Consider the following 106,840-nt stretch of genomic DNA (forward strand, 5'->3'; position numbering starts at 1 on the left):
TCTGTGTCTATGTATGTATGCCTGCCTCTGTGTCTATGTATGCCTGCCTCTGTGTCTATGTATGTATGCCTGCCTCTGTGTCTATGAATGCCTGCCTCTGTGTCTATGTATGTATGCCTGCCTCTGTGTCTATGGATGCCTAACTCTGTGTCTATGGATGCTGCATGCCTCTGTGTCTATGGATGTATGCCTGCCTCTGTGTCTATGGATGTATGCCTGCCTCTGTGTCTATGTATGTATGCCTGCCTCTGTGTCTATGTATGTATGCCTGCCTCTGTGTCTATGTATGCCTGCCTCTGCCTCTGTGTCTATGTATGCCTGCCTCTGTGTCTATGTATGTATGCCTGCCTCTGTGTCTATGTATGTATGCCTGCCTCTGTGTCTATGTATGTATGCCTGCCTCTGTGTCTATGTATGCCTGCCTCTGTGTCTATGGATGTATGCCTGCCTCTGTGTCTATGTATGTATGCCTGCCTCTGTGTCTATGTATGTATGCCTGCCTCTGTGTCTATGTATGCCTGCCTCTGCCTCTGTGTCTATGTATGTATGCCTGCCTCTGTGTCTATGTATGTATGCCTGCCTCTGTGTCTATGTATGCCTGCCTCTGCCTCTGTGTCTATGTATGCCTGCCTCTGTGTCTATGTATGTATGCCTGCCTCTGTGTCTATGTATGTATGCCTGCCTCTGTGTCTATGGATGCCTGCATGCCTCTGTGTCTATGTATGTATGCCTGCCTCTGTGTCTATGGATGCCTAACTCTGTGTCTATGGATGCTGCATGCCTCTGTGTCTATGGATGTATGTCTGCCTCTGTGTCTATGGCTGTATGCCTGCCTCTGTGTCTATGTATGTATGCCTGCCTCTGTGTCTATGTATGCCTGCCTCTGTGTCTATGTATGTATGCCTGCCTCTGTGTCTATGGATGCCTGCCTCTGTGTCTATGTATGTATGCCTGCCTCTGTGTCTATGGCTGTATGCCTGCCTCTGTGTCTATGGATGCCTAACTCTGTGTCTATGGATGCTGCATGCCTCTGTGTCTATGGATGCCTGCCTCGGTGTCTATGTATGTATGCCTGCCTCTGTGTCTATGGATGCCTGCCTCTGTGTCTATGTATGTATGCCTGCCTCTGTGTCTATGGCTGTATGCCTGCCTCTGTGTCTATGGATGCCTAACTCTGTGTCTATGGATGCCTGCCTCTGTGTCTATGGATGCCTGCCTCGGTGTCTATGTATGTATGCCTGCCTCTGTGTCTATGGATGCCTGCCTCTGTGTCTATGTATGTATGCCTGCCTCTGTGCCTATGGCTGTATGCCTGCCTCTGTGTCTATGGATGCCTGCCTCTGTGTCTATGTATGCCTGCCTGCCTCTGTGTCTATGTATGTATGCCTGCCTGCCTCTGTGTCTATGGCTGTATGCCTGCCTCTGTGTCTATGTATGTATGCCTGCCTCTGTGTCTATGTATGTATGCCTGCCTCTGTGTCTCTGAATGCCTGCCTCTGTGTCTATGTATGCCTGCCTGCCTCTGTGTCTATGGCTGTATGCCTGCCTCTGTGTCTATGGCTGTATGCCTGCCTCTGTGTCTATGTATGCCTGCCTCTGTGTCTATGTATGTATGCCTGCCTCTGTGTCTATGTATGCCTGCCTCTGTGTCTATGTATGTATGCCTGCCTCTGTGTCTATGAATGCCTGCCTCTGTGTCTATGTATGTATGCCTGCCTCTGTGTCTATGGATGCCTGCCTCGGTGTCTATGTATGCCTGCCTCTGTGTCTATGGCTGTATGCCTGCCTCTGTGTCTATGTATGTATGCCTGCCTCTGTGTCTATGGATGCCTGCCTCTGTGTCTATGGATGCCTGCCTCTGTGTCTATGTATGCCTGCCTCTGCCTCTATGTATGCCTGCCTCTGTGTCTATGAATGTATGCCTGCCTCTGTGTCTATGGATGCCTGACTCTGCCTCTGTGTCTATGTATGCCTGCCTCTGTGTCTATGGATGCCTGCCTCTGTGTCTATGGATGTATGCCTGGCTCCTGTGGAGAGGGAGGAGGGAACTGTATTGCTTGTGTTGCAATCTGAATATACACAGTAACAGGAGTGGCTGCAGGAGGAGGAAGGGACTCTGTGTGGATTGGAGAGGGACTCAAGTCTCAGACTACTCATCTATCCCTCCTGTACCCAAATAAACACTGAGTAGTGCTGATGAGAGCCAGTAGGGACCTGGAGACCGCCAGACACCACAGACAGGTGACTAGAGCTACTGTCCCCCCATATGTCTCCTCCATGTGTCCCCTCTATTCCTGCAATTCTTACAGCTCTGGTCATGTTTGTCTCTCTGCAGCACAGCCTGTGCATCTCTCACCCACTTCTGTGCAGCCCTCATCTGAGAATCTCTCGCCCACTTATGTGCACCCCTTACTCACTTATGTGCCCACTTGCCGCTTCTCTGTATCCCTTATACATTTGCATAGCTCCCAAGTGTCCCTCTTTTGGAGAGGCAGTCCCTCTTTGGGAGCCATGTCCCTCTGTCTCTCTTCCCTCTTCATTTGTCCCTCTTTCAGGACTTTCTCCCTCTTTCTATGTAAATATTTATATTTCTCTACTAAAAAATGTCTGATTGACTCTAAACTTTATTCCCATCCTTTAAATTGATATATTACTAATTTTAAAATGTTAAAGAAACTCTGTAACAAAAAAAAAATCCCCTGGGGGGTACTCACCTCGGGAGGGGGAAGCCACAGGGTCCCAATGAGGCTTCCCCATCCCTGTAGCTGCAGGCAGTCCAGCGCTGGCTCCCCCGCAGTGTCCCGGAATCCTCTCTCGACAAGCCTGACAAGCGCTGATTTATTTACCTTGCCGGGATCCAGCGCAGGCGCTGTAGCGCTCTTCCTACGGGTGAGGCAGAAATAGCCGAACCCGATCGTATCCACTCTACTGCGTAGGCGCTAGAGGACTCACACCTGCGCAGTAGAGCGGATCGATCGGGTTCGATTATTTCCGCCTTATCCCGAAGGAAGAGCCGCTAGTACGCCTGCGCTGGATCCCGGGAGGTAAGTATTTACATCGCCACACTTCGGGGGGCTGCAGCTGGACAATCTAGAGACAGAGAAGAACGGGGGAAGCCTCGTTAGGAGAGGTACCCCCCAGGGAACTTTTTCTTCATTACAGGTTTTCTTTAATATGAAGGAAAATGAACCATGATAGAAAGGACCAGTGTGGTTTGCATTATAAAACAAGATATTTTTCTTATGAAATCTTTATGGTATGCGTGACTAGGGGGTGTGACTGAGGTGTGATCAGGGCGTGGCTTAACTTTCCCTCTTTCTCATCTCAAAAAGTTGGGAGGTATGCATTTGTGCACCCCCTCGCCCACATATGTGCCCCTTTACCAGTTTTGTGCACACCTCACCCAGATATGTTTCACTTCACCTGCTGCTGTGCACTCCTCACCACTTCTGAGCACTCCTTACCTACATATGCGACCCAGGGGCGTAACAAGATCCCACTGGGCCCACCATCCCCCCCCCCCCCCCCGGGGGGCGGGGGCTGCAGGCCCTATTGTTACGCCAGTGATGCGACCCCTTGCCACTTTTCTGTATCCCTCAAACATTTCTGTGCCCCCCTCACCACTTCTGTGCATTCCTTATCTGTGCACCCCTCACCCACATATGTGCCCTTTCACTTGCTTCTGTGCATCCCTCCCCACATATGCGACCCCTTGCCACTTCACTGTATCCCTCACACATTTCTGTGCCCCTTCTCCCATATATGTTCCCCATCACCACTTCTGTGCAATCCATATCTATGCACCTCTCACCCACATATGTGCCCCTTCACCTGCTTCTGTGCCCCCTCCCCACATATGTGCCACCCTCACATACTTCTAAGCACCCCTCACCTGCTTCTGTGCACCCTTCATCACTTCTCTGCACCCCTCACCCACTTCAGTGCCAATTTCACACCTCTGTGCACTCGTCACCCACATTTATGCCTCCTATGCATCCCTCTTCTATGCACCCTCACCCACATCTTTGCACCCGCTTTTACAGGGAGTGCAACGCATGCTGTTAACTTAACCTTACGAAAACACTTGCTGCGGGAACTGCATGCAGCCGCGATCACGCAACCACTCATTACTGTGACACTTCTCAGCAGCCCTTCAGCATGATCCAATTAGGGAAGCTCAATGAGGTGTCAATTTATGTAGCTTGAAAATGTACCAATAGTAATAAGCGGTTGCAGTATTTGAATGGTCCGTTTCCAAGCTGCATACATTTGTATAAAATTAGTATAAACTTTTGCATGCGCTCGAGATTATTTGCCTCTCATTGTCCATCCCTGGATCTGTTACGACTTGGGAATTTTTCTTGATCATTTTTTTGCGATGTTTTGGAGCATTAATGGTTACGTACGGTCAGTTAGATGCTAATGAGGTCAAGATGATACGAATTTCATAAAACACAGAATTTCTTAATGGCAAAACACTAGCAACTCGTTAAACATCTGTATGAAGGATTCAGAAGAATCAGAATCATTTTTATTCGCCAAGCACCACTAGGTCTTGCCCGGAATAGGCTTGACACAACAGAAGAAACAGTTAGGGCCCGTTTCCACTTGTGCGGTGCGAATTAGCGCGGTAAAAATTCACATCGGATGCAATTGTCGCATGCGGGTGTATGCGAATTTTCATGCGAATTCGCATGAATGACGCTGTATGCGGATTTAACCACGGCAGTGCCTGTGTGCTTTTCCATTGATTTCATGCGAAAATTCGCATACACCCGCATAGCGGTATGCGGTATGCGAATTCTGATGGCTCTGCCATGAGAATTTTTACCGCGGACGAAAACGCTCAGAAATCCTGACAAGTGGAAACAGTCCCATCCACTTGTATTGGCTATGCGAATTCGCATGCGGCAAACGCATGCGACTTCGCGATAGTGGAAATGGGCCCTTATGCATACAGCAGAGCAACACCAATACTAGAACATAAAAAAGCAGAGTAAAGCTGACCATACACTGGTCAATTTTTTTTCCTTTGATCGATTATTAAAATCGATTAAATGAACCAAATGGAATAAAAAATCGAATTGTCGTTTTGAGTCGATTCTTAGTGTACGATATTTGCTCAAATTCTTTAAATGAATTGGTCGAGAATGTTGGTTTATTTGAATCGATGGAACAAGAATCAAGAGCTTTTCATTATGTATTCGATTGACCTTTACTCGATCTGATTCACCAGGGTACTTATTTTGTGATCGACAATCGCCTCCGGTCAATTAAAGGTGGAAAAAGGGAACAAAAATCGACCCTGGTGTATGGACAAAAAAATCAATTCATGTTTGATCAGTTCATTTATTTTGAATCGATTCTAAGAATCGATAGATCAATTGATTGTCACATAATCGACTAGTGTATGGCCTGCATAACCCATGTAGGCTAGTTATGCACAATAAACAGCAGTATATGCAGCAACATGAACATGATTTGTCAGAATGGCATAAAACCTAAGGTGGGGGGAGGGGGTGGAAGGGTGTGCTGGGGGGAGGGGCATGAAGAGAGTTCAGACATTTGACAGCCGAGGGGGGAAAAAAGATTTTCCTGGGCTGAGTGTGTGTCATGTATGTTGCAGTGTTCCTCATGGTGACGGAGGAGATGGCGGTCGCCACCTCGGCTATGGAGGGGATATTGCCTAGTCTTCTCTCGCCTGACCCCCAGGAGGTGCAGCGCTGTGTAACTGAGCTGATGAATGAGGTGCAGACGCACGGGGAGGAGCTGATGGACGCTTTGGTGAAAGACGCAAAGTGTGGCCACTACTTATCAGCCCTGTGTCGCCTTCTGGACACCCCTAATGTCAGGTGAGCACCATCCACTCACTTGGTTTATAATTACACAATTATTTTGTTTTGATGTGTTTTCTACAGGGCATTACAGAGTACAGCAAAGTCACCGTTATCCGGAAGTCTCAACTATCCGACATGCCTGAGGGGATAACGGGGACTTTGTTTTGGGGTTTCTATGGGTGTTTGCAGGCTCTAAAATACTCACCAAACCTCCAGCAATGTCTTGTAGTCTTCCTATGTTTCCTAGATGGCTCTCAGTGGTTTCCGGCGCCCGTGCATGGCTGCCGGCATGTCACGTGACACGATGAGGGTCAGGTGACACACTGGCTTCCATGCACGAAGGATGCCGAAAAGCCGCTAGGAGCAACAGGAAGGCTAAGTTGTCACTGGAGACTCAGTGAGTATTTAGGGGGGTTGAGGTTTGTGCTGTACCAGCCAGGCTTAAAGAGAAACCATGACCAAGAATTAAACTTCATCCCAATCAGTAGCTAATACCCCCTTTTACATGAGAAATCTTTTCCTTTTCACAAACGGATCATCAGGGGGGTTTGTATAGATATTGTGGTGAAACCCCTCCAACAGTGTGATGTCAGGACCCTGACTGTTTCCTGTCTGTGAACCTCATTGTATTGTGCGAAATAACAGCTGTTTACAGCTGCCAAAAAAGTAAGCAGCATCTCCTTCCACTGACATCACCTGCCAGCAGTAAAAATGTCACCATGTGGTAAATGTCAGAATGTAAATCAGGCAGAGGAAAACTTTTACAATGGACAAACACTGACTAAATCATTTATACAGAATTATTGTAAAGAAGAAGCACTTTTTTATTACATTATTTTCACTGGAGTTCCTCTTTAACATTATATGAGGAGAACATGCATCCTTCATGCAGATAGTGTTTTGGTAGAGATTTGAACCTGGGACTCAATACTAGGAGAGAATGGCGGACACTTTCTGAGAACCAGGGGCGTAACTAGAGGGGAGGATAAAATAATTATGTCCAATTAGGCTGGACAAGCGTCACTGCTGTACCTGACTGGTAATTTACACCTGAAGATGCACTCACTAAACTGGTTATGCTATCCAAATAATATTTGCTACTCTACCTGTTTAGACTTTCATCTTCGAACCAACCCACAATCTAATATTTAAAGTGAGTCTGAAAGCAAATAAAAAAAAAAAAAAAAGAGAGAGAGAGAGAGAGAGATACTTAAGGAGAGGAAATGCTCTGGATCCTACAGAGCCTTACTGTTCCTCTCCTGGTCCCCTTTTTCCAGCACTGGTTCCCCTATTAGCAGTCTCCAATCGATGGGACAGAGACTGCTCCCTTCTGCTGCAGGGGGCTTCGGAAGTCTTTGTTTGCCCAAGTGCTGGTGAAGACGGGCTGCTCCATACTGTGCATGCATGGGCACGCTCTCTCGCGCACTCGCACATGCGCAGTATGGAGCCGCCCGCCTTCCCGAAGACCTCCGAAGCCTCCTGCAGCGGGAGATTTGAAAGGGTAGATATCGCTGGAACAAGAGGACCGTGAAAGGAGCGGCAAGGCTCTATAGGACCCAGAGCCTTCCCTCTCCTTAGGTAAGTATAGAAGTATAGTTTTTTTGTTGCTTTTTTTGTTTAATTTGCCTTCAAAGTGAGTGTAAAGCAGAAAAAAGTCAGATACTTTAATATGGACAGGGAAGGCTCTGGATCCTATAGGTCACCCGTGGCAGCATCGGGTATGTGTCGCTGCTCCCCGCTCCGCTCTGTCTCTATGCGCCTCTGCTCTGTCTGTAATTAGAGCAGGGCTACAAGAAAATGGCCACCTATGTCCACAAATGTGGACATCGGCAGCAATTTCCTTGTAGCCTTCTAACTACAGAACGAGCGGAGGCGGGGAGGCGCAGCCTATGACGGAGGAAAAGGGAGTCGGCTACAAGGAAGTGGTCACCAGCTCAGAAGTTTACACGGCCATGGGAAGGTAGGGAAAGCAGGCTGACCACCTACCTGGCTAAGGCTTAGCTTAGCCGCTAAGGCAGCTATACTGGAGGCAACTATACTAGCTACCCATACTGGGGCAACTATACAGGATCTTCTCAAAAAATTAGCATATTGGGATAAAGTTCATTATTTTATGTAATGTACTGATAAACATTAGACTTTCATATAGTTTAGATTCAAATACACACAACTCAAGTAGTTCAAGCCTTTTATTGTTTTTATATTGATGATTTTGGCATACAGCTCATGAAAACCCACATTTCCTATCTCAAAAAATTAGCATATTTCATTCGACCAATAAAAGAAAAGTGTTTTTAAAACAAAAAAAGTCCACCTTTAAATAATTATGTTCAATTATGCACTCAATACTTGGTCGGGAATCCTTTTGCAGAAATGACTGCTTCAATGCGGCGTGGCATGGAGGCAATCAGCCTGTGGCACTGCCCAGGTGTTATGGAAGCCCAGGATGCTTCGATGCTTAAGCTCATCCAGAGTGTTGGGTCTTGCGTCTCTCAACTTTCTCTTCACAATATCCCACAGATTCTCTATGGGTTTCAGGTCAGGAGAGTTGGCAGGCCAATTGAGCACAGTAATACCATGGTCAGTAAACCATTTACCAGTGGTTTTGGCACTGTGAGCAGGTGCCAGGTCATGCTGAAAAACGAAATCTTCATCTCCATAAAGCTTTTCAGCAGATGGACGCATGAACCCAGTTTTGAACCAGAAACAGCGGCAGAAGCGCCTGACCTGGGCTACAGAGAAGCAGATCTGGACTGTTGCTCAGTGGTCCAAAGTACTTTTTTCGGATGAAAGCAACTTTTACATGTCATTTGGAAATCAAGGTGCCAGAGTCTGGAGGAAGACTGGGGAGAGGGAAATGCCAAAATGCCTGAAGTCCAGTGTCAACAAGTACCCACAGTCAGTGATGGTCTGGGATGCCATGTCAGCTGCTGGTTTTGGTCCACTGTGTTTTATCAAGGGGAGGGTCAATGCAGCTAGCTATCAGGAGATTTTGGAGCACTTCATGCTTCCATCTGCTGAAAAGCTTTATGGAGATAAAGATTTCATTTTTCAGCACGACCTGGCACCTGCTCACAGTGCCAAAACCACTGGTAAATGGTTTACTGACCATGGTATTACTGTGCTCAATTGGCCTGACAACTTTCCTGACCTGAACCCCATAGAGAATCTGTGGGATATTGTGAAGAGAAAGTTGAGAGACGCAAGACCCAACACTCTGGATGAGCTTAAGGCCGTTATCGAAGCATCCTGGGCCTCCATAACACCTGAGCAGTGCCACAGGCTGATTGCCTCCACGCCACGCCGCATTGAAGCAGTCATTTCTGCAAAAGGATTGCCGACCAAGTATTACCATATTTTTCGGACCATAAGACGCACCGGACCATAAGATGCACCTAGTTTTTTGGGAGGAAAATGAAGAAAAAAAAGATTCTGTACCAAATGGTGTCCTAAAATATTTTATGCAGCATAGAACCGCAATAACACCCATATTCACTCAGGTGCTCTCATACCCCCAAAACCCATCAGGTGCTCTCATTACTCCCAACATATTCCATCAGGTGCTCTCATTATCCCCCTATATTCCATCAGGTGCTCTCATCCCCCTATATTCCATCAGGTGCTCTCATAGGACAGTGTCCCAAAAACAGTACCCATTAGTCATGCAGAGACTCTCTGCAATCTAGCAATCTAAGGTACAACACATACTGTAATCACTGCCACCCAAAGCCATTAAAGATTTTAGAACTGCTCCATCATACCATATATTTGCCCATGATGCAGAGACTCTATGTTATTCAGCAATAACTTGTATTGTCGTGCAGTGTAAAACACTCCAGCCTCTTCTCTCACCAGGCTAAAAGCTGTCAGCAAAGTTCAGTGTTGCATAAAGGTGTGTGGATACCCATCATGCAGAGAGAGTATCTCTGCATGATTTATGGTTATCCACACATCATATGCAACACTGAACTTTGCTGACAGCTTTTAGCCTGGTGAGAGAAGAGGCTGGAGTGTTTTACACTGCACGACAATACAAGTTATTGCTGAATAACATAAAGTCTCTGCATGATGGGCATATATATACGATAGAGCAGCTCTGAAATCTTTAATGGCTTTGGGTGGCAGTGATTACAGTATAAAACAGTATACATTGTTTGTGAGGCTTACAGCACTGCATACAATTTACAGTAACGGTAGTACATTTTTACAAGCAAGCATTACAATAATATTAGCAGCTCATACCATACCTCAATGACAAGCTGCTGCGAACTAACAAAAGCGCTGTGTGACAATGGGGTGTGCGGTATTTTACCCATCAATCATGCAGGGCAAAGTGCTGGGCGGAGATCTTCTACTTACACCCAACCATCAAGCGGCATCCAGCAGAGGGCGGAGTGCTGGGCGGAGATCCAACGTACTTTTGGCCAGACATCCAGCGGTGGGCGGAGTTTCGGCGGCAATCACACGAGCACACGAGGTGGACACGTGGGCGGACTACCGGACATCCCAGCAGAGGGCGGAGTGCTGGGCGGAGATCCAACGTAGTTTTGTCCAGCCATCTAGCGATACATCCAGTGGTGGGCGGAGTTTCGGCGGCAATCACACGAGGTGGACACGTGGGCGGACTACCGTACATCCCGGCTGGCCGCTGAATGGCGAACTGCACAGAGGGTGGATTGGAGGTGGCATGGAGAGCGGGCGGTGGTACATTATTGCGGTATGGAGAGCGGGTGGAGGCAGATTATTATGGTATGGAGAGCGGGCGGAGGCTTATTGCGGGCGGCATGGAGGCGGGTAATTGGCGGCGACTTGAAGAGCGGGCATGGGGGCAGAATCGGCAGATGATTGGCGGCATGGAGCTGGCAGACCGAGGAGGATGATTGATGTGCAGCAGGCACAGAGACTCACAGAGCGCAACAGTAATAACAGTTTTTGCAGTATGTGTAATGCTTTTTACTACCATTTTTTGCTACCTTTGGACCATAAGACGCAGGGATTTTTTCTCCCCACTTTTGGGGGGAAAAAAGTGCGTCTTATGGTCCGAAAAATACGGTAAGTGCATAACTGAACATAATTATTTAAAGGTTGACTTTTTTGTTTTAAAGAGACACTGAAGCGAAAAAAAATTTATGATATTATGATTTATATGTGTAGTACAGCTAAGAAATAAAACATTAAGATCAGATACATCAGTCTAATTGTTTCCAGTACAGGAAGAGTTGAGAAACTCCAGTTGTTATCTCTATGCAAACAAGCCATTAAGTTCTCCGACTATAGTCGTGGAGAGGGCTGTTATCTGACTTTTATTATCTCAACTGTTCCTGGACTATTTACTTTTCCTCTGCCAGAGGAGATGTCATTACTTCACAGACTGCTGAAAGACTCATTTTGAATGCTGAGTGTTGTGTAATCTGCACATATTATAGAATAATGCAATATTAGAAAAAACACTATATACCTGAAAATAAAAGTATGAGAATATTTTCTTTGCTGCTAATCTTCTAATAATTATTCATAGTACACAACCAATTCATTATATCATATTTTTTTTTCCGCTTCAGTGTCTCTTTAAAAACCCTTTTTTATTATTGGTCGGATAAAATATGCTAATTTTTTGAGATAGGAAATTTGGGTTTTCATGAGCTGCATGCCAAAATCATCAATATTAAAACAATAAAAGGCTTGAACTACTTCAGTTGTGTGTATTTGAATCTAAAATATATGAAAGTCTAATGTTTATCAGTACATTACAGAAAATAATTAACTTTATCACAATATGCAAATTTTTTGAGAAGATCGTGTATTACCAATACTGGGGGAAACTATACTACCTATATTGGGGCAACTATACTACCTATACTGGGGCAGCTTAGCTATACTACTTATACTGGGAGCAACTAAATTAGCTACATATACTGGGGCAAGTATACTACCTATACTGGGGGCAATTATGCTATCAACCTGTACTGGGGCGGCATTACTACCTATACTAGGAGCAACTAACTAGCTACCAATACTGGGACAACTGGGGCAGCTATACTACCTATACTGGGAGCAACTAAACTAGCTACCTATACTGGAGCAACTATGCTAGCTACCTACACTGGGGCAACTATGCTAGCTACCTATACTGGGGCAACTATACTATCTATACTGGGGACAACTATACTAGCTACCTATACTGAGGCAACTATACTACCTACATATACCGGGGCAACTATACTGGCTTCCTATACTGGGGGCACAATGCTATAGTTACAATGCTATCATTCCAAATTGGAGGGGGCCCTATCTGTCCCCCTGAATGGTTATAGCCTTCATTTTTAAGTGTATTCAGGATAATATACTCTTTGTAACACAAGTGATTAGAGGCGCCCCAAAGGGATGCAGTATCCTCTTCTTTTTCTTTTTGGCCAAACAACCTTGGCAGCTGTGTCAGGGATAGAACCATTTTTCCTCCACAGATAAAATGTCACGTGATGTCACAGCGCCAGGGATTATGTTGCCATATAGGTATTCCGATCCACCTCCAGAGATCCTCCTATAACTTAGGTGCTTGAGTGTCAGCTCCGTGCATCCCAAGAAAAGAAAAACAGGGGGATTCTCTCAGTGGATAATGTTCAAGCAAATTTATTCAAGGATAGTGCATATAATGACAAATTGGGGATGACGGCGAGAGGCCGAAACTAGTCGGGACGAAAGCGGGCTCTGCATCTTTGATTGTTACCGCCTACTGCTTGTTTAGTACCACAAGGGTGGGAAGTGAACTAGACGGAGAGGGTCCTAAAAAGCATAGGACCCTCACTTTGTGAGTGACGTTTACCAATTTGTCATTATATGCACTATCCTTGAATAAATTTGTTTGAACATTATCCACTGAGAGAATCCCCCTGTTTTTCTTTTCTTGGGATGCACGGAGCTGACACTCAAGCACCTAAGTTATAGGAGGATCTCTGGAGGTGGATCGGAATACCTATATGGCAACATAATCCCTGGCGCTGTGACATCACGTGACAATATACTCTTTCTATCCATTTCATGGTTATTATTAGTATTTATCTATTATACATATGTGATGTGTCTCGGAGATCTGGGCGTTTGGCGTGATGTGTCACGACGTCAAAAAGTTGGGAACCACTGCTATAGGTCCTTCCTGTCTTCTTTTGCTCCCCTCGTTCCAGCGTTGTCACCCCTGTTGTGTGTACTCGACCAGTTGGTAGAATGCAAGTCTGTGAGCCCTTGGGGGCTCCGTACCGCGCATGCGTGAGCGCACTTGCACACGCAGTGTGGAGCCTACCCGAGGTGGCGAATTAAACAGAGGTGACAGTGCTGATATGAGGGGTACAAGAGAGGTCAGAGAAGGCTCTATAGGATCCAGGGCCTTCCCTGTCCATAGGGAAGTATCTAACTTTTTGGGGGAGGGCGCTTTACACTCACTCTAGATTTTGCGTGTGTCTGCATCTAGTACTATTTCTATTTTCAGAGCACAGTTTCCACTCAGTGGTGGCCAGTGTCAATTTCAATTTTAGCCTCAATTTTAGAGAGTGTGACGAGCCAGACGAGCCACGGGTCGCAGGAGTTCAGCCAACATCCCAAAACATGGGCTGGGGGGGTGTTGTCTTATAATCACAATATTTGGTAACTTTGTGCAGAGTGCGCAGGGAAGCACTTACCGCATTCTGCCACTGCGCTCCCCTCCCCTTCCCTCCAGCCCTGCTGCTCAACACGTGTTCCTCTTCTCCTCCTGCAGCTGTGGACATCCTGTAGTCCGCCCGCCTGCCACTATACAGCTCCGGTCCTCTGTACTTCCTGGTCGGCTCTTGCTTCCTGATTAGTGGTTCCCTGTGTGACCCCAGCAGCGCACTTCATGAGTGACCCCCAGCGCACATGCGCCACTAGGGTCATGCATGGAACCACTTATTAGGAAGTAGGAGCCGATCAGGAAGTACGGAGGACCGAAGTCAGAGCCAGAACAAGGTCCTCCAGCACCCAAGGCTGAGACACCAAAGTGCGCCCCTCCATCCCTCCCACCACAGCCGTCACACACTGATTGCTATTAGACTAGGAGGCACCCCAGGGCCCCCAACACCTTAATCTCTAGTTATCTGGCTTGCAGTCACTGCCATGTATCCCCTTTTCTTATTTCTCTCTGCTTAAAACACAATAGGGAATGATAGCTGAGTGAGTTGTGCGCCCCCTCCTACACTGCGCCCTGAGGTTGGAGCCTCTCTCGCCTCGGCCTGGCCCTGACAGGAAGTTGTATAGCGGCAGGTGTCTGCTATGGGATCTTGGCAGCTGCAGGAGGAGAAGTGGAGCGTGTGCGCATCTGCAGGACCGGAGCAAGGAAAGCATGAGCGCGCTGGCAGGATCAGGTGAGAGCTTGCAGGTGTAGTGCAGTATGGCTTAGTTGGTGGGACAGCAGTGGTTAGTGTAATGTAGCTTAGCTGGTGGAGGGCAGCAGGGGTTAATGTATTGTAGCTTAGAGACAGCTTGGGGAATAGTTCTCTTACAACATGGACAGACGTGGTAGAATTGGAGGTTCAACATTTGGTATGTGTACCAGGCTTAAAGAGAATCTGTATTGTAAAAATCGCACAAAAGTAAACATACCAGTGCGTTAGGGGACATCTCCTATTACCCTCTGTCACAATTTCGCCGCTCCTCGCCTCATTAAAAGTGGTTAAAAACAGTTTTAAAAAGTTTGTTTATAAACAAACAAAATGGCCACCAAAACAGGAAGTAGGTTGATGTACAGTATGTCCACACATAGAAAATACATTCATACACAAGCAGGCTGTATACACCCTTCCTTTTGAATCTCAAGAGATCATTTGTGTGTTTCTTTCCCCCTGCAGCTATCTTCCACTGAAGTGTCAGGCTGTTTCTTCCTGCAGAGTGCAGACAGCTCTGCCTGTATGTAATTCCTCAGTATGTGAAAGCCCAGCCAGCTCAGAGGAGGATTTATCCAGCTTGTAAGAGAGAAGAGAGAAGCTGCCCTAATCTAAATAATACACAGGCAGTGTGCAGAGAGGGGCCTGGAGGGGGGAGATGCATCACAGAACCACAACACTGAAGAACTTGGCAGCCTTCCAGACACAGGCCTGACAAGTCTGACAAGAGAGAGATAAGTTGATTTATTACAGAGATGGTGATAGTAGAACGTGCTGCAGTAAGCCAGAGCACATTAGAATAGCTTTTGGAACTTGTAGGATGATAAAAAACAGGATGAAATTTTTGTTACGGAGTATCTTTAAAGAGGAACTTTAACCCAGGATTGAACTTCATCCCAATCAATAGCCGATACCCCCTTTCCTAAGAGCAATCTTCCCTTTTCTCAAATAGATCACCGGAGGGGTCTGTCTGGCTGATATTGTGGTGAAACCCCTCCCACAGTGTGATGTCATGACCATGGTCCTGACAATTATGTCAGAAAATCACCTGATCTGCTGCATGTTGTTCAGGGTCTGTGGCTAAAAGTATTAGACGCAGAGGATCAGCAGGACTGCCAGGCAACTGGTATTGTTTAAAATGAAATTAATAAATGGCAGCCTCCATATCCCTCGCAGTTCACTTCTTCTTTAAAGCTACCTGTACGATTGTTAGGGCAAACCTTTAGATACTTACCTCGGTAGTGGAAAGCCTCAGGATCCTCCAGCCGTGTGCGAACGACATTTAAAACTGGGCGAACCAAATTCACTTCCTGCTGAATTTGATTGTCCTAATTCTAAGCTGCATACTGTTTGCATTAAATTTGCATGCAAGACGGAATTTCTTGCATCTCATTGATTGTCTATAAAGCTTAGTATTAGCCTGGCATCATTTAAAAGGGATTATAGGGACTTATGACTTAAACCTATTAGGCGGTCCATGGAAGCGACATTAATAACGCTATTCATGAAGCCTCATCGGTAAGGATCGGCGTGGAGTGTACACAAGGCGGAGGTACGCTCAGTTTCGACAGACAGGCAGAGCTCGGGATCATAGCAGAATAGAGCGGCTGAACATGGTCAATCCACAGGGTAAACACATCCCTTAAGAAGCATGACAGGTCCTCGGCAACCAGGCTTAAGCTACATTGTAGGGCAAACAGCCGGCATGGAAGAGCAAACACTCTCAGCCAATCGGAAGCAGGTCAGCCGTCCTGCGTTCCCTGACCACTAAATACCGTGGCGTCGTGCTGGATTAAAAGTTCAAAGTGCAGAAAGAAAAGGTGTATATTTTGGGATCAGGTATCACCAATGCACTTTTATCTGCTTTTGTTTGTGCTGCAGGGACTCTGCATTCAGGATGTTGCCTGAAATAATCACTTATAGGGGCCCCCTATTCACATGAATTCCTCAGTAGTGCACACATACGAGGAATGTAGGCAGAGGGGATCAGTACTCGATTCCTCAAGCGGTAGGGCCGAGCCTATACACACGTGTGCGCTAGACTCTAGGTTAATGACACGTTCTGTTGCTACGCGTGGGGAAGGAGAGATGGAGTTTGTCAGCCGTAGGCAGTGGGTACAAATGGAGCCATATCAGTGACATTAGAGGCGCTTTGGGCACAGTTTCCGTAATAAATAGTCCCATTATCTACCTGTTGTGGTTTGTTCCTTGAAGGAGGTATGATCGAACTGCTCCTGTTTTTATATCTATATTTTAGACCTTAAAGGGGTACTATGAAAAAAAATTGTAAAATATGTGCAAACATAAACAAATAAGAAGTACGTTTTTTCCAGAGGAAAATGAGCCATAAATTACTTTTCTCCTATGTTGCTGTCACTTACAGTAAGTAGTAGAAATCTGACAGAAGCGACAGGTTTTGGACTAGCCCATCATAGCCCTAAGTGACAGCAACATAGGAGAAAAGTAATTTATGGCTCAGTTTACTCTGGAAGAAATGTACTTCTTATTTGTATATGTTTTAAATTTTAAGATTTTCTCGACACTTCCTCTTTAATTTCCTTAGTGGTATGGACGAGCTGTTTTTTTTAAAACACGCAGCAAGCACTTCGCTTGCTGCGTGTCTATTCTGATCGCCGCCGCCGCTGCGCCGATGCGATAGCTTCCCCCCAGACTCCGTGCGCAGCCTGGCCAAATAGTGCCAGGCAGCGCTGCGGGGGCGATTGGAACTCCGGATGACGTAACAACGTCGATGACGTCATGGCGACGGGGGAAGCCCTTAAGGAAATCCCCTTCAGAACGGGATTTCCTTACGTGGCTACACGCCGGCGGTGATCAGAACTACGCGCTGGATGCCGCAGGGAGGGGGGCATCATGTAGGCTAGCTACATGATTTTAAAAAACAAAGTAACAAAAACTGCTGTGCCGCCATCCTGGCGCAGGTAATAGAACGCCAGGGTGGTTAAGGTAGCCACTAATAATACAATTAGCTGAACGATTGTCTACAGATGATTATTCGTATGAACAATCGGAAATGATTGATTGGGACCACGAACAGATGAAAATATTCTAACCAATCAACCAGATTAATGAAATCGATCCAATTTTGGGATCGATCCCGTCAGTCTGATTGGATTGGTTAGGAGACTTTTGTCTGTTTGTGTTCCCAAATGATCATTTCCAATCGTTCATACTAATAATCATTTGTAAACGATCGTTTGGCAAATTGTATCGTTAGTGGCCACCTTGAGTGGACTGAAGCCATTCTTGCAGGCAGCTTAGTGCATTCCATCGGACATGCTGAGTTTAGCTGATCAGGGTAAACCTATAGAATTGGCTCCCTTTAAGAGCGTTTGATGTTTTGTCTCTCTTTATTACACTCTACATAAGCTACTTCTCTGCTACTTCTTAGCTTTATGAACGTCTGCTGTGCATTGCCGGAGGGATTAGTGAGACTCTCTCTGTGCATTATGGTTGTCTGCGTTGGAACGCGCTGCTTTTAGCTGCTTATCGCCTTGTTTACAAGTCTTGGCCCTGCAATCCACGTGTGCTTCAGCACTTGGCATTCATCCATTTCCAACAAGTCTCCATGTAGTTACTAGCGTTTCCCCAGCAACCGCTGGGCTGCGGCTGTTTACTGAGTGCCTCTCCTCTCCGTACCAATGTGAGGAGCAGGCCAGGCCTGTGACCCCAGTGACCATTCAGCCAGGAGGTGTCACTGAGAGGAAAGCAGTCAGGGGTGGAAGGATTTGTGACGTCTTTTCCACATGAGGCCTGCAAGTGAACACCCTCAATAATTCAATACCAGTGCTCGTTTTTTTTAAAGTGAACCTGTGTCCAACAGTTTATGGAGTGAGACGCAGTTTCGACTGGGACAATGTTATATAAATCAGTGCCATCCAAATGTGGTTGGATAGTGTACAGGAGACCAGGGTTCGAATCTCGGCTCTTCCTGTTCAGTTGTCCAGAGACCTTGGGCAAGACTCCCTAACACTGCCACTCCCTAAAGAGCGCATCCTAGTGGCTGCAGCTCTGACACTTTGAGCCCGCCAGGAGAAAAACACAATATAAATGTTCTTTGTCTTGTCTTGTCAAATGGCGGCCCAATGGCTGCCCTCCAGAGTTCTTGTGGTAGCTCATCCGCTGCTTGCTATGTGTCAACTCCCACCCCCAGAAAAGACAGAATACAGAGTGGCAGCTTAGCAATCCCACCCGACGATGAGAGCCCAGATGATGTGGAAAGACACATACGCCAACCACATCACCTGGGACTTCATGACTGGTAAGCCCAGCGTGGGAGGTTCACAGCCGGAACTGCTGCAAGGATAACTGAGGAGTGGTGCTACAGGACGGGAGAGGAGTCATCTGATGGGTTCAAAGTGTACCTGTAGGGAAAACAAGTTTCCCATTTAGATACTTGCCTCAGTAGAGGGAAGCCTCGCCTTCTCCAATCCTGTGCTGGCGCCCCCAACCACGTTGACAAGGAGCTCCACCAGGCAGGGCTGGCACTACAATATAGGCAAAGGGGGCATTTGCCAGGCCCTCAGAGTCTCTAAGTGCCCCCAAGTGTCCCCCCATCATCACCCCTCTCAAATTCAATTTTCAGTCGGGTCCGCTCTACTGCACAGGCGCCGGAGACTTACGCCTGCGCAGTAGTGCAGACCCGACGGCGATCGGGTATTTCCGCCTACTTCGGAGCCGACAGCCGTCAGAGCGCCTGCGCAGGAGGCAGGAAGGTAAATATTGACGTCACCGCTGTACGGAGGGCTGCAGCGAGACTCCTGAGGGACGGAGGACGGCGTGGGAAGCCTCATTAGGATCCTGAGGCTTCCCCCACCCGAGGTGAGTACCCCCCAGGGGACATTTCGACGTTACAGATTCTCTTTAAAGACAGAAGAGTTAACTTTAGGTTTACCTGAGGTAAAATGTTTTCTGAATACTACATGCCTTATCATGATGGTGATAATTATAAAAACGTTATTAAAGACAGGAGATAAACTTAGTGAATTGAGGCCAATGTCTACACCACTAGGCTACCAGGGAATTAAATACTGAGGGGCTGTAGGGGACCACAAAGCATGGGGGACCACTAGGCCGCAACCAGGAATACTGCAGGGGGATGGAGGGGGCACTAGGCCACCACTAAAGATACTGTGGGGGATTGGGGACCACTGTGCTGCCACTGGGAATACTGTGAGGGATGGTGGACCACTAGGCCACCAGGGTATACTGTTGGGGGATGGGGTGACCACTGACCACTAGGCCACCACTGAGAATACTGTGGGGATATCACTAGGTCGTCAGCAGTGTCATGTAGGGAACCACTGGGCCTCCACCGTTCCGGCGCTTAGACCCCCAAACCTCGAGCCGTCGGTATTCTTTAATTACTGGTTTACTTTAAGTGATTTTTATTTTCAGGTGCCATTGCTGACACCAGGGATGTCCTGTAAATAATGTACCCATGTTTCACTATGTATAACACAAGATTCAACTTACAGTCTCCCAGAACAGGGCCTGTTTGTAAGCAGGGGACCACCTATACTCATTTTAAAGTGGAACTCCTCTTAATGTTTTATCTGTGGAAATGCTGCCTAATGAGTTTTGGCGTTATACACACTAACTAGTGATTTGATTTTTTGTTTTTGCTTTTATATTTGGGGGGGGGGGGAGGGGTAACACTGCCACTATTGTTACCATAACTTTATTGTAGCCCTTGTACAATAAATATTGGCCATCCATGAAGTTGGTCAGCACTGATACAAAGTATGCAACATTTCAATCAGATGCATGTTTTTTTACAATGTAATGAATAATTCTGTGTAATGGGTCCTATTTGTCCATCCACTGCAGGCTGTGCAGCAACATTGCCTACATCCTGGGCACGGTGGCAGAAGATCTGACCGTGGCTGAACTGCTGGTGGATCTGGCAGAAGGTACAGCGGAATGGGATCTGCTGGGGAGATTGGGAGCCATGCTGCTGTGGGAAGATGCCGAGGCCGTTATGAACGCCGCAGGAGCTCTCGGGACGCTGGTGAGGGAGGGATGCTGATTACTGGGCTGTGGGAACATTTCATGTTTGTTGGGGGAAAAAGCTGCAACCTCAGACAAGATTTAAAGTGCACCTGAAGTATTAGAAAGTACACCTGAATACATCCATTCCAGCGCTGGCCCCCTCTAAACTAATTCAACTCATGCCAGATAAATGCATGTCTGCTGGCTGCGATCCCACCCGTGGACAAGCGAATCCCGATTGGGCATGTGCGAGTAAGGTCCGCTCATGCCTAGTCGATCTAAGTGCTCATGCAGGGAGAAAAAGACATCCACAAGCGCTCATTCTACTGGGCATGCGAGGACATTGATGCAAGGACCTTACGCACACATGCCCAGCCCAGATGCACTGGGCCTGCCCAGTGGAAAGCATACACATTAGAACGAAGCTGCTTGTGCATGGTTTGTTCTACTGGACATGCATGGGTCTTATTCACACATGCCCAGTCCGGACGCGCTCGTTCACGGCTGCGAGCACAGTTCATACGCTTGGCTATGCAGTAGGTATCTAACACACACACACGCACACGCACACACACACACACACTTTGCTTTAAAGGTAACAGTAGTGAGTGTACCAGGAGGTTGCATACTCACACAGTTGACAGACAACTGAGCATTATTTCCCTCCTTACCACCTCCGCTAAAAGATGATTTATCGTGTGCTGCGGTCTATCCTCCACCACCCCAACCCACCAATCTGAAAAATACTCCAGCAGAGGACTTTGTGCACAAATAATAACAGTTTATGTAGTTAGGCCTGGTTCTCATTGAGTTAGGCATTAAAGGGTGCCCTGCTCATGTCACCCATACCTGATCGTGTCACATCCTTGTATCACCCACACCTGATCATGTTACATCCTGTGTCACCCACACCTGATCATGTCACATCCTTGTGTCACCCACACCTGATCATGTCACATCCTTGTGTCACCTACTCTTTGGTGGCACCACAAGGCCAATTCCCGCATGCTGAAATCGATCAGCAATCGTCCTGCGGTTTTTGGTGGCCATTGGCTAACAGATCTCTCTCCAATCAGATTCAATCAGAGAGATCTGTGTCTTGGTCATTCGGCTGCCAAAATCTCTAGATGTAAGGGCACCTTAATGTTAGAATGTAAGTATACTTGAATTCTAGCCTCAGTTACTAAAGTCTTGTAAAGACTTGAGATACAGGGTCTCTTTAAGCAGAGTTTCTCGGAGAGAAATGATGCAGTCAGTTACAAGGAACATGTTCCTTGTGGAAGGCCACATAATGGGTTATCAGGTCTAACTGCCCGACAGTTAGACGACGGGAACGGTAAACAAAGCCGATATTTACAAAACATTGCATTCTTTGCAACTAGGTTATAAAGGAATGGAATATTGTAACGTTTGCGGAATCGTTTCCGTGGTCAGCGCACAAGATGCGCACTGACACAGCGGAAACCCTCCACAAGCGTATAATTAAGTGAACTCAGGTTAGGTGCAATGCACCAGCAGAGGGCAATTCCCACCAGCAGATGGCGCTGTGGAGTGCAGACGAGCACAGCCCCTGCACGGCCACAGATGCCAGATGGGAATTGTACAGATTTAAAGCAATGCAGGGCTGAACAGCCCTTAAAGAGAAGAGCACAGAGATAGACTAAATGTGTGTTCCCCAAAGTAGTGGGAACCCAGCGACGGCGAACACACATTCGCAGAACAAAGCGGGAACGCAATCGCAAGAGAGAGACGATTGCCAGAAGTGACACAAGGCTGATCAGAACAGAACACGAGAGTAGCAAAGGCACAGCAAACAACAATAAAAGATAAGGAAAATAACAAACGCTAGCTAAACGCGAACACTGCACTCATTCACAACAGCGAACGCGTTTACAGCGCGGTCTCCGCACGAAAAGCGCAACAGAGACAAGCACGCCACCCTAACTAGCCACAAGTAACACAAAGGAGCACAAACAGACAAGACAGACAAATGAGGTAGCCAGTAGCAACCGCTGCTCCAGCTTACGCTCCAGGAACACAGATCAGAAGGATCCACAGCCGCTACCGCTAGAGGCTAGTGCAATCCAAACAAGACAGACAGATGAGGTAGCCAGTAGCAACCGCTGCTCCAGCGTACACTCCAGGAACATAGATCAGAAGGATCCACAGCCGCTACCGCTAGAGGCTAATGCGATCCAGACAGATGAACAGAAGGGGCTACCAGTAGCAACCGCTGCTCTGGTTAGCACCCTCAGACAGACAGAATAATTTCCTGTCGACCACCGCTGACGACAGGACAATCGCAGCAGTGAGGTAACACGGACAAAACAGATAAGGCAACCTGACTGCACAAGAGGAGCTGCCTAGTGCAGTCCCAAGAATTACTCTAAGATAAACTTTAGCAAATAAACAGGGCTTATACTCTAGGAGAGTTCATCAGAAACAAACCATGAAGGATGACCAGCAAAGGATTCTGGGAGAACAAGGCTTTTATACTGCCAGCCTTCAAAGGAGGCAGCTAGGCAATTTGCATAACAAATGTATGCAAATTCCTCAGCAGCAGAGCAGGTCTGAAACTTGCAAAGAAAAGACAGGTCTCTTTTCCAGAGACCTGCAGCCCTCAGACTTAAGGAATGGTCAAACAGCTGTCTGCCCGTGCAGCCAGCTGAGCAGATCATTACAAATATTAAATGATGAGGTGGGTCACATGCCCATGCCCGCCAATTGTAGGCTTGTGGGTATGGCTCGGGTGTTGTCAGAATTTAACTCTTTGATGTTCATATAAAATAGGGAGACCAGGATGGCAGAGATTACTTCACTCTACTTTCCAGCTATCCGGCTCTCTCTACGCTTCCTATTTAGAATACTAGCTTCATGTATGTATGCTGTAAATGTATGTGATGTACATAGGACATATGAAAGACTGTTTATACTCTGAAGAAATCAGCATGTATCAAAAGATACCTGATTGCTTAATAAACCCCTTTGAAAGGTGGAGGTGGCTGTCTCCGCTCTATCTCCTGTAGGCTGTCGCTGTGAGTTGCAGCTCTAATGAGTTGCTGGTGCCGGAGCAAAAGGTGTGTTGTGCTGTTGCCAATAGCAACCAACATATAGATTCTTGCACTTCACACGCCTGGATGGCTAATTGTGCCCGCCCTTAGTGGCTGCATCTCTCTGCTTTGAGTTGGACAGGAGAAAAGCGCTTATCAAATGATAACATGGTTTATCCCCTGGCAGACCGTTCCATTATTCCTCCTTGTCTCAGGGGAGGGATCATGTTACCCAGCACAGAAATCGGCTTGCCAATAAAAACTGCCCCGGCTCACATAGCACAAAAGCACAACAATAATGCTGGCAGGTTGTGCCCTTTGTTGCTGTAACTGGCACAGCGTGGTAAGGCTGGTTTACAAAGGAGAGCTGGATAAAATGTCTTAGCATGTCATATGGGGACGCTGGCATACATAAACCTGCCCCATAGAGGATAACTACACTTCCTAAAGCCTGAATAAAACAAGTTCACAAAACAATCATGTTGATTAGTCTAATGATTAGCATTAGATTTGAAAGAAAATCCATTGTGCTGCTTTGCTTGCCTGTAGCTATGCGCCCTATCCATAGAGATTTAACCTTCCTGGCGGTACGCAGTTTCTGAGGCTGTGTCCGCGGGAGGGATTTTTAGAATTAAAGTTGTTTTAGCTTTTGTAGCTAGCACTAGGCTAGCTACCATTGTCCCCCAAGTCCCCCGGCACCCGCCGCCGCTATACGTTACCTAGCCGCGAGCGATCCCGCAAGAGCCGCAGCCTCCCCAATGAGCTTCAGTCTTCGCTATGGCAACGATCACACGTGACGTCTGACACCACCGACGGCGATCGGGGGCAATCAAAAAAGAGCGGAGGGACTTGGGGGACAATGGTAGCTTGCGCAGTGCTAGCTACAGAGGTTACAACAATTTTTACTCAAAATATCCCGAGTCCCAGGGCAGAGAAATCCTCTGCGGCGGCTACCCCGAGTGTAGCTCGGGGTTACCGCCAGGGAGGTTAAAGTGATATGAAACTCAGCATTTCCTCTTTGTTCTAAAAGATTATTTACAGCATAAAATCTACGACCACAAACAAAAAATTGTAGCTGAACAGCATTCAAACAGTTAAACACAGCACCTTGCTGCTTCTGACCCCATCGGAAGAGGTGACAACATTATATTTTGTTTACATACCTCTTTTGCTACACTTAGTATACAGCCAGCAGCGTGCTGAAACTGAACTGCTCTGATCCGAGAAGCAGAGGGAAATGATCACTACTAGATTTTAATATATAAATACAGCAGCTATGCAATAAAATGCAATGGCAGTTTTCAGAGCTGTATTTTGGGTACTTGTAATTTTGTAGACAGACAATATTATTTGTGCAAAAAAGCAAATATGGTAACTGTATCCGTAATAAAAAGTAGGAAAACACATTTGTGTTAAATGTTATGTCAGTTTTATTTCACGCTGGTCTGAACACTCAGCTATGGTGGACGATAACAAATGCCATGGCTGAGAATCAGGCAGTCAGACCAGCGTGGGTACAACGACCGCTAAAGATCCAGCATGCTGGATTATTGGTGATGTCCGAGCACCACACAACCATTGTTTTTGGCAGAAGCAACATACAAGTCGTCAGCCAGAAGCAGATGACGCGTATGTACAGTAGTGATGGTCAAGTAGATGCAAATAACTTCAAGTTGATGCAACTTTATGCAGCTTGAAAATGAACCAATTCAATTTTACCTCAGCAGGATTTGAGTGGTTCATTTTCAAGCTGGATAAATTTGCATAAAAATTTGAACACATTTGGATCAACTCGAAGTTATTTGCATCTACGTGACCATCACTAATGTACAGCATGGTGTGCTCTGTCACCTCCAGGGATCGGTACCCGATCCCTTGGGTGACAGATATCCAGCAGATCCTTGGCAGGTGAGTATGTAGCTTGTAGTAGTGGTTTCCTGTTAGCAGATCCACAATTGCTCATCAACTACTTCCTGTAAACTTTTTTTCAGTTGTCCCTTGATTGCCATTTTTCTTCTCCTTGTACCGCGTACATCAAAAAAGAGCGTCGGGAAAAAAGTTTGCGGGGCGTAAACGATAAGCAGTAATACCGTTTGTAAAAATACTAAATTACTATGTTGTATTTCGTTTACAAATAATGTTTTACACATTTAGAAATCATTAAATAATGTGTATGAAATCGGAAATTGTGAAAACGTTAATCTTCCCTGTTTCAAAAGTGAAACTTATAATTACGTTTGTTAAAAAAAGATAATATATGTTTAACATCCTGGGCGATAATCCCGAGCTGAGCTCGGGGTATATCGCGCAGGAGGATTTCTCAGGCCCTGGTGGGCCGATTTGCATAATTTTTTTTTTTGTTACACGCAGCTAGCACTTTGCTAGCTGTGTGTAACTTCCGATCGCCGCCGCTCGCCGCCGATACGCCGCTACCCGCCGTGCCGCGCAGCCCCCCCCCCCCAGACCCCTTGCGTAGCCTGGCCAATCAGTGCCAGGCAGCGCTGAGGGGTGGATCGTGACTCCCTCTGACGTCACGACATCCATGACATCATTCCGCCCCGTCGCCATGGCGACCGGGGAAGCTCAGCAGGAAATCCCGTTCTGAACGGGATTTCCTGCTTACTCTGATCGCCGAAGGCGATCGGAGTGGGGGGGGGGGGGGTGCCGCTGTGCAGCGGCTATCATGTAGCAAGCCCAGGGCTCGCTACATGATTTAAAAAAGAATTTTTTTTTAAAAAAGTGCTGCGCCCCCTCCAGGGCGATGCAATTGTATCGCCCAGAGGGTTAATCGTTATAATTGTACAGTATATTATTGTGAATACCCTTCATTTATCGTTTCTTCTTATAATAAAATCTAAAAATATTGTTTAAAATGAGGATATAAATATAACTACGTTTGTAATAAGTGTTGTAAAACATTATTAAGTATTACTAAGATTTTACTAAATCTAAATCTAATCCTACTCTCACACAAAACCCTCCCTGTACCTATCCCTAACCCTAAGACCCCCTGGTGGTGCCTAACTCTAAGACTCCCTGGTGGTGCCTAACCCTAAGACCCTCGTGGTGGTGCATAACCCTAACCACCCCCCTGGTGGTGTATATTGTTCTGTAACTATACCAACCCTACTCTCACACAGAACCCTCCCTGTACCTATCCCTAACCCCTAGACCCCCCTGGTGGTGCCTAACCCTAAGACCCCCCTGGTGGTGCCTAAACCTAAGACCCCCCTGGTGGTGCTTAACCCTAAGACCCCCTGGTGGTGCCTAACCCTAAGACCCCCCCTGGTGGTGCCTAACCCTAAGACCCCAATGTTGGTACCTAACCACCCCCCTGGTGGTGCCTAACCCTAACCACCCCCCCTTACGGATCGCTTTATTATGTGGATAATAATGTTTTACAGATAGTGACTGTAAAAAATATATTGCAATTTACGTTACGTACTGATCGCTTTATTTTGTGAATAATGTTTTACAAACATTAAGGGATAAAATTTTAAATAATTTTTTTGTGTGGATAATAATGTTTTACAAATAGTGAATGTAAAAAATATATTGCAATTTACGTTACATAGTGATCGTTTTATTTTGTTAATAATAATGTTTTACAAACAGTAAGGGATAACATTTTAAATAATGTTTTAGTTAAATACGATAAATATGTTTAGTATTTTTATAAACGTTATTCGTCGCGGGCACATTTTCTAAACTTAAATCATCACAAGCACAGTTATAAAACATTGAAAATCTCCGGGCGCCGTTTTTAAAACGTTAATAATCTCCGGCGCCCTTTTTTCCTGTTCGTCGCCCATTAAACGATATTTATTATGGTAGTGAATGTCGGCTCCCTTTTTGTCCACTAGCCTCCTGCGCCCTTTTTTCCTGATTCCCATTGGCGTTCCCCTTGTACCAGTTCAATAATGTATTTTCCTGTCTGCTCCCCCTGCAGGCAGAGAGTGGTAATGGCAGGCAGTGGATCCTCTCCTCCCCAGAGTCTGACTTCATCATTGAGAACATTACCAACCTCCTAGACTCATCTAGCGATTGGACGGCCAGTAACTGCGCCTTGGTACTGGCCCGCATCTCCATGTGCCACGAAGGATGCTCCCGCCTTCTGGACCATCCAAAGTCTGACACAATATTACAGAAAATCATCAGCTCCCTCCATGTGGACGAGGCAGGTGAGATGAGATTTATCTACATGTACCTTCTATGTTTACATTATTGTGAACGGCTACAGCTGACATGCGAGGCGTTGCCAAACACTGCCATTTGGCTGCATGTAGTTGCAGCTGAACGGCACTTGCGGTCAGCAGGCGTTAACCAAAACAGTTCATTTAGGCGCTGGAGGGGCCTGATAATATAGTGGGCACCAGGGCCAACCGCAATGGAAAATGCAGCTACAAATAGCAGGCACGAATGCTATTTGTAACCACAGTTTGCATAGCAGGCGGCCAAGAGCTTGCTATTTTATTGATTGTTACCGGCCAAGTCATGAAACAAGGATGCCGTGCAGCCGAGGACATTTGGGCACCGCCATAAGCTGTACTGTGAACTATGGCTATAGCGTTGCTCAGTGAGTAACTTTGGCACCGCCAAAAGCCAGAGCCCAAATTACGATTAAAACAGCTTAATTCTGCCACCTGCAATAACTGGAAGCCAAATTGCATCTGACCCCCACTGTATGGCTGCCAGGAGGGGGAATAGTAATGAATGCCACTGGGAAATTTGCCACAGCCGGGAGTGCTGTATTTTGACTTATCTCCTCCGCCCAAATCAGGGCTGGTTCTAGATTTTTTGCTGCCTGAGGCAAACTTGTGAGGATGCGTCCCCTTCTCAGTGAGGACATCAGTGCCACCTCCTCCCTTCTGCTGTGCAAGTCAAATGAAACACTGCAGCTCTCCTGCCTCCCCCCTCCTCACTCACTGTCAGACTCCTCACACAGCACAACTAGCTGCTTTTCCCCAATGATGACCTCTTCGCCTCACTCTCCTCTCGCTTCTCCTCCTACTCTGACTGCATGCTGTTACAAAAATGCTGTCCCTATAATCTCTGCACCTGATGCAAATGTTTCACCTTGCTTCATTAGAGAACCGGCCCTGGCCCAAATTTCCCAGCGCCTTTTTTACGTTTACGCACCTCTGGCGGCCAAATTACCCATAATAGCCACTAATCATAGGTGCTCGTGGCAGCGCCCATTTTAGCAGTGGACAGGAATCAGCAGAGGAGGGGTTTAGGATTATGCATCGGTGCAGGTGGGACCAAGGTTTCATCGTTGCGGGGGGGGTGTCGGGGGTTGGAAGGTTCAGGGTTAGGCATCGGGGGCAGGGCCGGCGCTACCATTAAGGCAAAGGAGGCAGCTGCCCCAGGGCCCCAGAGCTTGTAGGAGCCCCCAGTGGCTACAAGAGGAAAAAAAAAATTTCAAATCGGCCTTATAGTTTTTGAGAAAATCGATTTTAAAGTTTCAAGGGAGAAAAAAAACACATTTAAAAACCTGCCGACTTTAATTATTAATAACAAATCCACCTTAAATGCTAGAAACCCTAAATTTGCAGGATATGTTAAGGAGATCATTAGGAATAAGAGGAAAAAACAATTTTTCAAAAAGACCTTATAGTTTTTGAGAAAATCGATTTTAAAGTTTAGAAGGAAAAAAGTATAGTTTTAAATGCGGTAAATGTCACTTTTAGTAGCAAACCTAACGGTAGTGTAATTTTACATGCATCAAACGAAAGCGCAATAAATTTCCTGATGGGGTTTCCAGGAGGTCCATACGCAGCCGCAGCGCTTTGGCCAGGGATCGCTATACAGCCGCAATATGGCTGTATGAAGATCCCTGGCATTTTTTCCTATTTTCCCCAAAAAAATTTATGTTTAGAGTGTGGGAATTTTAGTAAAAAAAAAATTATGTGGGGTCCCCCCTCCTGAAACTTTTTAACCCCTTGTCCCCCATGCAGGCTGGGATAGCCAGAATGTGGAGCTCTGACCGATTGGGACTTCACACCCTGACTATACCAGCTGCAAAAAAGGTCCCCTAATGCCGATTTTTGTTCCGGGTATATGTTGGGGGGGGGGGGGGGGGGGGCGGCCCAGGTTTATTTTGCCCTGGGGCCCCATTGTTGCTTAAACCGGCCCTGATCGGGGGTGGGTGGGGGAATGTAGGTTTAGGCATCGCTGGGAGGTCTTGTGGTTAGACATCAGAGGTGAAGTTGTTTGGTTAGGCATCAGAAGAGAGAGGGCTCTGTGTAAGAATACATTTTGATCAGAAACTGGCTTTCTTCAGCAGAAATCGGTATGCAAAAAAATCTGAATTCTGTGGAAATACTGCATTAGCGAGATACAGAAATTTTAGGCCAGTCACAAGACTTGGAAGCATTGGACCAATCAGAGAATCAGTATTGTACCACAGAATTTTTAGCCAATCAGAAGTGTTAGGCCAATCAGAAAATGCAGAAGTTTACTGCGGTTGCCAGAAATACAGATTCCGCATAGTGTACAGCCGCAAAAATAGCAGATTCCGCAAAATTTATATTTACAATTAACTAACTGTACTATTGACAAAAATAACAACAACAAGAAGTTCTTTGGAAATTCAGAAGACACTTCTCGAGAGGTGGAAATCCATCAGAATCGGAAATTGTCATTCAGCTAAAGCCAAGAACTGTTTGCAATAGACGCCACTCCTACTGCTATCCATTCACAGAATGAAGAGTCTGACAGCCCTTCAGATCTTTATCTCAACCCATACACCCCTTTCACTTAAAGAGTTTGTGTGGTGTCAACAGAGGCACATAGGCTAACTGAATGTCAAAGGTCCAAGTCTTCAATCTGCGTTCTGAATGCAGGAGGAGTTGTGTTTACAAATGACGCTCCCTTTACTGTATATAACCCTTTCATTACTGAATCCATGTTGTTCATAATATCTAGTTAAAATTGTTGCTGGGTCACCAAAAGGAGGGGGTGTATTGAGGGGGGGGGGGGGTTAGAAGAATTGGGCTCTGAAGCAGTAGTTAGAGGGAAAGAGGGGAGGGGTCATCTGGCTACCTATACTAGAGGGAAGGGGGAGGGTTCATCTGGCTACCTATACTGGAGGGAAAAGGGAAGCGGTCATCTCGCTACCTATACTGAAGGGGGGCGGCTGGTGACATTGGCCTTGGGCGGTAAAGAGTACAAATGTGACCCTGCTAGTACTGTCTCTAAGAGTGTCAGGAGAAAGTCCCCTAATATCAGGAGGAAGTCCCTCCCATTTCAAACTTTCTTATTGGTCCTTAGAAACTACTTCACATCTAGGGGTTGTTTTTATAGCCTGATAAATTGCCTGAGAAACCCTCAGAAGGAGATGGACTAGTCCAAAGTTCTGTTAGTCAACTAACAGAACTAGTCAGTTCTGTTAGATTCTTAACTACCTACGGTAAGTGGCAGCATCGCAGGAAAAAAAGTCGTTTATAGTGCATTTTTCTCTGGTAGAAGTGTACATTTTGCATATATGTATTTTAAATATTACAATTTTTCTGAATACTTTTCCTTTAAACAGCAAGACAAACAATGGCCCCAACCAGGTAAGAACATTATGCCCCATTTACATTTCAGTTATAACTGAAAGGACAACTGATTTTCAAAGTAATGCCCATGTTTTCCTATGGCTCAGTTCACACTATACGCGTTTTAACTGAATGATTTTTATTGGCCAAATAGGCTGCCTGTAACCTGCGCAGAAGGATATCTCCGGCCCCGCTGGGCCGATTTTCACAATTTTTTTTCTTACTGCACGCAGCTAGCATATCCAGATCGCCGCCGATTCGCCGCTACCTGCCGCGCTGCCCCCCACCCCCTCCAGACCCCTTGCGCAGCCTGGCCAATCAGTGCCAGGCAGCGCTTAGGGGCGGATCGGGATTCCCTCTGATGTCCCGACGTCCATGACGTCGGTGACGTCATCCCGCCCCGTCGCCATGGCGACGGGGGAAGCCCTGCAGGAAATCCCGTTCTGAACGGGATTTCCTGCTTGCAAAGATCGCTGGCGGCTATCGAACATGGTAGGGAGATGCCGCTTGTCAGTGGCTATCATGTAGCAAGCCCTAGGCTCGCTACATGATTTAAAAAAAAAAAAAAAAAAAAAGTGCTGCGCCGCCCCCTTGCCATCAGAATTGGAATGACAAGGGGGTTAAAGTGATTGGCCCCGCAGGGGCTCAGGGCAGGATGAGTGGAGATCTTGTCATTGCCAATTAGCAGGCATAAGTTCGTAGCGCTTGCTATGCTACTCTGATAAGGCATGTTAACTATGATAAGGCATGCTAACTCTGATAAGGCATGCTATTTGTTATAGGGAATAAACCCCATGATGCAGTGTTTTGGTTTTTTTGCAGGCTGCGGCCTCAATGCTGCCTTCACACTGGGCCGCCTGTGTGACACGGAGGACGGGAGGAGGCGAGTGCTCGGCCTGCCCGAGGCTGATGGAATGGTGAGTAAAACGCAGGCTCGATGGACAAGTCACTTTTATTAACTTTAACCACTGCATCTGAGCAACTTTCACCTCCCATTCATTTGCCAATAACTTTATCACTACTCATCGCAATGAATTGATCTATATCTTGTTTTTTCCACCACCAATTAGGCTTTCTTTGGGTGATACGTTTTGCTAAGAATTATTTTATTCTAAATCAATTTTCACAGGAAGAAAGAAATGGAAAAAATGCATTATTTCTCAGTTCTTGGCCATTATAGTTTGAAATTAATACATGCTACCGTAATTAAAACCCATGTATTTTATTTGCCCATTTGTCCCGGTTATTACACCATTTAAATGATGTCCCTATCACAATGTATGGCGCCGATATTTTATTTGGAAATAAAGGTGCATTTTTTCAATTTGCGTCCATCACTATTTACAAGCCTATAATTAAAAAAAAAAAATATTAATATACTCAGTTGACATGCATATTTAAAAAAATTCAGACCCTTAGGTAACTATTTATGTTGTTTTTCTTTTTTTAAATTGTCTTTTTTTTTTTTTCTTTTTTTTAATTAAAAATTTTATTTGGGTAATTTTTGGTGTGGGAGGTAAATAGCTAATTTTAAATGTAAAATAATGTATTTGTGTAATAAAAAATGAATGTGAGTGTAGTTTTACTATTTGGCCACAAGATGGCCACAGTCAAAAAGTCCTGGAAAGCGATCGATCTCACTTCCAGGAACAAGAATGAGGACGGGAAACTTTTTTTTACTCAGAAAGACCGCAGCCTCTGATAAGAGGTTGTCGTTTTTCTGCGGGGTACTTTGATCAATGAATGGGATCTATAATCCCAGTCATTGATCGCTGGGCTAACGGCCGGCAGTGGGAGCACACGCGGCTGGCGGTAGCAAGCGCAGCCTATCTGGACGAAAATGTTCAGCCAGATAGGCTAAAGTGGTTAAAGGGACTTTGTATAAAAAATTTGAAAACTGGCCTTTAAAATGGCCTATTTCTCTGTGTACGCAATTCACTTGGCATAATTCTTCCTTATTTATAAAGGGTGAAATAGGCATGGTAAATGAATGCCTGAGAAAACCCAGGAGGAAAAAAACAGCAATCATACTGTATACATTTGACCATTCTGCTGTAGCACCTCCTCTTGGTCTGGAGTAACAATGCCACAGAAATAGCCAATTTGTAGTGCTGTGGTAGCCCCAGAGATGGATGAAGATGTAGTTGGGCATTAGGCAAGATAGTAGATTTGGGGCTCCTTTTGTGGTCCTTTTGGTAAGCTGAAGTGGAGAGATGGTGGCTGGTGGGCCCCTTGACACCCACTAGGCCCCAGGCACCTGCCTAGGTTGCTTGGTGTATGGATGATCCTGTTCATTAGTAGCACATATATGAGTCTCATATTGTTTCCAGTACAGGAAGAGTTAAGAAACTTCAGTTATCTATGAGAAAGAGCTTCTCTGAGCTCTCTGACCAAGCTTGGTCGGCTACAGTGCTGTTTTGTGAAGCACTTATCTCAACTTGTCCCTCACTGTTGTTTGTTTAAGGTTTTAATGCCAGGGAGTTCAAAGGGTTATTAGCTCTGCTCTGTTTCATTGTTTAAAATACAGAGTGTAATTTGAAAACTGCAAATATTAGAGAAAGATGCAATGTTTAAAAAAAATGATTTAACAGAAAATAAAAATATGAGACTTTTCTTTGCTACTAATGTTCAATTCATTTTTTCGCTTCAGTTGTCACTTTAATAAGCATGTGTTGATCCCTTGATAAGTCTAGATCTTTGCTCTGGAGGCCATGATGTCTGGAGGTGATGCTGGAGGGAGCCGGAACGCTTGCTTTGCCCTCACTTGTCTAGCCAGCAGCCAGGAGGGCCATCAGCATGTCCTGAGGAGCAAATGCCTCCCGTGCATTCTGGATACACTCTGCCTCCTACTGCAGTCAGAAGAGCAGGAGTCCTGCTGGTTCGCTGCTATGTAAGTAGTTGTATTATGTCTGAGTCGCCATATACTGTATATGTACTGTATGTATATATAGCATATCTTATTGGTGTCAACTTTAACCACTTAAGCTCTCAGTCGTTTTCACTTTATGCATCCGAGCAATGTTCACCTCCCGTTCATTAGCCTATAACTTTATCACTACTTATCACAATGAACTGAGCTATATCTTGTTTTTTATGCCACCAATTAGGCTTTCTTTGGGGGGTACATTTTGCTAAGAGCTACCTTACTGTAAATGCATTTTAACAGTAAGAAGAAGAAAAAAAAATGAAAAAATTCATTATTTGTCCGCTTTCGGCCATTATAGTTTTAAAATAATACATGCCTCCATAATTAAAACCCACGTATTGTATTTGCCCATTTGTCACGGTTATTTCACCGTTTAAATTATGTCCCTATCACAATGTATGGCGACAATATTTTATTTGGAAATAAAAGAGCATTTTTTCCGTTTTGCATCCATCACTATTTACAAGCTTATAAAAAATAAATAGAGAGAAATATTTCATCTTTACATAGATATTTAAAAAGTTTAGACCCTTAGGTAAATATTTGTGGGTTTTTTTTAATTTTTTTATAGGAATATTTTTTTGTTTTTTTATTAAACATTTTATGTGGGTATTTTTGGGAGAGTGGGATATAAATAGTGTTTTATTTGGGGAAATATTTGTGTATTGTAATGTTTTTTTACTTTTATATGTAGTTTTACTTTTTGGCCACAAGATGGCAATCTTGAGTTTGTTTACATGACGTCACTCTAAGCGTACAATGTACGCTTAGAGGGACATAGCGTCAGAAAAAGCGTAGCTTCCGAGAGAAGCTGTCGCTTTTTCAGCGGGGGAGAGGAATCAGTGATCGGGCACATAGCCCGATACATTGATTCCTGGGCTAACGAATCCGCGGCCGGGAGTGCGCGTGCACGTGCGATCGACCGTGGGAGCGCGCATGTCCTCCTTGACGTTTTTATACGTCAAGGAGGACAAAGTGGTTAAAACAGTGTTTTCTTTTTTTCAGAACTGTGAAGGTTTTATCCAAATTTCCCTCAGGGGTGTTGCGACTCCGCCAGCATCCGACTCTAGAGGGCGTCCTGCAGGTGAGTGCGTTTTATAGTACTACGGCCCTAATATCCCCAGTTCAGCCTCGGGTTATTTATCCATTCATAAATATATAAATAACGATTCACTAAACCGTGATAACTCATATAGTTTATAACGATATAGTTTTTCGCACAAAAATTCACGATTGCGCTCGATAATTGGTGCATGAAAATGCGCGTGAAAAGGGCCGTGATATGAGTTATCGCGGTTTAGTGAATCAAGCCCATAGTGTGAAATTTGAGCACCCGATAAATAGCGAAGGTCACACTAAGGGCATCCAGTATATAGCAAATTTCACACTGTAGCCACTATTTATAATGGCGCCTATGGTAGCGCCCCAACATCATCGTAATAACGGCATATTGGCACCGGGGGTCAGTCAAGGTTAGGTGTGGAGGGGGGTGTTTTTAAAGGTTAGGCAATGGGGGAGTGGTTAAGGTTATGCAGATGCAGTAAAGGAGGACGTTGGCTTCAAAAACAGCCTGTGCACAGATTGTTCAATACTAGACTCTTCCACGACGATGACGTGACCTCTCGGAAGAGACCTAACACTGACAATTAAACATAGTGTAAACCTGGGGCTGCTAGCCCGTAAATGATCTACACATTTTTCCAAAGAACAGCAAGAAACAGGCAGCGCTCCTAATCAGGCAGCAAATGAAATGAAACTAACAGAGGTGTGCAGCAACCCCCCCAAGGACTTATACACACCTTGCATGCAATCAGATGCAAGCTATGAACAAATCCCTTATTTAAATAAGGTGAATGCAAACTGATACATATGGATGCAGCTAGCCATAAGCAGGCTTTTTTGTAGGACAGGAGGAAATGGCCGCGCTTCCAAATACGGGCTGCACCCGAATTGACCAGCTGCATAGATGTGCAGAGCCCAAGCATGGGCAACTTATACCACTTGCATTCAAAACCTATGCAGCAAAAGAGGACGTTGGCTTCAAGGACAGCCTATGCACAGATTGTTTAATCTAGTAAATTGTCTAGTATTGAACAATCTGTGCACAGGCTGTTTGCCCATATTTGGGCTCTGCACATCTATGCAGCTGGTCAACTCGAATGTGGCCTATATTTAAAAGCTCTGCCATTTCCTCCTGTTGTACAAAAACGTAAGTCGTCTACTTGTGGATAGCTGCATTCATCTGTATCAGTTTGCATTCATTTAGATTAGGGATTAGTTCATAGTTGCATTTGATTTGCATTCAAGGTGTGTATTTACGGTAAGTCCCTGGGGGGGGGGGGAGCGCTGTACACCTGTGTTGGTTTCATTTCATTTGCAGCCTACTTCTTGCTAATACAATGCTATGGGTGATTTTTATAAATTCACATCGCTCAAGTGAGATCACACACATAGCATTACATTAGCAAGAGCTTTTCAAATCACTAACGCTTAGAAAAAGTTCTTGCAGTGTGAACCAGCCCTAAAGGTGGCCACTAATGATACAATTTGCTGAACGATTTTTTTGTACGAACGATCAGAAATTATCGTTTGAGACCACTAATGGATAAAAATCTTCTGACCAACCCGATCAGATTAATGTAATCGATCCAATTTTTGGATTGATTTCAATAATCTGATCGGATTGGTTAGGAGAATTTTGTCCATTAGTGCTTCCAAACGACTATTTCTGATCATTCATATGAAGAATCGTTTGTAAACGATCATTCAGCAAATTGTATCGTTAGTGGCAACCTTTAGAGGGGTACAGCTGTAGCCCCGGTAAACGAGCATGAGGAGTAATTGTGCCAGTTGCCTATAGCAACCAGTCACATTCTATTTTTAATGAGCTGTTTCAGGGGAACCAAAAGTCGTTCTCACGTACACTGAGGAAGTCAACTGCAGAGGACAGACTTCCTGCGCCCCTGTTCACTAATGCAAGATTTAAAAAAATAAAATAAAACCTACAGGCCACAAAATAGATAAAAATAGAGACAGCAGACAAGTGCTATTATCACTCATTATATCTGTACACACACATCTTGGATAAGTTGGCTATAAAAGAGCCGCACTGCGTTCAGTAATCAGGAGAAGCTGTCAGGCTGCAGTTGGCCGAGCTGGAAATATTTCTCATCCATGAGATCCCAGCATGCGCCCTGCTTAGTGAAGCAATGCCGATCAATCACTGCGTGCCGTGCTTTGCGCTCTGTGTACCTTCTGCAGCAACGTTCATTATCCCACAACGTCTGAATGATCCCCCACCCCCCAGTGTGTGCGGTCGCCATGGAGAAATGCCCCATAAATATTTTACTGCTGATTCTGCTGTCACTGGGGATTCTGGGTAAGACAACATTGTGAGTGATGGAGGACCTGTCACCACGGAGATGGTCGCCATGGTTGTTTTAAAAGGGAGATGTTGAGGAGAGATGGTGCTTGCGAACTGAAGAAGGATATTTATTATTTTCAAGATAGCAGTTTGCTTACATATTATAGTTATTATTGTGCATTTATATAAGACTGACATTTTCTGCAGCACTTCACAAAGTATATTGCACAATTTGTCTCTCTGTCAAAAATATGTGTATTTTTGACGTGGGTGATATATTACCAGGGTGCTATTTTCAGCAGTGGTTTCCGTAATTGTCTAATTTTATTTGGTGCAGCCTTACCTTACCATCCATAAAGAAAAACTCTTCCCTGATGCCTAATCTCAACCATTCCCTTTAAAATGAAAGGACCACTGTCGCGAAAATCTTAAAATTTCAAATGTTATTTTATGTGTAAACATATACAAATAAGAAGTAAGTTTCTTCCAGAGTAAAATGAACCATAAATTACTTTTCTCCTATGTTGCTGTCACTTACAGTAAGTAGTAGAAATATGACAAAACTGACAAGTTTTGGACTAGCTCATCTCCTCATGGGGGGCTCTAAGGGTTTTATTTATTTTCAAAGAACTTAGTGATTGGCAGTTGCTCTGTCCGAATGCCAAAAAGTGTATGGCAGGCTAGCACCTTTGTATAAATCTTTTTCAGGGGATGTCTTTATAAAGAATAAAGGCCATGCTGAAAATCCCCTATGGAGAGATGGACTAGCCCAAAACCTGTCGGTAATGTCAGATTTCTACTACCTACTGTAAGTGACAGCAGCATAGGAGACAAGTAATCTATGACTCATTTTACTCTGGAAGAAATGTACTTCTTATTATATTATTTATATATTTAAAATTTTAAGATTTTTGCGACAGTGGTCCTTTAACCCCTCCGTGATGACCAGACTTAAAGTGAGTTCTTAAAATCCACAAATGAATATTTGCCTCCAGAGGCTTCTTCCATCAGACTCCATCAGGCTCTTCCAGCGCTGAGCCCCGCACAGTGCAACCACACTGCGCAGTAGCACGCAGCTGCTCGGGCTTCGATGGAAAAAAAACAAGCCAGATTGGGTCCTTTCTACTCTGCAAAAGTGCAATAGCCATTTTCCCGTGCAAACAGTCGTCAAGCCCTTGTGGACAGTTTTATGGCGGGGGACAGCGTCTGGAAGATCCAAAGGATTCCCTCCCTCTGCCAAGGTGAATACCCATTTTGGGCATTACACGCAATACATTGTCAGATGGCCCAAACAATTGTCTCAGCCGTTCCGTTTGTGTGGCTGTTAGCGTTGGGTGGTTTTTGACGCGTCTTTTTTTTCCGATCCCCGGTGCTTGGGTGGGCGGTTCATTTTTGTGCTAAGCGTTTTTCCCAAGCGGTTTTGTAATTCACTCCCTGACGCAAGTCAGGAAGTGAACTCTTTGACCCGGAAAAGAATACAATGTATTTATTCTTAAAAAACGTGAACGCAATTGCTGCACAAAGTGATTTTGTGAGCATTTCGCGTTTTTCCTATACCTTCCATTGAGCCGGAATCACCTCAAAAATGGCCCATGCAGCTCTTCTCTGAGCGGATTGGAAACGAACCGCTCAGATGTGAACTCTCTCATAGAGAATCATTGCACAAGCGTTTGGACAAAGGGCAAAAACGCCCCTAGTGTGATCGAGCCCTGAGGGAAAGAAACTAACAGCCTGCTGCGTTATTTCGCATGTTATTAAATATACAAGTGTTTCTGTCCATTTCTGTCCTGTATACAAGTATCCTGAGTATGCTGTTCATGTAGCAGCGATAATGGCCGTAATATATAATGCTGACACCTGTATTTGGTCCATCAGGAAGTGGCCGCCTCTCACACAGCTGGGACGGAGCTATTGGAAGAAGTGGAGATGACTTTGCAGAACCTTAAGCGTCTTCCCCAGCCAGCTCCTCCCACCGCGGAGATCCTGGACTCTGGCTCTGTGGTGGTGGGCTGGGAAGAATACAAACCCCACAGTGGCCTTCCAGTCACTTATAGGTGAGTAATTGTTTGGTGACGTACACCTTGCTCCAGGAGAAAAAGGTTCTCCAATAAGACAACAGACTGAATTTATAGATGTCCAAATTAATAATAGTCAAGGTCTGAAGCAGAAGCAAAAAGCTATTTAGGATTCCTGTTTACATCCTTCCAGGAAGACTGATGCCACTCTTGTTAAATCACTTGTGTGGGGCAGTTTACTTGTTTCAGATGACAGACTCAAGGAATTGTGCAGAGCAGGTTAAAAATGTTGGGAACTCTCCCTGTTCTGTGCACAACACTGATATCACCAGAAAGATGGAAGCTCCCCTGTAGAAATATTCCATGTGGTAGAAAATGGGAAAGCAGTAACCAGGGCTGTGGAGTCGGAGTCGAGGAGTCGGAGCAATGTTGGGTACCTGGAGTCGGAGTCGGTGGTTTCAGTAAACCGAGGAGTCGGAGTCGGATGATTTTTGAACCAAATCCATAGCCTTTGTAAAAATTAGACTAAGGAGTCGGAGTCGAGGGAGCAATTTTGGGTACCTGCAGTCGGAGTCATAAAATGAGGAGTCGGATGATTTCTGTACCGACTGCACAGCCCTGGCAGTAACAGTGGAAATATGCTGTAGTCGTTGTATCTACTGCAAGTTGATGTCTGATTTATTTGAAATGTGCAGTACATAAAATGCAGAAAGTCCAGAATACTGCACATTGATATCCCTGCACTGCCACTGTTTAAATATCTCAGCGCTTCCCCAGTAGATGCTTGGCAGGGTAAGGGGATGGGGGAAGGGATACAGATGTGATAGCGACATGGAAGGACCCTCGGATGTAATGTGGTGGTTAGTGGAAGTGCATAACAATAGCCACTGCAACCCCTGCGATCACGGGAGGGAGGGGGGAGAGAGGGGTGTGTCTGTGGGGCCCTGCTCCTTATCCCTCTCCTCCCTCTCCCCACCCACTCCACATCTCCTCCTCCTCCTCCCAGCAGCCACTTGCTCTATGCTGCCCCCTCTGGCTCCCGATTACATGGCACGATGCGGAAGCCTGAAACGCAGCAGAGCAAGACTGCCAGGACTCAAGAAGAGACAAGCAATGACATAGTTATTTGAGTTGAAAAAAAGACATATGTCCATCAAGTTCAACCAGAAAATAAAGTAAGCAATGGTACGGTAAATCTTTTTACATCGCTCTCAGTTGCACCAACTTTGCAGGTGGGAAGGAAGGAGGAGCAGGCCTCCACAGCCCCTGTGTTCTGGGGGGTTTGGGGGAGCGTTGGCGCTGCGGGGGGCACTATGGTTATCTGTCTGCTGGGGGGCCTGGAGGGGTGGTGCTATGCCTACTGTGGGAGGGGAAGGATTTGGGTCAACAATGATCAGAGTCAAAGTGGCTCAGAGTCCTTCAGGCTCCATGTGTTTACAGAAGGTTGGTGGTGACGAGTCTCTGAAATTGAAGTCACCTTTGAGTATATGGATTGTTTTGGAGGGGAAGTAGTGCATCGTTAGGTTAGCACGGTGATGAAAGGTTTGGGGGGAGGAATAAAAAAAAAGTCCATGGAAGTTAGTGATTCATGACCCTTTTTAATCTGTCCACAGTCTCTTTGACGGCAAGAAAGTTCTCTACCAGGGTCCTTCCTTCTCCTATGTCATACCACACTTCAAGCCTGGACAGCACCACCTTAAAGTAGTCATGGAAACAGAAGGGGACCGTAGTCCTGACAGTCCTGTCACCGAGGTGATGATAGAGGAACCGCTACCTGGCTGCCCAATAGGATTCCAGGTTGCTGGTCGCACAACTACTATGGTGAAGCTGAGCTGGAACCCACCCCCAGACTCCAGCACGAACGTTAAGTATTATGTGGTGTATCGAGAGGACATGCTGGTGGAGACTACAGGGGACCTGACTTGTCTGGTGTCCGGTCTCTCTCCTTCCACCAGCTACACATTCAGTGTTTGTTCCTGCAGCTCCAGGGGCCACAGTCAGAAGGTCTCCCTGGTCACTAGAACGTTAGACAGAGGTGACCACGCTCCTGACAAACTGACGGTGTATGTTATGGGTCGAAGTGAAATATTTATTACTTGGGAGGTTCCCAAAGATACCATCGGGAGATTCTTCAACTACGAACTGAGCATGAATGGCAAGTCGGTGTACCTGGGTACCGAGCGTTCCTACACGGCCCGGCGTCTCACCCCCAACACCGAGTACACCTGTGTGGTCTGCGCAATCACCAGCGAAGGCCGATACGACAGCCGACCTGTCACCAAGAGGACTGCCAAAGACGAGTACAGCAATCTCAGCAAGTATGGCTCAGTTTATTGAAGCCCGTTTCTGGTTCCTTTTTCTCTGAAAGCATTTATTGGCAATATACAACACTTGGTGCAGCAGTTGATTGTTGCAGGGCTCCTAACTGCAGTGACATAATTAGCAGGAGGGGGAGGCAGTTGCGTAGATAAGGAGCTATGGCTTTCAGTGCAAGTTTTACATTGGGGACCCCCAGGCATTCTATTCATAACAATTGATACGGAGCACCAAAACCTGCCAAGGACAACCACAGTAAAGGAATCATCAGCCAAATGTAATGTAAATCCGATTTACTTACCTGGGGCTTTCTCCAGCCCCTCGCAGCTGTCTGTCCTACGCTGACAGCTCCGTTCGCAGCCGCCGGCACGGGGTCCCCGCACAGTGCAGAGGACGACCTCCAGGTCATCCTTACTGTGCCTGCGTGAAGTGCCCGCTGTCAATTGAAGCCCGTGTTGTTCTCTGCACCGTGCGGATTATAACAGTTTAATGACTACTATTCCAAGCTTCTATAGAAGTGATTATTACCATCACAAAACCAATGAAGTGCTAATACTGTGGTTGAGGATGTAGCCCCTCTAGCCCAAGAGCTGATGTGATCACTACTTCTGCACCCCTTATTGCTACGCCCCTGGGATGGGGGAAGGGAGGGTGTTGACTGTCCTCCACATTTACCCTTATGAGCGTTACGCCGCTTAGGAGGTTTTGACATTTTGTGCCTGCCAGTCCCCCCCCCCCCCCCAGAGATCCCGTGACTGAAAACCCTATAGCTAGCACTAGGCTAGCTAATACAAATGCCCCCCCCCCCCCCCCGTCCCCCCCCCACCGCCGATGCTGAAAAGCGGACAGAAGCAGACACAGCTGCGTTAGTGGGCTCAGTCTGTCAGAAAACCGAATATTCTGCAGAGATCAGCAGGGAGAGGTGTCAGCTTTTCCCAAAGCAGGCTGCATCTGAATGACTAACAACATAGTTGTGCAGAGCCTAATTACAGGCAGGATACACATCTTGCATTCAAAACAGATTTCTATTTTATGTAAATATTTATATAGCGCCGACATATTACACAGTGCTGTACAGAGCATTTTGTCTTGTCACTAACTGTCCTCCGGAGGGCTCACAATCTAATCTAATTTAGGGGGAAGCCAATGAACTTATCTGTATGTTTTTTGGGATGTTGGAGGAAACCAGATTGTCTGGAGGAAACCCAGATAGACACGGGGAGAACATACAAATTCCTTGCAGGCGAACCAAATTAACATTTATGGAGGATGCTGGCTTCCAAAACAGTTTGCATGTAAACTATTCCGTACTGGACCCTTCCACCACGATGAGGTCATCCTTTTGGAAGAGACCCTAGCCTCTTAGTAACAAACAAGCATAATGTGAACCTGCGAGCAGCTGGCTAAAAAATGGTTTACACAATTTATTTATTTTTTTAAAGACCATGGAGAAATGGCAGCGCATGCTAAGGAATCTGCAAATTCTGCAGTGATCACCTGACAGGACTAAAGATGTCACCACCAGTGATAAATACCAGAATGTAAATCAGGGAGAGGAAAGACTTTACATTGGGACACTGACTAAATAACCTATAAATAAATATTGTAAAAATATAAGCAAGTTTATTCCTTATGTTCTTTTCACTGGAGTTCCTCTTTAATCATGTTATTATTCGTAGGAATCAGATGGGCAGTAACAGACACACCACTAGTTCTCCTACAACTGAGGGAGCAGACCGCATTGACAGGCAGCCTCGGAATGATGGAATCAGGAGAAACTCTCTCACTAAGAACTATAGTATTCGGCCGCCACTGAGCAGACAGAACAGCAAATCAAAAGGCGAGATCGAGATCAAAGTTCCCCTGCCCAGATCTCGGTATGTTAATGCCATAGTCCAGGCGACTAAGAAATCTCTATGTATCCTGTCTGTTCCTGTAATTTACTGCAATGCATTAGTTGTAATAAAGTAACCGCATTCATAGCATGCCTGTCTCTATGGGTGGACAGGGCATTGGCTGGGGCGCAGTGGCCAAGGGGGGCGCAGTAGTGTGGGGGGGGGGGAGGAGGTAAGAATGCATGCAGCGTTTTGGTGGAGCATTACAATTACTCACCTACCGGGATCCACACGCACTGCATATTTATTTCCTGATCCTGGCATTTTGTCGCATAGTAACTGCGCCCCCCCTATGCTGTAGGGGGGGGGGGGGGTGTCACTGTTGCCATGTGGCAAGATGTCAGAACCAGGAAGTAAACATGTAGCGCTTGCGGATCCCTGTAGGTGAGTAATTGTAATGCTCCACCACAACTCTGTATGCGTCTCCCCTGGCTTGCTCTCTGGCTACCTGAACGAGGGGGATTAGGCATCAGAAGAGGGAGGTCTTAGGGTTAGGCATCAATTGAGGGAGGTCGTAGGGTTAAGCATCAGTAGAGGGAGGTTTTAGGATTCGGCATCGGTAGAAGGAGGTCTTAGAATTAAGCATCAGTAAAAGGACCTCTTAGGGTTATGCATTGGTAGAGGGAGGTCTTGGGGTTAGGCATCGGTAGAAGGCGGGTTCTGTGTGAGAGTAGGATTAGGTTAAGACCTAGTAAAATATCGGTAAAGATCACCAATATTTTACTATTGGAATTTAGTAGAATAACTGTAATTTTACCAATATTATACTAGCGGCACTCCCCCGGGCCCTTTTTCCAGGTGCCTTTTTAACATGTATGCATTTTCTCCTCCCCGTGTCTAGGAGGGAATCGGTGGTCGCCTGTTCTGAGTCACCTGAGGACCCTTCAACATCACAGCCACCTACCACCCAGGTGAGGAGCACACAGAGCAACTAGTCTTGTGGTCTAAGCTTACCGCCAGTCTCTAATTGTCTGTATCTTGTCCAGCCTGCCTCGCCCTGCTTCTTACCAACCAGACAAGCGGATAAGTACGTTCCACAGAAGAAGAGGAGGAGTTCCCCGGAGCAGATGGAAACCAGCCCAGAGACAAAGGCCGATCCATCACCGAGGAGGAACTCTCTGGTATATCCTCCAGTCTTAAGCATTACTATAAATCATTCTCTTACCCCTATAGACACTTGTTTAATAGCAATCAAATTCCTCAATATATATTTAGCAATGCCAATTTTCAATATCTGACAGCTTCCAAAGGAGGCTGGACAGGGATAAAGATCCTCCTGATCTTATAAAGGTGGCCATACACTTTTTTCCTATAGATATCTGCCCAAATTTTAAGTAAATGTAGAGGTAAAAAAAAGATACTTACCCATGGACAGGAAAGGCTCTGGGTCCTGTAGAGCCTTCGCTGTCTTTTCTTCCTTCCCTCGCTCCAGCATTGTCATACCTGTTAGTACTCTCAATTGGTCAAATACACATCTGTGAACCCTTGGGAGGCTTCAGAAGCACTTGTGTCCCCGTAGACCGGTAACCCTGTATAGTGCGATTGTTGTAGAAAGCGAGGCTCTGTCTTAAACGCCATGTGATGGGGTACCAGTAAACTACCAGGGAATCCTTTTGAGGGTGATGAGGAGCCAGTAGACAAGTGGGGTATACTGTAATGGAAAGATGTGTATTTATATATCTCTATCTAACTGGCTGTGCTACAACTTTTGGCCCACCCTCTGCTCTGCAGGGTAGCGCAATTGTGTCCAACAGGTGGGAGGGGAGTCAGAGGCATTAAGAAATAATACACAATATCTGATGCGCACTAGCGGTCTCTGTTTGCACTTTAGTCAGCATGCTGTTGGTGCATCTTCTGCTCTTTGTAACAATAGTACAGTTCAATACTCTGCACAGGCTCCACTCAAATTCACATGTAATAGCAAATAAGTCATGCAAATTCCACACCATCCTTTTCCTCCTTTGCAGATGTTTTAAGGTGCCTCTTCATGCACATCACAGTACACCTCCACCACACCCAATCAGAAGCCACTCACAAGATGTGGTGATCACCAGGGTCTAGTAGCACATTGAGGATATTCCCAGGTCACCCCCGATCTCCACGGTCAGATATAATCCACTCCCTAATCCATCTTCAATACCTCATTCATGGCCAATGTGATCACCTCACATAAAAACCTCTAATAGTGTAAAAGTATTGAATAGTATAAAAGGGTATTGCGCTCACAGAAAATGTGTGGCAGCCGACCATACACTGCGGGGACAGCACATCAGGAAAAGCCAGCTGAGGCCATCTGAACAGGGGAGAACCCATACATAAAACTCTACGCTGTTTTATAAGTCATTTTATGTACCGGTAAGTTCAATACCTCTTTATACCATTAAATAGTTTTATAGTATTACACTATGAGAGGTTGTTATTTGAGGTTATCACATGAATGAAGGTGGAATAGGAAGTGGATTGTATCCAACGTGCTACTAGACCCTGGTGATCCCGGCATCTGGCGAGTGGCCTCTGATTGGCTTTGTTTGAGGTGTACTGTGATATGCAAGACGAAATACCTTGAAACATAAACTAGGTAAGTAAGCATTAATTATTGTACCTCCGCCCCCCCCTCCCCCCCAGCCAAGTGTCAGGCACATTACTGTGGTCCTATAAATGCTCAGTGACCAAAGCACTGACAGAGAATATATTGACTGATATGTGGCTTTTTAGGATGACGTCCAGGCCTGGTCCGCCCATGATACCAAGTTAGGTGACTTCCTCAGGCGGCAGAAGTCTGGGGACAGCACCAGGCAGAAACAGGAAGTGAAGAGAGGCCTGGCCAACCTATACTGGGGGCAACTGTACCTGGCTAACCTATACTGGGGGCACCTATACCTGGCTACCTACCTATACTGAGGGTGTTTGGGGGGCTCACTGCAGCTATAATGTGTGGTGCAAACTGTTGGGTGCTGTGTGATAATTCCAATTCGGGGGGGGGGGGGTATCCTCACAAGTTTGCCTCAGGCATTGAAAAGTCTAGAACCGGCCCTGATGACATCAATGCTTATCTATCCTCTTTTTCTTATACAGCCTGGAAGGCAGAATCCAGCTAAACCTGTAGACAGCGTTTATGCTCTTCCCTCCCACCCGTCATCAGACGCCAGGAAGCCACAGAGTGCGGTGGGGTTTCGACTGACCCCCATCGCCTCGCTCTGCAGTCTGGAAGCAGAATCTATTCTACAGCAAAGATCCAAGACTGAGAGCGACCTGCTGCCGTCACCTCCAGAGGAAGCTACAAGTCAGCCAGCGTAGGTTGTGCTACTGCCCATAATACATGGATACAGGATCTGTCAGATAAGCATCATCCTCTAGTGATAGCAGTTATTGCCATTAAAGCACAACTAAATCGAAAACATAAAACGTTAGATCCTCACCTCAGTAGTGGGAAGCCTCTAGAGCAGGGGTGTCAAACACAATCATGTAAAGGGCCAAATTCCAAAACATAGTCTAAGTCACGGGCCAAATAGTTTATTAATATTTAACATTTATTAAACAGTCTCAAATAAAGTGGTGTAATTAAATGGGGGGGGGGGGGGTTACCTGGATCCCCACTCATCCACTTCTGCAGAATAGCGCAGTGGAGCAGTTTAATGCCTGCTCCCAATGCTTCCAGGCTGCTTTTACTAATCTTCCTAATCAACACACGTTCTATGCTGCATACCACTGGCTTTAAAGAGAAACTCCAACCAAGAATTGAACTTTATCCCAATCAGTAGCTGATACCCCCTTTTCCATGAGAAATCTATTCCTTTTCACAAACAGACCATCAGGGGGTGCTGTTTGACTGATATTGTGGTGAAACTCCTCCCACAAGAAACTATGAATACTTTACTCCTGGCAGTTTCCTGTCTGTGAACCTTGCTGCCAGGGGCGTAACTAGAAGTCCCTGGGCCCCCCTGCAAGAATTTGATGTAGCTGCTGCATGATTTTTAGGCCGTTGTAAACAGCTATTTCCCACAATGCAGCAAGCACTAGCGTAACAATAGGGGAAGCAGCCGCTCATGGCCGTTTTGGGGGAACAGGAGGGGTCGCAGCATGAGGGGAGAGCTTTGCACATCAGCGGGGACCGGGGAGGAGGGACAGTTCCCCCCCCCCCCCCTCACCTCAGGCTCTCTCATCTGTGATCCCCTCCTGCATCTAAGTGGCAGCAGCAGCTGCAGCTATAATTACCTCCATTCACCACAGAGGTCTCCGATCTGCAAGGGCTTCACATTACTTCCTGTTTTAACAGGAAGTAATGTGAACCCCTTGCAGATCAGAGACGTCCGTGGTGAATGGAGGTAATTATAGCTGCTGCCTCCGCCGCTGCTGCTGCCACTTAGATGCAGGAGGGGAGTGCAGAGGGGAGAGCCCGAGGTGAGGGAGGGGGGGGAATTGTCGCCCCTCCCCGCTGATGTGCAAAGCTCTCCCCTCATGCTGCGACCCCTCCTGTTACCCCAAAACAGCCATGTGCAAGCCCCCCCCGCGGGGGAAGGGGCTGCTTCCCCTATTGTTACGCCAGTTCTTGCTGCAATGTGGGATATAGCTGTTTACAGCTGTTTCCAACTGCCTAAAAACCATGCAGCAGCTACATCACCTTTCAACAGTAAAAATGTCACCATGTAATGTCCGAATGTAAATCAGGGATTTAAAAGATTGTACAATGGGCAAACACTGACTACATCATTTATACATAATTATTGTAAAAATGAAGCACTTTTTTATTACATTATTTTCACTGGCTCAAGCTGACAATATTTTAATCAGAAGCACTGTCATCCTCTGGGCAGGACAGCTTTTTACTGCTTACAATGATGCACATTTGAAGCTCTTGAAAGCCAATTTAAATGGCAAGGAGGGGTCACGTTTGGCCCGCGGGCCTTGTGTTTAACACCTGTGCTCTAGCTGGTGAAGAGGCTTCCCCGATCTCCTTGGAGCCCACTGTTCCAGTGCTGGGACCCTGTTCATCTTTTGGCTGCGCACGAGCGCATCCAGATTTGGCATGCGCAAGTAAGGTCCATTCATGCTAAATAGAATGAAGACAATGGTGTGCAACATTTTTCCTTCGTGTTCTACTGGGCATGCACAGACCTTACACATGCCCAGTCTGGCGAGAACAAACGTATTTAACTCACGCTGCGTTGCATAGGTGTAGAGGGTTCATGCGCTGGAACGGTGGGCTGAAGAAGGATCCAAGCATCCTGTGGGCCCATCCAGAGGGTTCACACTACTCAGGGCCGGATTTTAAAAAAAATCGCTAGTGCAAAGAATCCTTATGGGATAGTTCATATCTGAGCGTTTCGTCAGATTTCCGCTCAGCAAAGCGCTGCATGTACCATTTTTAAAGAGATTTTGCTACAATGGAAGGTAAAGGAAAAGCGCAAAACGCTCACAAAATCGCTTTGTGCTGCAATTGGGTTCTTGCTTTTAAGAATAAATACATTGTATTTATTATTTTCCGTGTCAAATCGTTCACTTTCTGACTTGCATCAGGAAGTGAAAAAACAAATCGCTCTGCAAAAGCACTTTACAAAAAATCGTAGCGCGAAGGTAAGCGTCGGGAGGGGGGAAAAAAAATCACTCACAAAATCGCAAAACGTGATGATTGCGATTTTAGATGTGAACAAACCCTTAGTGATAAGTAAATGTATCTCAAACTTTTCACAGGACGCTCACTCAAGACAGTTCGAGGTGTTTGGAGAAAGAGCGGAACTTCCAGGGTCAGAGGAAGGCACTGCAGCCAGTGAGAGGTAAGACACAATACCTAGATGAGCGATTTGTACAGGTGGGAGGGGTTTAGAAACGCTGGTTTTACATCAAACCTGAAAATGTGCCTATCAACCGTGTTATAAAACCAACAAGTCTACTCCCAGAATAAGTGAAGTTTAGTTATGCGAACTGCAGAGTGTATTGCTGGAATTGTTGACCACCCTTTTTCCTGTAACCCTGGGGACTGTTGTGTCATGCAATCCTGTTATGTGCCTTAAGTCTAGTCTGAGACACGCCCCTTTGTGCACCTAAGCAGCTGAAGTGCAAAGTATGGTTACATCATCTGTATGGTTGTAAAATGCATGAATGCTTTCTTGGTCTTGCAGATCCACTGGTCAGATACAGGCACAGGATCCAGAAGGTCAGTGCTGGGGACCACAGCGGAGAGATAAAGTTCTGTAACTTTTCTAGTAAATGTTCTGTTACTTCTAGTGAGGAGATAACGTCACCATCTCTGCTTTCCAAGAACTTACCACGAAAAGACACCTTCTTGCTACGCACTGCTGGTGAGATTATAATATGTTACCATTCAATATTCTATGGTGGCAGTTATACCAGGAGTGTAAGAATATAAACCAGGCTTCATGAATGATTATGTGATGTCGCTAGTCTCTAGTGAATGGATAGGCTGCCTTCTCTGTGATGTCACTGGTCTCTAGTGAATGGATAGGCTACATTCTCCATGATGTCACTGGTCTCTAGTGACTGGATAGGCTGCATTCTCAGTGATGTCACTGGTCTCTAGTGAGTGGATAGGCTGCCTTCTCTGTGATGTCACTGGTCTCTAGTGAATGGATAGGCTACATTCTCCATGATGTCACTGGTCTCTAGTGACTGGATAGGCTGCATTCTCAGTGATGTCACTGGTCTCTAGTGAATGGATAGGCTACATTCTCCGTGATGTCACTGGTCTCTAGTGAATGGATAGGCTGCATTCTCAGTGATGTCACTGGTCTCTAGTGAATGGATAGGCTCCAGTCTTAGTGATGTCACTGGTCTCTGGTGAATGGATAGGCTGCATTCTCAGTGATGTCACTGGTCTCTAGTGAATGGATAGGCTGCATTCTCAGTGATGTCACTGGTCTCTAGTGAATGGATAGGCTGCATTCTCAGTGATATCACTGGTCTCTAGTGAATGGATTGGCTCCATTCCCAGTGATGTCACTGGTCTCTAGTGAGTGGATAGGCTCCCTTCTCAGTGATGTCACTGGTCTCTAGTGAATGGATAGGCTGCATTCTCAGTGATGTCACTGGTCTCTAGTGAATGGATAGGCTGCATTCTCAGTGATGTCACTGGTCTCTAGTGAATGAATAGGCTCCATTCTCAGTGATATCACTGGTCTCTAGTGAATGGATAGGCTCCAGTCTCAGTGATGTCACTGGTCTATAGTGAATGGATAGGCTGCATTCTCAGTGATGTCACTGGTCTCTAGTGAATGAATAGGCTCCATTCTCAGTGATATCACTGGTCTCTAGTGAATGGATAAGCTACATTTTCAGTGATGCAGCTGGTCTCTAGTGAATGGGTAGGCTGCATTCTCAGTGATGTCACTGGTCTCTAGTGTGTGGATAGGCTGCATTCTCAGTGATGTCACTGGTCTCTAGTGAATGGATAAGCTACATTTTCAGTGATGTCACTGGTCTCTAGTGAATGGATAGGCTGCATTCTCAGTGATGTCACTGGTCTCTAGTGAATGGATAGGCTGCATTCTCAGTGATGTCACTGGTCTCTAGTGAATGGATAGGCTGCATTCTCAGTGATATCACTGGTCTCTAGTGAATGGATTGGCTCCATTCCCAGTGATGTCACTGGTCTCTAGTGAGTGGATAGGCTCCCTTCTCAGTGATGTCACTGGTCTCTAGTGAATGGATAAGCTACATTTTCAGTGATGTCACTGGTCTCTAGTGAATGGATAGGCTGCATTCTCAGTGATGTCACTGGTCTCTAGTGTGTGGATAGGCTGCCTTCTCAGTGATGTCACTGGTCTCTAGTGAATGGATAAGCTACATTCTCAGTGATGTCACCGGTCCCTAGTGAATGGATAGGCTCCATTCTCAGTGATGTCACTGGTCTGCAGTAAATAGATAAGCTGTGCTCATAATAACGTCACTAGCATCTAGCAAATTACATAGCATATGAAATGTTACTTATATTTCTCATCTCCTTGCAGGCCCTGCGGAGAGCAGACATTTCTCCTGGTCTCAGCTGCGATCAGAGCTATCCCGGCTGCAGGGTTTAAAGAACACAGACGGGAAATCACTGGAACCAAATAAAGCACATATATACAGGTAGGACTAGTGGTTTCATTTCAGCACAAGCCTATAAACTTGAGATTTTACCACAATCATATGACTGATCTGTATAATTTTGCATTTTTAAAACATAAGGTATTTGCAAGAATTCAGCTTTAACCACCTCACCACTTAGGGGTTTTCCCCTTATGGACCACAAATCAGTACACCTTAAGGGTGCATACACACATCAGACTATAGTCTTTGGAAAATGAAAGATCACAGACCAATCTTACCACCCTTCCTGTAGTATAAGAGCCATACCTTCACAGTCTATTCTATGGAGCTGAACTCCCCATCAGACAACTCTTTGCAAGATGCTGCACACACAGATGCTGTACAGACACAAAAGATCAGTATCTGCAAAAGATCTGTTCCTGCCAAAAATCCATCCCTGCAAATTGCAATTATAGTCTATGAGATCTGCAGATCATCATACAAACCTTGTTTAACAGACAATCATCTGCAGATCTGAAAATCCATCCTGGTGGATCTGATCTGCAGATGAATGTCAGTTAAATCATTTGTGTATGATGATCTGCAGATCTCATAGACTATCATTGCAATTTGCAGGAATGGATTTTTGGGAGGAACAGATCTTTTGCAGATACTGATCTTTTGTGTCTGTATAGCATCTGTGTGTGCAGAATCTTGCAAAGATTTTTTTTCTGATGGGGAGTTCAGCTCCATAGAATAGACTGTGTAGGTATGGCGCTCATACTACATGAAGGGTGGTAAGATTGGTCTGTGATCTTTCAGTTTCCAAAGACTATAGTCTGATGTGTGTATGCACCTTTACTTTCATTTGCCAATAACTTTACCACTACTTATTACAACAAAATGATCTATATCGTTCGACTTTCTTTGGTTGGTAGATTTTGCTAAGAATTATTTTATTCTAAATGCATTGACGGTAATAATAAAACAATGGGGGAAAAATAATTTTCTCAGTTTTCAGCCATTATAGTTTTAAATAATACATGCTACTGTTATTAAAACTGACGTATTTTATTTGCCCATTTGTCTCGGTTATTACACTGTTTAAATTATATCCCTATCACAATGTATGGCGACAATATTTTATTTGGAAATAAAGATTTATTTTTTTCAGTTTTGCATCCATTACTAATTACAACCCTTATTAAAAAAAAAAAAATAACAGTAACATACCCTCAATACATGCATATTAAATAAGTTGAGTCCCAAAGGTAACTAATTTTTTTTTTTAAAGGTCACTTTTTTGTGTGTGTTTATTTTGGTAACTGTGGGAGGGGAGGTAAAGGGTTAATTAATGGGGTATTTTATGTATTTTCATTTAATAGGATTTATTGTATGTAGGTGTAATTTTACTATTTGGCCATCAGATACACCCCCCCCCCCCCCCCCAAGAAACCAACCAACCCACCCACACACACTTTATTCCTACTAGTGCTAACTGTTAACACGGGTATGCTTAAAGAGACACTGAAGTGAAAAAAATATGATATAGTGAATTGGTTGTGTACTATGAATAATTACTAGAAGATTAGCAGCAAAGAAAATATCCTCATATTTTTATTTTCAGGTATATAGTGATTTTTCTAACATTGCATCATTCTCTAATATGTGCAGATTACACAACACTCAGCATTCAAAATGATTCTTTCAGAGCAGTCTGTGAACTAATGACCTCTCCTCTAGTAGAGAAAAAGTAATTAGTTCACTTACAGTTGAGATAATAAAAGTCAGATAACAGCCCTCTCCACGACTTTAAAAGTCGTATAGATTAATGGCTTTTTTTGCATAGAGATAACAACTAGAGTTTCTTAACTCTTCCTGTACTGGAAACAATTAGACTGATATATCTGATCTTATTGTTTTATTTCTTAGCAGTACTACACATACAAATCATCATATCATCATTTTTTTTTCGCTTCAGTGTCTCTTTAACTTTCACTTTTGTCAATGACCACCAGCATCTAATTGATCACAGGCACTTAAAGAGACTCTGAAGCGAGAATAAATCTCGCTTCAGAGCTCATAGTTAGCAGGGGCACGTGTGCCCCTGCTAAACCGCCGCTATAGCGCCGCTAAACGGGGGTCCCTTCACCCCAAACCCCCCACTGCGACACTTGGTCGCAGACTTGGTCGCTCCTGGAGGCAGGGCTAACGGCTGCAGCCCTGCCTCCAATCGCGTCTATCAGCGGCGCATCGCCGCCTCTCCCCCGCCCCTCTCAGTGAAGGAAGACTGAGAGGGACGGGGGAGAGGCGGAGATACACGCTGACAGACGCGCGTGGGGCAGGGCTGCGGCGGTTAGCCCTGCCCCAGCCAGGAAGAGCTCCCCCGCTGTACGGAGGGGATTTGGGGGTGAAGGGACCCCTGTTAAGCCGCGGGATAGCGGCAGTTTAGCAGGGGCAAATGTGCCCCTGCTATCTATGAGGTCTGAAGCGAGATTTATTCTCGCTTCAGACTCTCTTTAAATCAGTGATTGGGAACTGTGTTCTCATTCATTGATTGATGTACTAACAGGCAGCAACGAATGCGCACAGGAGCGCACACAACAGCAACAAGGTACGTATATCTACACCCCTGGTATGGGAACAGTCTTCCCGCGGGGCATAGATATACTGTTGGGAATTTAACAATTGGTTGAGTGCGCAACTGTGGTTTCCCATGATGCATCACTCCTGAATATGCAAATTACATCTTTATGCCCCTGAAAGCCAGGCACACATCTGAACAATGCCCTCCAATGGAAGTCAGGAATCCTTCCCTCCTCTTGCAAAATCCCTTTTCAATCTCATGTACAAGGTGCCTATCCCCAGCTCATGCTCAGGGAGGCGGGATAAGCACTCCCAAACAGGGATGCTAATACAGATTTCGCAGAATTAAAATCAGCATTTCCGATTGGAAATGATTTCTGTGGAAATACTGCATGACCACAACTCAGTTATTTCAGCCCAGTCGCAGAACTCAGAAGCACTGGACCAATCAGAGAGTGCAGAATCAACTCGGAAGGATTTGGCCAATTGGTAAATGCAAAAAATTACCAAAAAAGTCTCCTCGGCATTGGCAGAAATCAGCATTTCCGCCAAATCCTAAATTGTAATTTCCGACCATCCCTACCCCCAAACATTTGATGATGGAACCCGATAGGGGAAGACTTCTGGTGAAATCATGAAGATGGACACCCAGACCAACCTTCCTCTGCCCTAATACTAACCAGAGAGCCCAGGCATGGCTATCTTCAAATCTCTTGCTGGGTCTCCCCATTGGTCCATTCATCTGAACCAATGAGAATTCATATTGAAGAGTCTCATTGGACAGTTCAATGGAACAGTGAAAAACCCAGTGAAAGTTCTACAATGCTTTGTTCCAGTGTTTCCACCTCTTTGCAATGCTGCATATACAGGATCCTCCAGCAAAAAAAAAATCTTTGATTATCTCACCATGGTTTCCTATCTGTTAAACCAGTGGTCCTCAAACTGAGGCCTGCGGGCCGAATGTGGCCCCCAGAGGCTTTTTTACCGGCCCCCTACACACAAAATGTATTATAGATGCGGTCAGCTACATCTTTAAGTATTGGTGGTCTGCAAATAGAGTGAAGCCAGAAAGCAGTAATTCACTGGTTTCCAATCAAATTCCACAACAGATGCTGTACAATTGGACTGCAAGTTGTCACCTGGGTATGCATCACTGTCTGGTGCACAAAGACTTTTATGTACACTCCGGCCCCCCAGCAGTCTTAAGTATGTTGACCCGGCCCCTGACCCAAAACGTTTGGGGACCCCTTTGTTAAACTGACCAATGACAATCCTCCCTGCAGAGCTGAGTAATCACTGGTATGTAAGTAAGTTTTGTATCAGGATGATATCATTTATTGGCTAACTTAGAGGTAAAAGTTGGCTATAATAAATAGTGTATGTACTCTGCCTAAGTTACGTTTGAATTCCGTATTTACGATCCTCATCACCCAGAGTCTTTGGTATGTGTTGCAAACAAAAGGTCTTATCTATTTGCCATAAATTAGCTAGCATCCCTGTAAGACCCTCCTGACGTTGTAATTAAGGCATCTAATGACATTTATGTATGTTAGCAAAAGAATGATGTTCTTTGAATGTCTAGTGCAGGCATGGGCAAACTCGGCCCTCCAGCTGTTACGGAACTACAAGTCCCACAATGCATTGCAGGAGTCTGACAGCCACAGTCATGACTCAAAGGCAAATGCATTGTGGGACTTGTAGTTCCGTAACAGCTGGAGGGCCGAGTTTGCCCATGCCTTGTCTAGTGTATATAGGCTGCTCTAAGATCTTGTCAGTACACAGTAAGGCCTGGAATCCAGTAGAAAGCACAAACCGCTATCGCAGTCACTAGCGATTTGTGATAGCGTTTTGCAAGTGATTTTGCGAGCGATTTCCCTGCTCCTATACAATTCATTAGAATGGAAACGCTCCCAAAATGCTGCATGTCCTGCGATTGCAACATCCTTAATCGCAATAATGGAATCTGTCCCATCCATTTACATTGGCAGAGCGTTTAGAGAAATTGCTAGCGATTAAAAAAAACAAAAGACGCTATAGCGGGTTACAGGCGTAACAAGTCTGAAGTAAGCTTATTCGCTGAAAGCTTTTTTTTTTTTTTTTTTTTTTTTTTTTTTTTTACCTCTAAGTTAGCCAATAAATGGTGTAAATTCTGATTCTAAACTTTTTGCCTGTATTGAAGTAACTTTTTTCTTTTACAAAAGTCATATGTTTGCTTTAAATCAGGGTTATACTGTATTCCCATTGTATGGGGGTATTCCCAGTAAATGGTTTTAACTCCCCTTTTATTATATCTTCCAGGAGGAAAGGATCTCTGTCTGAAAATCTAAACAGAGACCTGGAAGCCCTCATCGGAGATTCGGGGGTGACATTCCGCCTCCCAGCTCCTCCCGCCAGCGTCCCGCAGAGAGTCCGTCCTCACCACTGACTATAGGTGGGGTCCTCTCACTCCGAACTGTCATTAAAATAACTGAGCCAGGCCTCCTCTGAGCGGGGAACCCACACCTATAATCTCACCGTAACCCAACACCAGCAGTGCCGGGAAGAGAGCGGCAGCCTAATCGCTACTGGAAAAAGACCAATACCTCGTATGCCACACACCGTGAGGCGCCTGGCGCCACCGGCTGCTGCACCCTATTATTACAAGAATAAAGCCAGACTACTTTTATAGGAATTCGAGTTTATGTGCAATTTACACCCTTCCCATTACCCACAAGAGGTACAAGTGAAGAGTGTCCAGGGTTAAACATCAACACTGATTGGTCCTGATTTACTAAAAGTGCTCATTAACCATCCAAACTTTCCGAACCATCGGCCGTCTGATCAATCGGAAACGATCATTCAGGTCCACCAACAGAAGGGAAAAGGAGAACCAGTCCGATCAGACTTAATGAACAATTGTCCAAATTTCAGAACAATTCTTTAACAGTTCCCGAAATGATCCATTGTGCAGTCGATCCTTCAGGAGATTTTACTGTTAATGGGCACACTAAGGCATCTCTCCCGAGAGCTCCTAGCATCTGATTGGATGACCAGAGGGGTTTCCGCAAACCTGGACTGCATTTCTTGAATAATTTGCACTGTTACAGCAGAATTACAATCTGGCATTTTATTGTTCCTAGTCAATGAAAAAGAATAAATCTATAAAAAAAAAGCAGACATCAAATACTGTATGTGGATATAGAGTTGTATGTGACATATTTCACTGATCACCATCTGCATCCACTGATAAAAATCTACTGTCTGTATTAATTAAAAAGGTATAAAACTGCACTAGTATTTATTTTGATAGGGTAACAATGGGGCAAGAGGCACCCAGAGCTAAATAAGATTAACCGGTTCGGGACTGCCTCGGTAAGTAGAATTACAGCGCACCTGTGGCTCTCAAACTCTGATGCGGCAATCTACACCGCAGCTGACCATGGTCCCAAGCCGATCAATGCCCCGGGAGGAAGTAAATTTAGCTGTCATGTAACAGCTGAGCTTCCTCCTCGGACAGGAGCAAGTTTCATTGACTCCTGATCACTGTGAGCCAATCAGGAAGTAAAAAAAATGATGGTCTGGTCCTTAAGGGGCTAGAGCATGACATGCCGCAATGTGCTAAGTTAAAAACAACCAAAACAACAAGACTAAGAGGTGACTTACCTCAATAACTTCTTTTAGCAATTCAATTTGTTGTCTGCTAGCAAAGCGTTTCATGGGTCTAAGCCCACATCCTCAGGCCAATTGTAGTGCTACAGGAACAACGAGCACCTGTCTTTCCCAAGAGAACGACCACATCCAGGTTTCTCTGGGCACCCGAGTATAGTTGTATTTGTGCATCTCCACCTGCATGAAGTGGTTGGTATTTCTTTACCGTACTTTGCTCCATATTGTGGCATATTGCAATATCTGGACCGCCATTGTCTCTGCTTTCTTTTTAAGGTGTCAAGTCACCCCCTCTCTCATTTTGGTGCCGGATGTGACAATAGTTAGTAGGTGGTACTTTTTATTACGGATGGTAAATGAGATACAGGATTACGTACACTTAGCAAGCAAATAAATACAATTTGCATAATAATAATTTGGAACACGGTATTTAAGTGTCAAAGACTTTGGGGCATCCTCAAATGTAAACCAATGAGGGTGGGAGGCAGTTTACAACCACACAGCAGCTCTGAAGCTCTGGGAGGCTATTCTGACATCCTGCAAAGAAATTCAAGCAGAAACTCTCCAAAAACTCACACATTCAATAAATGCATTAATTGCAAATAGTCAAATAAGTGGTCCTATGTTATGGATGATCCAGAGGCTACCTATGCTGTCCTATGACCCCCCCCCCCTTCCTTCTAATTCCCGGCGTGGCTAAACTGTGCATGCATTAGTCCCGTCTATGTCAGTGCAGTAGCATGGAGTGCGAAGAGAAGTGTACTCAAATTCAAATAAGTTTGGGGACATCTACAGTAGATTAAACTGGAACATTCCTCAATGCAATATTCTGTCTTGGCCCCCCTCATCTCCTCTCTAACCCTTCCCAAGATCTTTCACAGTCTCCCTGGTACTCGTCCACTGGACTCACAAATGGATGAGAGGTATGCACTATTCAATCCCATAAGGTCACCCTCCGCTGGGAAGCTGGACCTATTAAGATATCTACCTCCTTAGAGGTACTAAGGTTTGTCAACTAGATCTCCATGATTCCTCATAAGGACAACAGCTCAGAAACATTTGTTAATGTGTGTTTAATATGTTACATTTATGCAACCTGTTAAGCGTCTTTATATTGTAAAAGCTTGTTAAAACCTTTAACAAAAAACTTTGAAACAATATCAAATAAGTGTAAAAGGCCCCCAGAAGGATCAATCATATTTTTGATGTGAAATGATCAATCACCTGGCAGACTGGCAGCATTTATGGGATATGAGGGGCGCGTACAGTAATTGATTCCCCCATAATCTGGAACAAAGTGATGCTCAAAAGACAAGTTATGAAAATAAATAATTCCTTTAATCACTATTGATCTTAATTACAGTATCAGCCAGACAGAACCATTATAAACATCTCCATCATGGTGGCCACATATAGAAATAAAAATATAAGCATTTTCCAACAGATGTCAACGACGGAAATCAAAACTTTTAATGATAATCGTTTCTATCTCATTCACTGTACGATTCCAACTTTTCTCGAAGAACAGACTGAAAAAAATGAAAATGTTTGGACCACTTTCAATTGCATTTCCACATTTAAATTTTGATCCTGGCTACTCTCCGGTTTATTCATTTAATGTGTCCCAGAACTGAAATGTGACATGAAATCAACATAGCTACTCATTTTACTGGCAGTTTAGATTTGCTTAAGGCTACTTACACACCAAGACGTTGCGTTTTAGGGGACGTTATGGTCGCATAACGTGCCCCTAACGCAACGCCTGGTGCTCTCTGGTGTGGACGTCAGAGTGAGCCGCGTTGTGCAGCTCACTCTGGTGTCCGTGATGCCGCGATGCGTACTCTTGGACGCATGCAGCATCATGTGGTCCAGCCAGCCAATCGCCGCACAGAGCGGTGCTCCAGGAAGTAAACACTGCACGTCACAACGTGCAGTGAATATTAATTAGCCATGTGCCTGGTCGAGGAGGGAAGACCTCCTCCAACACTACTGAGCATGTGCGTACAGTCTAACGCCGTAGCATGCAGCACATTCAACTGACGTCCTGCGTTACAATGTAACGCAACGTGGGCACTGTGAACAGCCCATTAATTATCAATTACTGTGCGGTGGGCTGCGTTACAGGCTGCACTAACTTGCGCCTGTAACGTCTCACTGTGAAAGCAGCCTTAACCACCTTAGCGGTATGGACGAGCTCAGCTCGTCCATTACCGCCAAAGGGGGCCGCTCAGGCCCTGCTGGGCCGATTTTCATCAAATAAAAAGCAGCACACGCAGCCGGCACTTTGCCAGCCGCGTGTGCTGCCTGATCGCCGCCGCTCTGCGGCGATCCACCGTGAGCAGCGGCGAAAGAGGGTCCTCCCAGCCGCCCGAGCCCTGCGCAGCCGGAACAAATAGTTCCGGCCAGCGCTAAGGGCTGGATCGGAGGCGGCTGACGTCAGGACGTCGGCTAACGTCCATGACGTCACTCCGCTCGTCGCCATGGCGACGAGGAAAGCCAAACAAGGAAGGCTGCTCATTGCAGCCTTCCTTGTTACTTATGCTTGCCGGAGCGCCCTCTAGTGGGCTTTCATGCAGCCAACTTTCAGTTGGCTGCATGAAATAGTTTTTTTTTTATTAAAAAAAAAACCTCCCGCAGCCGCCCTGGCGATCTCAATAGAACGCCAGGGTGGTTAAAGAGAAACTTTAACCAATGATTGAACTTTATTCCAATCAGTAGCTGATACCCCCTTTCCCACGAGAAATCTTTACATTTTCTCAAATCAGGGGGGTCTGTATGGCTGATATTGTGGTGTAACCCCTTCACAGTGTGATGTCATGACCATGGTTCTGACAGTTTGCTGTCTATGAACCTTGTTTGTGGGCAATAACAGATTTTTCCAACTGCCAGGCAAGCAATATCTCCCCCTGTGCATACAACTCTCAGTAACGAAGATTCCATACAGATCACATCAAATGTCAGACTGTAAATCAGGGAGAGGAGAGATTTTACAATGGGCAAACACAGATAAGATAAATTTATAAATTAATATTGTGGAAAAAAAAAATAGTCAATGTTATTTTCACTACAGTTCCTCTTTAAATTCAAAAAGCGAGTCACTGCTGACCGAATGCCCATGATTCCACAGGGGCGCCTTCTATTTGCCAAAATCGCAATCACCTCGCATGTAGCATTCTTGGTGCAATTTCATAAGGAAAAGCAGGGCCCAATATCACTTTCCCGGAAATAGCTCTGCTTTTAAGTTCCAAAATCGCGGGTCCCAGTCCTTAACCACTTGAGGACTGCGGTGTTAACCCCCCCCCCAGTGACCAGGACATTTATTGCTTAAATGTCCACTGCAGCTTTAAGGCCAAGCTGCAGGACTGAACGACTCAGCACATGAGTGATTTCCCCCCCCCCCTTTTCTCCGCACCAACAGAGCTCTCTGTTGGTGGGGTCTGATCGCCCCCCAGGTGCTTGTTTGTTTTTTTGGTAAATATTTATTTTATAAAATTTTCAATAAAATGTACTTTTTAAAAAATGTATTCTATATCCCTCCCCCCGCCAGCCAATCAGCGTGATCATCTGTCATAGGCTTCAGCCTATGACAGCCGATCACTGTTTAGCCTGCCAGGGGGACAGCCGTGTCCCCAGTACAGCGCTGCTGCAGATCGCTGAGCCGTACAAAGTAATTAGACTGCGGTTTCGCCGTCTAGCAGTCTCCCGAGCGGCAATTGCCGCTCGGAGACTGAAGGCAGGGCGGAGCTCCGCCCCCCCAATGCAGGAGATGCGCGCGCAGAATGCGCAAATCTCCTGCTAGCCCCATAGACGTCCGTTCACGCCAATGGGCGTGGAGCGGTCCTGGGGCTGCCGCACTGCTCACGCCATTTGGCGTGGAGCAGTCGGCAACAGGTTAAAGAATTCATGAAGCAAAAAAAACCTCCCCCTGCTCTACTTACCCGGGGCTTCCTCCAGCCCCTTGCAGCCATGTCCCATGCAGCATCTTCGCTCACAGCCGCCAGTCCGGGGTCCCTGCCGATACCGAGGCCAATTTCCAGGTCTTCCTCTACTGTGCCTGAGCCACTGTCAATCAAGTCCCTTCAAGAACCGAAATTCTCATCACTGCACATCACTGCCTGCAATGCTGCCCTCCACTAGTGATGGGAAGTTCGGCTCTTTTCAATTAATCGATTCATTCGAATCAATTCATTAAAAAGAACTGGATCATGAACCGAAGCGGGGGATGCAGGAGCAGGTAAGCTCCCTGCTATTATACATTTTAACAAGTATGTGGAAACTATCTGGAGGGGGTAGGGGGAACGGGGGAATCCAGGTGAGGAAATGGTTGGGGGGGGGGGGGGGGGGGGCGACCGCTGCCACCGCAGTCCTGCCTGCTATAACCCTCCAGCATGGCAGCCCCCTCTCTCCCCACAGGCTATGACACGGAAATCCGTTTCTGTGTCCAAATCTGCCTGTGTAGAGGGGGATCCATTTCCTATTGCCCTTCAGTACCCCTCCGTGCATCAGGATCCAGATCCATTGTGTGAAAGTGCAGCAGATCCGGACCTTCCGTTCAGGTTTTAAAAACAGGTCCCTGCAAACGCAGATGGATCCGTTTTTTGTTTGGGCGAAGACGGCTGCTATTTTTAACATTGCTATCCGTGGCTCTGGTTTTGATCAGGTTTTAAAAACTGAGCCACGGGTACATTTCTGGACCTAGTGTGGACCAGGCCTTACAGTTTTCAGATTTTAGTGTTCATTTATAGCGACAGGGTTAATCAGCTAGAAGGATAAATCTTTCATAGGCTGAGCAGTGCATTTATCAGTGCAATCTTGTAAGGAAAGCTTGAAGCAGTATCCAGGCACATTATTCCTCCACTGTTCGGTGTCCCTGAGAAGTAGTAAACCAGCAGCAGCCGCGCACAGTGCTGGAGTACCACAAGAAGTTTCATGAAATCACACTCTGATGTTTGGCGGGGGCAGGATTCCCATCTCCTCTCTCAGGGACTCCACACTCTGCTCCCAGCGCTTCTCGTAGTAAAAGTTGAGGACGCAGTGGCCGCGGAGACCGCTCTGCACTGCCCAGGGGATCAGCTCAACCAGTTTCTTTTTCCTCCTGCAAAACACACAGTCAGACAGTAAGAGTGGGCTCTGCTGCCCTCTGCTGGTAGTATACTATTCATACAAAAAGTCTACTTTCAAAAACTGGTCACGGCATGCTACATCACTTCTGCTCACTGAGTGAATATACAAATCATTCCTTTAGGTCCCTAAAAGGCCAAACACACCTCTATAATCGCGGGTGTCCAGTGTGCCTATAGCCTGTTCATTTTAATAGGGACTCTGTATGTGTGACTGGCTTTTCAGACAGGAAATAGAAAAATTATTTGGATGATCCGCTTTTCTTTGTAAATACTTGGGGGTATTTTTCAGTAAAGTGGTTTTTAGGTTCCCTATAGGCCTGTTTTCGCTATGGTCACAATTTTATCTATCTGCACTGTGCACAATGCAACAGGACTATCACACATTCAGGTGGGTTTACAGCGCAACTGCATTTGTGATTTCCAGTTTGCTTCCGCTCCCTCTGACGTAACCTAAACGCCTGGTGCAGGAAAAGGTGAAAATTGACTGGCACAAGTAGGAAGAAAACACAGCTAGGACACCCCAAACTCCTGGTCACGTGACTGGTTTGCCTGTTTACAAAAAATTCTTGGGAGTCCTCGCCTACCTCTCCCAGACCTGTAGGCGGGTCTTTTACTTCCCCCTATTAGGATGTTCCAAGGTGGTTGGGTGATGGTAAAGCCAGCATGGACTCCACCCTCTGCTGAGGAGCTGTATGTAAATAAAAGCATATCTAGAGAGAGGAAGCGAAGCAGCAATTTTCTGACTCTTTCTTTCTGCAGCTATGCAGGCTGTAGTTTAGCGTTAGAGAGCACAGCACAGGACATGTCTGAGGCACTTTTTAAGCAACAAGAGCAGGATTTCATTTACTTACTTGGTATTGAGGCGCACAGGTCCAAACACAGCTCCCAGCATGCACATGGGCAGTCCGGTCTGTGCTGCTTCAAACCACTTCACCACCACTTCTCCTGCCAAAGAGAACAACAAGTCAGACAGCACTGAGGTTGAAAGTCGTCTTACATTGTTTCATGACAAAGTCAGTGTTAAACTGCCCGTTAACTGAAAGAAAATCTACATGTTCTACGTGTCCTCTGCAGGAATACAGAACACTGGCTTGTCTACTTTCATTATTGACAAAAAGAATTGGCATTGAGAGCTTTATATAGTCATCATATGGAGAAGAAGTATCTGAAGTTCTCGTCAGAACAAAGCTCCGCCTCTGCCCATGTCATTCCCCAGACACGCCCACCGATGACGCATGATCCCGCGATGCTTGTGCTCCAATGCAGCATATCACAGATGGGGCTGGGCTACACCCTATGTGGCACTGGAAGCCATTATATTAGGGACCATATACACCGTAAATAAGAACCAGAGACAGGGAGGGACAAAATTATGCTATTAAAAGGACAACTGAAACGAGAGGGATATGGAGGCTGCCATATTTATTTCCTTTTAAACAATACCAGTTGCCTGGCAGTGCTGCTGATCTATTTTGCTGTAGTAGTATCTGAATCACACCAGAAACAAGCATGCAGCTAATCTTGTCACATCCGACAATAATGTCAGAAACACCTGATCTGCTGCATGCTTGTTTAGGGTCTACGGCTAAAAGTATTGGAGGCAGAGAATCAGCAGGACAGCCAGGCAATGTGCATTGTTTGAAATAAATATGGCAGCCTTTGTATCCTTCTCATTACAGTTGTCCTTTAATAAAACAGCATTTTTCCTGCCCCTCTTTGCAAGAGTTGACAAGGAAAAATCCTTGCAGATTACACCACTGATTTTAGCTTTAACCCTTTCAGGACCAGCATGTTTATCGTTAAGGTCCAGAGGATCCCATTTCCCTGGTGATCTAGTGTGCACCCGCCTTCCTGAAACATTTCCTGGTAGTCAAGTGCTCCCCCCAACCCCCATGCAGAGATCTGCAGCAGGAAGCAATGCTAGGTGAGTATTACTCACCTCTCCCTATCTCCAGCGAAGAGCAGGCGTCACGGCAACCAGCCCCGTACTGAAGCATGTACCTGAGGCCTGGTTTGATGAAAACATCAATCCAGGCCAATACATGCTTCAGTACAGGCTGGCTGTCAAGGACAGACGTGCACCGCAATCTTCGGGGGAACGTGTTTACCTACATGATCACTACAATCATATGATCAGGAGTCAATCAGGGCGGCTCCTGATCAATGCCAAGAGATTAAGCTGTCAATTGCGCACAATCGCTATGGGAGCATGCGGACTGTGGTCAGTGAAATCTGTGTAGTGTCAGAGGCGCAGTAGCTGCTTGGGCTTCGGCGCAAATAGCCAAGTCCGACGGGTGTACCTTAAAAAAAAAATAAAAAAAAAAAAATCACTGGACCTTTCTGCAAAACTTTTGATGGGGTCCCCTCCCTCCCCAAGTTTTCTGCACAGGTAAACTGAGAACCAATGTTATTCAATTGGCTAGTGCAGACTTAAATATGTTTTCCAGTGCAGATAAAAAAACATCAAGCAGTGTAACACTGCACACATTTTCTCTATCAATTACGTTACCTTCTGTGATAAAACGTGCAAAGTATTCACACATACAGACACAAATGGTGTGCAAAAAAAGCATACAGAAAACCGACAGACAAGTGTGCTCCCATCCTCAGCTTATTACACTTACTCTGTCCATCTCTGAAGGAGCAGAACTGGCTCTGCAGACTTCTCCACATCACTACAGCACAGAGCACTTGGGGAGGGGTAGAGAGGTTGGGGGGCGGTCTACAAAACTCTGTCTACAAAACTTTGTAGGATTCCTTAATCAGTGGCTGAGCATATGCAGTCATTAGAACAATTGTGCAGAGAATAGAAAGCTTTTTCTCCCGTGCCCAGACTCTAAGTATCACTAGAGGATGATGGTAGAGCAGCGCTGCACACAAGACCCTGCTGCACACTGAATAGGGACTGTCTACAAATCTTTGTCTGCAGAGCTTTGTTTGATTCCTTATTAGTGGCTGAGCAGATGCAGTCATTAGAACAATTGTGCAGAGAGCAGAATTTTTTCTCTCTGTGCCCCTAGTTGTCAATCTCTCAAGACAGGGCCCCTTGTGGCTTCTGGGCCCCTCTTCGGATGCATCCCTTGCAGGGTCTATTGTTATGCCCCTGAAGCCCAATAGGGTCTGCTGTACTGCGCAGGCATGAGTTGTCTGAGCCTGCACAGTAGACCAAACCCAATCGTGTTGGGCTGTAGTGCACCTGCATGGGGGGTAAGCGCTGGATCGGGGGTGCTAAGGAGGACGAGGGAAGCCTCATTACTAGCCAGAGACTTCCCCTTACCAAGGTTAGTACCCCCTAGGTGTATTTTTTTCACTACAGGTAAAAACTTTAATGTGTTTTAAACTACTTACGGTATAACAGTTTACATAACACTTTAGCATTTAAAAACAAAAATATGTAAAAAAAAAACACAAAAAAAACATTGTGTTTCTCTGAAACGAAACTCGAGACATTTGATAAAAAATACAGTGATGTGAAAAACTATTTGCCCCCTCCCTGATTTCTTATTCTTTTGCATGTTTGTCACACTTAAATGTTTCTGCTCATCAAAAACCATTAGTCAAAGATAACATAATTGAACACAAAATGCAGTTTTTAATGATGGTTTTTATTATTTAGTGAGAAAAAAGCCCTCAAAACCTACATGGCCCTGTGTGAAAAAGAAATTGCCCCTGAACCTAATAACTGGTTGGGCCACCCTTAGCAGCAACAACTGCAATCAAGCGTTTGCGATAACTTGCAACGAGTCTTTTACAGCGCTCTGGAGGAATTTTGTCCCACTCATCTTTGCAGAATTGTTGTAATTCAGCTTTATTTTTTTTATTATTATTATTATGTATTTATATAGCGCCGACATATTACGCAGCGCTGTACAGTATATATATATATATATATATATATATATATATATATATATTGTCTTGTCACTAACTGTCCCTCAAAGGAGCTCACAATCTAACACCTACCATTGCCATATGTCTATATTATGTAGTGTAAGTACTGTAGTCTAGGGCCAATTTTTAGGGGGAGCCAATTAACTTAACTGTATGGGTTTTTTTGGAATGTGAGAGGAAACCGGAGTGCCCGGAGGAAACCCACGCAGACACGGAGAGAACATACAAACTCTTTGCAGATAGTGCCCTGGCTGGGATTCGAACCAGGGACCCAGCGCTGCAAGGCGAGAGAGCTAACCACTACGCCACCGTGCTGCCCACGTGAAGGTTTTCTAGCATGAACCGCCTTTTTAACGTCATGCCACAACATCTCAATAGGATTCAGGTCAGGACTTTGACTAGGCCACTCCAAAGTCTTCATTTTGTTTTTCTTCAGCCATTCAGAGGTGGATTTGGTGGTGTGTTTTGGGTCATTGTCCTGCTGCAGCACCCAAGATCGCTTCAGCTTGAGTTGACGAACAGATGGCCGGACAGTCTCCTTCAGGATTTTTTGGTAGACAGTAGAATTCATGGTTCCATCTATCACAGCAAGCCTTCCAGGTCCTGAAGCAGCAAAACAACCCCAGACCATCACACTACCACCACCATATTTTACTGTTGGTATGTTCTTCTGCTGAAATGCTGTGTTACTTCTATGCCAGATGTAATACGCACCTTCCAAAAAGTTCAACTTTTGTCTCGTCGGTCCACAAGGTATTTTCCCAAAAGTCTTGGCAATCATTGAGATGTTTTTTAGCAAAATTGAGACAAGCCTTAATGTTCTTTTTGCTTAATAGTGGTTTGCGCCTTGGATATCTGCCATGCAGGCCGTTTTTGCCCATTCTCTTTCTTATGGTGGAGTCGTGAACACTGACCTTAATTGAGGTAAGTGAGGCCTGCAGTTCTTTAGATGTTGTCCTGGGGTCTTTTGTGGCCTCTCGGCTGAGTTTTCTCTGCGCTCTTGGGGTAATTTTGGTCGGGCGGCCACTCCCGGGAAGGTTCATCACTGTTCCATGTTTTTACCATTTGTGGATAATGGCTCTAACTGTGGTTCGCTAGAGTCCCAAAGCTTTAGAAATGACTTTATAACCTTTACCAGACTGACAGATCTCAATTACTTTTGTTCTCATTTGTTCCTGAATTTCTTTGGATCTTGGCATGATGTCTAGCTTTTGAGGTGCTTTTGGTCTACTTCTCTGTGTCAGATACTGTACCTCCTATTTAAGTGATTTCTTGATTGAAACAGGTGTGGCAGTGATCAGGCCTGGGGGTGACTACAGAAATTGAACTCAGGTATGATAAACCACAGTTAAGTTATTTTTTAACAAGGGGGGGGGCTATCACTTTTTCACACAGGGCCATGTAGATTTTGAGTTTTTTTTCTCACTAAATAATAAAAACCATCATTTAAAACTGCATTTTGTGTTCAATTATGTTATCTTTGACTAATAGTTAACGGTTTTTGATGAGCAGAAAAAGTAAAGTGTGACAAACATGCAAAAGAATAAGAAATCAGGAAGGGGGCAAATAGTTTTTCACATCACTGTAGGTTCCCCCTTCCCTTCTGGAGGCGGAGTGCTGTGTCATCAGTGTTCCTCTACCTCCCGCAATATACTATGAGGGGAATGGCATAGCACGGTCTGCTCCACAGCAGCTCCCATTGAGAGGGGTCTGGGCGTTGAGGGAGGGAGTGTGTGTGTGTGTGTGTGTGTGTGTGTGTGTGTGTGTGTGTGTGTGTGTGTGTGTGTGTGTGTGTGTGTGTGTGTGTGTGTGTGTGTGTGTGTGTGTGTGTGTGTGTGTGTGTGTGTGTGTGTGTGTGTGTGTGTGTGTGTGTGTGTGTGTGTGTGTGTGTGTGTGTGTGTGTGTGTGTGTGTACTGGTGTAATGTAACTACTGGCTAAGTACCGTACATTTTCTCTTTTTCACCTCAAAATTGCTTTCCCATTAGGAAAATCTCGTGTAACCAGATGTGATAGCATGACACACAACACCAGGGCTGTGGAGTCAGTACAAAAATCATTCGACTCCGATTCCAGCTACCCAAAATGGATTAGACTCCGACTCATTAGTCTAATACTTACCAGGGCTGTGGAATTGGTACAAAAGTCTTTCGACTCCGACTCCTCAGTTTTTGAAACCACTGACTCCGACTCCACAGCCCTGCTAAAAATGTCACAAGTGAGATGCCCTGTACCTCTGCCATGGCAGGCTCCCTAGAACACTTACCCAGCATATTGGTTGGCATCCCCAGCAGCGTGTGCATGAGATCGTGGACCTCCCGGTATCGCTGAGCTACGTACGCCAACTCCTCGTCATCTACAAACCTCACTGGCATGCGGGTATCAGGGGTCACTTTCTGGGGGCAAGGCAAGCAGGTAAACACTTGTACAGCTAATATGTAGGAGTCCGGTCATTACAGTAACAGATGTTCACTCAATAACATATGAATCAATTGTAGAACTCACAGGACCACAACTGAGTAAGGAAAAGTTAATTTGGATGCCACTCCCACTCACAAACCCCTCCCCTAGCACTGTCATTTCCATTGATTGAAGTGGAACTTTAACCAAGGATTGAATTTCATTGCTTTCAGTAGCTGATACCCCCTTTTCCATGAGAAATCTTTTCCTTTCCTCAAATAGATCATCAGGAACATCTGTATGGCTGATATTGTGGTGAAACCCCTCCCACATTGTGATGTCATGACCATGGTCCTGACAGTTTGCTGTCTGTGAACATTGTTGCATTGCGGGAAATAACAGCTTTTCCCATCTGCCAAGCAAGCAGTATCTCCCTCTGTGTATAGAACTCTTAGTGACGAACATTCCGTACAGATCACCTGGCAGAACTAAAGAGGTCACCTACAGTGATAAATTTCAGGATGTAAATGAGGGAGAGGAAAGATTTTATAATGGGCAAACACTGACTAAATAATCTATCATACAACATTGTTAAGGACAGCTGTGTTCTGGTCATTACAGAATCCTGGCTTCATTCATTAATCCCTGACTCTGCAATTCAGCTGACAGGCTATACTGCACAGCGTTATGACAGGACCAGAGACTCCGGTAAGAGCAGAGGAGGGGGGCTGTGTGTGTACATAAATAACAGCTGGTGTACAAACATTGTGACTGTGGACAGCCACTGCTCCCCGGACTTAGAGTATTTGACTGTCAGGTGCAGACCTATATATCTCCCTAGAGAGTTTACTGTGGTCCTGTTTACTGCTGTTTACATAGCACCAGATGCAAATGCAAACACAGCTACTGAACTTTTACATCGCAGTATTAGCAGTCAGCTGGCCAAGCATCCTGATGCTGTGTGTATTGTCACTGGGGATTTTAATCATGCAGATTTGAAATCAGTGCTTCCTAAATTTTATCAACACGTTAAGTGTGCTACCAGAGGAGATAAGACACTGGATAAAGTCTATACGAATATCAGACAAGGCTACAGGGCTATACCGCTACCTCACTTGGGCCGCTCTGATCACATGTCGTTGTTTTTAATTCCGGCATATATCCCACTTAGGAAAACTGCTCCAAATAGTACAAAAGTAATTAAAACCTGGCCAGAGGGAGCTGTTGAGCAGCTACAGGACTGTCTTAGTAGCACTAACTGGGACATTTTTGAACATTCGGACCTTGAAATGTTCAGTGATAGTGTGCTGTGCTACATTAAATATTGCATGGACATTGTCACAGTGGATAAATGTATTCGGGTTTACCCCAATCAGAAGCCATGGATGACCAGGGAAGTACGGAGGCTGCTGAGAGAGAGGAACACTGCCTTCAGGTCTGGGGATAAGGCCCTCTATGGCTTGGCTCGTGCTAACTTAAAGAGGGGCATAAGAGAGGCCAAGCTAGATTATAAAAAAAAGATTGAGGAACATTTGGACAGTAACAATGGCAGGCAAGTGTGGATGGGTATCCAGCATATGACCAATTATCGAAATAATTCTGGAGATGTGGGCGGTGATTCATCGTTAGCTGAGGAACTGAATTATTACTTTGCACGGTTTGAAGTGGATTCATATGAGACAGCTTTACCCCATTCAGATATCAATAACAGTGCCCCTTATGTATTGGGGGAGCATGATGTGAGACGTACGTTGCGAGCCATCAACCCACGAAAGGCAGTCGGACCAGATGGTGTCTCAGGACGTGTTTTAAAAGAATGTGCAGACCAACTAGCTGGGGTCTTCACTAGGATTTTTAATCAGTCCCTGTCTCAATCAATTGTACCAACTTGTTTAAAATCCTCTCTTATAGTTCCTCTGGCCAAAAAACAGACCATCACTAGCCTTAATGATTACAGGCCAGTCGCATTGACACCTGTGATTATGAAGTGTTTTGAGAAGCTCATCAGGAACTATATATTGTCTTTTATTCCTCCCATGTTTGATCAACATCAGTTTGCCTATAGATCAAATAGGTCTACAGAGGATGCGGTGGCTACTGTCCTCCATGTTGTACTGTCCCATCTAGAGCAGCGAGGGAGTTATGCACGATTGCTTTTTATTGATTTTAGTTCTGCTTTTAATACTATTATACCCCATAGACTGGTGACCAAATTGTCAGACATAGGGCTTCCATATTCAACTTGCCTCTGGATTAAGAACTTTTTGAGCGATCGTCCTCAGAGGGTTAGAGTGGGTACAAATTTTTCCTCATCTATCAGTCTCAGCACTGGCTCTCCTCAGGGCTGTGTGCTGAGCCCCCTGCTCTATACCCTCTACACTCATGATTGTGTTCCTGCCCACCATAGTAATACCATCGTTAAGTTTGCTGATGACACTACAGTGGTGGGGCTCATATCAGGGGGGGATGAGTCTGCCTATAGGGATGAGGTAGAAAGGCTGGAAATGTGGTGTAGAGACAATAATCTGCTCCTAAATGTAGCTAAAACCAAGGAGCTTATAGTGGATTTTAGGAAGAAGGCAGATGACATTCAGCCACTTATTATAAATGGAAATATTGTAGAAAGGGTCACAGACTTTCGGTTTTTAGGAGTTACTATTAAAGAGGACCTGACTTGGGGGTCACATATTGCTGAAGTAGTGAAAAAGGCACAGAAGAGGCTATATTTTTTAAGGGTGCTTAGGAAGAATAATATTCCTGAGAAATTGTTGGTGTCTTTTTACCGCAGTACAGTGGAGAGTGTCCTAGTCTACTGTCTCTGTGCGTGGTTTTCAAGCTGCACAGTAGCACAGAAAAAGCAGCTTCATAGGGTAATTAAGGTTGCCCAGAGGATAGTGGGCTGTCCTCTTCTTCCATTAGAAGAATTATATACTTCTTTTTGTTTCAGGAATACTAAGAAAATTTTAAGCGATGCCTCACATCCAGGACATGTGTTATTTGAACATCTGCCTTCTGGAAAACGTTTTAGACTTATAAAAACTAAGACAAACAGACTAAAGAACAGTTTTTATCCTTCAGCCATTTCTATGTTAAATGCTGCTAAGTGGCCATGTTGATAAGGGGTGTGTGCAATGCAATGTATGTAAGAATGGAATGTTATGCTGTCTTTGCTTTTGCTGGAAAATTGCACTTAAGAATTTCGTTGTACAATTTCGGTTGTTACAATGACAATAAAGATTTTCTATTCTATTCTATTCTATCAATAAATATTGTAAAACAAAAACAAAAAAAAAGCAATTTTAATTGTCATTTTCATTACAGTTCCTCTTTAACCCCCTCCCGACCACCTAACGTCGATCAATGCCGGGAGGGTGGCAGGACGGCCTAACGCCGATTGGCGTCAATTCCTGAGGCATAGTTTAGCAGGGAACGATCGCGTGCATGCGCCATCATTTCCTGCAGAGACACAGAGCAGAGTTCCGTGATTAGCCTGCCAGCTGCGATCGCGACTGTTTAAGGGGGAAGAAAGCTGTTTATTTACCTTTGTACAGCGCTGCAATCTGCCGCAGCGCTCTATGGGGGACAGTTCTGACACGGAACTGTCCCTCTGATTGGCTGGCAAGCTAAGCCCTCTCATAGGCTGATGCCTATGAGAGAGAGAGGGGAAGTGGACGGATTGCGGTCCACTGACAATTTAGCATGGGAAGGGGGAGGGAGTGGGTCAAGGAAGATTTTTTTTTTAAAAAAGCCTTTATTTCACACAAAAAAAAAACAAAAACGAACGATCCGAGAGAGCTGAACTGTGAAAAATCGCCTGGTCACTAGGGGAGTGTAAACCCGTGGTCCTCAAGTGGTTAAAGGGTACCCGAGATGGGCAGTGGGGCAAAAAAAATATACATACCTGGGCTTCCTCCACAGAGTACGAGTGAAATTGCCGCCGGGAGACTTGGGAGCAGGATACAGAAGATATATGGCTTACCCTGGTCCTGCACAAGTCCCTGCGGCGTTAATTACTATTCCCCCTCCAGGTCCACGTGGATGGTGGGGAATTATATAATTCGGTTTCCAGCTATCGCTGGCGGAAGAATTATAGTGTTTTAAAAGTAACTTCAGCTCCGTCTTCTGACGGCGCCGAAGTTACTCACTGTGTGCCCTGCTATAGCCGTAATTCCTATTACGGTCTATGGTGGCGCCGGCTGCGCCCAAATCTCCTGCGCTGGATCCAATGTGTTCTTCGCCAACCCCCTCTAGGCTAACTGCCCCCTCGCCGTCCTCCTCTGCCACCTGGATCTTTTGCAACTGGCCACGAAAATTCCTGCAGTCGGAGTCAGTTAGTGCAGGCGCAGTCCGGCCACGTGCACCTGCCTGTCGCCGGAAGGGTAGTAGTACTACACAGGGGCAGAACGATCCCGGCGTGGCCTCGCATGTGCAGTATGCCCCAGAATGGAAGACTTACCGGGGGAATTGCCTAAGATCCTGACAATGCAGGAGGATGGCGAGGGGAGGATGAGAAGAGTTCTTCTCAGGCACCAGAATTGATAAGCATTTACCATACCTGGGCACTGTATAGAGTTTAACCACTTGAGGACCGCAGTGTTAACCCCCCTAAAGACCAGGCCATTTTTAGTTAAATAGGCCACTGCAGTTTTACGGCCAAAATGCATGGCCGTAAAACTCAGCACACAAGTGATTTCCCCCCACCCCCCGCTTTTCTCCCCACCAACAGAGCTCTCTGTTGGTGGGGTCTAAGCGCTCCCCCAATGTTTGTTTGTTTTAACCAGTTCACCCCCAAGGGTTTTTACCCTAACGGACAAGAGCAATTTTCACCTGTCAGTGCTCCTCCCTTTTATTCCCTAATAACTTTATTACTACTTATCACAAGAAAATGATCTATACCTCATTTTTTTCGCCACCAATTAGGCTTTCTGTGGGTAGTACATTTAGCTAAGAATTTTTTTATTCTAAATGCGTTTAAATGGGAAAAATACAAAAATAATGGGAAAAAAAATAATTTCTTCTCAGTTTTCAGCCATTATAGTTTAAAATTAAACATTCTCGCTTGGATAAAACCAACACATTTTATTTACCCAGTTGTCCCGAATATTAAACAGTTTAAATTATGTCCCTATCACAATATACGGCGACAATATATTATTTTGAAGTATAGGTGTTATTTTTCTGGGTTTTTTTTTTTGTTCTGGCCCAAATTACAAGCCCCTATGTAATAAATTAAAAGTAATTTTCCCTAATAAAATATAGATAAAAAAAGCTAAGTCCCTGAGGCAACTATTTATTGATTTATTTTTAGCTTATTTATTTTTTTAAGTGGTTTTTTTTTTGGAGGGGGGGAAGGGTTGGAAGTGTAATTTTATTAATGTTATTAATAATGTAAATGTACATGTACATGTATGTGTTTGTGTGTAATATACTTTTTGGCCACAAGATGGAGCTAGTGAACACTCCCGTTATAGGAAGTGATCACTTTTTTTTTTTTTTTTTACACTTTATTTAAATGTAACAGTTTCCTGTTTTGTGAATGGAGGTGGCCGCTGTTCGCGGTCACGTCCATTCACTCCAGGCATTGCGATTGGGTAGAGGACTGCTCGGTCCTCTTCCCCAATCACTAAACACGGGATCCCGACGGAAACGGCGGCTGTAGCGGCGCGGACACGTGCGGAGCGGCGGCGGGATCGCGCGACGTATTAAAACGTCATGTTGCCGTTAATAGCGGTAAGCATGACGTTTTAATACGATAGGATGCCATTAAATGGTTAATAAATATTTTTTTATATTTTTTTAAATAAAATGTTGCTTTTTTTTTTCATTCTCTTTTTACTACCCTCCCTCCCTCGGCCAGCGTATCACAGCGGATCGCTTCCGTGTGTCCCAGGGGGACAGCCGTGTCACACGGCTGTCCCCAGTACAGCGCTGCTGCAGATCGCATCGTTGTACTACCCTAACAGATGGTGGTTTCGCCGTCTAAGAGTCTCCCGAACAGGATCGCCGCTCGGAGACTGAAGGTGGAGCAGAGCTCCGCCTTCCAAACAGGAGATGCGCTCCTACTAGTCCCAAAAGACAGCCGTTCAAGCCAATCGGCATGGAGCGGTCCTGGGGCTGCCGCACTGCTCACGCTAATTGGCGTGGAGCAGTTGGCAAGTACTTAAAGTGGGAGTGTCACCATAATAATCAAATTTCAACAGCAACTGGTCTGAGTGTATTAAGTGATAAAGATGCTAATCCTGCATTCAAAACTTTTTCTGCTGTTATGGTTTGGAGTTATCACATACTTAAGGAGCACTGGCCCTTTAGTAGTCAGTGCCAAACAGTTGCATGCTGGGGGTTCTTTTTATCTATAATATATTCCCCCTCTTCCTTTTATTTCCCAGCCAAGCTGCTTATCTGAAACACGATTCCCTGCTCATTTGTGTTTACAAGCAAGGCTGAGGCGACTCAGGGATTGGAGGAGAAAAGAAAAAAAGTAAAGGACATCAGGATTTAGCCTAAACTGTGGACAAAAGACATGGCCCCCACCAGGAACAGAATTCTCTTCATTTACTATATAAAATTCACTGAAATGAAAACGTGGTCAGTACAGTACATGTGTTATGTAAGTAGATCAAGTATTTATCTACTTATAGATGTTTTTTTTTTCCCTGGCATAGTATGGCTAGTCCTACTGCTTTAAGTAAATATATAACAGGTGTGGGATTTAGAGCAGTTTAGTGAAAGTGTACGGCCGCTTAAAAGAGTGACAGTAGCTACCTTATCTCTTCAGTAAAAGTCACAGATTTATTACAAGGTTAAATAACCACTTACATTAACATCCAAAAATCGGGCGTACTCTCTGCCAAATGTCCCATCTGGCATCTCTCGAAACCTCTCCAAGTCTAGATTAGACATCCGAATACGAGGCCTCTCTCTGTAGGGAAAGATCAGGGCTATGTCAGTCATTATAAGATCGCCCCGGTATGATCTGTTCACATGATACATATCCCTGTCATGCCGTCTACAAGGAAAAACTGTGTGTATCGCTAAAAGGCAGCCCCTGCATATGCTTCATACTGGGAACAGGCTGGGTTTTTAAGTACTCCCCACTGTCGGTCACAATGCCGGTCTCTGGGCGGAGTTGCTGAGCTCTGATTAATAAGGAACTACCCACTGCTCTCCAAATGCTCAGCTCCCATCATGCTCTGCAATGTAACAGCAGCAGCTGTGACACCACAGGAGCAAATTCAGCAGGGGTTTGTTGCTGGTGTCAAAGGTGGGCATTTGGACACATTTGCAAAAAATAAAAATAATAGAGGAATCCTTAATTTCTTATTTTAGAACTTTATAAACCTAAAAAAAAAAGCAATTGCTGACTTTTTTCCCCAATTCCTCATCTTGGGAGAGAACTCTATGCAGTGTATTTTAAAGATCATTAAATATAAATGATAGTTTGTATTGAGAGATGATCAGTGAGATGCTAATGATTTGGGTCTCGCATGCAAATAAATTGCGAATTGTACACAACTTGGAATGAAGCAATTCGAAATTGGCAGGAAAAGCATCTGATTGGCCCAATTCCAAGTTGAACATAATTTGCATTTAATATTCACGCAATTTGGGATTGCTAGCATCTATCTGACCATCTCTAATTGTAGCTTTGAAAAAAAAAATACTTTCAACTCAAGAGTTAAAGTGAACCTGAGGTGAGAGTGATAAGATGGCTGCCATATCTATTTCCTTTTAAACAATGTACATTGCCAGGCAGCCCTGCTGATCTATTTGACTGCAGGAGTGTCTGAATTACACCAGAAACAAGCATGCAGCTAATTCTGTCAGATCTGACAATATTGTCAGAAACACCTGATCTACTGCACACTTGTTCAGCGCCTATGGCTGAAAGTATTAGAGGCGGAGGATCAGCAGGACAGCCAGGCAACTGGTATTGCTTAAAAAAAAAAAAAATATGGCAGCCTCCAGATCATTCTCACCTCGGGTTCACTTTAAGAACTGCAAAAATGTTTATTACTCCTTGAAGTCGCTCAGTCATTAGTTCTTGTCCCTGGGAGTTAGAGCTGTGTTGATTGGTCAGTCTCAACTCCCATGACCAGGAAGTAACGGTCAGTAGGTGCCGACAATCAGCCAGCAGCTGCGCTACAGGAAGTAATGGTCAGTAGGTGCCGACAATCAGCCAGCAGCTGTGCTACAGGAAGTAATGGTCAGTAGTTGCCGACAATCAGCCAGCAGCTGTGCTACAGGAAGTAATGGTCAGTAGGTGCCGGCAATAATCCTGCAGCTGTGCTACAGGAAGTAACGGTCAGTAGGTGCCGCCCAATAATCCAGCAGCTGTGCTACAGGAAGTAATGGTCAGTAGTTGCCGGCAATAATCCAGCAGCTGTGCTACAGGAAGTAATGGTCAGTAGTTGCCGGCAATAATCCAGCAGCTGTGCTACAGGAAGTAATGGTCAGTAGTTGCCGGCAATAATCCAGCAGCTGTGCTAAAGGAAGTAACGGTCAGTAGGTGCCGACAATCAGCCAGCAGCTGTGCTACAGGAAGTAATGGTCAGTAGGTGTCGGCAATCAGCCAGCAGCTGTGCTACAGGAAGTAATGGTCAGTAGGTGTCGGCAATCAGCCAGCAGCTGTGCTACAGGAAGTAATGGTCAGTAAGTGCCGACAATCAGCCAGCAGCTGTGCTACAGGAAGTAATGGTCAGTAAGTGTCGGCGATCAGCCAGCAGCTGTGCTACAGGAAGTAATGGTCAGTAAGTGCCGACAATCAGCCAGCAGCTGTGCTACAGGAAGTAATGGTCAGTAGATGCCGACAATCAGCCAGCAGCTGCGCTACAGGAAGTAATGGTCAGTAGGTGCCGGCAATAATCCAGCAGCTGTGCTACAGGAAGTAACGGTCAGTAGGTGCCGCCCAATAATCCAGCAGCTGTGCTACAGGAAGTAATGGTCAGTAGTTGCTAGCAATAATCCAGCAGCTGTGCTACAGGAAGTAATGGTCAGTAGTTGCCGGCAATAATCCAGCAGCTGTGCTACAGGAAGTAATGGTCAGTAGTTGCCGGCAATAATCCAGCAGCTGTGCTAAAGGAAGTAACGGTCAGTAGGTGCCGACAATCAGCCAGCAGCTGTGCTACAGGAAGTAATGGTCAGTAGGTGTCGGCAATCAGCCAGCAGCTGCGCTACAGGAAGTAATGGTCAGTAGGTGCCGGCAATCAGCCAGCAGCTGCACTACAGGAAGTAATGGTTAGTAGGTGCCGGCAATCAGCCAGCAGCTGTGCTACAGGAAGTAATGGTTAGTAGGTGCCGGCAATCAGCCAGCAGCTGTGCTACAGGAAGTAATGGTCAGTAGGTGCCAGCAATAATCCAGCAGCTATGCTACAGGAAGTAACGGTCAGCAGGTGCCGACAATCAGCCAGCAGCTGCGCTACAGGAAGTAATGGTCAGTAGGTGCCGCCCAATAATCCAGCAGCTATGCTACAGGAAGTAACAGTCAGTAGGTGCCGCCCAATAATCCAGCAGCCATGCTACAGGAAGTAATGGTCAGTAGGTGCCGACAATCAGCCAGCAGCTGCGCTACAGGAAGTAATGGTCAGTAGTTGCCGGCAATAATCCAGCAGCTGTGCTACAGGAAGTAATGGTCAGTAGGTGCCGACAATCAGCCAGCAGCTGTGCTACAGGAAGTAATGGTCAGTAGGTACCGACAATCAGCCAGCAGCTGTGCTACAGGAAGTAATGGTCAGTAGGTGCCGGCAATAATCCAGCAGCTATGCTACAGGAAGTAACGGTCAGTAGGTGCCGACAATCAGCCAGCAGCTGTGCTACAGGAAGTAATGGTCAGTAGGTGCCGACAATTAGCCAGCAGCTGTGCTACAGGAAGTAACGGTCAGTAGGTGCCGACAATCAGCCAGCAGCTGTGCTACAGAAAGTAACGGTCAGTAGGTGCCGGCAATAATCCAGCAGCTGTGCTACAGGAAGTAATGGCCAGTAGGTGCCGACAATAATCCAGCAGCTGCGCTACAGGAAGTAATGGTCAGTAGGTGCCGACAATAATCCAGCAGCTGTGCTACAGGAAGTAATGGCCAGTAGGTGCCGACAATTAGCCAGCAGCTGTGCTAAAGGAAGTAACGGTCAGTAGGTGCCGGCAATAATCCAAGAGCTATGCTACAGAAAGTAACGGTCAGTAGGTGCCGCCCAATAATCCAGCAGCTGTGCTACAGAAAGTAACGGTCAGTAGGTGCCGGCAATAATCCAGCAGCTGCGCTACAGGAAGTAATGGTCAGTAGGTGCCGACAATCAGCCAGCAGCGGTGCTACAGGAAGTAATGGTCAGTTGGTGCCGACAATCAGCCAGCAGCTGGGCTACAGGAAGTAACGGTCAGTAGGTGCCGGCAATCAGCCAGCAGCTGCGCTACAGGAAGTAATGGTCAGTAGTTGCCGACAATTAGCCAGCAGCTGCGCTACAGGAAGTAATGGTCAGTAGGTGGGGTCAATCAGTTAGCAGCTGTGCTACAGGAAGTAATGGTCAGTAGGTGCCGACAATCAGCCAGCAGCTGTGCTACAGGAAGTAATGGTCAGTAGGTACCGACAATCAGCTAGCAGCTGTGCTACAGGAAGTAATGGTCAGTAGGTGCCGGCAATCAGCCAGCAGCTGCGCTACAGGAAGTAATGGTCAGTAGGTGTCGGCAATCAGCCAGCAGCTGCGCTACAGGAAGTAATGGTCAGTAGGTGTCGGCAATCAGCCAGCAGCTGTGCTACAGGAAGTAATGGTCAGTAGGTGCCGGCAATAATCCAGCAGCTGCGCTACAGGAAGTAATGGTCAGTAGGTGCCGGCAATCAGCCAGCAGCTGTGCTACAAGAAGTAATGGTCAGTAGGTGCCGACAATCTGCCAGCAGCTGTGCTACAGGAAGTAATGGTCAGTAGGTGCCGACAATCAGCCAGCCGCTGTGCTACAGGAAGTAATGGTCAGTAGGTGGGGTCAATCAGCCAGTAGCTGTGCTAAAGCCTATCTGCCACAAAAAAATATTTCCTATTCTCTAACATGGGGGGCTTCTAGGCAGTGTTCTGAATCCTCCTGTTTCCAGAAGAGAACTGCTGTTTTATAGCAGAGACCTCACTTCAATTCTGAACCTGACTGCTAAGTTGCTCCTGCTCCCTTAACAGCCGAATTCCCTACTCTGTCTCTACCCTGTTGGATATGCAGGGACTTAAAGTGAACCAGAGACGAAGCACCCTCATATATTTTTCCATATATATCAGTGGGGACATTAGAGAAAACACCTACCCTGCTCTACGTTTCATCCTCAATGCTAGAGGTGTCTGTTATCAGCTGTGATAAGAATCCCGGACTGAGCATTCAGTCTAGCTTTGCTGGGAATGATTATTGCTGAGTCATTATAGCAGAGCCACAAGGGGGCAGGCTTGGGCTTGAAAAGACACCAGAGAAGACAGACTCAGCTATAATCATTCTGTAGCAAAGCTAGACTGAGTGCTCAGGCGGGATTCTTATCAGAGGTGATAACAGTCAGATTAAATAGAGAACAATGAAACAAAGAGCAGATTAGGTGTTTACTGTCATGTTCCCACTGATTTATAAGGTAAAATACATGAGGGTGCTTCATCTCTGGTTCTCTTCAAAGAGAACGTGAAAAAAGTCAGTTACGCATATCAGATACTTTTTTTACAGGATGCTTCAGTTTACTTTAATACAGCATTACTTAAAGTGGACCTGAACTCAGAACTTCCTCTCTGCGCTAAAAGATATGCAACAGCACAATAACCTTTAAAGAAAAACATTTCTTTAACTTACCGCTGATCCAAATCCTGCAATAAATCTGCAGTGTGTCTACTTCCTCCTTTTATGGAAGCAGACATAAGGTTAACATCCTTTGTTTACAAATTAGCTGCTCTTCCAAGGCAGCCAGCTGACAGCTCAGAGATCAAGTTACAGTTGTGATTAGTCACAGATGAGAGGGAATTCGACAGGCTAAACTCTCTAAATACATACAGGGTGCATTCCTCTAGGTTTTCCTTCTGTCCTGTGCAAGAGTTCAGGTCCGCTTTAAATGAATGATGTTCTTCAAAAAACACAAGCTGCGGGATAGAACTCACTGCAGAATCTGTGCCCCCTCTGGATCCCCCATCATTTTCTGCCTGAGGTTCTGCAAGGCCTGAAAACCAGTAGTCTCGCCAAGAACGGCAATCATATCTGCAAATGAAACACACAAATCTTAGACAGAGGTCAGGTATATAGCAGAGCAACAGATTCTGATGCTGAAACTGCTCCACACCTCACACAACCTCAGATCTGCAGGATCCATTAACTTGGTCACTCCCAGAGAGCACCCCTTATTGTTGTTACTGGTAGCCCACCATGGCTCAGCACTGACTGGGGAGAGGAGCCAAGAGGAAGGAAGGAAGGGAGGGAGGGAGGGAACAGACAGCAGGCTATTACTGAGAAGTGATGGTCAATGAGATAGCAATGAGTCTTTGTTGCCACTTATACAGCTTGGAAATGAACAAATCAAATGCAGTAGCTAATTGTTTTGATTGGTCAGTTTCAAAGCAGCATAAGATTAACATCAAATCTGCATCAAATCAGAATAATTTTCATCTCACTGACCATCTCTCTAAGGCTAGGAACACACTTAGCAGAAACGCAACCGTTGCATAAAACGCTGCGTTTTTGCCGCTAATGGAAGTCTATGGGCTGCATATAAAAACCGCATATGCTTTTTGTATGCGTGTTTTTAAAAACGCTGGTTTTGTAGCATAGTATTCAAAAACGCATCAAAAATGCACATAATGAAAGTCAATGGGAACACAATGTATTGCGGTTTGTGTGTTTTTTGTGGTTTGTTTTTTAGTAATTGATGTATTCCGTTTCTTGTTGTCTTCCAAGTGATTTGTATAAAACGCTATGTAAAAACACATGGAAAACGCATAGAAAATGCTTATGCGTTTTGTATATGCGAACAGCAAACACGTAAAAACGCACGCAAAACGCTATAAAACCGCCTATGCGGGGAAAAAAAGCAAACGCACTAAAAAAAAAAGCACATGACAGAAAACGCGACTTTTTACGCTCTGCCATGTGTGCACCCAGCCTTTTGTTTACAAATCACTTTGATGTATAACCTGTATAAAACAATATTTAGTTAACCTCCTTGGCGGTAACCCCGAGTCAGGCTTGGGGGTTACCGCCAAGGAGGTTAACTCCTGGCTCTGGGTAGCCGCCAGGAGGCATGTAAAAGCCTGAAGCGCATCGGCTGTTTCAACTCCAGCCGATGGCAGCCATTCTTGTTCCGGTCCTTGGTGGCTCTGTATGGTAATCTCACTACATGGGTACAGTCACCTGGAGGCTGGAAGAAAAATTGCACCGCTGGATCTCAGGAAGGTAGATAAGTGCAGGGCTGCTGACAGATCTCTCTGTGTGTGATTTTTTTCCTGCTTTTAGGGTCTAATTGCAAAAAATGGCACCACTTTTAGACCCCAAAATAATCATACCTCCAGGGAGGTTAAATGTGTACTGTATCTACTCGCGTATAAGCCTAATTTTTTGGCATAAAAAATGTGCTGAAAAGTTACCCCTTCGGCTTATATGCGGGTCAGTAGAGCAGAACGGATGGCAGGTTTTGTTACTGGCGAAGAAGTGTAAGGCTTGTGCACTAGTGATCCTGCTCTTGCCAACTGTCTCCCTGCTGTGTCCGTGGCCCCCATCCCCCAGCAATTGCTGCATCTCATAGCTATGATGCCATCTAGTGGTATCTTGAGACACAGCTGTATCATACTTTGTGCACATCTGGCTATGGGAAGAGGGGATGACTTGTACTAGGGACAGATATGGCTACTGGGGAGGAGGTTATACTGGGGAGGTGGCTTATAAACGAGTCCATCACTTTTTCCTAGTTTCTGAGGGAAAAGTGGCTTATGCGCGAGTCGGCTTATATGCGAGTATATACGGTATTTGAAAAAAAAAAAAAAAAAAAAACAACAATACCTGACCTGGAAGTTTAACTATCATGTAGTAAATAGCGAAGGCAGAAGCTCACCATGTCTGTAGGGATCATACAGGGACATCACAGCCGAGCCGGCAGACAATAGCAGCTTCTGCAGTATATTGGTGGGGATGTGACCGGCGTACAAGACGCCCGGCTCAGACATTCCAGACCCGGACTGGCCATCATGCTCGGGCTCCTCTGCCGCAATGTCCACCGACTGGCTAAACTGCCGCCGGCCACCTGTAAGACACAGGAGACAAGATCACTCGGATAGAAAGATGTCACCTTCATTCCTTTCTTCTAAATGGCTTACTTTAGTCTGAAAGAGTAACAACACTCTAAAACCTAGAAGAATGTTAAAGTAAACCTGACTCTCAGTTCACCATTTTTGCAAATTTAAAATTAATCAGTCATGCAACATCTGCCTTAACCAGTTTGCATCCCGCATACAGTATAATCACGTCATTGCAAGTGGCTCCTGAAAGCCACATGACGTGATTATAAGTTGCTGTCATTTAATGAGCACAGCGGGCGTGCTAGCACGTTCCTGGGCTCATTAACCCCCCTCCCCCTAACTACACTACACTAGCATCCCTTCCCGGGTCTCCGATCCTCCCACCCCCCCCGCCCGATCCTCTGTAATACCCCCCTTCCCCCTCCATGCTGCGATCGGGCAGCATGGAGGATTACAATGTATCAATCTTTACCTGACCTTGTTCCAGCGCCGATCGCGATCCTCTCCCTGTAGTCCCGCTGTCAGCCTCACTATGCTGAGTGAACCGGGTCCCGGCTTGATGACGTCATCAAGCCGGGACCCGATCCGGTCAGCATAGTGAGGCTGTCAGCGGTACTGCAGGGAGGAGATCGTGATCGGCGCTGGAACAAGGTCAGGTGAGAGATTCTTACTCCTAATGCTTCCCTGCGCCTAGCTCTGCAGAGGGGGTGGAGGGGACACCTGGCATTTGGGGAAATAAAATTTCTTAAAGGGCCAAACACCTTGCTATCCATGGGGGGGGGGGGGGGAATACAAATTAAAAGGGGCACACAGCTGGCTATAAATGGGGGAGGGGGAGGCATACACCTGGCTATGAATGGGGGGAGGGAGGTAATAAAAAACACATCTGGCTAACTATGGGGGGGGGGGGGGGGGAGATAAACAGGCACGTCTGGTTTACTGAAGTGGGGGGTTTACAGAGGCACATCAGGGGCTGGGGAAGGGTAACGGGGCACATCTGGCCAAGTATGGGGGAGGGGGGTATAAAGGAGCACATCTTGATAACTAGGGAGCGGGGAGGATTAAAAAGTGCCACAACAATTAAAGAAAAATACAAAGCCGCAAAATGGAAAAAAATGCACCTTTATTTCCAAATAATATATTGTCGCCATACATTGTACTAGGATCATACTTTAAAGAGAAACTCCAACCAAGAATTGAACTTTTTCCCAATCAGTAGCTGATACCCCATTTTACATGAGAAAGACAATGATTTTCACAAACAGACCATCAGGGGGCGCTGTGTGACTGATTTTGTGCTGAAACCCCTCCCACAAGAGGCTCTGAAGACCGCGGTACTGCTGGCAAACAGTTACAATGTAACAATGTTCAGAGACAGGAAATAGCTGTTATTAGCTATCTGTAACAGACAGAGCAGCTAGAAACAGCTAAATAACCTGCCCACAGTAACAATGTCACCATGTAATACATGTCAGAATGTGAATCTGGGAGAGGAAAGATTTTACAATGAGCAAACACTGACTAAATCATTTATACATAATTATGGTAAAAAATGAAGCACTTTTTTTACTACATTATTTTCACTGGAGTTCCTCTTTAAACCCTGTAATAACCAGGACAGACGGGCAGATCAAATGTGTAGGTTTAATCTATGGTACCACTTATTATTTTCAAATTATAATTGCTGAAAACTGAGAAATAATTCCTTTTTTCATTTTTTCCCCATTATTACCATTAAAATCTGTTCAAAATTAAATAATTTTAAGCAAAATGTACCACCGAAAAAAAGCCTAATTGGTGGCGAAAAAAACAAGGTATAGATCATGTATGTGTGATAAGTAGTGATAAAGTTATTGGCTAATGAATGGGAAGAGTGTGAAATGTAGAAAACTGTTCTGGTTTTTTAGGGGGAAATCCCCAGGGACGCGAAGTGGTTAAAGGGTACCTGAGTCTATTAGAAAAAAAAGTTAGATACTTACCTCAGTAGACAGAAGCCTCTGGATGGCCTTCCCCTTTTCACAATATTCGTTGTTAAAGGGAAACCAGCACCAATTTTTTTTTTTTTGGGGGGGGGGGGGGGGCAGTTTCTAATAGCTATAGGAGCTGCCATGTTCCCCATTATTTATCCACAGGAAGTTGTGAAGATAGCATCTGTGACTTCTCTAAACTCTTCGAAGCATAGTTTCCTATCTCTCCACCCCATGCTGATGAAAACTTTCGTTTGCTCTTTGCTAACGTGTGCAATAAAATAATTACATCCGTCCTCATCTGCCTGAAATTACAGGCCTCGGAATTAGGTTAATAAAGGCCTCTGATAAACTTCTGAATGTAAAAAGAAGAGGAAAACTTTTTTTTAATAGTGAGCCACATTGTTGGCATGCATTAGTAATGTGCTATTAAGTGACCTGAAAAATAGCTCTTGGTTCGCTTTAATTTTGAATATTGCTCACGACTGTACTACACTCTGTGTACAAGCACAACTGCACTACACAGATGGAGCCATTGGTGCACTGCTGTTTCCTCCAGGCTACTGCACAAATGCAAACCATACTGGCACCTGCACAGTGAAGCCATGCTCGTACATGGAAGCCAGCGCAGCAAAGAGGGCCTCTAGCCAGTGGCGGAAGGGTCATGGAGGATTGGCAAAGCCTCTGAAGCACCCAGAGCTTTCTCTATATAATGGTAAGTATCTCACTGGTGGGCTGGTTAATCAAAGGAGACCAAAGCAGGGGCAGGTAAATTCCTGGCTTCTCCAGAAGGAATGTAAATTATCTCAAACAGTAAGAATCATAGGGGTCCAGGGAGTTCTTATGAACTCTATGCATAAGTAGATATTCTATTAATAGCAAATGAGGTGTAAAAACCTGTAAAACACAGATTTGTAATCCTGCCTTTTTCCACCTGGGTCCCCCGTTGAAGAATCTTTTCTGTCGATGCTGGACGGGAAGCGTTCTCATTGATATGAGCATCTGAACTGGGCATGTGCGGCCATCTTCCGCACACGCTCATTGAAAACAAGTGCTCACGCATGCTATGTTTGAGGTTGCGCAGTAGAGAGCTTGCGCATGCCCAGTTCATGGAAGCTCTTGCATGGACCTTGGTGACTGGCATTAAGTTGGAGGATCCACTGGTGAGGAATGGAGGGAACCAGGTGGAATCGGACACCTCTGTCCGTAGGTAGGATTACACGCCACAATATGTGGTTTGCAACTTTTAACTCCAACTCAGGTGTGCTTTAAAAAACTGTAACGTAAAATAAAAAAGTGACATTCTTTCTCTAGAGGCTTCCCCGATCCACCACAATACCTCAGTTGCCGGCTCGGACCCTCTTCATCTTTGTGGCCATGGTCTTCTCCATGTACAAGTGTGGCTGCGCTGCGCAGGCACCAGTAGAGTTTGCACCTGAGCAGTAGCAAAGAGCCACTCGAGCATGGAGAAAAAAAGTCATTCTTGAGCAGCTCCGTGCTACCGTACAGGCTGTACTTTACACTTGCACAGCCTGGCTGCACACATACACGGAGGGGATTGTGGCTGTGGGCAGTGTTAAAGTGGATCCGAGATAAACTTTTGCTCATTGCATAATTGTGTTCCCTTTATATAGTTTACAAGGCATTCCTCAAGCCAAATACTTTTTTTTGTTTTGTTTTAATACTCTAATCCCCTATAAACTAAACAAGCCTCGCCCAGTTTTTTTACAGTGCATTGGCACTGTAGCAAGGGCTTATGGGAGCTCAGTCTGGGCAGGAGGAGGTTACTAGCCATTGATTTCAGAGACAGAGGGGAGGAGGGAGGAGGAGAGGGGACTGAATTTACACACAGGCAAGCTGATAGCATCTCCAGCCCTCAGCCTGTGACAATGTGACAAACGGAACATGGCTGCTCTCATTGTATCACAGGAATAAATAATCATAAACTTTTGAAGCCGTTTGCAGCTAGATATGCTAAACTTTATCTAAACTTTAGATAGACAAGTTAATTGTTATAGTTCGTTTTTCATCTCGGACCCGCTTTAGGGTGCATACACACCTTTGACGGATGTCGCACGTTGGGGATAAAATCCCTGACTGAGCATTCAGTCTGGCTTTGCTCAAGAATCATTATAGCGGAGTCTGTCTTCTCTGATGTCTTTTCAAGCCCAAGCCTGCCCCCTTCTGGCTCTGCTTTCCTGTTCTGTATTTTCACAGCAGATGGGAGGAGCTGCTAATGTAAGAGTATATTGAGTAGATTGAAAAAAAACTTTTTTTTTTATCTATATTTGTTAGTCATAAAAGGTTTTTATTTTGCACACAGCCCAACTGTGTTTTGCATTGAGTTATAGTAAAAAAAAAAAAGAAATAAAAAGGGCACATCAGAGCAGCAAAAATACAAGGTAAAATATTTATTTTGTACAAATCTATTGGGGGGATATGTTTATTTTGCGCCAAAGCGTTCATCTCTGGTTTCCTTTAAGTCACGCGTGTGTACGGGTCTTTAGACTTTAATGTCAAACACTATTTAGCGGGTCATAGCATAGCGTAGGATGATCGGAGAAGCCTCACAACTGAGGTAAATATCTAACGTCACAGGTACCCTTGCAGGCTAGTACGATATAATAACATACCTCCCAACTTTTTGTGATGAGAAAGAGGGACACTTAAGCCACACCCTGTCATACCTCCAACCACACCCTCGATCACGCATACCATAAAGATTTCATTAGAAAAATATGTTGTTTTATAATTCACACCACACCGATACTTTATATCCTGGTTCATTTCCCTTCATATTAACATTTTAAAACTAGTAAAATAGCAATTTAAAGGATGGGAATAAAGTTTAGAGTAAAACACATTTTTAGTAGATATATATATATACATAGAAAGAGGGACAAAGTCCAGAAAGAGGGGCAAATGAGGAGGAAAGTGGGATAGAGGGACAGTGCTCCCAAAGAGGGACTGTCCCTCCAAAAAGGGGACAGTTGGGAGCTATGTAGTAAAAAGTCCTCCTGAGGGTTGCCTTACCCAGCATACGTACAGAAACGCGAGAAGGACGGTGAGATGCTCCTATCAACAACCTCGAGCAAAGTTTTAGAGCGTTCATAGCTGAAGACACAAAGTAAACAGGGAAGAATCTGCACCAGCCGCGCATGCGCAGTATTACAGTAACCCTGCTCGTATGTGCCCCGTCTGCAGGCTCTGGACTCCCGTCACATGACCTTCAGCACCCGGGTACCTTTCAGGGAATACCCCGGCGACAGCACACGGTCCGGCCAATCAGCTGGAGGCGGGTGCACAAGCCTAGTCACCCCGACTCCAATGAATGTTGTAACATTGGTTCCGAATAGCTAACAGTGCTAGGACTAGTAAACACATAACTGTGTGCAGAGCGCCATCTAGTGGCCTTTAAATAGAAGACACCTCGCTGCCACACAATTTTAAAAAGTGAGAAATAAACACAGATAAGGTAGACCTGCATAGCGTAGCTGTACACAAACTGAACTGATGAATATAATGAGAACAAGAAAAATCTTACTCACTGTGCATTATTATTTATTAACTTGTTCTCCTCCATACGATTTGCCATTCAATTCACAGCCCCAGAAACCCATGCAGAGCCATATAACAGGTGCAAAAATAGCCTACCAGTCACCATGGTCTGATTTTAAGGTAATCACTGAAAAAGACATCTTGGATATCCTCTCAAACCTTCGCCAGACTACCTGCGATCTGGACCCTGGCCCCACTAAGTTCATGTTGAAATGCCCTGAACTATTTACACCAGCATTCCACAAAATAGTCAACGGTTCCTTACAAGAAGGGTGGTTTCCCTCTACTCTGAAAGAAGCAATAGTCAGGCCACTACTCAAGAAACCATCGGAGACCCAGATGCTCTAAACAGCTACAGACCTGTCTCCAACCTCCCCTTTCTGGGAAAAGTTATTGAAAGGCTGTCTACCTCCAACTTGAAGCCAGGCTTTCCAGAAACAACATCCTTGACCCTCTTCAATCTGGCTTCAGGAAATATCACAGCTGTGAAACAGCCCTCACCCAGATTTGCAATGATCTGCTCATTACAAGAGACAAGAGTCAATGTTCCATCCTGATTTTGCTCGACCTCTCAGCGGCTTTTGACACAGTCGATCATGAAATCTTGCTCAACAGGCTGCAAGAGTACTGTGGCATAGATGGCACTGTTCTCCGGTGGTTCAACTCCTTCCTGGCTGGCAGAACACAAAGGGTAGCCTTAGGGCCCTTCCTCTCCAACCCTGTACCACTAAAATGCGGTGTACCTCAGGGCGCAATATTATCCCCTTTACTGTTCACCATATACATGCTGCCACTTGGAGAAATCATACAAAAACATGGCCTGACATATCATTGCTATGCTGATGACACCCAGCTATATTTGTCATTCAAACCTGATGTCACAGACCCTACTCCACAAATAAACGCATGCTTAGCTGAGCTTCAGGAGTGGATGAATCATAATTGGCTAAAACTTAATGCTGACAAAACTGAGGTTCTTGTTATCGAGGGCCAGGGCTCAACAGCAAAGCAGCCCCAGTCTCAACCAACACCGCTACGGATAGGGAGCTCAGACCTGAACAACTCAGACTGTGTGCGCAGCCTGGGAGTACTGATTGATGGGAAATTAAGCTTCAGGAATCAAATCTCAGCTGTTGTGAAACATTCCTTCTTTCACCTAAGGAATATTGCAAGGATTAAACACCTAATTCCTTCATAGGATCTTCCAACCCTAGTCCATGCCTTTGTCACATCAAGGTTAGACTACTGCAACGTCCTCTACACAGGCCTGCATAAGAAAGACCTACGCCGCCTGCAATAAGTACAGAATGCCGCCGCAAGGCTGTTAACGAGCCAACCTCGCCATTGCCACATAACACCAACCCTGTGCTCACTCCACTGGCTACCGATAAAATGGAGAATTCTGTTTAAGATTGGCTTACTGACATTCAAATCCTTGCACAATCTGGGCCCTGGATACCTGAAGGACTTGTTTCAACTGCATCACATCCCCCACAATCTTAGATCAAAAGGACATAACACCTTGGTCACCCCCAGAGTCCACCTCAAAACCTTTGGAGACCGAGCCTTTTGTCATGCTGCTCCTACACTTTGGAACTCCCTGCCACACCCAATCAGGACAGCTCCATCCCTGGAAGCATTTAAGTCTAAACTGAAAACCTACCTCTTCAGTCTGGCATTCATGAACATCTGACTATCTCCTATGTAACACAACCCAGCCTGCAACCCTGTATTAATCTGAGACACAGCTATGCGCTTTGAGTCCTATGGGAGAATAGCGCTTTACAAATGTTATTGTATTATTGTATTGTATTTAGTGCCAGCATTTTCTGTGCATTATAAAATAAAGATATCTGTGACAAATAAAGGGGAGTAAACCGCTAGTCTATAAAGAAAAAGTTAGATTCTTACCTAGATAACAACAACAATGACATTTCTATAGCATTTTTTTCCCATAGGACTCAAAGCGCTTAGGCTCTCTCAGATTCAGTAATTGGTAGTAGGATGAAGTATGAACACAACAAATACTAATAAGATGTTTGCACAATGAGGAACATTTCCTTTAAGGTGCTTATTCACATATTGCCTCACAGAAATAATTATTTGAGGCAATATGTGGATAAGCACCTTAAAGGGAAACTGCTGGCCGTTGTGACTGCTGCAGAAAGGGAGCTCTATGAATAGGCGAGGGAAGCCTGTAAATATCCCAAATGCGCATTTAGACCATTGTCACTAGTTGTCCAACTTATTTGGTGAGTCGCTCACCATGTGGTGTTGGTGGTGGGAGTGACATTAATTAAGCAGCGCTGGTTAAGTATATGTTTGGCTCATTCTTGCCAATTTCTTGATAATTTGAGTTACATTATATTTGTGCACTACCTTAGCTCACAGGGTAACAGAGATCAGTGGTCCTGATCCCTCACACTATTTGAAACTCTATGTATGGCCAAGGGCACGAAACACTTTCCCTGATTTGCCAATTATTGATGTCAGATGCCACCTGGTTTCGACAGAGCTTAAACTGAAACAAGAAACTGACCTTCATTGCCAGTTCTCTGAGGAACGATGGCAGAAGATTCTTATGCTTACCAAAAAGTCTCAATAGCTTCTCTGATAAATGAATTGAATTATACAATATTGACCAGGTGCTACCTTACTCCACGCAGACTACACAAGAATTACCCCAATACCAGCTCCCTATGCTGGAGGTGCAATAGAGCACTGTTACACATCTTCTGGGACTGCAAAGCTATTAAACCATTCTGGCAAAATGTCCATAAATATATTAAAATCCTTACAGATGGGGAGGGACACGATTGGTGATTCCTCATACTACCTGCTACACAATACCCCTAAGCCCTTTAAAAAATGTAAGTGCTGATTGACAAGGCATCTGATCCAGGTGGCAAGAGTTCTTATTTCTAGACACTGGAAATCTCCCATGGTCCCGACCATTCTAGAATGGATCAATGAGATAACGTTTATTTACCAGATGGAATCTTTGACTTATATGATCCATGGCAGAGACGAGGCATTCTCGTCAAACGTGAATTCACTGGGACATGTTCTTGGAGTCAGATGACTATAAACAAATACCTCTAAACCATCCATATCCAACTCTGTTCCGCTGGCAAAATGTGGCCTCCAGAGCCATTAAATTTGGCCCTCAAGTGGTTGTCCCACTTTGCATTATGTTTGGCCCACTCTAGACCACCAGGAAAGCTATATGGGGGAGGTAGGGGGAAAGCTCTAAACACTGGGGAATTGTATAAGGGAGAGAGGGGCTTCTAGACACCAGGAAACTTTATAGGGGAAGGGGAGGGCCACTAGACGACACCAGGGAACTGTATAGGAGTTGGGGGGGGCATTAGACACCAGAGAACTGTATAGAAGAGGGACGGGGCACTAGACACCAGGGAACTGTGTTGAAGAGGAAGGGGCAACTAGACACCCAAAAACTGTATAGGGGTTGGAGGGGGGCCAGTGGACATTGAGGTTGGCCCTCAACTAGGTCCCAGTGTACAATTTCGGCCCACTTTGTATTTGAGTTTGACACCCCTGCTCTAGACACTTGAAGCGTTATTGGTACTCATCTCTTGTATCCTCTCCTTCCCCTTTGGGTTGGGGCTAGCGTTCCTTTCAGTAGTCTGGTATGTCATATCTGTATGATGTGGAGTCGATAGGGTCGGTTCCGGTGTGAGGTGAGGTCTTTTCTTCGGCCTTTCTTCATCCTCTTCCTCTCTTAGGCTTCCATGGAGCTGGGGCTTCATGGAGACCCTCTCTCAATTTCTTTTTCTGCACCCCTGTGTTGCAAACCTAAGACAGACAGAATACCTCTTTGGGAAATGTAGAGTAATGTACTGTTTTAGCCATCAGTAAAAGCAAGAAGTTTTGAATCAGGATGATACCATTCATTGGCTAACTTTTTACGTTAGCTAATAAATGGTATCATCCTAATTCAAAACGTCTTGCTCTTTGGCAACTGTTATTGATTTTAGAAGATTGCTTCAGTATATTTCTGAAATGCCTGAGGTACTTTATATTATGCAGTCATCGGTAGTAGACAGAAGATTGATGAAGGCTTTGGATCCAAGATGTCAATAGTTGTGCACTTGACTTGTCTAGATTAATGATGGGAAGTTACTATTCTCAGCCATTGGCCTCTTTCTTATCTGTGAATGTTATTTGCGATGTTCAATATTTGCATCATGTTTACTGGACCTTTGTTAAAAAAAAAAACTTTGTTAAAGAGGAACTGTTGCAAAAATATAAAAATTTAAAACACATACAAAAAAGAAGTATGTTTCTTCCTGAGTAAAATCAGCCATAAATTACTTTTCTCTTATGTTGCTGACATTTACAGTAAGTAGTAGAAATCTGACATTACCGACAGGTTTTGGGCTAGTCCATCTCTCCATAGGGGATTCTCAGCATGGCCTTTATTCTTTATAAAGATACCCCCTGATAAAGATTTATACAAAGATACTGACCAGCCTCCCTGCTTACCGTACACTTTTTTGGCAGTTGGACAGAGCAACTGCCATTCACTAAGTGCATTTTGAAAATAAAGAAATCCCTGTGAACCCTCCATGAGGAGATGGGCTAGTCCAAAACCTGTCGGTTCTGTCAGATTTCTACTACCTACTGTAAGTGACAGCGACATAGGAGAAAAGTAATTTATGGCTCATTTTACTCAGGAAGAAACATACTTCTTAATTGTATATGTTTACCTATATTTAGAATTTTAAGATTTTCACGACAGAGGTCCTTTAAATCACGTGTCGAACTCCAGGCCTGGAGGGCCAGATCCATGCCAGTGTTTAGGATGGACTGAGAAAGAAAGGAATGTGTTCTACCTGGTGGACCACACCTCTCCTGATTCAGACTCATCAATTCATTTGAGCTGTATTAAAAATGTGTGAGGATCTCGGCCCTCGTAGGACCGGTTTGACATACCTGCTTTAAATAATCTTTAAAAAAAAAATTATTTGAGCCAGACTCCCCGGTGTACACACACCCCCTTCCTTCCTCCAATCTGTGTTCACCGCAGTGGAGACAGAGCTGTGGCTGCTCGATCTGTCAGTCACCTGCCTTGTCAGGTCAGTTTTCTGTGCGTTCGGTGCAGCAGGGTAGGGAAACAGCAACCAGGGCATCATGGGAGCGAGCATGTCTGTGTGTCTAGGTAAACAGATACTAGTTGCGCTGGGTCTAACTGGTGCCCTGTATCATTCACACAGTGTTGTATAAGTTCAAACCATTGTTCAGTGAAGCATCTGAAGATTTATTAATACAATAAAATGCATTACATTATATTACATGCGAGTCAAGCAATAATAATATATGACTGTCTCATTCAGGCTAACAATCATCCACAGACCCTCCAATGTGCATAAATTGCCAAAAAATAGGTAAAAAATGTAAAATAAGCCCTAGGGATAAGCAATTGCAAAAAAAAGTAGAAAAAATAAAAAATATATATCATGCAGGTACCTAAAAATAGAGTATCAATATTTGTAAATTGGACTCCCTCCAGGGAAAAAAATGCTGGTGTATCCCAATGTAAATCACAATGAAGTCTCACGGAGGGTTGGCTCCCCTGGACTTGGTATGAAATCAATCTTCTAATGTCGGTTACGCTTATAAATGTCAGGCATCAAGGCTCTATTCAGCATATAAGTTGCATATAGTTCGTATAGTTCATGAGTGGACTCACCTCCTTCCTCGAAAAGCCAATAGTGTTTTCAGGTTGTAATAATGGTGATTGTACTCACGACCTGAGGTAAAAGTTGCTGAGAGATTTGTAGGGGGTCCAGTTCGTGTGTCCAAGCTCCGGCCGGCAACTCAGTGACACTATACGGCTCCGTACTGTATCCACGATCATCCGCAGTGATCGCGTGTAGTAGTTCCGGGTGGCGGCTGTTCTACTTCTGGTGACGTCACCTGCTCCTCGCGTCCTCTATTGCTAAGTTACCGCTGGATTGCGGTTAGCGAAGGATAATAGGCAAATTTAGGTCTAGTAGTGCTTGTTGCAAAAAAATCCTCGCTACACAATATCGGATGGTGCAGAGTGAGGGTTAGGACTAACGCGTTTCGGCAGTCTACGGCTGCCTTTATCAAAGTCAATTGTGAAGTGAATAGCCCCATCAAAGTTGATATATACTGCTGCCCCCTCCCATCTCTCAGACATGTTATCTCCTGGGTCCTAGCGTGTCCATCCAGCATGATTGACAATGCGCATATCTGTTGCATACATTTCTTATCACTTCGCTTCAAGTTACCTAATTTTTAAATGACTGTCTGTGTGTCTGTGACTCCCTGAGCACCATGCTGGCCAGTGTAGTAACAGATACTGCTCTCTATCTGATCTCTGCTCATCTCACGCATGCACAACCCGAGTTTCCCCCCCGGGAAGCCCAGCTAGTGAGGGTCCTGGTACGCATGTCCACTATCCAAGTGGACAAGGAGTTAGAATGAAAATTTGATCCGGCGAAGCAAGCAGGCAAAGGGACATTGATTCACTTTATGTCACTGAGTTAGTTTCTTACATAAACAACTAGAGGCAGGGCCAGTTCTCTCATGAAGCAAGGTGAAACATTTGCATCAGGCGCAGAGACTACAGGGACAGCATGTTTGTACTGTGTATTTACACTTACAGCATGCAGTCAGAGTAGGAGGAGAAGTGAGAGGAGAGTGAGGTGAAGAATGTCATCATTGGGGAAAAGTAGCTTGTTGTGCTGTGTGAGGAGTCTGACAGTGAGTGAGGAGGGGGAGGCAGGAGAACAGCAGTGTTTACTTGACTTGCATAGCAGAAGGAAGGAGGTGGCACTGCTGTCCTGACTGAGAAGGAATGGAGGATGGCTGAGGGTGAGCAGTTTGTTTGTCACAGACTCACAGCCAGCCAGTGTGCTATTGTGTTGAGCTGCAGCATGTCATGTGAGAACATTTAAGGGAGTCTGAAGCGAGAATAAATCTCGCTTCAGACCTCATAGATAGCAGCGGCATGTGTGCCCCTGCTAAAACGCCGCTATCCTGCGGCTTAACAGGGGTCCCTTCACCCCCAAATCCCCTCCGTGCAGCCGGGGAGCGCTTCCGCATTGGGGCAGGGCTAACCACCGCAGCCCTGCCTCATGCGCGTCTATCAGACGCGTACCTCCGCCTCTCCCCCGTCCCTCTCAGTCTTCCTTCACTGAGAGGGGCGGGGGAGAGACGGCGATGCGCGTCTGATAGACGCGACTAGAGGCAGGGCTGCAGCCGTTAGCCCTGCCTCCAGGAAGAAAAAATTCACGACCAAGTTTATGATCATATTTTGCGGGGGTGGGTTTGGGGGTGAAGGGACCCCTGTTTAGCCGCGGGATAGCGGCGTTTTAGCAGGGGCACACATGCCCCTGCTAACTATGAGCTCTGAAGCGAGATTTATTCTCGCTTCAGAGTCTCTTTAAATGAAGCAGAGTAAATTGTCAGGTGCTGTGCGATCATTCCAAATCGGGAAGGGGGGGGGGGACATCCTCACAAGTTTGCCTCAGCGGGCCTGAATTTAAGTCAGATGAGCCTATAGGCACAGATGTACTGGCACCCTACACCTCGCCCTCCATGAACCTAAAAATCCCTGCCGAACCGCACCGCAAGTGTGCTGGCTGCCCTAGCTGCCAATCCTCTCTTACTTCCCTTGTCTGGCGTAGGTAGGTAGCTACAAGTGCCATTTAGTATTAAGAAGCCAGAGGTACTCTCAGTATTAAGTAGCTAGAGGTGACCCAAAGTATTAGGTAGCTAGAGGTGCCCCCAGTGGAAGGTAGATCTCTTCCGTGGAATGCTGAATCGGGTGAGTAACCTCTCATTTACACTCCACTCGGCACTCTGCATAAGGAAGGAGGGAGTGAGCCGCCTTTCCATCATCAGGCGCCTGTAGGCACGAGCCTACAGTGGCTTATGGTAAATTCTGCCCTGCGCCTCAGGCAGCAAAAAGTCTAGAATGACCCTGCCTAGAGAAAGCATAATCAGAGGAGGGAGCATTATCTGATATTACACTGGCCAGCTGCAGCCTATAGCTTGTCCTTGCCCTTGGGGTCATCTGGGGAAGAAAGGCAGTTGCTGGGGACTGAGGACAGAGACTTGTTGCAGCATACTTTGACACATACTTTGTAAACGTGGAGGTGGGAGTTTCTGAAAGACACAATGCATCAGCTATGTTCTTTATAAAATAAAATAAAAAATCTGGGTGATAAAGAGTGTGCTGTGCTGTAAGCTCTGGGTACTGGATATGTGTCAAACTAATGGCGTTTAACTTCCGTAAATGATTTTAAACTGTCAGCTTAAGTCAGGATTCACTACTTGTGCTACCATGGGAGTCCAGAGGGGATTCACAAGGACAGGAACTCAAACAATGCATTCTGGGTGAGATATAAATCCTGTTATTGACCTCGCCTACCAAAAATTCCACCACTAACACTCTGTGGGGTATCACGCTAAAAAAGTGTGAGTTAAATCTTCTTACACGCATTAATGAAATTAGCGCAACTTTATTATACCGTGGGCACGCTACGCACGCTACTGGCAGCATAGCATGCGCTCCATAGCAACGCCCGATCCTTGGAAATGCTGCGCGCTAGTGATGTATCGCTACTGTGATACTTCACTAGTGCAGCCGCTACTATGTTAATTAACGTAGTAGTGGCCAAGCTAGTTAAGTATCCTGTTAGCGATACGTCACTATAGTGCGGCATTTCCAAAGATCGGCCGTTGCTAATGAGCGCACGCTATGCTGCCAGTAGCACGTGTCATGTGCCCACAGTATAATTAAGTCATGCTAATTTTATTAATTTATTAAGAAGATTACTGTCAGGCATGGACTTACCCCCACTGCGGCTAGCAGCATGAACGCCGCTCTCGGGGCGGACGTCACCGGGACTCCGAACTTCCGGTCCTTCTCGGCTGCCAGCGCCGCCGGCCAGCATTCCAGCCACATGTCGTCACAGCAGAGCAGGGCAACACGCTCACGCACGGAGCGTCATGCCCTTTATGCTCTAAGGAGGAGGCTTTCCTGATCAGCCTTGCTGAGTCACTCCCGCCCCCTTTCTGACATCATCTGGGGGTGGGGGTTGCTGGGTTGACAGCCTGCATTTAAGCAGCAGACTGCCAGTGCTTCTTGTCCGCTGTAGCGATCACACTCCTGTGTTAGCTCTCGGATCCACAGTATACTTATATATTGGTTACGCCAATATATAAGTACTGGAAGAAATATACCATTGTATTTACCTGTGCCTTTGACCTTTTGCCTGTTCTTGACCTCGAATTTTCTCTTAATCCTTTTGTACCGCTGCCTATCTGATTTACCGTTGCCAACCTTGCTGTGCTCTCGTTTATTCTCTTGCCTATTGTCTCTGTACCTCGTATCTCTGATCTCTGTTGCCGAACCTTGCTTGTCGACCATCCCCGCTAGCGGGCCCGTGCCGCTGGACGGAAGTCCGTGCTCTGTGGGCCCTCGTCACAGAGCAATACTGTCACAGGAGCCCTCCGTGGCTGACCGCACTTAGCCTTCTAAACGGTGCCAGCGCACAGATCGTGCGAACTCTGGTCGCAGTCAATGCGCAGGAACCGTTAAGAATTAGCCGCAGACAACTCAGAAGGGAGCCTGTGAGACACGGGTGATTACAACTTCACCCACTGGTTCAGAGTAAACTGCCACCACCGCGGTTACTATGGGACCGTGGGGCCCACTAACTGACTGACTAATCCTGCGAATAAAACGGTTAAACACACGATATTCTGTCTAGCCAACAACAAACAAACAGTAGCGTATCTTCAGAGACCCGGGATCATTTCTGTGTGTGCTGATAAGCAGGGTAGCGAAACAGTGAATGACTTGGGAAAAGTCGTTTATTCACGCAATATAAATAATTAATATATACAGACAATTATGAAAATCACCAATTAGTAAAACAGTAATAGCCAGTATGAAAAATAAAAGAAGGGAGAAAAATACTTAGTTCCTGGAAAGATGTCCTTATTGTGGGAAGAATCATAAAGTCCTTGGTTTCAAAGTCCAGAGTTCAGAGTTCAGACCAGGTGGATGCCAGCATATCCTCAAGCTGGCACCTGAAGAGTTCAAGATGTTTCAGAGTGGAGGACACAGCCCGGCTGCTGGCTCTGTGCTTTTGATGAAGCTGGTTTGGGGGTGTGGCAATGCCGGCCCCCTCTGAACTACCAGCAAATGACAGTTCATTCCCTCTCAGAGATTTTAGAGCTAAACTTATGAATTGCTGTAACTCCTGAACCATACACGTTACATTTAGGGGGGTAACAGCTTCATACTTGGAGGAAAATACAGATTAATATGATATCCGACATGGCTAGTGCATCAGATCAGGGTCCTGAGTAGATTCATACCTGGGTTGTAGGGGCCCCGGGCCCCTCTCGACTGGTATCAAGAGATCCAGCATGACCCTACGGATCCAATGATACCGCTCTCATAACCACCCTATTTATTGTATTCTGTAAATGGGCAAAAGATTATATTGTACATTCATTTCTTCCTGCTAAGGCCGGAGTCAGCCTGACTGGAGTCCAGCTGTGTCTGCTTCTTGTCTATGAAAGGCCCTGTTGGCTCCTTCAATTAACATCTGAATGTGAAATCTGCTTAGACAACTTTGAGTTTACACCTCTGGCTTGATCAGCAGTCACAGGGCCAGTCTTCCTGCCAGCTGCTTGTCACCTTATACTTGATGGATGGGCCATCAGCACAGCTTGAAGCCAGGGACTCTCCAGTGCAGATTAGGCTCAGGCTCATTAGCATATCAAAAGAGCCATCCAGCATGCTGGTGCTCTCTCTCTGTTGAGAAGAGACTGCAGCTGCCCCTACACACTCAACCCAGATTGTATCGATTTGAAGCGCAATCGATGCAGAGAATCGAGTGCGATCGCTTTCCTTCACGGGCGGTTACAGGACGCAACCGTCCGTGACAGCCCTCCCTGGGGAGAAGGCAGATAGACATGCATCAGCAAGATGTGTGTCGTTGCCGCTAACCTGCGAGATCTGATCTAGTTCCCTGTTGGCGTTCTGGTGTCGGCTGCCCGCTGCGTGTCGGCCAACCTGGCCGACGGGTCTCGGATTGCCGGTGCGGCGGAAAAACCTAGTGGAGCCTGTGGCTCGGTTCCCCTGGACCGGTCGCGGTCTGCTACCCCCAGGGTGGACCCGACATGGACCGTTCTGGACAGGGCGTTTGCGCCACTGCAGTCGGACGTGGTGTCTGCCGGGACTGCTGACAACGGGCAGTGGGTTGGTTAGGTCAACAGCCAGCCCATGCAGGGTTCTCCGGCTAAGTGGCTGTGGACCTAAGGGAACCCCGCGGGAATCCCTGGACCTTCCTCGCTCCTGACAGACGGCACATGCCCTGCAGTAGTTTGCTACATCCCTGTTCATCCGGGGCCAATAAAACTGTTTCCGAATACCGGCAAGTGTCTTGCGGACCCCTGAGTGCCCTGTCAGAGGATTACCATGTGCGGATTTCAGCACATGTCCCCTGAACGCACTCGGGACCACAAGCCATTTGGTATTCGCGTGGGATCTACCTGTAGGGGGCTGTACAGACTCACTGTACAGTCTCCCACCTTTCCAGTACACCTTGAAAGCGGCCCCGTCTGCGAGGGGCTCAGCGGCTTGCTGCCTGAGCACCTCCAGACTTGGGTCACTTTGTAGTGCGGCTGCGAATATGGCGCTGTCGGTTTCAGCCAACTGGCTCATGTCACACGAGGCCAGCGGCTGAAAGGTCTCATCCCTGCGGTCAGAGGAGGGGGAGGAGGCCGGAACCCCCTCCACCTGTTCTGAGCTCGGGTTCTGAGCAGTGCAGCTGCGCGGTACTGCTAGCACAGGTACACTGTCAGAATGGCACAGACGGACATTACTCAAATCATCATTGCATGCAGTAATGGCATTGACAGGTATAGACATTTTTTCATTACAGACAGGTTGTACAGTAAACTCAGGTACAGTTACAGCATCATCACAACAGACAGTCTGTACATCAAACTCAGGTGCCTTTGAAGCAGGCACTATTGAACCTGGTACCCTTGAACTGGGCACATTCAACCCACCTCCCCCTGGTGCTCCCCCAAGTGTATAAAGTACCTGGTGGTGGGTGGAGAGTCCGTCTCCTTCCGTGAGCGACAAGGCGGTCGTGGCAGGTTCATAGTAGGACACAAGCTTGCCCAAATCAGTCCCTAGCAACACAGGGACTGGGAGATGCTTCATAACCCCAACAACCCTTTCTTGGATCCCTAATCCCCAATCCAGCTTCACTGTCGCGTGGGCTATGTGAAAAAGGGTGCCCTCTACTCCAGTAAGGGCAAGGGATCGGCTGGAGCTGATGCTCTCCTTTGGCACAAGGTGTGAGTGAACTAACGTGATGTCAGCTCCGGTGTCTCGGAATCCGGTGACAACTTTGCCGTTCACTCTAACAAGTTGCTGCTGGTCGGTTCGGTCGCGGATTTCCTTTCCGCGGGCAAACAGGACAAAATCTGATGATCCAGGCTGTGGTTCGCTGGCGGGTTGCCTCTGCTGTGGGTGAGGTGCAGGTGATGCAGATGATCCAGGTGCTGGTGGTGTCTGTCTCCGCTCCGGACAGTCGAATTTCATGTGTCCGGGCTGGCGGCAGTAGTGACAGGTGGCCTCTCCAGGCGCTACCGACCTGGGTGCAGAAGCTGTGCTGGGTGGCCTCTGTGGCGGACGGCTCACAGGGGCAGGAGAGTCTGCCGAGGTATTGGGCTGACCTCCCCTCCCGCTAGATGGGACAGTCCTGCGGGTATCAGCCACCCGGGTAGTTGCAAAAGTCTCAGCAAGGTCTGCAGCGACAGTTGCTGAAGCCGGCTTGCGTTCTAGCACAAATTGTCGTACATCAGCAGGGCAAATGTTCAGAAATTGTTCCAGGACTATCAAGTCCTCCAGGACGCCATAAGACCCTTTGGTGAGGCCTAGTGTCCACTGGCGGAGTGTGGTGAGCAAGCTGCTGACCACATCTCGGTACGAATCAGAAGACTTTTTCTGCCAGGCCCTGAACTTTTTCCGATAGGCTTCTGGCGTCAGCTGGTACTTAGTAATGATAGCGTCTTTTATAGCAGCATAATCATTATCCTTCTCCGCAGGCAATTCTGCGAAGGCATCAAGCACTTTGTAGCGCAGCAACGGTGTCAGATGTCTGGCCCACTGGTCTTGGGACAGACGATACTGACGGCATGCTTTTTCAAAAGACCGCAAAAACAAGTCAATGTCAGTGTCTTTTTCAATATTAGCAAATTTAAATTTTGCACTTACGGGTGCTGCAGCTCCTTCAGCAGGGAGGCTGGGCGGTGAACTCCGGCTGGCCTGTTGCACTTTTGCCATGTTTAGCTCATGCTGTCGTTGGCGCTCCCGTTCTCGCTCAGCGGCATCCCTCTCTGCGTGGCGTTCTGCAGATTGGCGCTCCCGTTCCTCTCGTGCTTCCATGTACTGCATGTACTTGTCCAGGTCAGTGTCCATCAGCTTTTGTAATGCCTGCTGCATTAGCGGATCAGTACAAACGGACAGTCCAGTACTGGCCGGTTCCGGGCGAGTACTTTCAGAACCTCTAAGATTGGGGACCACACTGACAGTCTCTGGCGTAACTGTTGCAACAGGGCCCGCAGGATGCTCAACCTCTGTACGCCTAAGATCTTCAGCCTCTGGTTCCCCTTGATTGTCAGATGGGCTGGTATCCACCTCAGCGGACACTCCCGGCTCCCGCAGTTGCTGGGCATCCCATCTGGACAAGTCTGCTATCAGGTCCCGTTTTGTCTTGCGGAGGATGCCAATGCCCCTCTCTTCGCAAAGATTTTCCAGGTCTGCTAGGCACATGTTCTGGTAGTTCCCGGACATTTCCATGCCAAATAAAATAAAACTTTGGGGAAGGGGTACTGGCTACACAGTCTCTCTGTATATATAAAAAATATATTGCCTTCCAGCTACACCAACGAATTAGTTCGTTTCTCGATAGCGCTAGCGCTATCGCAGATACTTTCAGCACAACACAGATCCCAACCGCTGCCTAACACTGTCACAGGAGCCCTCCGTGGCTGACCGCACTTAGCCTTCTAAACGGTGCCAGCGCACAGATCGTGCGAACTCTGGTCGCAGTCAATGCGCAGGAACCGTTAAGAATTAGCCGCAGACAACTCAGAAGGGAGCCTGTGAGACACGGGTGATTACAACTTCACCCACTGGTTCAGAGTAAACTGCCACCACCGCGGTTACTATGGGACCGTGGGGCCCACTAACTGACTGACTAATCCTGCGAATAAAACGGTTAAACACACGATATTCTGTCTAGCCAACAACAAACAAACAGTAGCGTATCTTCAGAGACCCGGGATCATTTCTGTGTGTGCTGATAAGCAGGGTAGCGAAACAGTGAATGACTTGGGAAAAGTCGTTTATTCACGCAATATAAATAATTAATATATACAGACAATTATGAAAATCACCAATTAGTAAAACAGTAATAGCCAGTATGAAAAATAAAAGAAGGGAGAAAAATACTTAGTTCCTGGAAAGATGTCCTTATTGTGGGAAGAATCATAAAGTCCTTGGTTTCAAAGTCCAGAGTTCAGAGTTCAGACCAGGTGGATGCCAGCATATCCTCAAGCTGGCACCTGAAGAGTTCAAGATGTTTCAGAGTGGAGGACACAGCCCGGCTGCTGGCTCTGTGCTTTTGATGAAGCTGGTTTGGGGGTGTGGCAATGCCGGCCCCCTCTGAACTACCAGCAAATGACAGTTCATTCCCTCTCAGAGATTTTAGAGCTAAACTTATGAATTGCTGTAACTCCTGAACCATACACGTTACATTTAGGGGGGTAACAGCTTCATACTTGGAGGAAAATACAGATTAATATGATATCCGACATGGCTAGTGCATCAGATCAGGGTCCTGAGTAGATTCATACCTGGGTTGTAGGGGCCCCGGGCCCCTCTCGACTGGTATCAAGAGATCCAGCATGACCCTACGGATCCAATGATACCGCTCTCATAACCACCCTATTTATTGTATTCTGTAAATGGGCAAAAGATTATATTGTACATTCATTTCTTCCTGCTAAGGCCGGAGTCAGCCTGACTGGAGTCCAGCTGTGTCTGCTTCTTGTCTATGAAAGGCCCTGTTGGCTCCTTCAATTAACATCTGAATGTGAAATCTGCTTAGACAACTTTGAGTTTACACCTCTGGCTTGATCAGCAGTCACAGGGCCAGTCTTCCTGCCAGCTGCTTGTCACCTTATACCTGATGGATGGGCCATCAGCACAGCTTGAAGCCAGGGACTCTCCAGTGCAGATTAGGCTCAGGCTCATTAGCATATCAAAAGAGCCATCCAGCATGCTGGTGCTCTCTCTCTGTTGAGAAGAGACTGCAGCTGCCCCTACACACTCAACCCAGATTGTATCGATTTGAAGCGCAATCGATGCAGAGAATCGAGTGCGATCGCTTTCCTTCACGGGCGGTTACAGGACGCAACCGTCCGTGACAAATACGCTATTACTGTGTGCACCAATCACTACACACTATTTGGGTGGATAGAGGTTAGTTAGTATATCGGATTATCGGTGAGACTGCAGATCACTTATAATCGGGTATATATCTGTGTTTCCGGCGATACTGCAGATCACCGGTAATCAGATACTCTCTGTCCTCACCGATTGTTACAGAACGTGACAGTACAGCGGACCATACAATATGGAAGCTCTGGTCCAGCAGGTTAATACTCTGACGACAGTCGTTACTCAATTGAGCCAGACCGTTAAAGACCAGCAGGTCCAGCTCAACCGACTAGCAGAGGTTGTGCAAAACTTGCAGGCGCCAGTTATTCCCGCTCCTATATTACCTGTCGAACCTAAAATGCCGTTGCCCATACCGTTTTCAGGGGAACGTTCTGATTTCCGTAATTTCCGGGATCGTTGTCAGTCATATTTTCTGATGCGTCCCACTTCCTCTGGTTCTGAATTACAACGGGTCACGCTCATAAAGACCCTCCTACAGGGCGATTCGCAGACCTGGGCCTACAGTTTACCCTTAGGTCATCAGGCCCTTACCTCTGTTGAGAAATTTTTTGAAGCCATGGCGGTCGTATATGACGATCCAGATATTTCCGCCACGGCTGAGAGAAAACTAAAAAGACTCAGACAGGGTCAGAACTCTGTTGAGACTTATGCTGCGGAATTCCGCAAATGGTCATTCTCCACCAGGTGGGAGGCACAGTCTCTTCTGGATAGGTTCCTGACGGGGTTGGCTGACTCCGTGTCGGAGTTGATGTTAAGTCACCCTGAACCCAGAACCTTGGATGAGGCCATAAGTCTTGCAATTAAGATAGACCGCAGAGTACGCTTTCACAGGTCGGCCAGACAGCGACCCATCATGCGGTTTCAGCCTACCACGAGTCTTCCTAGTTCCACTTCCACTGACGAGCCCATGCAGTTGGGCCACTCCAAACTATCTGAGACAGAGAAATTGAGAAGGAGGAAGGAGGGTCTGTGCCTATATTGTGGGGAGAAAGGTCATATCGCGTCCGTTTGTACCAGGAAGGCGGAAAACTTCTCCGCCTAGGGTTAGTCGGGGGTACTACCCTAGGCGAGAATTCTGTACCTCCCAGAGATAAGGTCTTATTACCCATTTCCATTTCTTGGGACAAACAAGACAAGTTACTGCAGGCTTTTATTGACACGGGCGCTGCAGCCAATTTCATGGATTCAAATCTGGCACTTAAGTTAGGCATACCGATCATCCCTTTAGAAAAACGTATCATAGTCACCGCCATTGACGATTCACCATTACAGGATAGTCAACCTGTCTCTGTCACACCTGAGTTAACTTGTACCGTGGGGGTTTTACACTGCGAAAAGCTACGATTTTATCTCATTAGAATGCCGTCTTGCTCTATTATTCTGGGCTTGCCCTGGTTACGTTTGCATTCTCCACAGATTGATTGGGCTTCTGGGCAGTTGCTGTCCTGGTCATCTTACTGTCAGAAGCACTGTATATCTAACGTCCCGCTTCGTTCTACTCACCTAGTTCTTCAGGGTCTTCCTCAGCATTACGTATCTTATGCCGATGTGTTTTGTCCACGGTCTGCTGATTCACTACCACCTCACAGACCGTATGACTGCCCGATTGAGCTCAGACCTGGGACAATGCCCCCCAGGGGTCATCTTTATAACCTCACTGGCCCCGAGAAAGTGGCCATGAGGGAATACATCCGGGAAAACTTAGACAAAGGGTTCATCCGCCCCTCCAGGTCACCCGCTGAGGCAGGGTTCTTCTTTGTGAAGAAAAAAGATGGTGGTCTGCGTCCCTGCATCGACTACAGAGCTCTCAACGCCATCACGATTAAAAACCGTTACCCGCTTCCTCTGATTGATGATCTCTTTACTCAGGTCACAGGTGCCCAGATATTTACTAAGTTAGATCTCAGGGGAGCTTACAATCTGGTCAGGATTAGACAGGGTGACGAATGGAAGACAGCGTTCAACACTCAGGACGGGCATTACGAATATCTGGTCATGCCTTTTGGTCTGTGTAATGCCCCCGCTGTCTTCCAAGAGCTGGTTAATGATATTTTCAGGGATGTAGTGGGGAGATTTGTGGTTGTTTATTTGGATGACATCCTGATCTTTTCTCATAATATCAAAGAACATAGGTCGCAGGTTCAGTATGTGTTGCGTAAATTACGCGAAAATTCATTATATGCCAAATTGGAGAAATGTTTGTTTGAGGTCACTGAGGTTCCATTTCTAAGTTATATGATCTCCAGTTCCGGGTTATCAATGGATAACAGCAAAGTCGCGGCAGTTTTGAACTGGCCTCAACTGGTTGGTCTGAAGGCTTTACAACGATTTTTAGGTTTTTCTAATTATTACAGGAAATTCATAAAAGGGTATGCCTCTCTGATAGCTCCTCTTACTGACATGACGAAAAGAGGGGCTAATACTATCAACTGGTCTTCTGAGGCCATCTCTGCGTTCCAAAGCCTAAAATCAGCCTTCTGTTCCGCCCCCATTCTGCACCATGTCGATTCTTCCAGGCCATTTATCGTGGA

The 106,840-nt window shown here is 45.7% G+C and overlaps 2 protein-coding genes across 6 annotated transcripts; one reads left to right on the top strand and one right to left on the bottom strand.

The window, feature by feature from the left end:
• Positions 1-2,104: 2,104 nt before the first annotated feature.
• On the top strand, positions 2,105-57,114 carry LOC137527824 (uncharacterized). Of its 4 annotated transcripts, XM_068248772.1 has the most exons (17): positions 2,105-2,241; positions 5,627-5,852; positions 20,075-20,255; positions 27,236-27,467; positions 31,650-31,744; positions 33,521-33,717; positions 34,759-34,837; positions 38,993-39,171; positions 40,746-41,450; positions 43,128-43,325; positions 44,185-44,254; positions 44,330-44,464; positions 46,419-46,636; positions 49,035-49,117; positions 49,463-49,642; positions 51,308-51,425; positions 56,250-57,114. In XM_068248772.1, the coding sequence occupies exons 2-17, from the start codon at positions 5,635-5,637 to the stop codon at positions 56,374-56,376; spliced, it is 3,015 nt and encodes a 1,004-aa protein (XP_068104873.1). In that variant the 5' UTR covers positions 2,105-2,241; positions 5,627-5,634; the 3' UTR covers positions 56,377-57,114. The 4 variants fall into 4 exon arrangements, with proteins under 4 accessions (XP_068104873.1, XP_068104876.1, XP_068104875.1 ...); XM_068248775.1 differs by lacking the exon at positions 40,746-41,450; XM_068248774.1 differs by lacking the exons at positions 2,105-2,241; positions 5,627-5,852 and adding an exon at positions 17,837-18,004.
• Positions 57,115-58,673: 1,559 nt separating this feature from the next.
• Positions 58,674-88,513, bottom strand: COQ4 (coenzyme Q4). 2 transcript variants are annotated; one of them, XM_068248780.1, is made up of 8 exons: positions 88,406-88,506; positions 88,232-88,351; positions 83,048-83,236; positions 81,108-81,204; positions 75,825-75,927; positions 68,875-69,004; positions 63,571-63,664; positions 58,674-62,691 (listed from the first exon to the last, which is right to left on the bottom strand). In XM_068248780.1, the coding sequence occupies exons 2-8, from the start codon at positions 88,308-88,310 to the stop codon at positions 62,532-62,534; spliced, it is 852 nt and encodes a 283-aa protein (XP_068104881.1). In that variant the 5' UTR covers positions 88,311-88,351; positions 88,406-88,506; the 3' UTR covers positions 58,674-62,531. The 2 variants fall into 2 exon arrangements, with proteins under 2 accessions (XP_068104881.1, XP_068104880.1); XM_068248779.1 differs by having other exon boundaries at positions 88,232-88,513.
• Positions 88,514-106,840: the final 18,327 nt, after the last annotated feature.

This window comes from Hyperolius riggenbachi, chromosome 8, assembly GCF_040937935.1.
Source record: "Hyperolius riggenbachi isolate aHypRig1 chromosome 8, aHypRig1.pri, whole genome shotgun sequence".
In the NCBI taxonomy this organism is placed as follows: domain Eukaryota; kingdom Metazoa; phylum Chordata; class Amphibia; order Anura; family Hyperoliidae; genus Hyperolius; species Hyperolius riggenbachi.

What these genes read in the sequence shown, in the direction of transcription:
- LOC137527824 (XM_068248772.1), top strand. Translation starts at nt 5,635, where the DNA reads ATGGTGACGGAGGAGATGGCGGTCGCCACCTCGGCTATGGAGGGGATA. An exon ending in GTTCCCCTGCCCAGATCTCG is followed by an intron (nt 43,326 to 44,184) that starts GTATGTTAATGC and finishes CCCCGTGTCTAG; the next exon opens with GAGGGAATCGGTGGTCGCCT. An exon ending in CTTCTTGCTACGCACTGCTG is followed by an intron (nt 49,643 to 51,307) that starts GTGAGATTATAA and finishes ATCTCCTTGCAG; the next exon opens with GCCCTGCGGAGAGCAGACAT.
- COQ4 (XM_068248779.1), bottom strand. Translation starts at nt 88,358, where the DNA reads ATGCGCGGCTGGTGCAGATTCTTCCCTGTTTACTTTGTGTCTTCAGCT. An exon ending in CGTTTCTGTACGTATGCTGG is followed by an intron (nt 83,237 to 88,231) that starts GTAAGGCAACCC and finishes TGTGTCTTACAG; the next exon opens with GTGGCCGGCGGCAGTTTAGC. An exon ending in GAGGGGGCACAGATTCTGCA is followed by an intron (nt 75,928 to 81,107) that starts GTGAGTTCTATC and finishes CTTTCCCTACAG; the next exon opens with AGAGAGGCCTCGTATTCGGA.